The sequence below is a fragment of the Platalea leucorodia genome, assembly GCF_965183815.1.
Source record: "Platalea leucorodia genome assembly, chromosome: 1".
NCBI classification, from domain to species: Eukaryota; Metazoa; Chordata; class Aves; order Pelecaniformes; family Threskiornithidae; genus Platalea; species Platalea leucorodia.
In genome coordinates this window covers 67,033,438-67,153,865 of record NC_138823.1, presented here as the reverse complement: position 1 = coordinate 67,153,865, position 120,428 = coordinate 67,033,438, and the positions used below count along the sequence as shown (strand labels likewise).

The 120,428-nt window shown below is 40.1% G+C and overlaps 2 protein-coding genes across 4 annotated transcripts; one reads left to right on the top strand and one right to left on the bottom strand.

The window, feature by feature from the left end:
* Positions 1 to 2,766: 2,766 nt before the first annotated feature.
* Positions 2,767 to 55,937, top strand: ERP44 (endoplasmic reticulum protein 44). Its single transcript, XM_082311124.1, has 12 exons — positions 2,767 to 2,963; positions 22,535 to 22,607; positions 24,468 to 24,507; positions 27,595 to 27,710; positions 38,524 to 38,708; positions 39,190 to 39,305; positions 43,712 to 43,769; positions 45,155 to 45,271; positions 49,269 to 49,380; positions 49,833 to 49,974; positions 53,089 to 53,191; positions 55,368 to 55,937. The coding sequence occupies exons 1-12, from the start codon at positions 2,907 to 2,909 to the stop codon at positions 55,467 to 55,469; spliced, it is 1,221 nt and encodes a 406-aa protein (XP_082167250.1). The 5' UTR covers positions 2,767 to 2,906; the 3' UTR covers positions 55,470 to 55,937.
* Positions 55,938 to 58,269: 2,332 nt separating this feature from the next.
* On the bottom strand, positions 58,270 to 99,621 carry STX17 (syntaxin 17). Of its 3 annotated transcripts, none has more exons than XM_082312397.1 (9): positions 99,501 to 99,621; positions 93,857 to 93,939; positions 92,400 to 92,581; positions 78,856 to 78,921; positions 69,632 to 69,851; positions 64,162 to 64,280; positions 64,027 to 64,077; positions 61,844 to 61,930; positions 58,270 to 61,104 (listed from the first exon to the last, which is right to left on the bottom strand). In XM_082312397.1, exons 3-9 carry the CDS (start codon positions 92,520 to 92,522, stop codon positions 60,865 to 60,867), a joined length of 906 nt encoding a protein of 301 aa, XP_082168523.1. In that variant the 5' UTR covers positions 92,523 to 92,581; positions 93,857 to 93,939; positions 99,501 to 99,621; the 3' UTR covers positions 58,270 to 60,864. The 3 variants fall into 3 exon arrangements, with proteins under 3 accessions (XP_082168523.1, XP_082168525.1, XP_082168524.1); XM_082312399.1 differs by lacking the exon at positions 99,501 to 99,621 and adding an exon at positions 99,253 to 99,324; XM_082312398.1 differs by lacking the exon at positions 93,857 to 93,939 and having other exon boundaries at positions 99,501 to 99,584.
* Positions 99,622 to 120,428: the final 20,807 nt, after the last annotated feature.

The window sequence follows — 120,428 nt, the reverse complement described above, 5'->3', positions numbered from 1 at the left end:
TACATCTTTCAAAATATTTGCACCATTCTCTGCTTCCCAAGTATCCTCTCCTCCTCCAACAAAACTGCTTTTTTTGACTTTTTAGGACACATAATTGATATGTCTCATTCAAAGCTAAACTCTTCCTCCCAGCCTAGCAGTATGGTTTATGCTTTCTCCTATCTTCTCTACATTATACCGGATAAAAGCAGATGAGGCATTTCTGATTCACGCAAATCTGAAGAAACCAAAAGTGATAGCGTGAAACTGAGTGTCACTTACAAGCAGTCGCAGTGCCTCTCCCTACTTAACCATTACTTCTTTTCTCCTTGGTTATTTCTACAGCTGTATAGATTTGCCTGCTATATGAAGGAAACTACAATTCTCAACTGCAATCTGAACAAGAGGAAAGAAACAGAAGGGAAAAGGCTGCAGAGACGGATCATGTGGTACATAGTTTAACGTGCACTTGGCATACAAGACTACAGCTTGTCTTTAACATGCCTCCACCTTTTCCTCAAAAGCTTCCTCTGGATACAGAGAATACATCAGGACTCTCTACATTATTAAGTGGACCTATATGCACCATTGGAATTTTACACTTGTTGGAATTTTGAGATACTAGTTTTATTCCCCAAAGTTATCACTGACGCCTTTTCCTCCATTTTCTTTACATTTTACCGTTCCACAAACAATAAACTATAATATATAAACATCCAGGGGCAGTAGAGTAAAATTCAGCAGATACTGGAGAATTTATTAAGGCACCAGAAGCAACCTAATTACATCAATAATTATATGAAACTGCATACAGAAGAGAATTAATAATGAAAGATGTTCATAATTTCCAGATGAAAACAAGAGCCACATCTGCATGAAGTGTCAGTAATCATACAGGTGAGAGAAGCAACCAATTATCTCTACAGCAATTCTCAGTACAGTATCATAACTCTATTGAAAGAGCTAATTCTGCATCAGAGAAATTCCAACAAAAGGAAAATACGTAACTTTCCTCAGATATTTCTCTCATGTATAGGTCAGATGAATTGGCATCTGGAGGACTCGTTTGATAAAGATCCTCATTAACAAAAAATGAGGCATTTATTCATAAGAGATGAAAAACAACAAAAAAATATCATGAAATAACTACAAAATCGCCTTGTAAAAAGTTACATAATTGACATTATCTGTAATATGCATTGTGTTACTGGAATCAAGTAAATAATTCACTTTTTCCACTTTAAGCTAACATGTAGAGAAATATTAGCCTTGTCAAGTCACCTGAAATGAAGGGACAGTCATATGGACACCAAGAGCTCTTCTAGGTATGTGAAATTTCATACCAAACTATGATAAGTGTACTTTGCATTACACAGATAATCAGAATTACATCATTTTTCTACTCAGCAAAACACAAGGTTGTTAAAGTTTAAAAAAGATCACACTATCAAATTTTACCGATAAAATTTCCAAGTGAAGAATGAACTACTACGAAAAAATATTGAAGTATTTTTCAAATGTGAATGAATTCAGAAGATAAGGCGTTCATTCTACAGACTGAGGAGCACAGGTTCTTCAGGTAGACACAGCAGAACTGATAAAAGTTAAGTTCCAATTTCAGACTATAAAAAAAGACATGATTTGTGTGTGTGTGTGTATATATATATATAGGTGTTTTCAACTCATGAAACTGACAGGCCAAATGGTTTTTGCACGGTCACACATAAATTCTGAGCCCGTCAGGCTTTCTTTGAAGCCAAATTGGGCCTGACTTACAAAAAACTGATGTAAAAGATTTTCTTTTCAGTGGCGTTATGCCCCATTTCACTCCTTACACTGGTGTGCATACTGGACACGTGGAGAACGCAAAGCGCAGGTTTCCATGACCTTTTTGAGACAGCTCTGCAAGGTCTCAAAGCGTATGTATACTGTAAGGTCCAAAGTTTTACTAGAAGAGGATGAAGCACTGCATTTCAGGAGTTCTTCATTTTCGGTATTTAGAGCTCGGGAAGTGACAAAAAGCACAAATCCGTTGAAGCGTCAGGGAATAGAAATGAATGATGACGCCCCACTTTAACCCTATCACCAAGCCGAAGTTTCCCAGCCCTGCCCCCACCCGCTCTGCCCCCCCACGCCCTCCCCCGCCCGGCAAACAGAAAGTTGCTTCCCCAGCTCCCGGCACACGAAGACCCCGACCCGCCCAAACACCCCTCGGGCTTCCCTACAGCCAAAACCCGGTCCCCAGCCCGGGGGGCTGAAGGGCCGCCGCGGCGGGACCCGGCGACGCCAGACGAAACGTGGACAACTTTCCGCGGGCACCGCCGGGGCTGGCCAACCCGCCGGGGCCCAGCGGAGGCGACCCGTCGCCCGCCTGGGCAACAGAGCTGCCGCCCGCCCCCGCTGAGGGCCGGCAGGCGCCCTTCCCCGCCCGGAGAGAGGAGCCGCGGGCCCCCGGGACCGATAACGAGTCTCAGCGCCCGACCTAAGAGCGGAAGAGGCTGAGGTGTCAGGCGGCGCCACCGAGGAGGGAAGGGTTAACCCCGCCTGGCCCGGGCGGCGGCAACCGCCGCTGCGCCCCGCAACTCACCTCGGCCCCACCCGCCTCCTCATCGTGCCGCCGCCGCCGCGCCCCACCCCTCCGCGGCCGGGCGGGCCGCCCCGCTGCCTTCTGGGATCGCCTCCGGGCCGCCCGCCCCTCCCTCCCTCCCTCCCTCCCTCCGCGGGCGGCGGGAGCTGCCGGAACTACGCTTCCCGGCGTGCTCCGCGCAGCGCGGGAACCCGGAAGTGAGCGGCGAGGGCGGGGAGCGCGGGGCCCCGCGGTGGAACTTGCCCGGGTGTTTCCTGGCGACGGGGGAAGTGAGGAGCCGCCGCCGCCGCCGCGGAGAGTGGGAGCCGCGTTTCTCCCCCTCCCGGGCGCCCGATCTACCATGAGACCCGCCATCTTCCCGCTCCTGCCTGACCCGGGCTGCCTCCTCCTCCTCCTGGTGAGCGACCGGCTCCCCGCAGCCCTTCCCTTCCCTTCCCCGCCCGCCCCGCCGCCGTCCCGCCGGGGGGGGAAGCATCGGCCTGGGCTGGGCGGCGTGGGGGGCGGCCGGCGGGCCTCCGGGCTCTTCCCTCCCGGCCGCCGGCGTCCTCCCGCCCGCCCCGCTTGTGCGCGCCGGCAACGTGCCTCGGGCCGGGCGGCGGCCCCCGGCCCCGCCGCGGTGCCGCCCCTCGCCTCGCCGGGGGCCGGGGCCGCTCCGCCGGCACCTGCTCGGCGGGGGAGGGGAGGGGAGGGAGGCGAGCGGCGGCTGCGGGAGCGGCCCCGGTTGGCGGAGCCCGGTGTTGTGGCCGAGGCTGATAGGCTGCGGACCCGGAACGGGCCGGCGGCGGGGCGGGGTCGGGCCGGGCCTGGGCTCGCCGCTCTGCGGGCCGGGGCTCGGGAGCCGCCGCGGGCCCGGGGTATCGGCCTGGCGGGCGGTGGGGCCTGGCCCCGGCTCCTCCGCGGAGGAGGCCGGCGTCGCGCCTTCCCCTCTTCAGGAAGCGAAGGTGGAAAGCGAGGGGAGGGAGCGGGCCCGGGAGGGCCGCGCAGCCCCTCGGGCGGCAGCCGGCGCCGCGGTGCCGGGAGGGAGCTGCCCTAACGGTGCCTCTCCGGAGCCCGCTCGTCGCCCGTGCTTCAGTGGTGCCGCCCTTAAACCGAGGGCAGCGGGTGCCTGTGCCCGAGCGAGGCCGGGGCTGCTCGGCGGGCCCTTGCCCTCAGCACGCCTGCAGCCCAGTAACCCCGTCCCAGCTCAGGGGCCGAAGCCGGGGAAAGTTCCTGAGCTGGCTTGCACACTCGTCGCATTTATCTTTAGTTGTCAGCCTACAGCGTTTTGGGTTGGTTTCTTTTTTAGGCTGGCATCACGTGCATGACCTAAGCCACCTTCCAGCTTTGCACACACAGAAACTTAATTGCTGATGTGTGTGTTTTGTGGAGATAAGTTGTCTGTGCTATATTTTATCTATTTTTTTTTTTTTTAACAGGCTGATGTAGTGATTCTTGCTTTTCTGGATTTGTGTTGGGCCAGATTGTGGGCCTTTCATAGCATAAGTGACTTGCAGAGCTAAGGGGACTTGTGTGAATAAGTTTATTAGGATTTGTTCTTAAGATATTAATGTGTTTAATCAATCTATTTTAAACATTAGGGAGAATAAAATGAAAAATTTTGTAAAATTCATAAAATGAATTCAGAAAATGAAGGAATTCAGAAAATGAAGGAAAATTTGGAGGTAAAGGTAGATAGAGCTTTGGGGATCCAAAGGGAAGTACATAGTAATCTAGCTACTAATGAATGAATGAATTAGAAATGTAAGGACAAGTACTTAATGAACAGAACAGGTACTTGTTATCCCTTTGAAATGTGAACTTCTACCTGGATAAGCTCTGATTAAATTATTATAAACTTGCTGTAGTTTCAGGGTTAGTAAATATATGTGATTGGTAGTGTTTGAAAAAACACATTTGAAATGTTTATATATAGATGACTATTTAGAGTGTGTTAGCTCACTATATGAGAGACTAAAGTGAAGAACCTAGTATTTTCCAGTCACATCTGTGTGTTAAAACAATGTTGCTTATGCGCTAGGTTGGTTTTCACCATTGTTTTAAGTACAGACTCCAATGGGCAAAAACAAGGAATGTGTACTGTTTTAAAATGCCATTTCAATGGGCAAGTACAAGTTTGAAAAAGTGGACATGAGTTAATGAAAGCATTTTTTCTTTCTTCATGGTACAGTTGATCAATGCAAATTTAATACGCATCAGTTAGATCTATGTGTGACAACTACAAAATAGGAAACTGCTAAGATCTTAAATTTCCCCATGTTTTAGTTGCTGTTTCTTTGTGTATGGGTTACTTAAACCAACTTCTAATGTGTTTAAAAAGAACTGTATACATAAAATCTCAAGAAGACTATGGGTCAGAGTTGTTTTTTTTAAAAAAAAAAAAAGTATAATGTTATCTGTGTAATTCTTCAGCATCATATCAGATGTGGCCCTGTGTTGTAAGATGCCTAGTTACATACTTGGATCAAGCCAATGAATCATTGCTTTTAGTATATCGGTTAAGAGTTTTGGAAAAGTTGTCCTCAGCAGACTGGGAGTGGGAGGGATCCTTTTTCTTTGAAATAGCTGAAAAACTGTTTTACAAAGTATGGTGTCTGTTTTCTCATGGCATTCAGAGAATCTGGTAGGGTGTACCAGGTCGGTTTTAAAGTTCTAGTAACTTTGTTTTTCTTGTTACCGACAGCCATGAATAGTTAAGACTAGCAACATAACTGTGGTCATGGTTGGTAAGCTTTGGGAGAGCACTCTGCTCTTCATCCACAGGATGTGCCATCTCGCAGAGCCTCTTTGAGCATGGCAGTTGGCGTATTTTGTGCATAAGTGAGCTTATTAGTGTTACATCAGTGGTTCCTAAACCAGAATACAGTGATATGTAGCTGTGAAAACAGCTTACTAAGCTGGTCTTGCTTAGTAATAGCAATGAAGTAAAAAAAAAATTATTTAAATTTCCAGACTTTTGGATAAGCATATTTATTTTCTAGGTGGGGAATTAAAATGCTGCAAAAGGAAGAAAAGATACAGTGTCAATATCAAAAGAAGTTCTTTTGTCTGACAAACTTGACAGTAGGAGATCACTAAAATTTCAGAGAGCTTTGGGTCTCACTCTAATATTCTTCTCCCTGGTCTCACTAAAGGTTGGGTTGCTAGGATGGAGACTGCAGCAGAAAGTGTTATAGGGATACCTACCAGTCCCAGCACAACCCTTTTGCCTTCCAACTTTTCAGCCTCATGTGCTACCATTGTACTGGGCTGCTGGGAGATGAAAAGGGGCTGGAGAGAAGATGGGGAAAGTACAGGCTGGCATGACCCCTGCAATACTGGAGCCGAGTGGAAGGGCGAGCAGTGCACAGCACAGGCTGTAGAGGACTGTGTGCAGCTGATCGCAAGACTGGAAGAAGAGGCCCCTTGTGCTCATAGATTAAGATGTTTCTGCCATGGTGGTATATTGCTTAATAGTGGGTAGGACAGATCTTTCAGATGAATCCAAGACAGTGGAATAAATGCTGACGGGACAGTGGCTCATCACATTCTCCTCTAAGGCAAGGTGTTGTTCTTTGGCTTTGCTCTAACCAATCATTATGTATGTTTGCCTCTACTTGCAGATGTGTATACTTGGCCTATAAAGAAAATTCTAGAACAAGACACTCTGTTGCATATGCTGCTTCTGCATATGTGTGAAAGACATTTGTCAGTGTTTCACTGGGAGGCTCATGCACAGTGTCCCTGAGGAACAGATGTGACAAGAGGAAACCACCAACTGATAGTGAGGGAAATGAAAGGGGAAGTTCTCTGTGGTTTTTTCTTTCTTTCCTTTTTTTTTTTTTTTCCCCCTTAAACAACTGTAAAAGGATTTCCCAATTCTTGCACTTTGATCTGTGGAGACTTATTAGGTTTCAAAACACCACTCCTATACCTTTTCTTTGTAGCTTATTTGGAAAGGTGTTGTGGACAAACTGAGAACACCTACTACTCAACGTATTTGGCAACACCTTTGGAAGAGCATATTTGTCCTCTCGCATTCTGAGAATGTGAAATGTTGGAGTGTTTTCTGAGTCTTAAAGCTTACCTAGTTTTCTAACACGTAGTAGCTTCTCTTTACTTGGGCTTATTACGGAAGCCTGGTGTATATGCATTTATGATTCAGTAGCCCCACTATGTATGCTCTACCCTATAAGTTGATGCAGTTTATCATTGGCAAGTAATATTCAGTGTTACAGTTGGTCTTACACTATAATGTTTTGTATTTTTAGTGAAGCTTTCAAAATACTACTTATATAGCAATGCAATTGCAGCTATTAGGAGCAGTAACTTAGAAGAGGCACTGGTCAATGAACTTTTGAATTTCCTATTAAACTTGTCACAGGAAAAATGCTGTAGGGTAATATTTCTCTTTCTTGTCGGACTGCCACTGCCTTTTGTGTCTTGTTAATATGATGCCCAGTACCCAAACAGTGAAAGTAAAATGAAATAAAATTATGTCTTTTAACTTAGTGTTAAATGCTGTAGTAAGTTGCTCAAAGAGAAGTTGAACTCTGTACATTTTACAACGTATGGAGCATATTTCTGTGCATTTGCCCCTCTCTGCATATGTATTAACAAACAAATTTTATAGTCGGGAATCCTGCTCAAAACATAATATTCTGAATATGAGTGTTAGTCAAAGATTGTAGTTACAGGCAAGTTTTAGGCCACTGAGCCTTATACAATGAAAGAGGTTCCCTCCAAGAGTAGCATGGGAGTTCTGAGTTGTCCACCGTCTGTCTCTAGAGACTGAAATAGTAGTTAACTGAGGACCTTTCCCTAGGTTGGGGGGCAGGGAGGAGGAGGGGAAGCTTAGACTCTTGCTATGGAGAAGAATTGCATTCTTCTTGCTATGCCATGTGATGGGCGAGTTCCCTGTTTGGAGTGCTGAGGAGGGAAGACAGGAGAAACTGAATTGATTCTTCAAACAGAAGATTCAGACAATGCTGGAAAATGTGTAAGTTATTGACAATAGGATGTCAGAGATCCTGTTGCTGACAGTTGAAGAACTCTGTGGTGACACATTCCTTCATTTTCCTTTGATATCCTTACTCTTCTTCTCTGTAATCTGCTTTAGGTTTTTTTGGCAGGACAGCTTTCTTAAGCAAGAGACTGGTCCTAATACTGCTTTGCTGGGAAAACAGAATTACCGCTAGTGATTCTTATACACGCTCAGCAGTTATCCCCAGTGCTTTAATCAAACCTATTTCTTTTGAAAGACTTAAGGATTGTATGCTGCTATTCAGGAGGACCAGTTGTTCACCTTGCAGGCTCTTTTGTAAGCCTCATTTGTGTAGTTTCCAGATATTTTGTTTGCTTGAAGGGAAGGAGTTCTCCCATGAAAAGCAAGTATACAAATACACTGTAAATTTTATACCAGAGCTTCTTCAAAAGCTCTTCCAGAGAGTCTAGAGATGTTTTCAAGTAATAAGTGCTTCAATAATGGAGTGGTTTTGGATGCATTAGCAATGCTTCTTTTTTTCTTCTCTCCCCCCCTCCTCCTTATTTGAGAGCGAGTTCTCAGTGATTTAGAGGAGGAACGTTTGGGAATGTAAGCAGAAGTGATATTGGGAGTTGATGTCAGAGCTTAAGCAATGTTTTCTTGCAAAACTAAAGTGGAGAAAGCTCCTCTGAAAAGTAGAGGAGGGCAGGTGCATTGTAGAGAACTAGGAAAGGAAGTGAGATCAAATTTCCTTCTGAGAGTTCTGCCTTTGCACATCTTTCCTCCCCAGTGTGTCTTCGTTCATCAGAAGCATGCTAACCATTGGTAGAAACATAGGTAATTTTCTGTTTCAAAACTGTTAGTTATGTCAACTGCTCATATAATCTAATTTTAAAAAAATGTTCATAACATATTTTAAAAGTTTGATTAACTTTATTTTAATTTACTGGCTCTCAGGTATTTAATTTTACATTATTAAGGGTTATTCTGTAAAGCTGTTGCTGTACTCAACATTAACTCAGAATATTCTTTTCACTGCCAGTTCAGGATGCTGTATTTCTCCAAACCAACTGTAGGACCCTGTCCATATTAAATTATGCTGTGGTCATAGCAAAAAGTGCCTTACAAGAAGTGACGAGAGTTCCATAATTTTTCCTTTTTTCATATATGCTACTACTGAGAAACTGACTACCCTGAGAATACGCCCTTTACAGCTAAGAGCCGTTCATGCCATTAAAACATGTGCAAAGTTCCAGTACTGTGCCCTCCAGATAAGCACCTGTTACTTGCAACCTCTTCCAGGAATGAACCAAACCTGGAAGTGTCTTCACATGCATGCATGTACACCTTTTCTTTAATCTGGTCGTGATCCACAAGATCTGCTCTTTGTGTAACTGATAGAACATAAATGTTATCTTGTTGGCTGCAGTGGCACTAAGCAAAATGCAAAGTGCAGTGGTCTGTATCTTAAACTACGTAGTAATTGAAATAGTGAAAGCAGTGAGGACAGAATATCATACATGGTTATTTAAATGCAGCTGCTCTATGCATACCTTCAGCAAGTAACCGGTTCCCAAGTAATTGTATATGCAGCACCAGGTTTCTGGTAAACACAGTAAATCTCCTGCTCATCTGTTTTTATTGCAGTCAATGTTTTGGGTTTCTTCCCTCCCCTTGTTTCTTGACCTGTGTTAGTTTGGCTGTAGCAAGAAAACTTTGATGAACAGGAGTATTGTGAGTCTCACTGTATTTACCTGATAGCGTCAAGTGGTAGAGTTTTGGTTTTTGATTGGCACTGGAAGTTTGATCATTTAAATTGAAAGGAACGTCTAAAGGTAATCTGGTCTTACTCCCTGCTCAAAGCAAGACTCACTTAGATGAGGTTGCTCAGGGTTTTTCCCAGTTGAGATTTGAATATTTCCAAGGATGGAGGTTCTACAGCTTCTCTGGGCACCTGTTTTAGTGTTTGATCAAAACCTTGTTGAAAGTTTTATCTGAAAAATCTATTTGGAGCTCCAGCTTGTGTCCATTGCCTCTTGTCCTGTCACTGTGAATCTTTGAGAAGAGTCTGGCTCTGCCTTCTCTATAACCTCCAACCAGGTCATTGGTAACAGCAGAAATAGTTTCCTCCTCTTAAGGCTGAACAAATGCAGTTGTTTCAGCCTTTCCTTGTATACCCTGTTCTCCAGGCGCTATTCATCTTGCTAGCCATCTGCTGGACTTCATTCCCGTGTGTTAATGTCTGTTTTGTATAGGCAATCGCAAAGCTGGACAGAATCCTTCAGACGTGGTCCCACAAGTGCCAAAGGAAAGGGAAGAATCACTTCCCTTGGTCTGCTGGCTGCACTTTTGCTAATGCAGCCCAGTATGCAGTTGTCTTTGCTGCAAGGGACATGCTGCTGACTCCTGTTCAACTTGCCCCCCAAGACCTTTTCTGCAAAGCTGTTTTCTATCTGGTTGGCTCCCAGCCTGCATGGGGTTATTCCACCCTGAGATGCAGGACTTTGCCTTTTTTGAACTTCATGAGGTTTCTGTCAGGCCATTTCTCCAGCCAGTTGAGGTCTCTCTGAATAGCAGATCTCCCTTCTAGTATGTGAGTCACTTCCCCCAGTTCAGTATCCTCAGGAAGTTTGCTGAGGGGGCACTCTGTTCCATCATTCTGGTCATTAAGAAAGACAAATCTTACACCCAATACTGATCTGGAGAAACTCCATTGGAGACCAGTTGCACTTGGTATCTTACAAGCCCTTTAAGCCCAGCAATCCAGCTGCTGTGTCGCTCACTTTATGGTTCACTTATTCAATTCATGTATCACCAATTTAGGTGTAAGGATACTTTGAGATGCTGTGTTAGAAGCTTGCTAAAGTCAGGGCAAACAATGTCCAGTACTCTCCCCTCATTTACAGAGCTAATCATCTCATTACAGAAAACAGTCAGATTGATTTACTTCTTCTAAATCCATGCTGGATGGATGTGGCTTCTGGAAAGAAAATTTGTCTCCATAATCCTCTTGGGGACCCAGGAAAATGCATTTTGTTTGGTTCTGTGGCTCTGTGTATGTCCAACTTGCTTAAGAGCTTTTGAACTTGGTCTTCCACTCATGTGGGTAATGCTTCTCTTCCCTGGTGCTCTACTACTAGGCTCAGACCTCATCAGCAGAAAATCAGACAAAGACAACATTGAGTATCTAAGCCTTTTCCATGTCCTTTGTTACTACATACCCTGCTAGTTGAGCAGCAGGCCTACAATTTGCTTAGTCTTCCTTTTGTTGCCGGCATACCTGTAGAAACCACCTGTGTTACCCTTCACATCCCCCTCTAGTTTCAACTCCAGCCGAGTTTGGGCTTTTCTAATTTCATCTGCCTGCTCAAGCAGTGTTTCTATACTCCTACCAAGTATTTATTTTCTTACCTCTACCTTCTGTTCTCCCCCCTCTTTTCTTTTTTTTTTTTTTTTTTTTTTTTAAATCATCCAGAAATTCTCTGTTAACCCATGTAGGTCTTCTGCCATACCTACTTTCTGCACAGTGGAGTGGATTGGTTTTCTGCTTTGAAGAGGTTGTCCTTGAAGATCAACAGGCTCTCATGGGCCCTTTTGGCTTTCAGAGCCATGTTCTAGGAGTGGACTGAATTGTTATTAAGACCTGAGTGTCTTCAGTTCTTGTCGCTTTTTTTCAGGGTTCTACAAGGTATGTTTTTCTATTAAAAAATAAGTGTTGTAGTAGATTATAGGTGGGAATTATTGTGAGACCCAGTCATTGGTGAGCTATATCTGAAAGTTTCATCAGCAGTGACAATGAAATGAAACACTGGAGATCCCAAAGGCTTGTTTCCTGGAAGAAGTAGGTTACCCATTTTATGTGCTGGAGTCTCCCAGCTGCTTCACTTTGGTCCAAAATTAAGGATATGCTAATCCACAGGGACATTTCAGGTATATGGTTTGCTGCATCCAGTTTCAAAGGAAGATACTTCTCTGTGGCATCGATTTCTTTAATCAGTGAAACTTTGTATCCTAAATGATGTTCATCAAACAGGAACCTGAGCAGAAGGTAGAGCCCTAGAAATAGAGCATAGTAAATGACCTGTTTCCTTGGCATACTTTTTGCAGCCAGCATGTCTCCTGTCTTGCCTGGCATCAGTGTTTCTTGACTGATTTCTGTGTGTGTTTCATTGAGGTGCATCCAAAAAAAAAAAATAGTCTGTGAGGATGTCAGGTTTTTTTGTTTTTATTTTTATAGATTTGGGAAGAGAAGAAAAGCAGTCTAACTTCTGTTGTAAGATCGCTGGCAGTAAAGCTTACGTTTCATGTCCAAGTGGATTCGTGTGGCAATTGGGCATAAACATGGAGAGAACTTGTTCATTAAAAACTCTGCAAGGAAGTATTTTGAAAGGCAAGGAATAGGTGCCTGTTCAAATGGTCTCAAAAAAGAAAACAACAGCTGTGATAGTGTTTTGCTGTTTCCCATAGCTGTCGTGATTATGAAGTGATGATATAATTAACTTTCTCAAAAGCTTCACAAAGGGAAAGCTTTTCAATGATGTATCCACATTTGTAATCCCAGGAAGAGCTTTTTGTTCCTTTAGTCACTGTCTATCACTTCTGTCTCTTATCATTTACTGAAATCCCTTTCCCTAAATCTTGCTGGAAACACTTCACCCCTAAATTCTTTGCCAGTCACAAAAAATTACGGTTTTTCATAAATGTGTGTATGAAAATCCTTTTTTTATTTTTTCCCTTCCTCTCCCTGTTGAGTCAATTCACTTGGGATTTTGGACAGAATGACTGAAAGACAAATTGGTGTTTCACAAAGGTAATTAAGACAGTATGTGGTGCAGGGGGTGAACAGTTAGGGGTTCTTTCCTACTAATGATGCGTTAATTAGTGAAGGGAGCTCAGTGAGTGTATGGGCCTCTCAGGAATTACCTTTGAATGACATTTAAAACTGCTTTGGTTAAGAAGGTATCATTGCAGGGGGGAGAGGCCTTTTTCTTTTCTTTTTTCTTTTTTTTTTTTTTTTTAGTATTTTTTCTGTCAACATAGGCCACCAGAATTTGCTAAACCAGTGCAAATCTGTACATATAATTAGTGTTACATAGCTATTAAATGTTATTTTAAAATAAGCCAATATACAGCTGTGATACCTTGCTGAGGATTTTGGTAACGATTTTGGTTGCAGCAGTCCTCTATGTTGAGAACAGTAAGCTCACTACGTGGAGCTGGTTAACTGCAGAGCCAGCATGTCTGATGCTTGCAACCAGTTGAAGCACTGGACCGTGTAAATGTGTTACTATTATTTTTAGGACCAGTCTGGAATACGTGCTTGAACATTTTTGGGGGGTCAGCCTGAAGCTGGCAGGGTTAATATTCCTTGGGGGAGGTAAACCAGCAGTGGGGTATCTCTGTATCATGTTTTTTTGTGCATTTCAAAATATCTATGGCATGTGTCCTGTCCTCTGCATTATTTATTCTTCTGCTGTCCAGAGTTATCCAGGATAAATTGACTGCATGTGTGCAGGCCCTTAGCAGCTGTTTAGGGTAGAAAGAAAATTGCTCTTATGCAGTCTGAAATTAGACACTCATTCTTCAAGCTACATGCAGCTGTGGTCCCAAAGGTGAATTTTTCTCTTCAGGTTCAGGCAGCATTGCTTTAATCAATGTTCTTCTGTAGAAGATAGCCAATGAATTAATTGTAAAATTTATCTTCCCCCCCCCCCCATTTAAATTGTGAGATTTTTCCAATGCCAACATGCCAATTAGAATGCAGCTGTGGAGTAGTATTTCTATTACTGCTTATTCGGAAAGATCTTATCCCTTATCTTCTCATATGTCATTTTAAGGTAGCAAATAATAAATACTAACCTAAAAAATGAGGCAAAGCATTTGTTAGAGACAAGCTAATGTATTGCCAATGAGCTTTAGTATACTATGATTGGTAGTTTGCATGTGGAGAATGGAAATTTGTGGAGTGTGCATCACAAATTTTCCTGGAATGAAGGAAAAAAAATAATCAAAGTAACATAAATTTAGATGGTGTTTCAAATGGACTTATTCTGAAGTTCAGAGTTCTGATGTTAAGGGAATGGGAAGCTGAGGCGACAAAACCCCATAGTATTTTAGAAAGTTTATAACTTTGAAATTATAACGTGTTCTTCCTCATTTTGATTCCCCAGAAAAAGAGGGAGGAGCAGCAGCAACACAGGACTGAATCTCAAAAGGTTTTAATGTATGGACAAATGCTTCGTATGCTATGGATGGCTGTGTCACAAAGTACTGTAGTTGTCTTTTGATAGTTGCACCAAACCTTAACCTCCCGCTGAAATATTAGCAGATAACCTCGGGAGGTTATCTGAGGAAATGCGGCATCTCAATCATGGTGAAGGAAGAAAAAAAACCTGTAGCACAAGGAGGGTCTTAGTGGTATTGGAGGTATTATTGGTAAAAGCTCTAGATCTGAGGTTAATAAATGGGAGTGGTTGCCTGCGTATTCATGTGTGGGTTAGTTCTGGCTGCGATTGCAGGGCGTAGCATGACTGTGTAATGCTGAAACTAGAAGAGGATAAGAATTTAATTTGAACTGCTAATTGTCATCCATATGTTCGCTGCTCTGCATTGGGAGTGTTGCTCCGTTATTTAGTTCTTATTGTCGTTGCCTTTAGCATAAAATAAGGATGAGCCAAATCAAGCTGGCTGTGTTCCTGTGCCAGTTTTGTTATTCGGAAGTACAAATAGGCAGCAGCACTAATATGAACAGTACAGTTGAAACAGTGTTATCAGAGGCTGGTTTGTCTGCTTGTCTTCCCTTATGTTGTCTTTAGAGTAGCAGTTAAACCAGTACGTTTTGCTTCCCTTTGGGTGGACTGGGTGAGGAGAATGACCCTAGCTGTATTTTTCACTGAAGTATTTTGTTTGTCTAATTGTCACTTCTACTGCTTTTTTTAACTCAGTGCCTCAGCTGCATAGTTTATAAGCAGTGTGGATCCTGTACCTCTGGAGCCACAGGACTGTGGTACTTCATCTTTAACTGCTGATAAGAATATGTGAAATGCAGATTTCTCCAACGCTGCACTTTCTATTTTATCTCAATTGCTTCTTAGGTATTTCTGTCATGGAGGGCTAGTTTATAAGTGTTTATCATAGCCCTTATTTTTCCATTTGAGCAGTTGGTTTTGGTAATTCATACCTACTTTTAAAACAAGTTCCAGCCTGAAAGGTAAAACTGAAGAGGCTTGTCTTTGCTTAAAGTTCCTACCTTTCTTGATACCGCAAAGAGATAGATAACTTGATGTTTTGGAGCAGTAGCGCAAAAAGGTATTCAGTATTGCAAACAGATGATATGGTTAATAAAAAGATAAGCAGCTAGAAGTGAGTAGGTGTTGAAATTGAGCATTTCACTTGAAATAAGTTGATTTTTGTCTTGTCGAACAATAATCTCAATATGTATTAAAATCTACCAAAATAGAAATTGTGTTATTTTTAAAGCAGTAGAATGTGTGTTGGCAGCAAGTATGGAAAATTCAGTTATTCACTTACACATTCAATTCTTCAGATTATTACAAGGTTGCGAACGTCCATGTGACATAGGAAATGCTGTTTCTCCTGAAAATGCTACATCTGTTTTCAGTTTCTTCCTCCAAGATTATGCTTTAAAGGAGAGATTCTGAATTCTGTGGCCACTCCTTCCACAGAATACAATAAAAGTTTTGGTTTCATTTTAATATCCATTTTCATCGCTAGTCCAAGAATGAACAAAACATACATATATATATGTGTGTGTGTGTGTGTGTATGTTATTAAAAAAAAAAAATCTCAATTCTTGTTCTGTAGTAGTCCTGTGTGTAAAGACGAGCTTTAAGCTAGGTTCATGTTTCTGTGTGTTAAGTTCAGTGGTAGGAACCATTAGCTGTGAGTTTCTTTCCTGATTTGGAGTGTCAAATCAATATAACTTGTAATTTCATAGATACCATTATAAATTGTGAATGTTTTTTTTTGTTTCCAACATTTTCATCGGTAAAGAGTTCTTCAATATTAATAATACATGTACCTACACCAAGTATTCCTGTCAGACGCTTAAAATGGGAGTAGATGATAAGATATGTGGAGGAAAAAAAGTCATGCTACCTCTTTTTAATATGGTGGTCTCTCTACCTAGTTCTGTGCAGTTATAGCACTGTTTGGCTAAATCATTATAAAATTGAACTGTCTATCAAGGCTAAAGAAATAAGTTTGCTTTTCTAGTATATATATGTTATTCATATTTCAGTTTAGGTAGATTTTGTCTCTCCTCATGGAAGTTAGTAACTGCAATCCTTAAATCTATTTTTGGTAGCTTCCTTTTGAGTGTTTTAAATTTCCTTGATTAAATTTAAGATATGGCTCTTGAGAGAAAAATAATAGGGAAGGGGGATTTTGGTACCAATTTAAAAATCGCTCTGAAGACTTAAATATAGCTCAGAAGTGATCATTAGATAGAGTTTCAAACTAATATAGTTTTGTCTCATAGTCTTATAATGAAAGTAGCTTATATTACTAATAAAAATCCTGCTTAATCAATAGGGATGGCAGCAGTTAGTTTAAGTTACGAAAATGTTCAGGCACAGTCTGGAATCAAGTGGTGACGATTAAGAGTTGAACTGTTCTCCCTGAAAGGGTGAATAATGTTCTTTTTATTATTATTTTTCCCCACCATTCTCTATTTACTGTTATCTCTTTCTGCTCTGAACTTTGTGGTTCGTTATAGGGCTTCTGGGAACGCAGCCAGCGAGATGCTCCTGATTGATGGTTCTGAAGCCAAACTTCAGGGGCTCTTACAGTGTCTGTGAGCTTTGTCGTTGCTGTCTCCCGGGATTGCTTTCAATTTGTATCATCCTACAGCAGGCTGTAAACCCGTCTCCTTCCTGTTGTCCAGGAGTTTAATGCAGACCTCAGAGCAGCAGCAGATTAGCGGCATGCATAAAGAAAAAGGTACTCGGGGACTGAAAGTCAGCCGCAGAGTCCTGTGGGGCTAGGACTTCAGGTAGTAACTTCGACATGTCAATCTGGATTAGATGCGGGCTAGAGCTGGCTGCCAAATGTAAAATGATTTTGTGGTAGAGGAGAAAGATGGTTTAGTCGTGTGCCTTTAGGATTTCCCAGCAGGAGGAAAAAGTAAACAGAAAGTTTAGCCAGTGAAAATGAAGGCTGTTCTTGTTGACTGCCTTGCAGGTGTAGTACTAATTGGAAATCATAATGTTCCACGAGTAGATTTTCTATATTCTTTGGATAGTTTGCTCTGGAAATGAGGACTTCTGTTTCATTATGTGAATTACAAAATAAAGAAGTGAAGAACTAAAATGCAACAGACCTGTGTTTTTCCCTTTTCCTATAGTTTTAAGATTGTGCACAGTTAAACTGTTAAACTCTTCCGCAAGAAAGTGTTGTGTGAAGTACAATAAACTTGGGAAAGAAATGCCACTAAACCTATTGGCCCGTTTCTTCTGTCCAGTTAGCAATTAAAGAACTAATGGCACTAATTGATAAGAGTAAAATGTTGATAAGAGGTTTACCTAAATCTCCTGAATAACCGGTGGGCTTCATTAACATGTGAAGTGGCTATCGAACAGCTACACTGTCAGCAGATGATGAGTTGAAATTGGGTGCACTTTTATTTTCTCTTTGGAAAAGGGATAGGAAGCCTGGCAGAGGTCTGCCGTTGGGGGTGAACAGAATGGGTTTTGTCCAGGCATTTTGTTTTGTGTAAGGCTGCTTGCACAGCCTTGTGCCACGTGGCAGAAGAGGATAATGATGTGTTTTGGGCAGTGCTTTGAGATCTTCCATTAGAAAAAATCAGAATAAACATCAGCTAATTTGCTAACTCCTCAGAAGCAACTAGTACTGGCTCCTGGCAGAAGTGGCTAAGTCATTTGCTAACTTCAAGTGAGGATCAAAACTGGATCAGAAATACTAGGATTTCTGTACGAATTAAACTTCCAAGTAAAAACACAAGCAGTGTTATTTTGAGAAACTTTCAGGAACCTGAGCTGTTATATTCCTGCTTTATTTGACAGTGTTTCTGAGGACCGGAAGAGTAAAAATGTGTGCCATCTCCTCTTCTTCCCTCCTCCCATATGAGCTAAATTTTATCTTTCTGAATGCATTGTTCAATTCCTGACTTTTTTTCCCCCTCAGCAATGTATTCTGTAAGTGTATACAAGCTTTCTGCATTCATTTTAGTCTATAGTTTGTTTTGTCATTTTTCTAAAGTGTTAAACAATTGAGTTGATTATAAACATACCTAACTTGTGCAGTTTCACACTCAAGTATTTAGTATTTTAATATTCTACTATATTTTTTTGAAATCTTCTTTCATAACAACTTAGTTTTACCTTCAGATTTTAGCAGTTTAAGCATTTTAAAAAAATCTGAATCTGATCTGAATTCTCTCAGTGCCAGGAGGCACACAAGGCGCGAACATAGTTCTTCCACTTCGATCGGTCTGCGGCTGCGTGCTCTGGAGTCACCCAAGGGCCACAGCGCAGTCTTCTGTTGGTTTTTTCCTCAAGACATGACCGATCCAGTTCCATCTCCTCCTCACTTCATTACTGATTTTCTCCATCTCTGAGTTGATGCTTATCGTTTCTGCAACTTTTTATTTTTTTTTTTTTTTTTTCCGGGAGGAGGTAGTTGGCCTCCTGCCCAGCCCCCATGACTTGGAGGGCCAGTGGTTTTTCTGTCAGGGTGGCCTTCCCTTAGGCTGCGTTGGTTCGCGGCACCTTCTTCAATTTTATCCGGTGCACCCTCCAGAGAGGGATCCCCTATCCACCACCCAGGGGACGTGCCTTCTAGCCGTGCAGCCCCAGCCGAAGGTTTTAAAAAATACAAATATAAAAATATAGCTAATTTTATGCAATGTAAAGGTGGCCACCTGAGTTGTTTTCAGATGTACTTACATAGCCAATTTTCCTTTTGAATTATTTTTGCAAGATGCTTTCTTCAGTGAATTTGTAGCTATCTTGTGAGGTCAGTTGGAATTTTTTTTTTTTTACCCAGTTACAAAGTGTGAACAATCACCCATGTGCCCTTCTGATGCAGGCCAGTGGAATGCAAAGTTTGCATTTAAAAGTAAAAAATTGTGAAGACTTATGTTTTTAGCCAGTATGCTTTTCAGAACATATGTTCAATATCTATTTTATAAAGTGTGCAGCTGACATTCAAAAATGATTTCCTCAAAAATGTCTTGTTTTCTGCCCATGGGCATCAAGCGCAGGCCTCATCAAAGGTCAGAAAAAAATTCTCAAAACAGTGTAGATTCTTAGCAATTTAAATAAGAATTTCTATTCCTTCATGTTAAATATTAATACTAGTAATATGATAAACCCCTCTTGTGGGACAGCAAGATTACTGGCTCAAAAGGATGTGCTTTCTTCCTTACAGGCATTATACCTTTATGAAAGCTTCAGCTGAAGTGAGTCTTGCGTATTTATTGACATTTCTTAAAGGAATGCTTTTTTTTCCCCTGAGTCTATCTACTTGTTATGAAGGTTTTGGCACCCACAATTATTTAGTCAGTATAAAATGTTTAAGAACATGTTTATGAATATATTTTGACAAAATAGAATTTTTCATACTTCTAGTGGAAAAAGTATTTTGATTATCTTGGGTTTTGTGCAACTTTTGGGGAAAGACGTTCTTAGTCTCAGGTTTTTTCCACTACTGTTTAATATAAATAGGCAATACGATATACAGCTTAATTTCATTTTCACCTTCAATATATGAAGACATTTGGGGTCTTTTGCTTCAGTACATGCAGCTTGCACCACATTTTTCCACAATAAGAGTTAAGAAAGCAATTAAAAATTTTATTCATACAATAAAGAAGTATTAGTTTTAATTTGTTTTTTCTGCACATAGCACAGTCTAGTAGAGAATTTTATTAGTAAGTCAGTCCTGTGCTTTGATTTTGCAGTTAAATATTTGCATTGCAAGTTAAGGTGTATTGTAGCAATCTACAAATGCAACTACAGTTCCTGATCTGTTTAAGTATATCTGCTGAATAACATAGCCTGTTTCCCAATTGCAAATAGTATGCTTATCTGTGTTAAGTTTAATTTATATGTCATTTATCCTATTAGATAAGATTTGTGTTGCTGCTGTAAAATTGTGTTAGGAAAAGTCATGTGGATTTAAGAAACTGATATTTTACCCATGCGTTATGTTGAAACAATACAAACTGCTGAGCTCCTGTGAAAATAGCTTCACCAAGACCTACTGCGGAAATTCTTTCCTAGTATGACTGCTGATGCAGAGCTGTGTGCAGCAGCAAAGAAGTTCCTGCTTTCTAGAGGCTTGTGTGGATTTTCTGTGTAAACAAGCATTGTCCAAGATTATGAGCAGGATAAGTAACTCTGTGGTCTTCAAGGGTGCCATCAGAGGTTCTTGAGACCTTGCAGGGCAGCTGAAGCCTTGGAACTTAGATGAGTTTGCAAAGTCACCTGTGGTAGGGTCGGATGACAGCCAACAAAATGAATGTTGAGTTATACTGTCCTTCATTGCCTAGAGCAATATTCCAACTGTTATTGTTAATCATAGCTACTGCTTCAGTTGTATGCAAGTTATGTCTGACCTAACACTTGCAACGAAACCGCATGTGTGTACAAACAAAAACCGTGCCAGCTCATTCGCATGCTTAACTGACCCATTACTAAAGCCATAACTAGTACTACCAGCACCTCTCCATAGCAACACCATGGAAGTTGTCATCCCGTGCACCACCCGGGGGTGATGGGGCGGTATCTGCCCTGATGGTTGCTGTCAGCTGTCACTCCTCTGGGGGTAAGCTGACCGATGTGGACCAGGGTCCATATAGGTAGCTTCTCTCTGCAAAGACTGAAGGCAGGGTCATCCCTTCTTGCTGCTCAGCAGTCAGCAACACCAGCATCTTCAAAGGAACTTCCCCAATACTGGCCTGCCACAACTTGTGCGTTGCAAAGGTTGCCTAATCAGGTATTTTTTGGCAGACCATGTCGTTATGCTGTTAGTTTGATGATGGACCTTGCAGCTCAACTGTTAGTTTTGTTTCTATACAGTCATCTTAAAGCCACAGTTCAGACGTTTGTGTCAGGCAGTTTAAGTGCCGCAGGAAGGCTGTGCAAACTTCACCACAGATCTTAGACTTGCATATAAGATCTTGTCCAATTACCAAGTGCGAAGCACTGGTACATATTTTGTATTACAACAGCTGGTGTGTTTTCAGCTTGTAGTGTAAGATGGAGTGTATAGGCTACCCAGCAGCCTCTATATGGGAAACATGAGAGGATCAGTATATTCACTGAAAAGTGTTTAGTGATCCATAAATCAGAAGGAATTGAAAATGATTGCTGCAAATCTCACCTACGTGCCGTTTACAGTGATAGTTTGTGAGCTGTGACAATGTCTCGCTGCAGAAGTCTCCCACAATTTTTCAAGCTAATCTTAATGAAAGCAGGTATCCAGTATGGCTAATGTTTTTGAGAGGCCAATATTTGATATACACTTGCAACAAATGTTAGAAAACTTGATGTTTGACATTGAATTAGTCTTTTGATAATTTGTAACCAGTCTCAAAGATGAGTGTGCCCTGGGGGCTTGCTGCTGGTAGTCATGGTTCTAGTATAGGTCCGGGATAGGCCTCAGGCTCCTCCATAAATACGGAGATCCTTGTATCACTGGATCCTTGCATCTCGCTGCTCTCTGTGGCATTATTTGGATGCTCTTTATGCTTCCAGCTAAATTTTTCCTTGGTGTCTTTAGTAAAAGCAGCCATCAGCTCTGCCTCTCTAGCCATAGGCAGATCTTCTTTGCAGTTGCAAGGAGTAAACTAGGGCTCTGGGAACGTCGACAGCGCGTATGTCATGTGCCACCGCATCTCGGTGCAAGGACTAATTCTTCAGGTATCATTGGGAATCTCCAGTCTCTACCTGGCTCCTCGACTTGTGTGTTCCTGTCAGTTCTCTACCAAAAACCTTCCTTTTCCTTTCCTGCTGTCTCTGTCAGCTGAATCATAGAAACCATGAATGGAACCACGGAATCATGGAAAACGAGGCTGGAAGGCATCTCGGTAGAGCATCTGGTCTGAGCCCTGGCCCTGCTTAGAGAAGTGCTGACTTTCTGACCAGGTTGCTCAGGATAGAAACATTCATGTCCCAGACCAGAATCTGTATTGTCCCACTCACAAACTTGCAGGCTTATCTCTCTCAATGCAAAAATAAGTTGCAACTCACTGATATCTCTCACCTGGGACAGACCTGCAACTCTGCCCCCTTTTTCACTGCCACATTTTGAGATAAAAGAACTGGGCCTGTTGCAGTGAGTATGAGAGCACTCTTCCATAAAATGCGTGTTACTGTGGTAGTTGCATTAACAGTAATACATGCGTTGCTTTCTAATTGAATGATCTGACATGGTGTCTCAGTTTTTATAGTCTGATATGCCAGTCGCGTGCTGGGACTGAAGCAGTGTCAAGAAAAAATACAGAAGGAGATAAAAGACTGTAGCTAGTTCAGTTAGATATACTGAAACTGTTTTCTAAAACAGCAATAAAAATGGAGGCAATTGCAAGCTTTACCTAATGAGAAACTTTTTAGGCAGACAAGCCCTGTAAGTGACAGAAGGAATTACTTGTCTCTGGGTAAAGCCACTGTGCCTACACGCTTCTGGGATGTGTGAGATTGTTAGGTGGCTAAAATTTCATTTCTTTCTTCATAGTGAATTTATGAATAGGAGTTAATGTTACAGGTAAATTTTGTACCTTTTCTGCCAACATAATAATCACATGAAGAGAGAGACGATTTTGCTTTAACTGTGAAAGTATATTATATCTCTAAATAGTGTTTATTTGTATATTTGTAGTACTGTTGTCATCTGAAATGCATTGACTGAATTACAATTATTTTACAGTTCTTCAGCTTTTGAACAGCAACATTTAAAATCATAGAAATGTTACTACTTTACTGCTGAAACTTCACCTATCTTACTGGTTTGCTTTCTCTTTTTAGGTGTCTTGGCTTTTTAATCCAACAAGAAGTGAAATAACAAGTCTAGATAGTGGAAATATAGATGACATTTTAAGTGAGTACTTTGAATTTTTTTTTCCTTTGTATGTCTACAGTTACTTACCTGTATGAATCTTGCCATGTTATTAAATGAATATGCATACGTTAGCTTTGAAAATATGAATTGCAATCGGCATAGAAGTGTTAAATGCCTGTGATCAAAATTAGCTGTCTGAACCAATATATCGCCTAACAAATTACTTCATTGTAATCTCGGTGAGGATTTGAAGTGTCTAAGAAAAATAACTGGTATCTTGTTTGCAGATGGGAATGCTTGATTACATAACCAAAACCTGCAAGAGAGCATTTTAAAAGTTCCTCAAAAAATAGCAGCAGCTGGAACACATGGTGATGGACCTTAAGTATCTTGCTTGTTCAGCTATGTTTTTCCTCAGGTTAAGCATTGTCCTGATTCTGGTGGCTCATAGAAAGGAGACTCATAAATTAAACAGATGTGTATTCCTTGTCTGAAACCTTTTTGTCTGAAAAGTATGCAATTTGCCTGTATGTGGTTGCCTTTACAGGAAAGAAGTTATTACATTGTTTCAAATATATTCAGAAAAAAAACACCTTTATATTCTTTTATTTAAGTCTGTACTAGAATCTGCCTACTATTGCAGGATTGCTTTGTGTAGTAAATGTATGATTAGGTGATATAAGATCTGTTTGTAAATACCTTTTATGCAGTGGAAAATATAGAATCCTTTTGTAAAAGGTCATTCATAAAAGGGAATATATGCCAAGTGTAAGTACTTATAAAATTTATCCTATTAGTTTCAATAAATACTTTATGCCTTGGAGGTAACTCTGAATTTCTGCATGCTTGTTAATTTCCTGTTCACCACTTGCGCTCCTTGCTGATAATGAAAATCTTAATGCCATAATATTAATCAAAACTGTAGTTTTTCCCAGTCTTCTCAAGAGTCATCTTTTCCATCATATTGTCTTTTCCAGGCTTCCAACATCTTAATCTTAGCTAGTAACTGCTTTGTAACTTTGTCAATAGTGCAAATTCACCCAGCAACATTTCTGCTTTATAAAGCTGTGGCTGATATTCTGTAGTTTCAGTATGCATTTCAATGTTTTTTTCAATGTTTAGGCCACTACTACTACTAAAAATCAATTTACAGCATGGTTGTTATATTGTGTAAAGATCACAATTTATTTTTGGGCAGGAGATTTGTCCTAGTTTTGATATATTTTCCTTTTTTTGGTATGTGAAAAATAATATGTAGGAGCATTATTTTGCTAACACACATATATCCCTGTAGTATTGCATTTTCTGTGAGTGTCCCTTGCCATTTTTCTTTTTTGGGGACTGAAGGTTTCTCTGCTACCTTTTGCTTTATTATCCAGCTTCTTAGCAAATAAGGCAGGTAAGGACGACCAGAGCAAGTTGCACAGGCGGACTGCATGTTGGTCATTCTTCTAACCCAAGTAGTTGACATTTCAACTTTTAACTGTTTAACACTTATGATAATCTGGGTAATGCTTAAAAGATACACTAGAGTACAACTTCTGGCTTTGAGTGCCTTAATTTTAAATCCAGAATTACTTTTGTCTCATGTGTCACTTATTTACTTATTTTGGGTCTTAATACCTTAAGTAGTGACATTTTTAATGTCTAGTATATCACTAAAGTCAATAAAATACTTGACTGAAGGCCTCTTTCATCACTTTCCCATTTGATATAGATTATATTTCAGATAAGATTTATCCTAGCAGTTTTCTAGCAATGAGATTAAGCTGTATGCTGAATAATCTAGAAATATTTGCTTTTATAGTTTTTGTGTATATTTTTATAATCTCGGATAAAAGCGCAAAGAAGTTTGCCTCACAATGTGACGTTGGGTTTTTTCTCTTTCTTTCCTCTCAGACAATGCAGATGTTGCTTTAGTTAATTTTTATGCTGACTGGTAAGTTATACAAGGTTTTTTTCTATGTTTAAACTTCTGTCTTTTGAAAACTGTCATGTTTGGCTGTAGTTTTCCAGTTGAAAATACAGTGGTATGTTGCTTTCAAACTAGTTCTTTCCTGTTTTTTTTAATGTCCTGGTTACTTCCCCTTCTGCTGTTCTGCCATCTTTTGTTTCATTCAGGGCTCCTGTTGGAGGAAGAAGGCTTCTATAGTAGTATGGAATAACGTGCTATGTAATCGATTCCTCCCCACCTCCCCCCAGCAAGACAGATTTCATTAACTTTTTGCTTCTTAACATAGAATAGTCCAAAATATTCTGTTTTTACATTTTCTTCTGTGTTGGTCCCATGCGTCTGTGCTAGAAAGGAAAAGGCTTGAAATTACACTAAAAATCAAATCCTTCTCTAATCTGGAAGACCTTCCACTTGGAGAACTAGAGAAATTATAATTGAGGGGTGAAATCTGAGCAACTGGAAAAGGAAAGAATTTGGGGCCAGATTGGTTGGCCATTGTGAAAGACATACTTAGAGGGAACTGTTTACTTGGAATTACCTTTTTTTTTAAAAAAAACTTGCATGCAAAATCATCATTAGAATTAATTTAAGCACCACACCCCTTTTTTTTATTATGTAAGAAGTAATTTTAAATGTTCTGTTCTGTTCCACCATTAATGTTTTTAAAAGAATCTTTAGCAAGGAAGAAACCAGAAAAGTATTCAGAGAAAATAAAGTTTAACATGCAAATTAATATAGAAAATAAGGTTAGAAAAATAAATTATTTTCTGTCTTTCTTGATTAAAACAATTATGGATGTAAATAGCTTTATAAAGTAAAGGAATATATAAACCGAAGTGCTACACTTTTAAATATTCCTCTCCCTGCTGTTCTGCTTTGTGAGCATAAAACATTGGCCTTCAGAATCAAAGGTCGTGTAGGTGATTAGACTTCTGATTCCTTTCACTTCTTTCACATCCCATTGTATGTCTAAGTCTGTAGGTCCGTATGGCCTAGAAATAGCAAGTGCACAGAGCTTTACATGAAAAATTTATGCTTTGCCTTTACTGGTAATTCATTCAACTAGTAACAGCCTAATTTTAATTGTTTTTTAAAAGTGATTTTGAAAAAATCATACCCAGTCTTTTCATATAGAATGAAGTTCTCAATAAAGATGCTTTTAATGCCTTCATTCAAACTTTGCATAAAGATAGACATTGTACCAGTCTAAATCAGTTTAATAACCTTTGTGTATATCTCTGTCATTTTACAGACAGTTTTTACATTCAATTAGTTCGCATCTTTTCATTTGCTACCACAGACTAAATTGACACTAGGCACATTTGAACTAATAGAATTTTTTCTTTAGAGAGATTGCATTTGTTTACAAAGTAAGCTATTTGTTTGAAATGTCTTTCTTTATAACAATAGTACAACTAACTAACTAGTTAAGTAAGAAACTAGGTCTAATCTCTTACCTCTTCTGTATAGAATTATGCTATAAAGGCTACCTTTTAAAATAAGTAAATAAATGAGACTTTTAAGATGGCGGATCATGGACTACTACAAAAGGTTTTATTAAAGAAAACCAAGGAAAGCAAACCTATGGAGAGTAAATTTAGTACACTGACATTTGTGGTCTGTGTTGCCATTGAAAAATCATTTTTGGATTTTGCACAAGACAAACTCCAGGAGGCTAAAAATCCATATTCTGATACTTCTGTGACAGAGGGAAGATACCAATATGTTAAAACTTTATATAGCAAGGTAACAAGTGTCCTGTTTTAGGATGCTATTAGCACAGCTCTTTTTGCAAATCTCCAGTGTTACCAAATCCTCTCTAGAATAGGTTTGCTTTGAATTCAAAGATCTGCGCGTGCTTGCAACTTGATTCACATTATAGTAGGCCATAATTTTAAAATGTTACAGTCTTAATTATGATCATTACATGTAGGCATTCAGTAATAACCCCTCAACGTAGCGTACTGCCAGGCTATGATGTAACATGACCTTTGAATGAGAACAGATCAGTTTTGCTGATGTTGATACTCTGCTATAAGGGTGGAGAAGAATGAGGGACAAGGAAGCCATATGTACCATATACATGCTACATAAATGTGTAGCATACACTTGTGCTGCCCAGAGTAAGGTTTCTTTCAGAAAATGGCCTTAAGCCTTGTTTGTATTTTGAGAGTAAAACCTGCGTCTTCGCTTAAGTGTTTGCTGTTGTAGTCATAACAGCATCCCTAGGCTGTCACTGTTAAGTTTAAGCAGGGCTTCAATGCAGGCTGTTTTATTGGAAGTCTCTTCCATGAGGTCTTATTCTGACAGCTTCTACAGTGCTGTTATACATCTTCAATTTAAAATTCTGCCATGTGTTTAGAAGAACAGAATATAAAATAATTTTATTGACATATTAATAATGGGCTTGTGCACTAATGTTACCCTAAACTCCCCAAAGCCACCAAAGCATCTTTACAATCCTACAGACTTTCCCATGGGCAGAAAGAGAGGATTTGCTTCAAAATCTGACATGACTGGAAGAAGGGAACAACTGCTGTAATAGCAGTCTGTTCAAATTCTACTGAACTCAAGCAATAATATAATAAGGAATACTTATAACTTCCATTGTTGACCCTTATAAAATTATCTCTGTGATATTTCTTGAAGGTGATTGTTGGTGAATATTTCAATCTCAACAATCCATGAAACTTCTTCTACTATATTTTTAAAATTACTTCCCCAAGGATAATTCAGGTAGAAAAAATGAAGAACAGACTTTCTGAATAGAATAGATTTCCTAAAGGCTTATAATTGATTAATGGTGTTTCTTAAGCAAATAAAGCAGGGGGGCATGTCTTGAACTATATATCCTTTTAGAATGATTTTTTTTTTCCCCCCACCTGAATTATTCAAGTTTCTTTTGAACCTCCGTTTATCAAGTCAGTTACTAGGATGATTACAAGTAGATGTTCTTTTCTAATAGCTTCTCTTTCTTTTTTTTTTTTCTTCAAAGATTGAAATATTCCCAGTCATCAATTAAAATATTTCAAATTAATATTTTGAAGTTATGATTTTGTGTTCTATCCACAGGTGCCGCTTCAGCCAAATGCTGCATCCTATTTTTGAGGAAGCTTCTAACGTAATTAAGGAAGAATATCCAGATAAGAATCAAGTGGTGTTTGCTAGAGTAGATTGTGATCAGCATTGTAAGTAAATCCTGATTTAAGTTTTTCTGTGCTATCCTGCCATAAGTTACTCATTGTATTGAAGAATATACCAGACAGCAATCTAAAGTGTAGTTGGACCTGCCCCATCATTTAGCCCAGAGTTGTTTGTATATATCAGTGAACCTGTTCTTCCAAATTTGTCAGGGCAATCTCCAGTGTTGCTTTCTCATTGCATCCATAAACATGCACTTATAGCCATTCAGCCTGTCTCACTTAATGCAGAAAAATGAGCAGCAATTATAAATTGAATTGGCTCATTGAGGGGTCAGAGAAGCAGTGGTGCTATAAATAGTGCAGGTCTTCACAACCAAGAAAAGGGAGGGGTAACCCTCCATTGTCAGCATCAAGATGATGTTCTGCTCAGGTCTGCCCTCTAACTAGGAGTCACGGTGGACTGTAAGTTGACTTTTGCACAGCCAGGAGGGGATCAGAGCTTTTCTGCTTTGCTGTTTGTACACATGCCAACAAATAGTTGCCTCTTTGGGTTCTCCCCACACCCAGAAATACATGAAAATGATATGCCAAAACTTACTCATTTTATGCTGGTATTAATTCCCAAAGTTGCTTTTTAATCCCGTAATAAGTAAAATGTGTGAAGAACATCTGCTACACATCGAAAGACAAAAGGATAGTACTGGGATTTTTATTACGGTGCTTTTTATAGTATAAGATCAGCTTTTCTGTTTTACGCTTCTGGAAGAACAGCACTTGCAGACATCGTTTCTTCACAGTGGCTTCTGATTCCCAAAGACTAGTACCAGTTGCAAGTGGCTTCAAATCCCAGCAGAAATGCAGTTTTAACCAATACTGGTTATAATATTTGGGCTTTACAAAACTGTTAATTTGTAAGAAGAGTCACAATTGGAAATTTGAGGTATCACTGTACGGAGTTATTAGTTTGTATCTATAGCATATCCCTGGGACTTACCGTTGACCTAATAGTTTTGTTCTAGTGCTCTGTTAAAAAAAAACCTAAAGAGAGAACCGTATAGGACAGAAAAAAAAGTCAATTGCAGATCTGTGAAAAGTAACTGGTTTCACTTACCTTTTTCTTTCCCGTTTTGACAATCTAACTTTTTTTGGTGTTGGAGAGGATTTTTCCCTGTAACGAGAATTCTTGAAGTGTCTTGGTTCTTACTTGCAGATTTAAAAGTCACTAAGTCCCCTTGAGCATCTTCCACTGGCACCATTTTGTGTTCTATTTTGTATGCATGCATATAGTCGCCCAACAGTTAAGAGCACCTGTCTTGCAATCTCAAGCATAAAAAACCAAACAAACAACAAAAAACCAAAGAAACTTTTAAGGGAGTAAACAGTTATCAACTCAGTTTCTGAAATGTAAGGTAAGTTGATTCTTCAGACTGTCAGGAGTGGCCGAGGAGGTTCCGTTTTGTCCCTTCCCAAAGATCAGTAAGACCAATTCATGACCACAGGAAACTTAAATGCCTCTGGGATTAAGTCTTTGAATCACTGGGATATCGGTCCCCCTTTACAGCCTCAGCTGGAAAAGAGGCATGACAGTATTCACCTAGGGTATGTGAGCAGCTTTGAAGCATTCAGCTGCCTTCCTACGTTGGAGTGCTAGGGATGTGTTGGGGGACTGATAGAAAAGTTAGAACGTACGTGTACTTGAAGAGCAGTTACGTTAGATGCATGGCTGTAGAATCTCCTCCTCTGAACAGATCCCTTCTAGTGCCTTGAATACAGCGGAGAACAGTGCACTGGTGTAACTGCCTGTAGCATTTCCAGAGCAGCAGCATAATGGACAGGGGCGGCTGTACTTAATGTGCTTCACAAGATACACTTTAGTCTCCTTGACTTATAAGTCCAATAGTATTTTTTCTTTCTCATTATAATGTTGTCTCTGTTAAGTGAATGTTTTCCTACCTCCTTCCCGAACAGCCTTTTCTAGAATCATAGATTTTGGGGGGGTTGGTGAGGTTTTTTTGGTGGTTTTTTTTGTTTTGGGTTTTGTTGTTGTTTTGGTTTGGGTTTTGGTTGTGCTTTGGGTTTTTTGTTCCTTCCCAGATCTCAAATACTTAACTACATTTTCAGCTTCTTTCTTTTTCACACTTGGTGTTCTCTTCTGCTTCCAATCATACATCTATATGGTGTGTGCTTGGGAGATCTTAACCAAAAGCATAGCATTAAGTATTCAAATTTGCCATCCCTAAAAGTCTATTTTCAAGTAAGCCAATGAAATCCTTTGGAAGAGTATATTGAAGGCAAAGCCTAATATGCGGTCTTTGCTGAAATTTTCTTATTCAGTTTTTTGCCTTTGTTCAGAGTTCTACTGTAGGATCTACACAAATAAACTGCCCCTGATCTTTGCAATTGTGGAAAATAAATGCAGTGGTAGCAAACATTCTGATTGGTTTTGTATTAGTTTATTAAACCAGTCAGTCTACATACTTGAAATTACTTTTGCATATACTTCTGCATATATTCTATCACTTTCATCAGTGATAGTTTCTCAAATTAACTTGAATCAGTTGGGAGGGGGCAGGAAAATTAAGGACATTCACACTTTCACTTTACTTAATTTTTATGATTGTCCTTAATAAATAAGTCTTGTCTCAGTGATAATGTAACAGTCTGGTTGGCTCATTTTTTTCATTGAGTCAAGATATTGACAATGAAACTTTATAGAAAGTTCTCACAAAAGACTATAGTAAAATCAGCCTGTGTTGTTGCGATTTATTGTTAAGGCTTACATTAACAACTGAAGTCCTCATTTTGTTTGCTGCAGCTTTAGTCGCTTGGGTAACTTGGACAGTCTTTGGGCTGCTGGATGCCCAGTGTTTAACCATGAAATGTTCTTGTCTTAGCAGTTATATGCCTAAGAAACCTTCCCTCCCCCCCCCCCCCCCCAAGTATTTGAAACACTTTAGAGGCTTGTTGCTTAATCTTCTCCTCATTTGCTCATTGAATTGAACTCATCAGAGCTCCGTAACAACGGAGGGCTAAGGCCTGGATGGAGGAGGCGATGCTGCAGCAGAGGTTGTCTTCCTTCCTGTGGGAGTAGGTGTAGTGGACTAAGTAGTATGAGGCAGCCAAGAGTTGTTGTCTTTCTTTTTATTACTGGAATACTATGAGTTCTCTGTATTTACTCTTTGTCCTTAATTTAAGAAGTAGATGAGCATGACTTCTGCTGCAGAAGCTGTAAAATATGAGAATTAAAAGTAAAATCCAGGTCTTTTTCCTCAATTTGCATTGCCTTTTTGAATTAAAATAGCAAAGCTGTATATGTCATTCCTGGTTTCTAGTGTTTATTTTCTGGGTTGTAAGCAATGATACGTTCTATGGCACACATTTATTAGGTAAGTCCTAAAGTTTTAAGTATTTTGATTTTCATGTGTGTAATAGCGGCTTTTTAGTAAGAGGGTGAATGTAACTATATTCTCCAGCTTGGGCCTGCTGTAGGAGTAGTAGTTTACGAACTGTTGGAGACGAGACAGCTATTGTCTTTCTTTCCCTGTTCTACCTTTATATTTTTGTATGTGTTTACATATTTTAGCAGCACTAGAAGGTTTATGCCAGTATTTGGGGGTTTGTTATGCCTGCAGATTTCATACCACTAATAGTTCACTATTAGGATGATGTTCTAGAGGTGGTGGATTATTTGCATTACAAATGATCTGTTTCTTTTTGAAGCCAAGACTCTGTAGGGAATCCAAATAGCTGATTTCAGGCCACTCAAAAACAGCTTTCAGAATGGTCAGCCAGGCATAGATACTTTCCATCTAATGCACTATTATTGAAGCACACTGCAGGGCCCAACAGCTCACACCAGCTTCTGAGGGTAAAGCAAATTAAAGAGAATTATTGATGCACTGCCAAATGTTTGATGCTTAATGACAAAACCATCATTCTGCCTGTTCTTATAGCCAATATAAAGATGTTTTTCTGGAAAGCAATAGGCTCCAATGTGATTAAATACAAAATCTAAATATTAGCGCTATATTAAGCTTCTGTATGTGTTATATTTTACACCAGTTTATAATATAGTGGAAGATAATTATAATGGAAATGTGTAAGTTAAGTCATCAGGCTGTTTTTAAGCTGGTGTGGAACATATACTAAAGGTAAATCTGTTGAAGCAGGTAGTTGAAGCAGGCACTCTTTCACTTTCCCAGACCTCATCCTTTTATAACTTATAAATATCTAAGTTCCACTACATTGTTTGCTGTTAAAATCTTTGGTGGTTTTGGTGTGTTCAAGTTAGTAATTCACTTACCTTAAAAAATATGCATCTTTAAGTGTAACACCTAGTAAAAGTGACCTTCCATATAAAATTATAGAACATCTTTCTGCGTATACATTATTAGGCAGGTTTTGTTTTGGTGATGTTTTTTTTTATGCTTGTGGGTGTGTTTGTGTTGGGTTTTTTTATCCTTTGTGTTAAGCAGCAATGAGTTGGAAACTCACTTGGTACCATGGATTTTCTATGTTTCTGTTCTCTGTGAGTGAATATTGCAGTATAGAAGAACTCATGTTTCTGGAGGAGAGTGTGTATTTTGAAGTTTCTATGAATTCAATATTAGGAGTTGTGGTACAGAATTCTTACAAATTACAAATTGAGGTTTTAATTCTACTGCACCATTTTCTTTGGTTTCTGAGTTAAAAAACAAAAAGTAATAGCTGATATGAATAAGTCTTTGTGCTTCCAAACAGAAAACAACTTCTCTCTGGTGGGGCGTTGAGGGGTGCTTTGCTAGACAGACTGTTTAGGAAACTCTTGTTCTTTCCTTCAAAACGTCCGTGGGTGGTACTCTCGTTCAGTACAGTGAGCTGCTGATCTCTCTGGGTTTGGCCATTCCTGCAATGTGTGCTAGTGTTAGTCTTCAAAGAGTTACTTAGATTGTAGTGCTACTGTGCCTTTGGTAAGCAAAATAACTCCGTATGATAACAATTTTGGAGGTTCATAAATGAACTATAAAAGAAACTGTAAACAAGCAGGAGGATTTCATTGCATTCCTGCCACTTTGCCTGGAAAAAAATATCGGTCTTGAAAGAGTTATCTTTGGCTAAAATAAAAAGTGGAAGTGATTCAGAGAGGTGGTTGATGGCACTCCTCAGGAGAGCCATTTTGTTAGCCTGTCAGAAATGGGTATGGGATGCCTACTGGTGAGGCTCCACGAAGAGCAGACATGGCTGTTGTGAATGCTCCTTTGCAGCAGAAGGTGGTCTAGATTTGCTGTTTCCCAGCTTCTTAGTAGCCAAGTTTGATGTAGGACATTGATTGCTTTTCTTGTATCTGTTTTGGTCCAATTGCAAGTCACCAGTATCACAATCATTGGGGTAGGATGCCTAGTTTAGATGGTCTCTGAAGTTCCTTTCTAATTCTGCTTCCTATGAATATTCCCGGGTCTTATGATTGTATGCAAGTGTCACGAGAGGAGTAGTTTAACTGGGGAAAATTGATGCTATATTACAAAATACTTAACAATAAGGTGAATATAGTGCTGTATATAGGAAAGTAGGAGGCAAAAAGACCTGTTTAAGGGAACTGAAATTGAGAGAAAAAAGCTTGAGGAATAATAAGTAAAAAGGTGCCTATCAAAGACGGATTTCACTTCTCATCTGTGGTGTGCCCTGGCAGGTGGCCTGAGGGACTTCAAAAATGTGATTGATCTCAAGTGAGCAAGCAGAATACTCATTTGGTAGTCCCAGCTTCAAATTTACAGCTGAAGGAATTTGTTACCTTTGAGAGGGAAGGTATTGCACAAGGGTGAGGCAGAGTTAAGATGATTTGTCACAAAAAAAAAGATTAGTGTTAGATCCTAGATCCAGTAAATTCAGTATGTAGCTGTGCAACTCCCATAACCATCATGTAAAAACAACATTAGGAAATGCAGTAGCTTGGGTTTGTGCTAGCTCTTCCTCAGACAACATGAAGACCTTCCTTAGAAAAAGGGACACTACGAGTATTTTCAGAAATTATTTTTATGGGGTTTGAATTTTGGAATTTTGATTTTCTTCCAGATAATTTTTCAGGCTGTTGTAGTCCGCTGTTCAGCATGTGAATTGCTTCAGGTGGTGCCTTATATTATGAGGTGGGCATTTAGGATAATTATCAGTATTGTTCAAATCCTAGTGGACACATTTTTTGAGAGCCAATCCTGTAGACTTAAAATCTAAATATTTGTTTGGTGGTGGTATGAATTATGACCCTGAAAGACGAACACAATGGACTGAGTTAATGGTGGGGTGATACTCTGACCCTTGTAAATATTGCTGGTCCTTCAGTGGGAAGGACTTTCTTAACTCCTTGTAAGTGGGAGCCTACTTCAGTATAGTGTGTCTTGATGCCGTTTTTCAACAAATTCTTCATTGTATATTTAATTTTAATTTAGTGACAATGGACTTGGGATTCTCGGTGCCGTGATCTGATATACTAGCTGAACTCTTTGGACAGTGTGTTGTGGTGTTAACCTAGAGCAATGAAGCCTGAAGCATTCTGGGAATCAAGTCACAGGCTATGTGCTTGCTTCAAGCTGTAGCTTAGGTAATGTGTATATGCACCATCTGAAAAGCCTGACACACCCACAAAAAATGGGTTTACTGTCTTAGAAAACATGGATGTAAATGTCAGGCTTCATGTAAAAGTTTCTTTCAAAACAACAATAAAAGCTACTATCTCATCCCTATTGTAAGAGGCAGCTTTGCTTTCTCTTCAGTAGTTGAGGAGAAGTATCAATACAGTGCATCTATGAAGAGAACTAGGTGACTGTGAAGACATTCCTGTTGGAGTGTGTAGAATAAATAGTAGAAAATAGTCTGGGCAGTTTAGAAATGATTGTATACCAACAGGTATACATGCAAAACAAGGAGGAGAGAATCCTCCGAATTCAACAATTATTGGAGCTCTGCTGGAAATTTCTGATTTGTAGAAGATGAGAAGATGATCAAGTATGTCAGTAGCTTTGTATCATAACTAGTGTGAAACCATTCTGGTGGCATAGACATTAGGCTTGTGATTTAATGATTAATCGGGCAAAATACAAACTCAGGGTTTGTACTTCTTGGGTACCTTAGTATCTGAAGAAAAGGTAAAGTCATAGCTGAGAGACTTTTTTTCTTCTTCTTCTTCTTCCTGGTAGGTTACCCTTATCTGTTTCAAATACTTCTTTTCATCAGAAAATGGACAGTGAGAATGTCTGGAAATATTTTTAAATTTAATTTAGGATTTACTATAACTAATGCAATCTCTGAATGAGTTCAAACAATATTCCATGTATTTGCATTGTGTATTTCCAATTTTAAAAGGAATATAATTTTGTAGTCCCTCTGCTTATGCTAACTCTACCTGTATCAAATGCCAGGGTTTAATGAAGCATTTAAGGTTTACTCTATTTGACTTTTGAATGAATTCAAACAATTTTTCATGTACTTGCATTTTATATTTTGTAAAAAGATGGTTTTCAAATACTTGCTTGTGTAGGACCGTCATCTCTCTGTGTTAGTTCAAATACCAGTATTCATGAAATCTCAATGTAATTTGTAAAGAGCATGCAAGTTCTGACTTATGAAATAATGTTTGAATTCAGTCTTGACAGTGGCCATTTTATTACCATTGATTTTTTTTTTTATGCAACTGCAGCACTTGATGAAGATTCACATCCCTAGGGACTGAAATCTCCATCTTGGAGAACCTTTAAGAGCCCCTGAATGCCCATTCTGCAACCCATGCATCCTCATATAACTGTGGAAATAATCTGAAGGAAAAAGTCTCTGTTGTGAGACAAAAGTGTAGCTTTGGTGTTCCCTTGCTGTGGAGTTCTGTAGCAGTAACAATCTTTAATCTGTGTTTCTGCGAAACCTTGATATGTAGTGCTCCTTGTCTCTTATCAGACCCTGGTCAGGTTTTGATAGACTGCCGTACCGTCAGACCAAAGGTCCTGCTGTCAACAGGAGAGAAGGGCAGCAAATGCCTGATTTGCTGATGCTGAGCAAATATGAAGGGATTCCTCCCCTGCTATGCTCGCCACCTTCTTGCAGGCAGCTCTTAGGTACTTCAACTGAAGAGTCATGGCATTTTAAAGGAAGAAGAAAGTATTGATCTAATACTTGTTAATGTTGAATATATTGGCATCTTCCCTTGAGAAATTTGTATTAATTTCAAATAAAAGTACTCTGAGGACATAAAATGTCTTACCCTTAATTTTAACTGCAATTAGTGCATTAAGAAACTCTTCTGGGATGTTTAGGAAACAGGTCAGATCCTTTCTTCGTCAAAATTGGTAGGCTGAATTCTGTAATATTTTATAGTGATGCAAAGCTTGTTAGGAACTGGGCTTAGCTGGTGAAGCTTTTACGCTTACTGGTGTGAGGGATGTTAAAGAACGTTTTTGTGGAGTAGACGTTCTTATTTCTTTGCTGTGCGCGTTTTGTTTTCAGTACTCGGACTAGTTTAAGTTGTGTAGCTGCTACAAAGATTGTTTTCATTAACTAAAGCTGCAAGAGATTAATGGCTTTATAATAGCAATTAAAACCACTGATTTTTTTTCACTGAGTGTTCTCCATACACCAGGGAATTAATTATTTTTGTTATCTCTTAAAAATCCAAAAGAGGTAGAGCTTTATGTGCTGGAGGACAGTTACAGGCACGGTTCCACAGGGGGACTGACTTATTTCCGGCTACACAGGATTTTCATTTTGGTTTGCAGCTGAAAGATGTATGTTAGCTGCTCAGCTTCAGCAGTTTGGTCATGGCAACTGCCTCTAAATAATGGTTTTCACAGGACTTCTGTCTCCATTCTCTTGAAAAAAGAGTAAGTGTGAGATAAAAAGCAAATCTGTTTCATGGTAAATATGTAATTCAGAAGAAAGGACGTTCTTGTCAGAAAGGATTAGTGTTTACGTCATTCAGTACTGTGCCAGACAGGCCGATGGACCCTCCTTTGGTTGCCTTCCTGCTGTGGGCCAGTCCAGGTCACCTGAAGTGTACCCTTTGGCTTCTAAGGAGTCTGTGAAAAGGAACAGGACAGTCGTTCAGCCCAGGCTTTCAATCCCTTTCTCTTGCTGTTGACTGGATGAAATTTATCTGTCTCCAAAGGAGAAGTCAGTCCCTCGAAGTTCACTGTCTCTCTCTTTGCTTGAGGGAGAAAGGGAGAAGGGAAGCAGGGTGGGTGTGGTGGACTAGAATGAGTCACCTCGAAGGATTAAGCGGCTCTGGAAAGTGGGCAGACTGCTCATATTTTGGAATTTAGTTGAGGTTTAGGTAAACTGCAGACCACCCTGTAATAAAGGACACCCAGTTTTCACAGGGGCTGTGAGAATTTTTTGTTTCTAGATGTATTTCCAGGGGAGGAGTGAACAGGAGGGCATAATGAAACAAAGCAAAAGGAAAGTTCTTGCGGAAATCTACTTGGTATTACATCCTTTGTTTGTTTTTAGTCTCATTTTCCAAAGAATCCAAAGTGTGTCTGGTTACCTTGTTTCTCCAGTCCTTCCTCATAAAAACTCCTTGAAGCTTTTTGCTGAACTTCAACCACATCTGAAAGAGGGGAGGGCATTCAAAGCTATTAAGTACTAACAAACTTTGATTAAAGCGGTTGCTGGATATTGGAGAGGACAAAACCAATTTCTGCACTGTAGCAAAGGTTGCTGGAAAAACTCGAAGGCTGCTGGATCGTGCTCAGCGTGCCATGGAACCACTTACTGGTTATGTGTAAGTTTCCCTGTCAGTCCGTAGCTGGGAACTAGCTACAACACCTATTGCAACTTGCTGTGTCCCAGTGACTAACCAAAGTGAAAGAGGGACAAAAGGACACTTGGAGTACTCTGGTGGGGCGTAGTGAAGAACCGGATTATTGCCTTAGTAGTGGTTGAAGATAAGGGGCACAGGACTCAGATTTGTGGGAAACCGGGCTTTATTGCTTCTGCCTGGCTTTCTTCCTTTGCTGCTCTTCTAATTTTACTGTAAAACCTCCATTTTTTATTCTTCTTTTACATTTGTAAGTCTTGTGAATAAACAACTTGTAGTTAAATAACTGACCTGTTATATAAAGGTGAAAATAGCTAGTGCTCTTATGCTAGGTGAACGCAAATATGTGTTATTTTGTTGTGTGAAGCTCTCTGCAGTCCAAGTCTAGAAAAAAGCTGGGCTGCACGTATAGATGTGAATGACGAACTGTTGAAGGGAATGCTGACACTGGTTGACCACAGAGGTGTTTGCCTTAATTTAGAAACCTGAAATTTTGTGTTCATTTAAAACCTGAACGGCTCAGAACTGTAACAGCAGTCTTCTGGCCTTCATAGTCTTCAAGAAATATTTTGCACAGGGTTCACGTTCTCTAAAGTTTAAGACGTGACAGTTATATTTTCAGCACTGTAATTGGGATAAAAATCATAGTGAGTTTAAAGAAAAATAGGGGATGATTTATTTTATTGAAACTTTCTCATGTGGATTAACTAACTGAAATTTGGCAAGCTTTTAAGATTCTCGTGGTTTTGTTATGCTCTTAAACTGGCTTTCCTAGTTGTTCGTAGGAAGTGTACTAAATGAGTATAGCTGACCAAGTTGAGTCTTTACTTACCCCAGATTTTGGTCATGATTTTTTTTTTTTTGTGAAGATCAGTACGTGTGAGAAATACGGTAGCTGCTATCCATTCTCTCCCCTATGGTCTTTTTTTTTTTTTTTTTTTTTAGTTTGTTCTTGTTTAAAGATGTGGAACTACTGGTTCAGAGATTCCACTTACGTGTGCACATATACATGTGTAATATACCATGTTCACTGTATTTCTGTATTTGTAGGGTTTTGGTTTTATTTTCTTAATTTCTTTTTAGCGGATATAGCTCAAAGATACAGGATAAGCAAATACCCAACTCTGAAACTCTTCCGGAATGGAATGATGATGAAGAGAGAATACAGGGGCCAGAGATCTGTGACAGCAATAGCAGATTATATCAGGCAGCAGAAGAGTAACCCTATTCGGGACGTCCAGGATTTGGAAGAAATTACTTCTCTTGATGTAAGTCTTTCCATTTTATTTCTTCTAAATATATTCTTATTCTTTTTTTTAAATGTTGAACTGGTGAAACATAATGTATTTGAAGTATATATTTACTTTTTTTTTTTTTTTCCATTCAGAAATGTTGTGCATGCTTTTTTTTAAACTGAGTGGAAAACTGTATCATTCCCAGTATTACAAATTATTCCAATATAATCACTTTCAACTGCATACATTTTGTTACAGTAACTCCACTACCAAATTACTTACAACATATGATTAGTTTCAAATGATTAAAGTATTTGACAAGATACTTCTAACATTCCTCACTGGAAAAATATTCACAAGGATGCTTTTGAATATTGAAAAGGCAGAAAAGAAATAACTTCTGCACAGTTATTGACTGTTGAATGAATGGCACCTCTATATTCAATATACTTAGGGAGTAATGATAGTTTTTGATAATTTGAGGTAAGTTACAATTTAACCTTTGTTTTTACAGCGCAGCAGAAGAAATATTGTTGGGTACTTTGAGCAAAAGGACTCTGACAATTACAGAACCTTTGAAAGAGTAGCGAATATTTTGCATGATGACTGTGTATTCCTGTCTGCCTTTGGGTAAGTTTTAAAATTTGTTGATTGCATGACTTCATTACTGAAATTATGTTAATGAGTTGTATATAATTTATTTGAATGGACTGCTTTAATACTTTCAGTGTGGCATAACTGAAGAGACTAGACCTTAACAGACAAATGCACTGAGAGAAGGATAGGAGGAGGGGGGAGAGAACTCCTCCTAGCCTTAATGTTTGCTGTGAAATCCAACTTTGATTTTTGCCTTCTTTTTCTTCTTTTTTCACTCCTTGTCAATATAGTTTAAATGTAATTGGAGAGGTTTTGGGGGAGGATGCTAGACAGTTGTTTTCCATAAACCTGCTTCTTTGGAGGGAGAGGGGAAGAAGTAGGGAAGAGTTTGAAAACTTTTTGGGAAAAAATTTATCACGTTTTCAGACCAAGTAACCCCCTTTTTTAAAATTTTTTTTTTTATTGCAACCTCTTAAATTTTGTTTCTTTAAAATACGACCATTTTCGTAGGGTTTTTTTCCTTTTTATAGTGTTTTGTGTTTTTTTTTCTCCTTCCTTTTCTATAAAGAATAATTCAATAGTTGCTTGCTCATTTCCTCTTGATGTTGGGGGAGAGGACCTTGTTCCAAAATTCCTGGTTTCTGTGCCTGGGCCTGGTTTCTGTGCCTGGGCCTATTTCATGTGAGTTCTATGCAATTCCATTGATGAGCTTCATAGAAGAACAACCTACAGAAATTCAAATTTCTTCTTGTAATACAGATTTACAGCAATATTTAAAAATACTAAAAGATCTTCACTGGAGGAAGAAGAGTAAATTGGGAGTGAGTGATTCCCTTTTTGAGTAGCATAATAAAGTGCAATTATAGATTCTCTCTGCAGTGTTTAATGTGCCAGCACTAACCAATTTAAAGTGATCAGGCATTAATGTGAATGCAGTGGTTTGCAGTCTACCCACAGTTGTAAGATTAGGAAATTGCATGGGTTCTGCTAGCTTTTATACCACATACAGTTGCCCTAAAGGTGGTTTTGAATTGGATGTAGTGAAGGATAGTGGAGAAACTGAGATGATGTATCAAGGTAGAAAATGTTTAATCTGTTTGAACAAAGTTTGTTGTCAGTCACTGATGCCTTTTCCAGCGTGTTTCCAAAAAAAAGTTTTGGGATTGGGAAGAGTATTCGTAATGTGCAGGAGTACACGTGGCTTTCCTTTCCTTCAGTTCCCAGCTAGGTATCCTGTGACTGTGTAAGCAGCCTTGGCTGTGAGAGAATAATCAAATCTTGTAAATCTGTGGTCTGTAGGTCTGTCAGTCTTGTCCCCAAAGAGTGGCCATTATCTCAAATGTTTTCTGATGCGTGTATCCATGCTTGTTCTCAGGGCAGCCAGTCTGAGTTGTTATTAGAACCTAAAATTATTTTTTGCCCCCTCATATGACTTTCCATTTTTTTCAGGAATGCCTTTTTAAAAATCATTAGTAAGATAACAATACTTTTAAGTTTTTCTCTCCTCTTGTTTGAGCCTGTTTGTCAATTTTGTATGATGAGAAGTAGTCTCCCAGCACTCAGTGCTAGCATTTGGTTGTTGGATGCCATTCTTGAAATAGTTACTATGGGGTTTTTATTTTTTCTTTTCTTTAGATATAAGTAATAAGCAAACATAATGGAACAGATCAGTTTGATTATTTGTAACCTGCCCCATGTAACTACAGATTGCACAGCAGGCTTGTTGTTATTCTCTTCTCCAGACTCCCATTCCCGTTCTAGCCTGGAGCTGTTAGTGTTTTAAAGTGCAGCCTTCCAGACGGCAACCTTGGAAACTAAATGTTTTCATCTCTGAGTGGCTTTTGCTCTCAAGCTTCCTAAAAAATTATATGTGAAAAGACTTCCTAGGGAGATACTGGCTATATAACAGCGTTTTCTGTTCAAATTCTATATAGCAAAATGTTTCATGGGGAGCTGGCCCTGGTCAGTGGAACTCTTCTGACTGAGCACCCTAACAGCCCCTGGGAGGGATTTTTGGGTTTGCTATAGACAGAGTTCAACAGGTATATGGTTTGGGAGGTATATGGTTACATGAGCTGTCATGTTGAAACTTCTAGTAAGCTAAAATAAACTCAAAACTATCAATTTGACAGGAAAAAATTAATTACTTTGCTAACTTCTGTCAAGGCAGAACTGGACCCTGCTATGCCAAGATTATTCTTTCTGGCTTTAGGTAGTTGTAATAGCTGATTTTTAAACTGTATTAATGGTACTTAGTTGCAGATCATCTTGACGCTTCGAACTTTTCTTAAATCAGCTGATTCTTACAGTTCTATTAAGATCTGAGGTGATTACAGAGCAAGATTAATGAGAGAAGACTTGTAAGCAGAAGGAGGTAGGAGGGATACTGATGAAGAGATATTAGAGGTAGATTTTAGAAGTAGAACTAGAGAGGGATAAATCTGAAATGTTTGTAGACATGGAAGAGAATGGCCTTGTGCCATTGAGCCATAGCATAGGAAGCCAAATGCAGAAAACCAAAACAAACCAAAAAATACCTTTATCTTAAAAGGCTATGATGAACTGTAGATAATTCAGGGCAGAGAGTGACGAATCTAGGAACTGTTTTAATTTTATGTTAGCAAGCAAATACAGGGAGGGTTGTGTGCTTCCAAGAGGTTCCCCCTCTACGCTACTGCTTCAAGAAGAGACAAAATGCAAATGGAAGTGTTTCCATTTTGGTAGTTGTTTTAAAAAGGTGTATCTTCAGGCATTTGGGATTTTCACATCAGGTCCCCACTTTGAGTTACCTGAAACAAATTGGTCACAACTGCAGCTACTGAAGTGGAAGAACACAGAAGAGGACCTTTTGGGTTCCAGTACTGGCTTACCCTAGAGCATATGTTTCATTATAGATTATTATCAGCTTACCAAGCAGTGATTGGGCAGGTGGCTTCTATGTCTTCAATTTCTTCTTATTCAGTGAAGGATTGTTTGGGAGGCAAGTGGTTTACCTCAGTGGTGATGGTCACAAAGAAATCTAATTTCACATTATGGGAGCAGTCATCATGTCTGAAATACAAAAATGGATTTTAAAATACATGTCTCTAAACTGGTGCAAATACTGCTAGGTGTAACACAGTATGCAAGACATCTTTTGTATGTGATAAGAAAAGGATAACTGGATCAAATGAAATAAAATGTAGGTACTTTGAGCTAAGCCTTATGATGTCTTTTTCTTTTTTTCTTGGCTCTCTAAATTTTCACCTTGCAGTGAGATAAATTGAGATATTTTTACTTCTCTTTTTTTCTTCCCCCTCCCTCTTACATCTCTTAATCAGTCTTCACCAATGCTAATATTAAGTCCACAAAAGAGATACTATAATTGGCGAAGCTGAAACACTTAGCTAACATTTCCCAGAGGCTGACATGCTTTTTTTTTTTAGCCTATACTAAAAGGAAAAGAAATAGGTAGTTCATTTTACTATTTTGTGGCATATACAGCCAGTCAGTTCTGTCTTGCCAGCATGAGTTATGTTGGAACAGAAAGGCAAGGGAGAGAAGAAGAGAGGAGGCCTCTTTTGATGTTTGAAGGTGGTGAAAGGGTTTATTTTTGTTGAGAGCTTTCTTTCCTTATTTTTTTTTTTTTCTATCTATCTCCTGTGTTGGATACATAGCTGTCCCCATTTGTTTGAATAAGACATGATAATTTTGGGGGTATGAGCTAGCAGCTTTTAGGGTGCTCTGTTGTGACTGGGATTAAGGAACCACAAAATATTCCAGAGGCAGGGGAGGATTTTACTAAGGTGACATAGTAAGCTGAATACCAAGGAGGAACCGCATGTGTTCTCCAGGTACACACATACCATATCACCAGTGGTCAGAAACTGCATGCTGTGTCTTGTGCTCTCTAGATCTGGTTTGAGGGTAAAATGGACAGTGTGGGCTTATTTGCTATCCATTTTCTCATTGCCTGTGCCGGTAGAGCACCTCAAAGCCCTTCTTTATCAGGGTAGATAAGATGTAAATTTCTAGTGTAAACAATGGAACAGGAAGAATAAATGCAAACAAAAATCCACCTTTCTCTCCTTTCCTTCCTTAAGAAAAAATATCAACTTGTTTTAAACTTACCAGATTATATTAAATTATTAACATTTTTCTCTGTTGGTCTCTTATCCGAAATTGCACCAACTTTCATCGCTTGCATATCAATGCCTCTAGTCCATGCTTCTGATCTCAGGGATACATCTTGCTGACTCCTTTAATGCCCTCTCATCTAGCCAGGCCGAGTTTCTGTGGAGTCACTTTACAGTTTTCTTCAAAGATCAAGGATTTTAATTCTCAAATTTTAAAGGAAAAAAAGAAGTAAAGAAAGGATAGCAAATTAAAATACGACTTTTGGTATCTCAGTTATTTTATTTGTCTGTACCAAGACATGCTTACTGGTTGGTTTGTTGTAGGGCTATTTCAAAAGCAGAGAGATTTAGCGGAGACAATGTAATCTACAAGCCACCAGGGGTAAGTGTAACTATGTATTTTATTCTGCTTATTGTCATTATATGTGAATATGAACTAATGGAGACTATATTCAGATCATTCAGTATGTTACTACATCTCAAATCTTAATTTTATTTCATCATGAAACAGTGTGAGAAATAGGGACATAGGAACTAGTGTTTCTGAGTCAGTGAAAAAGATCTCAGTCTCATTTGTTGCCAGTTAAGTGCACTAAACCTAAATCTGTCATTTTAAATGTCAATGTCCAGAAATGTGCTTGGGTTTTTGTTGTTTTGTTGTGTTTGTTTTTTTTTCCTTAGAAACACAATCAACTCATCTGTATAGATACTTTGTGTTCTGTAGAAGTCTTAAAAATCTGAAGTTCAACAGCTGGTGCACTTCATGTTTTTCAAAGCAAGTGACAATTACTAAGTATTTTTCTGACTGTTACTTGCCTGTCTCTTGTGTCTTAGCCCACAAGGGCTAAGAGCTGTTCTCTTAATTTAAAAAAAAAAAAAAAAAAAGGGGGAATTAGTAGAATTAACTATATGTTAACAAATTCTCCTAAATATAGTTTTACTTGAGGACAAATCAGTACAGAAGAAAATTTGCAAGAATTGCTTTTTAGAAACATAGTTAATATCTGAAAATCTGCTCCTTTCTCAAACATAATGTATGAAGAGTTGCTTACAAAAGACAAATAAATTAAAAAAGACCTGAGGGGGGAAGGAGTTTCAAACCTTTTTCTACGACAACAGAATTTATTAGGTTACCTAATTTATAAGGTGTTTCTGAATTAAGGTGTGCTTAATCATGGCCACAGCTTGCGAAGTCATGCTTCACTTCATGTTAACCAAAACTGTAATTACATTAAAAGATGGCAGGGCTGAATTCTGAGTTAAAACCACTAGCAAATAAAGGAAAAGTATTATTTATTCATATCCCTTTGGCAAAGCAAATGTAAAATACCAGTTTCAAGTCGTGTAGCACATTGGGAGGGGTTTTTTTGTGAGTCTTTGTAACAATCAGCATGAAGAATCTTAATACCTGTATTTGGTTTATATCTAAATGGTTTTTTTAGGTATGGAAACACTATTTATCAACCTGACAGAAGTCTAAGTAGCCTTTATTTGAAGCATCCCTAATTTGGAAACAAAGTATCTTTTCAATTCTTCTTAAGTGGACCTGACTGCATAAATGACTATCTATAATATTTATTTTCCTGTTGTATTTTTGTAACATAGTTAATAGAAATGTTGCATGCACAAGGGTTTAATATTGGTGTAAGACTGGCTTTCAATATTTATATGGATATTGTTACTTTTATGTTGGGTAGGCAGTCTTCTTTGTACGTAGCAATGTTGTTTTTATTGTTTCTCAAATAGTATATTTTTCTTTTTCAACAGGAAAATGCTCCAGATATGGTGTATTTAGGCTCACTAACCAATTTTGATTTGATTTATGCATGGACACAAGATAAATGCGTACCGCTAGTTCGAGAAATTACGTTTGAAAATGGGGAGGTAAGAATTTTTTCTGCCATTCTACTTTTGGGGTTTCTTTCTCAAAACCAAAATGTCTCTTTCAAGGTCTTTAATCCATGCCAAAGAACTTTCTGTGTGCTCTGATTTTGACAGAAAATAGCTGTCAGGTAATGTTTTTTCATTCTTTTGGAGCTTTTTGGTTAGACTTGAAGTTCACTGGGGGCAGATTTGTAGTCGTTTCATACGCTACCAGAGTAAGAGGTTATAATCATGCATATAGATCACATAAGAAGTGTCTGGTGGTTTGCGGAGTGTGGACACTTGGACGCTAAGAATGTACATGTGTAAGAATGTGTGTGTCTGTAAGTATATATGGGTGTGTAACACCTTGGGTAGGTTGTGTTATTCAACTAAAGTAAGTACATATTATTTATACAGATGTTATGACTAAATGTTGATTTAAGATCCAGACATAAATGTTATTTAATTGCTTTTTGCATGTTATGACCTTGAAAAAATGTTTCTAGTCAGGGTAGAAAATATCCATGTCAGCATGTCCATGACAGTTTGAAAGAGTAAAATAGTTGTGAACTATCCTTTAGTTATAATCAGCTTTTTTCTACTACTAACTTCAATATTAAATTTTAAATGTTACTGCGTTAACCACTTCCGAAGCATTATCTAATAAATAAGCACATTAAATGGTGGCTGACCATCTGTGGAACTGGCAATCTTCTGGGAATTGTAATAAAAACCATGTGATATTTTGTTGTCAATCTGTGTTTAAGCACTGGTACCTTCTTAATCTTTTTAGCTTCACATGCTCTTTCCCTTGTGTTTCTTCTTTTAGCTGTAATTCGTAAGGTGGAATTTGGGGGTTTACTTTTAAACATCTCTTTTCTTCTTATTATCCGTATTTTATTTCAATGGTTTTCTGTTTTCTTTTGTAATTTACTCCTCTTTCATCGATTTCCAACTCCATATTATATATATGTTTTTTTTAAATAACCAACAGGAAAAAAAAAAAAATTTAGAAGATTAGCAAGTTTGTAGTATCTCAGAAGGAATACTGTACATAGCCGCAGCATCTGCCAGAAACTCTGGTGAGGTTTGTAGCAGATTACAGTATGTTGTCCACACTGGATCAGAAGAAACCAAAGAATCAGTCATACGACTCGTTCTCAGTTTGCACACTTAATTTTTTTTATTCTGACTCTGCAGCGTATGTAACACTGCTGTTCTGGGCACGCACAACATGTCAGGTTACACGACAGAAGGAGGGGTAGGGTGGGATGCGCAAAATGGTTGAAGTGCAACCTTCTAGTCAACCCTGCCAACTTTTATTGGAAAGTTCTCTTAGTTAAACAAATTTTAATACTTCATTTGCAACTCAATATGTAAACTATGCCACATATTAACATGTTTAGAAGTGTGTGGTAGATTTTCAGTGTACTTTTCCCATGGTGAAATTGGATTCTGAGCCTTAGAAGCTGAGGCTCATCACTGTCGGCTTGTACCACATTGTGTCATGGTTTTCCTGGTTGTTTTCTCAACCCTTGATTCCTGTTTACTTAGGCAGATAGTTACAATTCCAATGTGACATTTTGCCTAGCAACATTTGTTTAAAAATTTCAGTGCTGCCAGTACCCAAACAAGTTTAAACATGCCAAAACTGACATACTTCTGCCTGCTGAAATTGTACAGTAATTAAATGGGCTCTTAATGCATACCACACAATATTACAGGGTAAAAATATGAAATGCTGTGACTGTTAAGCTGCGTTTGTGGTACAAGAATACCATATAAATAAGATAAAGACAAAAACTTCTACCACAGACTTTAAATTCAATTTTAAAATCAAGATTGGCCTCTGTAAACTGCTGGTAGGTTTTTCCCTCATTTTGTTTCTTAATGTGTTCATTATCTGGTAAGTGTCATGGGCAGGCTAGCCGGGAAGATGCCCAATCTGAACAGAGTTCGTCATCGTGACTTTAGACAAGACATAGTAATTGAGCTCTGAAGTAAGGTCTTCTGCTTGAGAAGACTGTCTGTTCAAGAGACAGTCCCTGTGCTTGATGAGAAATGGCTGTTGGGACTAGTAATATCATTCAGAAGAAATCACCGTTTAACCTGTAATCAGTCTGTTTAGTTTTACGTTGTATGAGTATAATGAACCGTGTGGTCTAACGATGGTGCTGAACTATAAGTTTTTGCAAGGGTAAAAAGTTTCTCGCAGGCATACAGGAGTAATGTGGGCAGCTCAGACCTAATGAAAAGTCTTTTGGTATTCTCAGTGCCAAAGGAGACATTAGCTTTTGAGGGAGCAGTCCAAAGCAAATGAAATCGCTGTTCCACTTGCCACGTCCTGATCGGTCGGATGTGCTATGAAAGCTGGAATAGAAAAGCAAACAAAGGAAGGTACTTCATAGAAACAAGTTAGGGACAAAATTAGCAAGGCTTTCAAGCCAGCTGTCCTAACAACCTGTTGGAGAAGAATTGATTTTGCAAATATAACTTGCCACATATAAGGGTTTTAACTATGCAGATATCAAAACTGAGGTTGTCCTCGCAAGCAGGAGGGGAGCTCAGAGCTTGGTATTGCGGCTCTATTTGGGAGTTCTCCCTCTGGAAATGTATCTGCTGAAACGAGTGAGGAAACAGAGCCATAGTCATAGTGGTACGAAACAGACTTTTTTACATCCTCTAATAGGAGAGGAGGCTGAGGCCCAGCCAAATTCATGTGTGTAAAAATGAGAATGAGCAAGTGTGATTAGTGGTTGGTTTCGGGATGGACTGGGAAGCTTGGATTTTGTCAAGAGCACTGAACTTATTAGGATCTTTGCAATCTGTTGTTAAAAGACCAAGCTTCAACTTACCTGACAGACTTGGTTGAAGGGAGAATGACAGCCATTTCATGTAGACTATGTAACTGGCTGCCTACTGATATGGAAAGCCTTTCTTCCAACTTACTGAAAATTGAAAATATCTGAAGAAACTACTCTATTTGGTGGCAGAACAAGTGAGTGCTATCTTTCTCAAAGAGCATAGATTTTATTCTGATGCAGGCTAGAATCAAAGAAATAGCACTTGTTTGTACACCAGTTGTGCAAATGAAAGGCAAGACCGTAGGCGTTTGGTAGATGATAAATGATTATTTCTTCAGTCAGGCTCTAGTGAGTCGAGCTGATGTTCAAAGGTACCTAAAATTCACTTTTGTAGCAAGCAAATGCATGCTGTTCATGTTTTGTTTGGGTTTGGAGTAAAAGAAAAATCTTGAATAAATTATTGAAGGAGTTCCTACATTTATCTGTCCCTGGACAGAGATCTTTAAAAGGCACTCAGGCTGCAAGAACACATTTCTATGAGGAACTAAAGCTTGCCTGTCCAACAAAGGCTTTCATTTCTTCATCGATTTTAGTAATATACTAGCCTGTGAATTTAATAATGGTGTTATACAGATGACCAGTCAGGACACACTTACTGTCAGAAGAGCAGCATTTGATCGTAACTGATATAGCTAGGTCATTAGCTTCTGTGCTTTTTTGTTTGTTTGTTTGTTTTTGTTTGTTTTTTGTTTTAAAGACAGAGTTCCTTAAAGATACTCATTCATTGTGTTATGCTAAGAAAACATCAATTTATTACAGGAACCAAGCTCGGACTGGGTCTAGAATACACACTCAGCTTTTCATAGCATTCAGTACCATGCTGTTCAGGCCTTATTGCTGTTTCTATGAAGATGTGTTTTCTCAGAGTTGGGCTATTTCTTTTGAACAAGTATTCCAGTGCAAGTGTACCCCTTCCCAAAACGTTGATAATGAAATACCTTCATCCTTTATCTGCTGTGTATGATACAGAGGAAGGAACCATGGTTAACTGTATCACTCGGGTATCTTAGATGAAGGGTCAGCAGTTAACATCTCTAGTCCTGTTCTTTCAGCTGTTTTTAAAGTAGAGATCTCGCTGAATTTGAAAATTGCTGGAATTGCTTACTTAAGTGCCCTTAAGAAATGAGATTTTTCGTTTGTTTTCTGTGCAGGAATTGACGGAAGAAGGCCTTCCTTTTCTCATACTTTTCCACATGAAAGATGACTTGGAGAGTTTAGAGAAATTCCAGCAGGAGGTTGCACGACAGTTAATAAGTGAAAAAGGTTTGTAGTAACTCCTCCTACTACTTAGTTTTACCAGTATAATTTTTTTCAGGCAAACTCAGAGTGGAAGCAAAGGCCAAACAGAATACTAGCTTTAAAGTTCTTGAGTCCGAAGGGCTTTACGTACTTCTGACAGTGAGGACTGACTCCTCTGGAAATGATTAAAATAGGTACACGATTTATTAATAAGTAACTATTTCAGAAATCCTTTTTATCTAAATGACTTCATGAAGTTTGAGAGGGCATTAAACAAAACTTCAGTTTGTATTGTGGCCAAAAACACTTCAAGAAAATCTGTTGTTTTTGTGGTGTTATTTAAATCTATTTTCAAGCTTTGCATGTTGTGTCTATCTGATATCTCCACCTTTGTAATACTTAGGAAAGCAATTAGGGTTTCAAGAGAATAATAAAAAAAATCTTAACGTGGATTTTTGTCTGCTCACAATTTTAAGGTACAATAAACTTCCTCCATGCTGACTGTGATAAGTTCAGGCACCCACTCCTCCATATTCAGAAGACTCCAGCAGACTGCCCTGTTATTGCCATTGATAGCTTTAGGCACATGTATGTCTTTCCAGACTTCAGTGACTTGTCGTAAGTATTTTTCTTTGTGCGTTTTAATTTGAGAAGAATGAAGGAAAAGACACGCTCATATTTTAATCAGTATTATGATAGGAAGATGAATAAATCTGGGATAGGTAAGGCTGCTTATGTATGATTCAATGTCAGAGCCTTAAAGCAATATGAATTGGTGTGAAGTCATTGTTTAAATGGAGTTGCATAGCTTTATGCAAGAAAAGAATCTCACATTAAGTTTTTAGATGCTGTTGTTCTTTTGATTCAAAGTTTTGCTATTCTCCATAGTAGTTAGGCATTTGGAGCCTGGCATGGTATTTTTAGTGGCGATCTAGATATATCAATTAACTTTAAAAAGTTTAAAATACTACATGGAATGTTTAAGTGCTGTGTTATGCAATGATTACTGTAAAATGCACCATGTAACAATTCCAAGCCTGCTGGTTTGGTCTTTCCTGCTGTGCCATTCCAGCCTTCCTGCGCTAGACTAAACCTGGAAAGCTGGCAGAGAAATCCTTGTTGCATGGTTTTCTGAAATTTTGCACGTGCAGCTTGGAAAATGGCTGGTCGTTGGCATGTTATCTGGATAAAATATGTGAGAGAGAAGAATCAGGGTGCTTAGGCGAAATGCCATTTTGAGGATCCTCTTTATATCAGCCTATCTCCATGTTGTACTGCCTTGGAAGCAGATGTTCTGTCTCCAGTAGCTCAGTTGAGGAGTGAAGATGTGTACGTGTTATCTTCAGGGGCTTTCAGCATGACGCAAGCGTTCTGCCTTTGTCTTCAGGTTGTGTGTTAAAATCCACTTTCTGTCTCAAAGGAGGTACCTTAACCTTGTTAAGTCCTCGTTAGATGCCGAGGCTTTGAGACTTGAATTTTACCCATTCAGAATTTTTGCCCATTCATACTTTTAAAAACTCAGGGTATTTCATTTTTGTCAAAGTCAAGGATTCAAAGCTCAGATTTAGCATGCAATGTGAACATAACCCCATGTCTAATTCTGCCATTCCAGCGTGCAGTTTTCTACCTGAAATGTTGACGTTTGGAAGAAGGGTTCAAACCTAGCTTCTTCCCATAATTCTCCACAGGCTTATTCTTAAAATGTAGTCTCTGTTTGATGTATCTCAAATAGTGCTTTTCAAATATCTAAAGCTATGTATGTGGTGACTAATTTTCTTCCTCTATTCCTGTTTCTTTGGAAGATCATGTTCACCGCACTTGCCAGTGCTTTAAAAGAAAATAGTAGGATATTTGCATTTTGAAAGCACTCTTTCTATTGTCACTTTTGAAACAGCCCTAAAATAAATTAATCACTTATAGGGGAATAGAGATGTTTAGTTTAGACTTTCATGTTATGTTTCTTACACATTCTCTTTCTGTGAAACACTATCAGAATAATAAAAGCTACTTGCTTGTTTGTATACCAATTGTTGTATACAAATGAAGATAAGAGAGAGAGAAATTCAGGATTGTAGACAGTCGCTAAATGATAAATAATCATTCAACCTTACTCTAGGAGATTGAGCTGATACTTAGAAATACCTAACAAACAGCTTGGAAACAAGGAGAGCTTGGAGCTCCTGGGGTGATATTCTTTTGTGTGTGTGTGGTTTGGATTTTTGGTTTGGTTTGGGTTTTTTGGTTTGGCTGGTTTTTTGTGGGTTTTTTTGTTTGGTTGGTTTTTGGTTTTTTGTTTTGGTTTTGGTTTTTTAATAAATAGGTAAAATCTTAATTCTGAGACTTTCATCTACCTGCAAGGACTTCTGCCGCTTCAGTACAGTTTCTGAACTCCTTTACAAACTGGCCCCAAACTATCTTCTGTAATCTCAGTGCTGCCACCAACCAATAGGGTTTGGATATGGTACTTCCAGAACTGGCCCACTAAAAGATTTCCTCTCTCTTTAGGGAGTCGTCTTTTTGTAGGATAGCCACTTCATAGGCAAATCAGACCACCACCTGATATTTTGTCCTCATACTTTGGCCACCTGGCCCTATTCATCTTGCTGTTCCAGGTCAGAAATGATAGCAAGGAGTGTTCAACGGATCAGTTGTAGCTTCTCAGCAAGAAGTGGCTGAGCTACAAGAGGCTGTAGGCACCAAATGCCCTTGCTGCCTTAGGAGAGGAGAAGAGGTTGGAGGGGAACATCTCCAGCAGTGTGCCTGACCTAGAACAGGGTGGGAGCCCAAGGTGAAGCAGGGAGCAGTGATTCTGCTGACCCTACAACTGGGCTGGCATGAACCCCATTCTCTCCATCAGTACTAATTCCTGATCATATCTGGGAAGTGAAGAGACCCCTCAAAGTACCACTGTAATACTGATTAGTTACAGACGTTGCTGTAGTGATACCTTCTGACTCTACATTATACTACATTTTATCCATAGAGTTTTCTAAGGATCTGAAATACTGCTGATAGTCCGTCTGACCGCACTTTGTCCCTCTTTCCTAAATGTAATAATTGGTCTGATGAAAGACTCCCTACAAAACCTGTCTCCATTCATACATTACCTTTTGATTGCATGCATAGTGCTCACATTATAGTTTTTTATCTCATCTTTAACACTTCTTAGATCAACTCTTCATTTTAAGCTTCTTAGTCTATTCGACGTTTCACAAATAAAATTGGATGCTGTAGTTTAGCCTGTTTGCTGTGGGTGACAGTAGATGATCTCAGATTAGATTTACCTTAATATCCTCTTAGTGCTTATCTCTAGTGTATATGCAGTTGCTCAGGCACTAGAGAGCCTTTCAAGGATGTTTTGTCAATACTGCTACCCAACTGTCATTTGTATCTGTAAACTGTGCATTTGGAACCTGCTGTTCCCTCTTACATTATGGTTAGTGGGGAGCTGAAGTGAGTATACAATGAAGTTATTGGCTAGTACAACTCTGTGGGAGTTATTGAAAAGATGAAATACTTGCTGTGTTCTCAAGAGACAGTGGAAAGAAAAAGAAGCTGGTAGGATACCTTAACAAACCGTTTGGCTTCCTGTCCTCTATTAATCACCTAAAAGTGGACGTAGTGTGCCAGACAAACAGAAATTGGCCCCTCTGAACAGTGCACTTTAAATCTTCTGTCTTTGGACTTTAACTTGTAATAAACGTGTGGGTGTTTCTGTTGGGTTTGTTCCAGGGTTCCAGGTAAACTGAAGCAATTTGTACTAGACTTGCATTCTGGAAAACTGCATAGAGAGTTTCATCATGGCCCTGATCCAACTGATGTAGCACCTGGCCAGGTAAGGTGACAACAAATACATTTAATTTGGCCATTTAATAAAGACCTTTTTTTACTCCTTGTCAGAGCTGTACTTTCTAACACATGTGTACTTTTAACTTCAGTCTCCTGAAAGAGAAATCTGTTTATAGGAGCATAACGTTGCCAGTTCTGCTTGGCCCTTCTTTTAACTTCCTTTGGGTAAAGGCAAGGAGAGCATTAGGCGGAAGTACGCTACCTGTTTGCCTTGAATAAGGGAAGAGTACAAGCATAAATACTTTTCTCCACTGAAGCAGAAGATCTTGGGCCAGGTGACTGTTCTGAGTTCATAGAGCTGCCTTTTGCGTTCTCATGTGATTTCAGTGCAAAAACTGATGATACATCATAGATGCATTACTTCCCATGCGACACACCATGAGAGGGTGCTTCTAAGGGGAAACATCCATCGATGGAATGTTTTATATATTTACTCGTAGTCACCAATACAAGCAGGGGACAGATTGTTAAAGCGTCAACAAAAGATTGATAAGTGGTAATAGGGCTTATTACTTTTATTAGCGCAATTAATAAGTGGCATTAATAGTGGTCACAGGCTGCATTTGTCAGTTTGGATTTGTCACTGTTCTGATCAAAGGTTGTCATGCTGTATAATTACACGCCTGGAAGTCACTCCTGGGATCTCTTCAGGAACACAACTACCAGATCCTTCTCCAGGCAAAACTCAGGAGCACCTCAGTGTTTAGTTTAATCCAAGAGGCAGAAAAGAAAGGACATTACCAGCCCCGATTTTCTCTGCTCAGCTCAGTCTTCTAACTATGTCTTGATCAGCCTTGTATCTTCTTGATACACCACTCAGCTCATATTGCTTGGTGGTGTCATGCTGAAACACGGAAAGGTAACAGCCTGTCAAGTAACCTTCTCATTTCCTCAGGCCCTCTCTAAACAAATAGCTGTTTCTAAACATTTACTTTTAAGTTACATGTTGCATTGTCTAGGGCTCAAAGAGCCACGTTGGTCCCAGAGGAGACCCTGTGCCTGTGTGTTGGGGTGCCTTGGGCCATCCCAGAACCCATGGGTGAGGGACAGAAACGATTTATGGCTACAGGCTCATTTTCCTGGTCATCTGTGGGGTGTGGGTAAGGGTGGTTCTGCACTAAGCCATGTGATTGCAGCCTCCTGTTGCCGGGCTCAAAGTTAAAAGACTTAAAAGCATGAAAGCCCTGACTGGAGGGCTTGCCTTCGGCCAGGAGAATGACTGCTTTTGAATGTTGTCCTGACTGGCCGTGAAAACACGAGGGCTGAATTGTCTCAGCAGTAATTCCTTTAACTGGCAACTCCCTGTGTTCCTCAGGAATTCACTGAGCAACCAGAATTCAGGTCAACAGGAGGAAACGCAGAACATAGGGCTGGAGGCTGAGGCATAGGCCCGGCAGTCGGTCAGCTCGCAGCTAGACAGGAGCGCGAGGAGGAGGCACTGAGGCAATTGCAGTCTGGAGGAGGCTTGGCCAGGGAGGGAGGAAGCCTGCTGAGACCCTGGATCCTGCTGCCTGTCTGGGCACAGGCTGTCCCCTAGAGCTGCAGGCTTGCCCTTGTCTCCGTTCTGCCTTGAGAAATGCACACAAACCTTGGGATGTTTGCTTTCTCATCTCGGTATGGCATCCTGCCATCTTGTGGAAGATGTGTATGCATGTGCGATGGAAATACTGGCCTTAACTAAACTGGACTTAGGTCATGTGTGGCCCTTGAATTGCTTGTTCGTTTGCTTGTTTTAGTTTCCACAAAAAAACGAATTCTAACATATTTTGGCACCGATGTCACTTTTGCCCTGGTGTGTCTCAAAAACACACACACAAACCAGAATACCTTCAAAGCAAGTGGTAGATAGACTCAAACAAATCTACAATGGGGTGCATTTGAAATACTTTAAGTCACTTGTATAGCAACTTGTGTGATGGCCGCTACCTTTGAGATGTGCCAAGAAAAGGAATATCCTTAGCTGATGATGCTTAATTAATGAATATGTGTGTGTATTCCACCTACTTGAGACTTACAATGTGCCTTCAAAAAAACACGTCAATTTGTGAGAACGCTGGACACTAATGCGCTCCCATAATTAATGTTAGAAGCTCATTTAATGGAGGTGCTTGATTATTAAAATGAGTCTAACAAGCAGTTTTACTGTTTGTTCTGTTTTTCAGCCAATTCAGGATTTAGCAAGCAGCCCACCAGAGAGCTCATTCCAGAAACTGGCACCCAGTGAACATAGGTACACCTTATTGAGGGAAAAAGATGAACTTTAAAAACTTGAAATAATCTTGCAAGCCTTTCAGACAGCAGCATTGACTTCTGTGTGGTGGAAATAGTAAACCTATATTTTCATAATTCTATGTGTATTTTTATTTTGAATAAACTGAAAAATAATTTTTTTCTCCCCAGGCTTGTAAATACATTTGTTTGGTGGGTCATTCTGTACAGCATCTTTCAAACCGTACGTTCCTAATGCTATAGTAAAACAGCAGAGACCCATCCAGACTCTTGATCTAACTCTGTTCTGTAAAACTTTTATAATCCAAATGAAGGTATCCTTGCCAGAGACATGCTGTTAACTTGCACTATCCCATTAAATAGGACTTTTGGGTTGTTTTCGGTGTAACCTTGGTAGTATGTGCTTTTTCTTCTTCTTCTTCATGTGAACAGCTATCCTGGTAATCTATTTCTTTGTCACATTTTTCTCCAACTTAAGAGGGTCTTCTATTCTGGATACTTGGGAGGGGAATAAATTAAAGTTTTACAGAATCTTGTGTGGTGCTTTACTGGGTGTAAATGTCTAAGCGGTTAACCAATTCTGACTATTACAATATCAAACGAGGAAAGGAAAAAAGTTTTAATGATAATGGTTGTACTTTGAATGCAAGGGCTGCATTGACCTGCTCTGATTTCCTGGAATATTAAGATTGTTATATTATCCACATGGTTGTGTTAAAAGCACATGAATGTTGGAAACCCTTCAAAGTAGGAGAGGACTAGGGGATGACTGCCATCTTGGTTTTGTCAGTCTTAAATTAATCTCTGTATGTGTGTGTTACAATTAGTCTTTTTTGTTGTTGTTTTTTTTCCTTTTTTCTTTGAGTCCCTGCCTTCCTGGCAGACATTTACTTAATGAACAACCATTGCAAATTTTCTGTTAATCTTTTTGTCTGGCTTGTGCCTTATTTATTGCATATTTTTGAATTCTGCTCTAAAGAAGGAATTACTACTTTCCTTGAGGGCTTTTCTGTTGTGCATAATACCAGAATACGGGCTTTTCTCGATGAATCTGCAAGCTGCTTGGTGAGGTGAACATATAGAGCTGCTTGGTGAGGTGAACATATAGAGCTGCTTGGTGAGGTGAACATATAGAGCTGCTTGGTGAGGTGAACATATAGAGCTGCTTGGTGAGGTGAACATATAGAGCTGCTTGGTGAGGTGAACATATAGAGCTGCTTGGTGAGGTGAACATAGAGAAACTAAGACAGAAAAATATCTTTTAATTTGGAGTGCATTGCTGGAGGCGAGTTAGTATTGGATTTGTACAGTACACTTACTACAAAAAATCTAGGTCCATGACTTGGGCCCCCGAGGTTTTGTGTCTTTAGAAGCAAGCTTGTTCTTTGGATAGGCGGACCACTGGGTTCATGTTTACTTCAGTGAGTGCCCCAACTTCTGCAGTTCACGGCTCAGGATCCCTTTTGCCTCTCAGCTAGATGCCACCGACTCAGTTATTGCCAGAAAACGGACATGGTCCCGTGCAGCTGTGGCAAAAGTTGATCCCAAGAGAGGCTGCTGAATCAAGCCCCTGCAGCAACAGGCAGGTGAGCTTTCTAGGGGCTGGTTCTGAGAGGGTTGCTAGTACCAGCCAACGCTAAGCTACAGCTCACTCAGCAGATGCAGAATTGGTAGCTATGAGAGTATTGCAAGATTTTGTTCTGGGCATACTTTTTTGTTGGTTTTGTGAATCTGCATTTTGGAGGGCACATTAAGTGCTTGAAAGCCAGGTCTTCTCCTGTCCCATTCTCCGTCTCATGCCAGATCAAGCGTTTTTGGCAGCTGAGTCATACCACCTTCCAGTTGGAATCCAAAGATGTGAGCAGGGTACGGTTTAGAGGCTGCCACTTGTTATCTGCAAGTGGTGCTACGGAACTTCAGGAGTTGTTCAGGCACCTGAAATGGTAGTCAATTCCTGCGTGGTGCCTACAAGTACTCATCTTACTCCTCTGAGGTTCCTGTTTTTCTTTGGGATTCTTATTTATAAATGATGTTTTGTAGAAGATGTCTAAACTTCCCTTTCTGGAGAGAGATGGTACCTCATCATACACCCAGCAGTCCAGTGGCTGGTGCTTGCAGCTGGGAAGTGAAGGAGATGAACCCCCTTCACCATTCCTTCATCCAAGTTTGTTTCTCTGGGTAAGGACTTGTTCCCAGAGCTTTGGGACCCCAGCGCTAGGCAGACAATTGGATGTAACAGTTTTATGAGAGTTACACGCTCAAGTCATTTCATTGTGTATTCACTGGAGGTTGAACAGCTGAAGCCTAGGTATGCCTAACGCGATGTTGAGTATCACTTGAACTTTTGAGGTACCTGATGAAATAGAAAATTCGCCTAGAGAGAGCAAGCGTTGGACAAAATGCAAGATGTGTTGCAGTTTGAGCCCTTCAATTCTGATCATCTACACCAGTGGTTTTAACTGTTCAGTGCTCGGCTAAAGACTCCCTTTAACAGTTCTCGAGGCTTTCGTGGGAAGTCGTCGCACGATGTCAGTGTTATCCCCATACCGAACAAAACTGTCGCAAACTCTCTTTTGAACTTACGGAGTCCATTTCTGAGCTAGCATATGTGTAGGAGTTAGTAGATGCATGCAACATTTTAGGAACTTGTATTAATTTCAGTCAATGTAAATATTTCAATAGGTGAAGCATGTGTTTGGTAACTCAATTCAGGATTCTTAAATCTTGGTAATACAATTATTTTAATAATATAAAATTTGCAAGGGATTAATCTTTTAGATGCTGAAAGGAAATAAACCCCAACGTTCTCAATAAATGCTACAACCAGTCTCATAGGCAAAAACTTTTTATTTGGTCTGAAAGAATTACATATATCTTCTGACTAACATGCCTAGCAATTTAAATGCTAGTTTGGTTACTCAGATGCCCATATTTCTTCACATATGTAAATAACCCATCTATTTTAAAAAATCATAGCTTAAATAATAGTGTAGTGTGTATACAATATTTTGGAATTGCTTCCTTAAAGACGCAAGGAGGAAGAATAGTTTTTGTGCTAGACACTTCATAAAACGAGCACATACCAAGCTGAATTGGTGTAAGCTGTGGTAGGAATTCAGTTTTATGAATTTAGATTGTCCTGGCATTAGTCCAGCCTGGGGGGAGAGGGGGGAGTCCTCGATGGCTCTGATGCGGCTGCTGTCACTTAAATGCACAAGGTTTCGAAGCACAGAGTAGGAAAGCAGACATAGCTTTTTAAAATCATATGAAGAATCAACCACAGTTTCTGATTAAGAACACTTTTTTTCCTTATTTTTTTCCCTTTAAATGTAGAAATTGCATATCAAAGGAATGAACAGCCTTAGTATGAAGTTGTTACAAGCTCATTAAATGTGTTTACATCCAAAGTAGATGCGTTCAAAGAAAAGCACTTTTTGCCTGACAGGAGCAAATGAGCTGAATTACTTGGGTCACGTTTTCCACTCCAGCTGATTTTACAGATGTAGGCACTGTGGCTTTAACACATGCAGTTTTGACAATGTTCATGATTACTTGTGAAAACTATCCTTGCACACGTTGCTTCCCTGAGCCTCAAACCTACTTAAAATAGACACAATGTTCTGACTGATAGCAATTTCAATCATAGCTTAAAAGTAATAAGGAAGAACTGTTCAGAAAAGATATTTGTGCTGTAACTAACAGTTGCTTACAGTGTCTCTAGGCACCAAAACACATCTTCTGTCATTAGTAGACAGTTTTATTTCCAATGATGGTTAAGAAAAGGGAGCTCTTTCTATACTGTGCTTCCTTAGACAGTGTTCCCTGCTAGGGAGCCTTATCGCTGAACACCGACTTCAGTGTTCACCTAATAAAACTGGACTCAAGCAGAGCTCAGGATCAATTGAACAATTTAAAAACTTTAAAAAGCAGCTTCCCAACCTCAATTTCTGTTCTCCCAAACAGTAGCAGCAATAATGTGGGAACTGTCCTGGAAGGATGGAGGTAGGACCACGTGCTGAACAGTAGATTATGCGACAATAAAAACACGTTAACGCGCATTTAACAGTGGAAGTTTCAGAAGCAGGCAGCTTCTTAAGCAGCAAAGTAAGGACGGTAATAACAGGCATCTGCTATAAAAAGCTAGGAAAAGCACTAACAGCATCTCGCCCCATACAGGCTCCACAGCATGTCCCAAAATCTTGAAAAGGCCGGGAAGCTACTCCACAGTGTGGGTGGAAGCAGAAGTTTCAGAACTGAACGGCATGCGGGAGGTGTGCAGCTGCCCCGAACGAGCACGGTTTACTTATTGTAAACAGTACGGGGTTGCCATGTTCAAAACCGTCCCATCATCCGGGGACGTCGGCTGACGCTGGCGCCATTTAAAGGGCCTCGCTGCTTCACCATCCGCTGCCCTGGTGCGTGCCTATCGCCACCCTTGAGGGATAACAAGGAAAGACTACTGAGGGAGCGGGCCTGGCTGCAGCGCCGCCTTCCCGGGGAGCCATTTAGCTCTCCCACCAGAGCGCTGCCGGGGACAGGAGAAGAGAAGCAAGGGCAACACCTAGCAGTAAGCGCTGCTTAAGTAAGCTGAGGCTTGGGGCTCAGAATGCCAGAGCTTGTCACTTCGTCCCGTACAGTGTTCTCAGGATGAGCTGAGGAGGCAAACAGCCATGGAAAACTATATTCTCCAGTAGCAGTTCTGCAGGGTTGCTGCTGAGACTGTTTAATTCTTAACCATGCTTTGAATGAGTTTACAAATTTAAAAAAAAAAAAGTACCTGAAAAAGGGGAAGAGCTGATTATGATGCTGATCTGATTTGGCTGATGGAGGCAGATGTGGGATGTACATAAGTGTTTTTTTCCCACCTTGCTCAGCCACCATTTTAAACCTTTTCCTATGGTAACTAACGCTTCTCTGTGCGTTCGTTATTGAACAGGCACAGTCAGTCATGTCCTGGGAGGGATACACAGGAGTTGTTTGGGAATCCAGCTAAATGAAAGTAAATTTAAAGTACTATGACCATGAAAGATAGATGGAGCTTATTTCCTTTTCTTTGGAGCTCTACAAGAAAAGCTCTGGCTTCTGGGTGGTATTTATGGGAAAGCACTAGGGTTTTCGAAATTTTGTGTGTTGCCTGCAAGACACTTTGTGCAAATTTGGCATGAAGCACCTGCCACCCATCATTACAACTGTGCATATAGCTCATCTAAGAATTTTCTAATTAAAAGTTACCCATATAATTTTCAAAGGACTGATGTCACTTAGCACATCTGAAAAGAGAAATTCTGACATTACCATTTTACGCCTCCCAAGCAACAGTACTGTTGTCAAAATTCACACAACTCAGCCTTGTATTTAAAGCATAAGGCTGCAAGTCCGTCATTAGCACGGCTACTACACTTCTGTTCCTAGTCAAAATGAATCTGTACTTCAGCTGGATTTTTTGGCACTTTGGCGAGAAAGCTCTGGACAGCTGGAAGAGACCTTCTCGATCATTTTTTGTTTTCTTCTTTGTATCAATTTTCCACCTGTGAAACCCAAAATCCCACCACCAACTGCAGCTGCAATTCCTGCCACTTTGAAGCCTGCAAGGAGACCAATAGGACCCCCCACCACTCCACCAATGACTGCACCTGCCACAGGCAGAGCTGCCAGCTTGTATTTTGCAGCCTGTAAAGGGAAAAAAAACAACCAAGAGTTAGAATACGGGCCTGTGGTGATGTGCATTTTCCCCTCACTGCTCTTGGCAATGACTTGAATGCTCAGTGATAAATAAACTTTACAAATTAGTATTTAAAAAAGGATGATCTACTGTCCCACAAGTATGACAGAACGTACCAAAAACAATTCAAAATTGAGCTATATCTCATGTATGCAGTTGTGAACCAGGTTCTTTTACATGCTACTGCCTGATTATGTACACTATTTATTACCTCATCTCCATCATTAAATCAAATGAGAACCTGAGAAAATGTTCAGACTATTCAGTAATGTGCCTGAACCTAGGTTTGTGGCTTACTAGCCACTATCACCGACATCTACACAGAACGAGGTTGAAATTGCACGTTATCATCAACCTGTTGTTTTATGCTCATTTCATTCTTGTGAGCCAATCGTTGAATGCTCTTGTCTTTGCAGGTAAACCAACGTAGCATCGGAATAGCACTAAAAAAGCAACACCACCACCACCCCCACCACCCCCCCCCGTATTTCCTAGTAGCCTGGATGTGATAGAAAATTACAAGAGAGATTGATTTTTTTTTTTCCCCTGCTACCTGTGGGTCATTTCTCCCTTATTTCCTTAATTGCTGGCTCCCTCAGCATTAAAGACGGCAGATCAATTGGGTTAATACAGAGGATTGCTGGGAGGCAGAGTACCATTGATTCACCAGCAGGAGCAGATCCCTACCTTCCCCAAGTTTTTGGTTCCCTCTTCAACATTCACAGCAGCACTGTTGACATGGTCTTCAACCCTGTCAATCTTCTCCTGCTGAGACTAGATGCAAAGGAATTATGAGTGAGGTAACCTGCTGGGAAGCAGCAGTGAGCCAATACACACCATTTTAATGCCTGTAATCAGGGCCCCACAGCCGCTTTCATCTGCCACACACTGCAGCCGTGCAGCCTTAATGGTGGTTCATTAATAGCATCTGATAAACTGTGCTGAAACTACAAACTTACTTTAAAAAAAAAAAACTATTAAGTAATAATATGGTGTGGGTATTATACAATGTGTTGCTGCAGTTAGAGAAAACAACCCAAAACATAGGACTTCTAAATCTTTTCTGTGAAGAGATGAACTCGCATTCCAAAGGGAAAAATAATCCAAACTAGCCTTTTTGTTTCCTGCTGAGCTTCACGTTCAAAAAAAAAAATTCTATAAAGAGCATTTATAAGATCAGTACCAACTCCACCATACAAAGCTGCACCAAGAACTCTGAGCAGAAGTGTTTAATTATGACATTATAAAACACTGACTTAACTTTACAACTAGAGTAGTGACAATACTGAAAATAGACTTGCTGTTGCTCTCTATTCTACTGTTTGATTTTACAAAAATGTTCCATCCTTTCTCCAAATGCAGTCAGATTCCCCTGCAGTCTCTCTCAGAGAATGCTGGAGCAGAAGATAAGGGGTTTGTGGGTTTGTTTGTTCTTATTTTAATCTCGGCAGTACCCAGGCTGTTTTACGTCACAAAATGATGAGATGGGTAATGTTTGGCTTAAAATAAAAGGCATTCGGAATTTTTTTCCTCTTTCTAATTCAGAAACTGCTGAATCCACCAGCTCCGGTATCTTCATCTACGATCCAATCCACACACTTTAGATACTTGCTATTATATCTAGTGATGGTTTTGTGTAAAATCCAGAAAGTCCTGGGAACAGGAACTCCCCTTTTTACCTAAAGCTGCTAACATTTACGCTACTGAATAAAAATTTTTGCAGTCCCTCTCCAGCCTAATGAATCTTAGGGGTTTTTGTATATGTGAAGCAGCACGTATTCAGCAGAAAGGAAAAAAACTATTTTATCTATCCCAACTAACCCAACAGCACGGAGATTAAAGAACTCTCCTAGGAGATGAGAATTGTGGGTTTAAATTCCCTGTGGCACAGGAAGAATAAGCATTGGGAACTGAGTGTGGATGATGAAGATGCACAGCCTTTTGGCAGCTACATTTGTGGGAGCAGAAAAAGGGCAGGATAAAGGTGGGGGAAGCTTCAGATTTTTTTAGTGCTCCTAATATAAGCGAGAAAAAGTACCTGAGAAACAGCCACCTTGTGCAGTGAAGGCTATCGTCACCATTACGATTAGAAACTGTAAAAATGAACGGGGCCTGGGTAGAAGTCTGTGGTCAGCACTGTAGAGCTTCTACTAGGTTCGGCTTGTGGCCAAGGGCACTGGCTACTGGCATCAGTAGTTGCTCTGGTGACAAGAACTTAGGAGCAATTATCAGCACTAGCGCTGAAACAGAAGACTATTGCCTCCTCAAAAAATTACCTTGACGGAGCCTGAATCAACAGGAGAGCCACAAAGATCTTGTAGCAATGAGTCACTGGTGTAGGGAAGGAAGAGCTGTTCGTTTTCTAACCAGAGGGGGCAGCTGAGTAGTTAAACAAATGCTTTTGAACATTCCTCTTTTGTTGGCACTTGAAAATCAAAGGAAAACCTTTCACCTTACTGCTAGACAATTCGATGTAAACATTACATGCATCACCTATGACTTTGGAAAGTGTCTAATGTACAGGCTTTGAAACTCTAGGTGTATTTACATAGGTCCCAAGTAGCAAAGGCAGCACCTTCGTGCAGGCATCTCAGCTCGCTGTGGGGAAACCGCTCTGCCTCTACTGGTATCTTCCTGAAGTTCCTAACAGTGACTAGGATTTTGTAGTCTTGAATACTGGACTGAGTAAATTCAGTTAATGTTATTCTGCTGTTCTGTCACTTTGATCAAGTGATACCAGCTCAGTCTGAGTTCACATGACGGGCAGAATTATTGCTCATCTTTTTCTTCCCCCAGGTAGGAATTGCCTATTATTTGCCCTGTTTTTGTACAAGACTCTATCTAGGATAGAACGCAGAATTAATACTTACGCTGACTAAGAGAGAAAAATCAGTCACCAACTGGCTAAGCTGGATCAAGTCCTACAAATAAAAAAAAAAATGTTATTTTGTAATAGTTGCTAAAAACACGAGCACCAACGTGGCAGTAAGGGAGTTTCAACATACCCCTTCTAAAGTTTCCCAGGACTCGGCTGCATTTTCTTCCTGAGGTATTTCGGGAAGGCGGGAGTAGATCTGGATTAAACTTTGGGAGCCGTCCTTCACTTCTGCGTTATATAAAGTTTCTGAATGAGAAACATGATGTTTATAAATAAATGCACTGGATCAGAATGCAGGTGATGTGCGAAGTTTCTCGCTCTTAATGTTTCTCAAGGACAAATTGATATTTGACCTAACTCAAGCCAAGCAACAGGCCTGAAAATGATCATATAGGGAAAAGTCTTACTCACAGCACTAGACAGTTTCTTAAAAGGAAGTTAGTGCCAAAGAAATGGATTCATTTCTATCAGTGCTCTTTCACAATCATTTCTGAGAATGATATTAAATTACATTCCTGAGTTCAAGGTCAGTTAGCTAATTTTGTATCAACCGAGCTAAGAAAACTGAGCTTGGGACAAAAACTTTTCATTTACATGCGACACACAAAAACACTGCGTTTCCGAAACTGAACAGACAGGTATTCATTTTATGATTGATTATTATGCTACGGGTTTGATTTTCAGCCATTGGGGACTAAAAGAAGCTGGAGGAAAAAGCTTTCAAAGTAAGGGCGGTGAAAACCAAGTCACATGCTGCCCGGCATTCAGCGCGGGATCCAGCGGGGTAACGCTACTGTCAGGATGGCAAACGTCTGCAGCTCAGCGGCGTAAAGGAGATATTCTCAAGTATCTTCCTTGCCACATCCCCTGGGTTGAATGCAGAAAGCGTTAGGACAAAGTACGGTGGAAAAAATGGGGAATGAGAGACAGCTAGGTGGCACGGGGGAGAGGAGATACAACCAACAGACACACGCATACCTCCTCCAGTCAAAGAGCCCAGGCTTGAGCCACACCGGATGTCATGGGCACGTGCGTAATTATGGACAAGTAATTATGTGGTAATAAAGAATAATAAGCAACAAGTTTGGCTTGTCACAGCAAGAGTTAAAGAACAGCTTGAAAGTATGAAAGGCAGGCTGGAGAACGTATGTATGTAAACACAGTGCAAAGATCGTGTTAATTTATACAATTTCAGTTTCTGAAGGAAGATGATAGCTACTTTGGTAGGATGCTGATGTCTCCTTCCTTGTCAGGGTAGTAGCAAGAGAAAGTTTAACATGGGGAAGACTGGTTAGCTATGTCTAATAATATTAAAGTGTAAATATTGCATTAACGTCTTCTTTAGAAGCAATGAATGTACCAAGGTACTACAATAATACTATATAACTGTTACTACAACAGATACTACAATGGAAAACAAATAAAAATAATCATATTCGATAAAAAGTCAGTAATAGTGCATGCTTACTCATGGAATTAATTTAAGATAAAATAAAAATGATACATTTTCATAACATTTGTCCATTTCTCAGCATTTTTATCCCAGTATCTCAAAATACATTAAGGGCCTAATCTTCCTGCTCTCAAATCAATAGAAGTCTAACATCAATGAAGCCAATATTCAGCTGTAATTACTAAGTAAGCAGAGTAGCAGAGAAACAAGGATGGAGTAAGCAATCTGGGGTTTTATTTTGGGCTTGTTTTTCTTTCTAATTATTTCTCCCCTTTTCCCTTTAAGAATCCAGACATGGAAGGCATTTCACCTTCTACAATCATCACCTGTTCTTCCAGAACATATTTTTGAGCTATAGCATCAGATTAATTAACGTTATATACTCAGTTCTGAAATATTCCTTTTCCCTTTTCAGTATAATTAATCATATATCCAAATGTGTCCATTTTTGGATAAACCAATTCTGCTACATATTCTGACATTTAACATTGGGTTTGAGTATTTTATTCCATTTCAGTACTTCACAATCTTATTTCAAAATCAAGTTTCTTCTGCCAAGAAAAGTGTACTCTTCCCTAATCAGCCACATGCATGCTAAGTTGGTTGAAATTAAAATATTCGTAACTCAAAAGCAAAAAAAAAGCTCACTACGCAAAACTGCCTCCTCACAAATTACGTTCCCTATTCTGGTCTGTCCTTAACAATCCATGCTGACCTATTGTACAAAAGCACATCCTTCAACATACATGAATGATACTGAAGTTTTGCGTGACACGCATTCAAGAGAACTTAAAATTGTAAGTAGGTTTACACTGTTTTCATTTTCTAATAACTAAAAATTAGTGGAAAAAAAATCCTCCAAAAAATTCTGTACTCACTTCAAAAAACTAAATAAGAAGAAGGGTAACAGAAGGTGAAGTCGCATTTGGGCTGAAAGTATGAGTAAGAAATTTATATTCAGTAGTTCACGTTTTATCAAGTCTAACCAATTTTAATAGAACTGAGAATGGAAGTGGCTCCACCAGTTCACTTACAGCACCTCCACAGAAATGCAGTAATACAAAACACCTCTGCAGATTTCATAGAGCAGCTTCACACCTCATTACACTCAAGATAAAAATCTAATGCTCCGGAAGATTCAATACGTTGGTTAAAAGATCTTAGTAATTTTAAGAGCGGAGTCTCACCTTTTGTTAATATTTGTTCAAAATGCAATTAAATTCCATTTCTATTGGACCTGAGCCGAGGATGGTGAAGGGGGGGAAGGGACCACATCATTTCACTGACGTGTCTTCTAAATGGGCGATTTGAATTTGTAAACTCCTTCCTTCTCTACCAGATGGGAAGCAACATGCTACAAAGAATGGGCATACTGAAGCTCCTTTGATTAAGATCAGCAGCCAAGATTTGCTTTCAGGACTGCAGCCTCTAAGCACAAAAGAATAGGCGATATATTGCATCTGTGTTAGCAATTCAACAGAGCTGCTTTCACTGTCAAGCAAACCTGAAAAAAAAAATCTGTTTTTAATTGTATTTAGTTGTCTGCCTGCCTGTATGTTTCACTTTAAATGGGGTGAATTATTTCCTGTATTCTTGAGCAGACTTGGAGGAGCCTGTCATTCCAGTAATATTTTTCTGTTCTTCTCATCCCAATCTTTCTGATCAATTTCTTGTCTTTCTGAAGTGCAGTTATGCTCAATGTCCTCCATACTTTAAAGGTACTTCAGATTAAAAAAGCAGTCCTGTTCTTTGAAATTAAACTCTAGTTCCCATTTAACATCTCTGTAACTGTTAGAAAAGCAATAAGCCAAGACAAGGCCTTTCCAATGAAATACCAGAATGTATTGAGGACAACTGCAGAAAGTTCCCAAAAGAAGGGATATTGTAAATTTAATTCTGATCGTAACAGAGAAGAGCTCACAAAGCGCCTGAAAGTAACGGCTAATACGGATGAAGGGGATCGCTGAATACCAGAGTTCACTATTCTAAAACTTAGAGTAAAAGACTAAAGACAAAGAGCTCCCCCCAAAAGAGATATTAACACATTTGGCAAACTGATTAATAGAAACTATGGAGAAGAAGCTCCTAAAGGATAAAGGACTGCAGTAGAGCTGGCAGACACTAATAAAATAGGCTACATTGAAGATGACAGTCCTGATGCTGAGGAAAATATGGATTCAGCAAGAGCTCTGCAACACCCTGGATATCAAGAATTTGACACACAATTAAGATGAGTACAAGGAATAATATAAGCATGGAAAGTTGCTATCATAAAGAGTAGGACACAAATAAATTGCAACTACCAAGGGTCATAAATGGTGGCCAGAAAGTTTCTGTGAATGCTTTTCAAGCTAGAGGAAGAGAAAGGAAGTGCAAGTGCATTGCCAGGTAAAGAAAGAAAATAACAGAGAAAGATTAAATCAGTCTTTATACAAACAGGTAGCTGTAATCAGGTATTTGATGCAATAAATTTAAACAAGAAAGAAAAAAAAGGATAGGCTGAAACATAAAGAGAACAGGTTAAACATATCTAGATGAGCTAGATCTATTCAAGTCCTGAGGATCTGATGAGATTCACTCTTGAGGATTTAAGAAACAGCCTCTGAAAGTTCAAGCATATTTCTGAGCACTTGAGTAAGGGGGTCCCAGAGGACTGCAAGAGAACAGATTCTGTTAATATCTTCTTTTTTTGGAGGGGAAGGAGAATGCAGCAAATAGCCAGACTTTGAAACCCGCAAAGATATCAGGACAAACTACTGAACAACCAACTACAAGATGCTGAAGGTGTTGGAAAAAGTCAAGATTCACATGTCAGAAGGCAATTCCGTCTTCTTTATTGGCCTGGTAAGAAGATAGAAATTTTTTATGATGAGGGTGGTAGGACACTGGAACAGGCTGCCCAGAGAAGTTATGGATGCCCCATCATTGGAAGTGTTCAAGGTCAGGTTGAACGGGGCTTTGAGCAACCTGATCCAGTTGAAGATGTCCCTGCCCATGGCAGAGGGGCTGGACTAGATAAACTTCAAAAGTCCCTTCCAACCCAAACCATTCGATCGTTCTATATTTGATATATCTTGACATTCATAAGGCTTTCTGATACTACTGCACATGATATTCTTGAAAGCAAGCCCAGTCTTCCAAATCTACTCTTCTTTTCTCCCTGTTTGACCATTAGCCTCGCTAGCTTGTTAATCACACTTGGAAGAGTTCTTGTAGTTCTCTATATAGCAACAAGAAGGGTGATGAAATCACATTTGATGACAGGTTCTTCTACAATGCCACTGACTGAGAATACTCTTTCGCTTTTAAAGCCACATGAAATTTCCAACCAATTTTAAACAATAACTGCTACTGCAGCAATCAAACTAATCACTATTACATGGAAGGATTTAATCCTGATGTAACCAGCTTTCTCACAGATGAATAGCAGAGAGCACTAGCCAGGGCATAGTAAGGGCTTCCCCCGAAGACAGAATGGTAGAACAGGGAATGAAAGGCATTTTGCAGAGAAAGGAGGGAAAACCTGCAAACACGTCTGACATGTAGCATGTTATACTGTGTTTTCAAAATCTTTTATTTAAATGGATTTATACAGGTTTCTGCTTTCTTGTCAGTTCCTGAGATAAAATGCTACAGGAAGAGATGTTCTCCTTTATATAGGGACTTGCTCCTCTTTTCCAGATATTTCAGCAATGGCATATTATAGCCTCTGTCATATAAGAATTGTTTCCTTCTTGATGTTGCAAGCACTAATTCAATGAAAACGGCCTAAATTATGACTCACACACAATCAAGTGATTTGCAGGGGCAGGGGAAAGAAGTCAAGCTACTGTGAAACAGGAGTGTAAGTGTTCTTCTTTGTATGAACAGTCTTCTATTTCAAGACCCAAGGCTATGGGATCTTCTTCATGGAAGGCCACAACTATCTCATTTCTTAAGATACTTTAATTAGAGCATTCTCCACTTACCAAAACTCAGTCACAGGTCATGAGAAAAGTGTGGTGTAGGGAAAGAAAATCCACTTCTTGAGTAACAATTATTCTTCAGCTGAAATCTCATTTGTTTACTTGTTACTCTGGTCAGAAAATATGCGAGTGGATACAACAATACAGATATCGGAGATATAGAAATGAAATTCTACTACCTCCTCCTACAGTTGCAGATCTGGTTAAAGAGGCATCCTCCTGTCCTTCGAGCTGCTTTTTAAGTTCTTCTGCAGATTCAGAATGGAGCTGCAGGAAGTCTTTTATGGCAAATGAAGCTTCCTCTTTAACTGGATTTATCATTCTCTGCAGAACTGGGAAGTCTTCCTGTCGGACTCGCAGACAGAGTTTCTCCATCTCTCTCATATTGGCTCGGAGTTGCTGTAACAGTTTTAAGAGTTATTTTGTAGCTTACTACATAAGAGCACCTTTTGCGTTTGGGAAGCAACTATCATCTTGATTATCTTTAAATAATCACAAAAAGTGCCGTTTCTAAGTTTTAACAAACTATGACCAAAAAAACCCTCAAAAGTCCCAGATTTCAAGCAATCACTATGTTCCAGGTCACCTCTCCGCTAACCCCATTTTCGTTTCCAGACTGCATTATGTGACTGCAGCCAGTTCACCTGTGGAAGATGCCCCCAATTGCTGTAAAAGCCTGTGCCTCTGATAAAGCCGTGAATCCTTCCTTTGAGCCCATCCTGGGCCTCCCAGACTCTGTTATTTTGTGACCCAGTGCTATTCCCTGGTCTTTTTGTACTGCTCCTGCAGAAGAGTCACCCCGTTAAAAATACAGTCCTCTGCAGAGAAGCGGTGAAGGTAGCTCAACCTAGAGATGATCCCTTCTGAGTAAATGTCCCATCTCCTGCTCTTGCTAAGTCGGATGACAGTGGTACTGAGCAAGTCAGCCATCTGGTCACGTCAAGCAGAGCTCAAAGCTGTCCCCAGAGGAAGGCATCGGTGCTTCCGAGCGCTTCTTACTCGGAGGTGCCACTACATCATAACCAGCTCGCCAGTATTTTTAATATTTGCTTGGGCTTGTGAGTTCACTCAGTTCTCCATAAAAAAAAAAAATAAATGGAGGCGGCAGCTCCCAACACAGCAGTCCCTGAACAGTGCAGTGAGGCATCACCTGGACATATTGCTGAGTCTTTTTGGACGTGGCCTCCTTTCCATAGGGGAAACTAAGCTATCTGCCCCAGGAGAATAAGAACCAAAGATCCAGTAAGAGATGGTACCTATTATCTTCTCTGGCAAACTAATTTATCTGGAGTATCAGCCAACCGCAAAACAAGGGAGAAATATTTTGGAAGCCATCCCCATCAATATTTTTATTTTCTTGCTGTCAATTTTATACTTTATCCACTTCTCCAAGTAAAGAGGTCAGTTTGTTTTATTTCAGGTTTCAATTAATGTACTTAACTAATTAATTCACTATGTAATTACTGAAGTTATTTCGGTGTCTGTGAGCAATTTACGCCTTTGCCAAAATATTTACACAGGTTGCAACAAGTTAAAATAATATCCAAATAAAATAAGTGACTGCTTCTCAAAATTTGCTTTTTTTATAATAAGCAACTGTGGTGATTCTAGCACTTCAGGATACAATCACTCGCAACCCCCAACCACCCCAAAACTCTCATTTTTGTTTTGTAAAGACAACTTCAGGGACAAAGAAGAAGGATTACTTCTTTTTGCAATATTTATATTATTTTTTCAGAAGAAGGACAAATATATTTGTTTGATTGGAATATCAAATATAATGAAATACAGAAATATTTCTTTAGTTACAAGAGTTTTAAGAAGATATAAACCATTCACAACTAGCAAGGAGAGTCTGTGTGCAGGCATCTCCTGTGAAATAAATTTCTGTCTACAGCAAAAATCGAGGGTTTTTTTATTGACTAGGCTTTTGAAATCTAAAAATGCACGCAACTTTTCTTTTTCTACAAATGAAAAGAAGAAATTTATAGTCTAAATTATACCACTCGTCGTTTTAGGACAGAGTTTTTATCTAATTATAAAAAAATAAGCCTTTAATAAAAATAATATTCATTGCACTGCATTATAAGATGGTATAATAAATTATATTATTTATTGCACTATTTACCAATTGTTTTGAATATTCTTCTCAGAGCAGAACAAGAGAATGGATTAACATCAGTGAGTGGTTAGAAAAAGAAAGATTTTCTTCAGTAATACAAACCAGGTACAGGTAATGCCTTAGAATGGCAATCTTGCTTACCTGGAAAAGCAGGAACTAGATGGAATTTATGTTATTTATATAGACTAGTAGAATTAATTTTTTTTAACATGTACGAAAAAAAATAGTAGAAATATAATTATAGAAGAAGGAAATTAATTCAACAACAAATTAAAGTAACACTGCACAAGCCATATTAGCAACCAAAGAAAGAACTATTGATTTGTAAAAATCATTTGTCAAATTACTTAGAGTATATTCTGTTGTATGCTTAAATTAAGAGTACTACTAGCCAATTTAGGCTGCATTATTTAAGGCTAACCCCAGGTAAAAATACTGATTAACAATTAAAAAAGGGAAGATACAAAAAATAACTTTGTAAGATATTGAGTTGAATTAGAAACATGGTACCCAATAATTTTCCTCATACATTTCTCATCTTAATCTGCCTTGCTCTCCCTGTTATCTTCCTCCCATGGTCTGCCCATAAGTACTGAAAAAGGGAGAATGTCATCGCTATCATAGTCCACCACATGCCAAAATTCTCGGTTTATAAAATCTTGGAATTTCATTTAAAAGACAAAACAGGACTATCTAGACACAACATTTAATTATCGATTTTGTGACCATTATAGCAGGGGACTGAGTGAAGTTGATCCTGCTATTTTGTTTCAGGAAACAAAATTATTATTATTATCCTGTATTTGGCCATAACGGAGACAAAAAACAATAAGTCAAACAAAAACATGTTGTGAAACAGTGACAATAGTAAGTCTGGGATGAGCTAATAACGCTTTCAAAGCAGTTTCTTTAAAAAAAAAGGAAAATTTCCCAGTTGAAATTGAGTTAAAACATAGCTGTGCTAGGGATTTGCACCACTGCAGCTACAGCTAGAGCAAATTACCAGTATAGCCAACGCATGGGTATAATGAAGATGGTTACTGTGCAGTGACCAACACAAGCACCAACTTGCTGCTGGAGTTTTCAAAAATCCTGAAGAGAAGCTTCAAGAGATACAAACTACCAATCCCAAGGAATGGCTAAATCAGATCCTCACTTTCACTGTTTGTTATTACATTGCTGATCAAAGAGAAAGAGTTGTGAGAAAGAAGATGGAGGAATTGGGTGACGATATTTGCCTACTTGGTGAAATTTAATTTTAGTACCTTTTCCTTTGTGGTTTTGGAGAGAGGATTCTTGTTCCATTTATTGTCAATTAAACAGAAGCTAAACGGATTCAGCCTAGCAAGAAAGCTAAGCCCCACTGCGAGGAGACACGTCTTAGGAGCTCACCAGGGTGTAACATGATAAATGTTATGGATATGCAAATGACTGTGACTTCTTTTCATAATCATTTTAATGGGACAGAGTTTAATTTCTGGGTAGAGCATAAAAGTATATCACCCTCTTCCCAACTGTTTCCACTTTTAAAACCATGCTTACTTAGCGAGGAAGGTAATACAAAATCCTGTTTTCATTTATGGGAACTCCTGAGTTTCAAACTCGCCAAACTTAGCCCAAAAGACACAGAATTTTTCTTTATAATATTTGCAATTTTGGTCTGTTAACTTCCAAAATCAAGTAACAGTCTTTGTTTCAAATAGCTTTCTCAAAAAAAACATAGGAAAATAAAGCTGACCTTGGGAAGTCATCCCTCCAAAGCATGAGCCGTTGTCCCTACTTTATTTCTGACAGTTGTTTATCTAATCTGGTCTTACAAGGACTTCTTTATGAAGAGCTACAACCTCCCTGATATTATATTACAAGAATTCATCATCCTAATTGCCATAGCATTTTTCCTCACGCCTAACAGAAATCTCTCTTGCCTCAGTTTAAACCAGGTATTTCTAATCCTCTCTGTTCAAAACACAGAAAGACAAGCCCTGTCCTCTTTGCAACCATCTTTTCCATGTTTGCAAACAGACAACACGCCACTGTCAGGCGTTCTTTGGGCAAAATAACTAATTTGTCAGTCTTTCCAAATAAGTCTCATTTTCTCAATTTCTGACCATTTTCACTGTTCTCCCTGAATACTCCCTCATCAGTCCATAGCTTCCTTAAAAGTGCGGTGCTCAAACTATTCTACCTGGGATCCTACTAATGCTGACCAAAGAGACTGTATGAGAGACCACATGGACTACTCTTCCATTTACCCATTTATATATCCCACTACGTTATCAGGCTTTTTTGTACCACTACCACACCATTGGCTCACTTCTACTCCGTGTCCCTCAAGTCCTGTTCTGCAGAAGTGCTGCCCCAACAGCTTCCCACGCTGGATCTATACAGTCAACGACTGTCCTTGGCCCCATCCAAAAACATACTGATTTTTCAGGTCTTTTCTCAACATCATTATGAATTCTAATCCTGTCCTCTCCACCAGAAAAAGTCTCTCTCAGCTTTATGCTGTTTGCATATTTTTGCTATATAATGAAACTAATGTTACATAGGTCTCAAAGGACTTTATTGGAGTAAGTTTCATTGTCCTTCTTGAATAAATGCAGAACTGAGGTAGGGACACAAAGCCTGAGCCTAAGTTCTCTAAAGTGTCCACAAATTTGGAGGTAGGTCTGGGAGATCCACCAGGATGGTGGATTCACTACATTATGTGAATAACTATAATGCCTTTTTTTCAGAAAAGTAAATGAGAAGTGGCAAGGTTTTCACAAGTACTGTGAAAAATCTGTTGACTTTGTCAACACATCCAAAATGGAAAGCAACAGAGAAGTCATACATAATGAAGTTGCACTGCTTTTCCATTCTTTTCAAAATCTTTACAAACACATTCAATAAAAAATAAAGATTATAAATTTCTATCAGAAAGTAAAATACAAAGAGAGACAAATGAGCCAAAGGAGAGCTTCATGTAAACTTTTTTTTTTTAAATCACTGTTGCTGAAAATGAATGTACATATCTGCCCATTACGCTTACCTTATTACCCAGCACACAGTTTTAAACAAGTAAGAGAAGGAATTATTATAAGAATTCCGTTTTTGGAGTTATCTTTAAAAACACAAAGTATCTTCCCATATTCTGCTTTTCCTAAGTGGTTTATGAGCAGGAGTTCCTCTATAGGTGTCTTGGACACGTGAGAAAAGCAATAGGCTCCCTAAGGGATTCAGAAGTCTTAACAGCAATTTTCAGAAAACTGATAACCCTTATTTATACAAAAGAGTAAAAATCATTCATTTTTTTGAGTATTTGTTTTTCAGAGCAGTAATTTTTCTTCACTAATGGTGACAGCTGAATTTTCAAACCTGATGAAAAATAGATGCTATGTTTCCATAGGCCACCTTAAAATATCATCATCACTTCGCACTCAAATACATAACACCCGTGAACATCACCACCAGTGTTATACCAGCAACACCTGTCTCTTGTGTGCAACCAATTTCATTACAATTGAGAAAAAGTAATGGATGACATCAAAGAAGGCAATAATGGAATTCCTATTCAATAGCTGGCAAATACATGCAGCGACTCACCGTACTGTGCTGTGGCAGAGAGCCTGGGCTACGCTGCCACAGCATGCTGTTTAAGGACACATAACACCACGAGGCAAAGAGGCAGTAACAAAGAGCGTAAGGACACCTCAGTGCTTCAGTGCTGACCCAACATGAGGCCCCTGGGCACCAGGATCAACACCAGGTCTGCGTGGCTCCACCTTGTACAAATGTTAAAGGGCTGAGATGGGACCAAAACCCTTGAAAAGGCAGCAGTGACTTGAGCTGTAGGATTATTTCCATATAACTGTAGCTGTTACTTCACTTACTCTATCCCCATCAGCCTACACTGCTCCTAATGCTACCAGCTAACTGAATCACGGTGGTCATGCCATTATGACACTCAATCTCTGCCACCATCATTCTCTTTTTCTTCTTCTTGGTTGTATTATCATTAGATGTAATGTCATACGTTTTCCAATAGTTTACACTTTAAAGTCTTTATGCTGCCATAGTACATGGATGACACAGGATCTGTCATGTCCAACAAATCAGGCCCTTTTATCTCCTGTCTTCTATGCATTAATCACCGTCAACTCTCCCTCCATTCTGCATGTTGTTGCTTTAAATTAAGAAGTACCTCCAAAGCACCTCCAAACAAACCCACCACCTTAAACCCTCTCAAAAATAAATATGATTTTTAAGAAAGTATTGCAGTAGCTTAGCTGTGCAAATGTAATCTTGCCTTCACTTATCTTCTCTGGACTTTGTTCAAAATAATGGAATAAAGGATGTATGTTACAAATTCCTTGGCAGTGGTCAAAGAAAATCTGAGTTTAAGGATGTATTTTAAGGCTGCAATAATGAGCTGATTTTACATGACCCTGCACTGATACCATAAACAATCTCCTGCAGCGATAAAGACACTCACCTACCCTGCTTTTCATGCTGTCCCAGTATATTGCATAGTATTCCAAAAAGATACTTAATTTGAAGACTGCATAATTTTAGAGATGGTATAGAAGATATGAGCCATACAACTATGCTTTGAAGATTTATGCAAAAGAGGGCTGACTGAAAACCATCTTTTACTTGTAAACCGTTTTCAGTTGAAATGGAAATTGTAAAAGTGAAAAAGAAAAAAAAAATAGATTAACGTTTTTCAAGTAGCTTTCCATGTCAGAGCAACACGCTGGAGAGACTACGTCTGCCTAGGTATGTTTTGCAGAACAGAGTCTCCTTTTGCAGGCTGAATATAGACTAACTCCAGATTATCGATCCACAGTATTTTTCCTGGTTTTGTTCAATGCCTTGTATCCTCTCTAGTAACTGCAGTATTTTTCTACCTCTCACTATGAATATCATCAAAGCAGTCCCTAGGTGTTAAGACAAAATACTGCTATTTCTTTGAAATTAACTTAAATCTTGCAATAATTAACTAATTGTACGGTATAGTCTGCATATATGGGGCAAAGCCTAGCAAAACTGCATATTTATTCAGGCCCTAACATTTTAAGAAGTCCACAGACTGTCCCTAAAAATGAAAAACTACAAGAGCACATTCGTGAAAACTAATACACACCATATAAGTGCTATTTTGTCAGTATTTTTGAAAGGGTGTCATCATGCCCTGTACAAAGATTTCTCCAGTGTCTTCACTTTCCTTTTTAGAAGTTTTTAATGTGGCATCCAGTCACCAGAAAGAAGAGGTATACATTTATGCTCATCTATACTTCTATTATAATTTTGACCATCATCAAAAGTACAACAGAAGTAATTATTCTGGGTAAACTGAAAATTCAGAAAAATGGCTAATTATGTGCACATGGATTAAATGTAGAGTGGCTGTGCATATATTTGTCTAAAACTTGTGGCGGATGCCTTGGGTCAATATTGACTTAGGGATTCCTAATGTATTTTTACAACATCTAATTCTGAGAGCAAAGTGTGTGCTGCAGAGAACATTTGGTATCACAATAATTAATCTGATTTCTTCGCAAACAAACAGATCACAAGTCCATTGGTAAACATTTAAACAGCTTACAGCAAACACATTCTACATGTCATATAATTTATTATCAAGTACTCCAGACTCCTAACTATTTAATTAAAACAAAGAGCTAGTCCACTCTTCTTGCATGGACCCAGATACTTATTCTGCTCTCTGGGTATCAGAATGTGAACCACTTTAATGCATAACTTGCATCCAGATCTAAAAGCAATAAGCATTAAATAAAATATAAGAAAATTTACGTTGGCTGAAAGTGAAAATGGCAGGCTTTAGGTTCAAGACAAATATAAATGTTTCTAGAGACAAATATGAGGTTTTATTACTAAAGCACTTAATGTATTTAAAAACATCATCTTCAACATGATTACTTTTTCTCTAATTATTGATAGATTTTGTCTTGCTAAACAAATGATACTGATAACAAAGAGTTCCTTCCCTCGTATGTGAAAACAGATAGAGCACAGACATAAGCAAACACATGCTTACTACACCACACCTGTTAGAATGCCATCATCTTAACAGGACTTCCACATTTGGAAGACTCTTTCGGTATTAAGAATAAACTTATTTTATATTCATATTTCAAAAATGCTTTGTGAAAAATCAAAATAAACATTCAAACCTCCAAACAACAGAAAAATCAAGTGGATTTCACCTGTAACTTCTTATAATTTACACTAAATAAGCTCATTAACACCTGCCATTCCTCAAAAAAGATACAGAACTCCAGCTCTGCCTACTGTCTAATACTGTTGTTCAATCAGGATTAAGTTCTTCTTTCTGAGGGTTTTTTTTTCATTTTTAGTCTGGTCTAATTTCTCACAGGAGTCAGTAAGGCACTGCAACAAACATGGGAATTTACAGTATTAGAATTATAAAATACAGTGGTTTAGGACTGTGCTACCCCTGCTGGCAAAGTCTGCTTGTCTACAGGCAGCGTAGGTCACAAAAGGTTTGTTCTAGTCACAAAGTCACGTCCCTCCTCTGAATACCACCTACAAAACCAACACAAGATGCCTCTCCTGATGGCAAAAATACATTTGTCCCAAGAATTTTGCCAGTACAGCATGTTATAACCACTACCTGCTGTATCTGTGTCAGCAAACTTGGCAGTGCAGATCTGGTCTTTGTGTTTTTCTGTACTGATAATCTTCTTTGGCTGTGTGCTACTTAGCAGTGTGAAGGCTGGTGTTTGGCATTCACTCTTGCATAATTTTCATCAAGACATGCATTTTTTTAGAAACAGATGTGAGATTCCCTGTGTGCTCAGTTATGGGTGACTATGCATGAAGTCACTGAGATGACGCCATGCTGACAAATGTGTCTGGTGTTTCCTCCTTTGATGATATTATGCATCTAAAAGAAGATCTGCGCCCCAAAGTAGTAATCCAGATGTTTTGTGTTTGGTCTGAAACCGTGCTTTAAAATTAACAGCATCCCTTATTGCAATTCCTGTCTTCTAATTTAGTAATGTAAGAGGTTAGTTTGCAAAAGACCAGAGTCTCCAAACTTTTGTTTGTTCAAGAATCCCAAAACATTTCTGCCTGTATTTGCCTTATAGGACACAATTAGGAAATCCCTACCTTTTAAATAAAGTAAAGCAATGCCGTGTACTTGTCAAATCCATCTGTCAAATATACATCTCTGTGAAGATCCATCCCTGAGATAACCAGTACTAGGTATGTAACTTAATTCCATTAATATCACAGTCATTGTAATATCCTTACCTGAACTGTTCGTCCTGCGTTAATGTGTTCTTCGTGCAATCTGTCCCAGAGCCTGCATCTTTGATACTAAAAAAAAAAAAGGAAAAATACTCCATATAATTGCTATTTTTACCAACTAGCTATGCTGAAAAAAGGAACCTTCAGTAAATAATCACTTTAATTTTCCAAAATTGACAGTAAAGAAGCTGAGTCATAGACATTTCCACCGCAAAATTAGAGAGGTAAATAGCAATGTATTTTGTGAATAATTTTGTACAATGTCTTTTACCAAACTGCCGATAACCAGGGTTTCAGCATCAGCATCATTCATTCATTGTCAGGGCAGAGCGAGGAAAAAGGAATGGAATAGGGGATAAGCACTACATATATAGGACAACAGGTATCTGATATTATTTACAAAGAGAATTGCATTCATTATACAACACTACTGTCTACATTTACACTTACCATTTCCATATAGTTACTAACACAGTTAGTTACAAGAACCATCAGAGCAGATTTGGCACCCGCATGAGGCTCCACTAGCTTCAATGGGAAACTATCCATACAGCTCCTTCCACGGGACAGAGCCCAGAGGAATTATTCCATTAGCAGAGAGCAAGTTTTTCAAAAGAACTACATGTCATCACATATAAACCTTATCATCATTAAAATTAATCAAGCCCTCCTATTGCTAGTTGACATAAATAATACAGAGACATTATCATGAAAAGGAGTAGTAAAATAATAGAAGTAGAAGCTGTGATTCCTGGAATATGTGCTGAAACCATAAAGAATGCATTTACAATACCAGACAATATTAGAACATTCTTTTTAATTGTTTAAATAACAAGACAAAATATTTACCATGATTCGTGAGGTATATTTATGTAAAGTTTAATTCCTCAATTTCTAAACATGCTTTGTTACCAATAAAAGACTTTATCTACAGCCTACATCTTTTCTTAATTCTTTTAATAATTTTAGAGGCCACAGTAACGAAGACCACAAGTTACTCAGCTTCCTAAAATACAAGGAGAAATCTAAAGTTACTTCTTATTTTCAGAGAAAAAAGTTCTTTCATGTTAGGATTTTCTAGTGCTATGGAAGAGAAAAGGCTTAGTGTTCAATTAAGTGAGATTAAAGTGATTTTTCTAGGAAACTAGCAACTTCTGCATAAATTATTATGCCATTAAAATTACTGCCATTGTTCTTTAAAATAAAATGGACAAAAAAATCTGTATCAACAGTTGATCTTCCAATTCACTCATCCCTGAAAGAGTACTGACTGAAACAGGAATTTCTGAGGGTGGAACAGGAGGAGTTTGGAGAAAAATTACTTATTCAATTTCAGCTAACTGTAATATATTGTCCACACACTGAATAATTAAAAAAACTGTTTTCCAGTTAAGAACAAGAAGAAGAATTACTCAGGAAACCTTTATTATTCTTTATAATTTCTACTAGAGAGGCTCAGCACATTTATCTGCTTTATATATTGTTACTTTGCTTTGAAGTTTCTAGTATGCTAGTGATGACCTCAAAGAATCCGATGACTTAATATACCCAGTGCAATGACATTCATGTGGTCAGAGAATTCTTCCTTGTTGACTTCTCTTTGTCACCCACAAAGTAGGCCATAGTCCTGGGCAATGTTCACTTTGGGGGACTCAAGGACAGCAAACCTTGAGGAGAGATGGTATTGCCGTTATTTATCATTAACAAATGCACGTAAAACTAAGGGACGTCCATGAAGTAAAAATACCTATGGAATCCTAACCTATTAGAGTGGGTCCAGAGGAGGGCCACGAAAACGGTCACACAACTGGAACACCCCTCCTATGAAGAAAGGCTGAGAGAGTTGGGGTTGTTCAGCCTGCAAAATAGAAGGCTCTGGGGAGACCTGATTGCAGCCTTTCAACATATAAAGGGGCTTAGAAGAAAGATGGAGAGAGACTTTTTACCAAGGCCTATAGTGACAGAACAACGGCAAAGGTTTTAAACCGAAAGAGGGCAGGTTTAGATTGGACATAAGAGAGAAATTCTCTATGACGAGGGTGGTGAGACAGTGGAACAGGTTGCCCAGAGAAGCTGTGGATGCCCCATCATTGGAAGTGGTCAAGGTCAGGTTGGCTGGGACTTTGAGCAATCTGATCTAGTGGAAGATGTCCCTTCCCATGGCAGGGGGGTTGGACTAGATGGTCTTTAAAGGTCAATTCCAACCCAAACCACTCTATGTTTCCATGACTCTATGATATTTAAATGTAATTGTGCTATAGCCAAATAGTTTGTATTCCACATCAGAAATACAAAACATAACGTTACTCTTAGACAATCTCTTTTCCTCTTTGTCCCCTTCTCTTTTGAGAACTCTCTTTAGAAAGAAACCTTCATGCTTATGCTTTGGATCCCTTCCATCTCTCCTTGAAAGTATCCAGCGGACACGGAGAGAACTCAAAGCTTTTGATAATATCCTCTGCATTAATTTTTGTAGCAGGTAGTGCTCACCAACATTTCTAAAAGCTCTATAATAAATGTCTTATACAAATGGATACATTCTGATGAAGACTACAGTAAGACTCAGATATCTTAATTTCTCACCTTGTGTCACCTTTATGTATCTTCCCACCACAACAATGGTCCCCAGCCCAAGCTAAAAAGTGTTTCGCAAACATCCTTTAACTTTGGCACAGTCATGGGAAAAGAAACTAAAACTGAGAGCAACAGCGAAAAGGATGCCATGTCTTACAGCACTTTTTTTTTTAAGGATTGTTGCATATCACCAACAAAGTTTAGGGCAGCATGCTAAAATCTCCTTCCTGTAGTACCATGACAATTGCTTTCATCTAACAGTGGCTAACACAAAGTTGTAACTGTTTTGGATAAACATGCATTTTATTCCCTCTTTTTGAAGTGAAGAACCATCCAATCCACAGAATGTGCTTTAGAAAACAAGAACTCCTTCGGGAAAAAATGAAAAGAAAAAAAAACCACAAGTATAAAGTACTGATTTCTTAAGGATGTAAGTTTTAAGTCTCCAGAAAGTGTCATATGGAAAGCTGGACTCTCAAATAGTTGAGAAGCAATGCTATGACAATGGATTTATGGTAGCCACTTCCTCTGAAAAGGTGTACTCAAGGTCGAATTTCATTATATATTGATTTTATAGTTTCTTCAAACAGTGATTTAGTAGATTAATTGTTTGGACTATCTCTGGAACCTAAGGTTTAAATCAATATTCACAAAATGAGGTTAGAGATATTGGCTTCATCATAAGTAAATAATGTTGCTGCTCTAAGCAATTTGACGTAATTAGTGATTTTTGCTTAAAAGTAGCCTGTAAAATAAACAGGACCAGATTCTACAAAATTATCCTTTTACCTCTAGGGATGTTTGGTTTACATGGTTGAAAGTTAATTTTACAAAAAGTGTTTTAGAGAAAACCATTGAAGTTGCTGATGCTGACAGTTCACAAAAGTACTGTAACACATTCGTTATGGCTAAAATACATGTAAAAGATATAAAAATGTAACAGATATAAAAATGTAAAAGATAATGAAGTATTTCAACCAAACTATTGCTAATGTTCTGATAATCTAAAACTATCTAGAGTGACAGATTTCAAATTCGAATTTGCGATATTTTTATTCTCACCTTCTCATAATTCTAACAATAGAGTAAACTTCGGAATACTTCTAGTTCTTACAGCCAGAAAAGTATTAAAAAAAAAAAAAAAAATAGAAACTCTCAAATTTTAAGAACATTACACTGAGCGTGGACTTTTTAAAGAATCTGGCATTTAGGGACTATTTTTATACTCAGATGTATTACTTCTCATAAATGTTTGTGTCATATTTTTTGTCAATACACAGAATTTCTGAAGCCTTCAGTATGGCTGAATACCTTCTGGTATAGTTACCAGTTGTTTATTTGAAGGTTTTACCCATAGTTATTTGTTTCTAATAATTCTGTTAATTACTAATTCAAATATCAAATCTGCCAGGTCTTATACTGTCTAGGGATGCAGAAATTTTTAATTAACAGTATTCCGAAATCAGAAAGACAAATCTGTACTAAACGTTGCTACCACTTCTTGCTTTCACAAAAGTGTTGTTCTAGAGCAAACGCAGTTAACACTTTAAAGAACTATGTTTACAATTATTTAAGGATTTTTCTGATATGCAAATTTTATTATGTTGACTAAACAGATCATTCACATTGATACCAACAACCTGAAAATCTCAAGAAATGTCCAAACCAGATACTTTTAGATTGCATCAGATTTTTACATTCAAAATAGAAAATTCAACTCAATAAAGCATCCTGGTATTTCAGTGTATCACTGAGTGCCATCACAGAAATGCTGCGGTTTGTATGGCCTATAATTAAACTCCGGCTATGCATGAGTTTCTCTGACAATGCTTTGAACAAAGTGTTAAATCAGAACTAACCTAAAGACTCATTTTATCCTAAGTGCTAACATTTTCTGCATTTTCTTCTATACACAGAAAACTATCTTTACAACAATCTCCCCTTCTGTCTGCAAAACAGGGATGCTTGACTCAAATGAGTTGCTGGGCCAATAAAGACTCCAGTTGACCAACACATGGCTGAATTGAGTGGAATGTATTTTGCTCCTTCCCTGACACCATGGTAACACTATCTGGCTAGATACAGCATAATTATTCTTTGTCTAAATACGTAAAAGATTTTCAGCAGGATCAACCAGTAACCAGCTACCCCTCCTCACTGACCAGGTTCTGCAAAATGCAGCAATTCCCAAGATCACTTCTCACACTGGTATGCACTACACAGGATAATAACTGATCGTGTCTCTGTTTCTCATTGCAGCACCCAATGCCTTTTGAAGCTTCTTGATAGAGTTTTTATATATCCTAAATGAAGGGGGGTTTACATATATGGACAATACTTAGCAAAGAATCTATTTAGCTGTACAAAGTAATACTCTTCCAAAAAAAATCAAGCCGCTAAACAGTTATGCCCACGCCCTCCACCTTCTCTCCCTAATTACTACCTTATACACATCAAAAGCTTATCTTTACTTTCAAAGTGCAACAAAACCATTTGTGTAACGCTAATGTGCCTGCTAATCACTTCCCATTCTGTACGGGCAGGTCAGCTCCCCCCTCCCATCACCAGACTACATTTTTCCAGTGACCACCCCTTTACTCCTCTCAGGGAAGGTTATAGCTTTTATGCCACCCTTTTGCAGGTATTTATTAACTGCATCCCTTCATTTCTGGATGCCTTCCTCAAGACTCTGAAGAATGGTACACCTCACTGCTCCGCACTCATTGATGCTGTTGGTGTTAACTGAAGTGCTGCCCTGAAAATATCATTTTTAACATAACTTTAACATAAGCCAACCGTGGACCAAAAACTACGTCTCTGAAACCATGAAATCCTTCTTGGTGGATTATGACAAATGCATGTTGTTGCACAGTTGTGCAACTTTTGGTTAGAGAAAGAAGGGAACAACCTAGCTACCAAGACTGTGTATATTTGAATGAAACAGCTTGCATTGAAAAGCTAGTATTATGATGCTCTCCTCTAGGCACCTCTGAATCCTGTCCTATTCCGCATTATTCTTCACCAGCTGCCCTTAGCTACCTCTATGGCCACTGCTAGGTACAGGCCATGCATGCTGAGAGACGTACGCACTGATCCCTGAAAGGCGTACACCTCTCCAGGGCAATTATAACAGTCGAGGCTCCCCCATCATCTCACCAAAGAGCAAGTAATACTGACTCCTCTCTACTCTGGCTACAATGCAAAGTAACTCAATTAACTGTTCTTTATGGGAGAAGCTGGAGGACAGAAAGCTGCTCCTGGCTGCTACAGTACAGGGCTGCTGCAAGCTGGCCGATTCCAAGGCAAAAAAATGCTGAATCAACTGGCATCTAGGTAGTGTAATGAATTATACAAATATGGAACAACAAAGAGTAAACAACATGCTGTGACTGAAAATATAGGTCATCTCATTCAGAAGTTATTGCTTCAGGCAAATATTATACTAATACACTTCTCAGTCTGTGAATATTGCAGTTCATATCCTTATTGTACCCTTATTACACCCTTCCCAGGAAACAGTCAAATGATTATCTCCCATCATCAGCCCAAGCAGCCCCAGGTCTTCATCTAACCCAGTTTTTCTCTCATGCCATGGTCAGCCACCATTTCTGCACCTTCACCTCCCATCTGAGGTACTTCCTCACAAGCTCCCCCCACCCAATTCTTTATCCTTTTACCCCACAAGACAAGGACTGGGGGAGCAAAGTCCCTCCCACCATAAGAGAAGATCAAGTTCATGACCACCTGAGGAACCTGAACATACATAGTCTATGGCACCTGACGAGACGCATCCCGGAGTCCCAAGAAAATTGGCTGATGTAGTTGCCAAGCCACTCTCCATGATATTTGAAAAGTCATGGCAGTCAGGTGAAGTCCCTGGGGACTAGAAAAATGGAAACATTGCACCCGTTTTTATAAAGGGTAGAAAGGAGGACCCTAGGAACTACCGACCTGTCAGCCTCACCTCCGTGCCTGGGAAGATCATGGAACAGCTCCTTCTAGAAGCTATGCGAAGGCACACGGAGGACAGGGAGGTGATTTGAGACAGCCGGCTTCACCAAGGGCAAGTCCTGCCTGACCAACCTAGTGGCCTCCTATGATGGAGTGACTGCATCAGTGGACAAAGGAAGAGCTACGTATGTCATCTATCTGGACTTCTGTAAGGCCTTTGACACAATCCCCCACAACAACCTTCTCTCTAAATTGGAGAGATAAGGATTTGATGGGTGGACTGTTCGGTGGATGAGGAATTGGTTGGATGGTCGCATCCAGAGGGTAGTGGTCAATGGCTCAGTGCCCAGATGGAGATCGGTGACAAGTGGTGTCCCTCAGGGGTCTGTACTGGGACCAGTACTGTTTAATATCTTCATCAAGGACATAGTGGGATCGCGTGCACTCTCAGAAAATTTGCAGATGACACCAGTGGTGTGGTTGACAAGTGGTGTGGTTGACGAGCCTGAGGGACAGGATGCCATCCAGAGGGACCCGGACAAGCTCGAGAAGTGGGCACATGTGAACCTCATGGCCCTTGGGTCAGGGCAACCCCTGGTATCAATACAGGTTGAGGGATGAAGGGATTCAGAGCAGCCCTGCCAACAACGACTTGGGGGTACTGGTGGATGAAAAGCTGGACATGAGCTGGCAATGTGCGCTCACAGCCCAGAAAGCCAACCATATCCTGGGCTGCATCAAAAGAAGCATGGCCAGCAGGTCAAGGGAGGTGATTCTGCCCCTCTGCTCTGCTCTGGTGAGACCCCACCTGGAGCACTGCCTCCAGCTCTGGAGCCCTCAGCACAAGAAGGACATGGACCTGTTGGAGCGGGTCCAGAGGAGGGCCACAAAAATGATGGAACACCTCTCCTGTGAAGAAAGGCTGAAAGAGCTGGGGTTGTTCAGCCTGGAAAAAAGAAGGCTCCAGGGAGACCTTATTGCAGCCTTTCAGTACTTAAAGGGGGCTTAGAAGAAAGATGGGGACAAACTTTTTAGCAGGGCCTGTTGCGATAGGACAAGGGGTAATGGTTTTAAACTAAAAGAGGGTAGATTTAGACTAGATATAAGGAAGAAATTTTTTATGATGCGGTATCGTGGTTTAACCCCAGCCAGCAACTAAGCACCACACAGTCACTTGCCCACTGCCCCCCCTCCGGTGGGATGGGGGAGAGAATCAGAAGAGTAGAAGTGAGAAAACTCAAGGGTTGAGATAAAGACAGTTTCATAGGTAAAGCAAAAGCCACGCACGCAAGCAAAGCAAGGAATTAATTCACTGCTTCCCATGGGCAGGCAGGTGTTCAGCCATCCCCAGGAAAGCAGGGCTCCATCACGCATAACGGTTACTTGGGAAGACAAACGCCATCACTCCAAACGTCCCCCCCTTCCTTCATCTTCCCCCAGCTTATACACTGAGCATGACGTCACATGGTACGGAATAGCCGCTTTGGCCAGTCTGGGTCAGCTGTCCTGGCTATGCTTCCTCCCAGCTTCTTATGCACCTGGCAGAGCAAGAGAAGCTGAAAAGTTCTTGACTAGTGTAAACTCTGTTCAGCAAGAACCAAATCATCAGTGTGCTATCAACATTATTCTCATCCTAAATCCAAAACACAGCACTCTACCAGCTACTAAGAAGAAAACTAACTCTATCCCAGCTGAAACCAGGACATGAGGGTAGTAAAACACTGGAACAGGTTGCCCAGAGAGGTGGTAGATGCCCCGTCCCTGGAAACATTCAAGGTCAGGTTGGACAGGGCAACCTGATCCAGTTGAAGATGCCTGTGCTCACTGCAGGGGGGGTCAGACTAGATGACCTTTAAAGGTCCCTTCCAACCCAAACTAGTCCATGATTCTATGATTTATATGAGCCAGTAAGAGTTTCCTCTTACACAGAAATAAGGGAAAGTAAGAGGATGAGACAGTGGGAACACAGAAAAATCATCTCCCTGTTTTCATTCTCAGATTCAGGATCAATCAATTTAGCAACTCCAGGAATGAGTTCTGCTAATTTCTAAGCACAGGAGCATGCCTTAGTGTTGGGTAAATCTTTAGCAATGCTCAGCTCATGAAGTTCAACCAGTATCTACTAAGTACTTGCAAATCACTTTTTTTTTTTTTTCATAATCATACCTCTTGCCCCAAAAATGGCATATTTTTAGAGCCACAGCAAAATTTAGTCTGGACAAAGTCCGGACAAAGACCACCCCACAAAAATATCTCAAGTGTTCCAACACATGTCACTACTTTGAAAGGAAATTAACACTAAGCTATGAATCACTCACTATCACTTAAACTAAGCATTTCTTATTAAAAGAAATGACTGTCACTTGAACAACACATTATTTCCTGACTATGTTCTCAGAAACAAAGACATGGATTTATTTTCCCTCCTCCCCCATCCCCAAACTACTCAAGGCAGAAACCTGGCATGGAAAATTTCACCCAAAAGGTTACCCACTTGGTAAAGTTACAGTAAAGTTATGGTAAAAGCTGTGAACAAATGACAGCAGCAAAATGCAAAACAGTTTCAACAATACATTATACACACCCTTCAGACCATACATTTCAGGAAATCAAAATCACGTTCACTTATTTTCCTCCAGTTTCTTCATTCCTTCCCAAGGTGTTAAAAAATGTAGATGCTTGTCCTACACCATCCAGATTTACATATACACTCGATTTTATACATTGTGAATAAGCCTAGTCAAATTAATGGGATGAATGCTTTTTCAGAAACATATGCAGAACTGTCACTGATTTTTCTATGGTGGTAAGTATAATCTTTTCTAAACAAATACATCTTGTATGGTCAATTCAAAATTTACATTGCAATGTTGATATTATGACTGTAAATGTGTTTCTGAGTGCTCACTCCCCTCCTTTTTTTATTGGTGTCACCAGTTTTAGTAAATCTCTTACCACCTCTCGTGGTTTAACCCCAGCTGGCAACTAAGCACCACACAGCTGCTCACGCACTCTGCCCCCCCCCCCCCCCGCCCCGTGGGATGCAGAAGAGAATGAGAAGAGTAAAAGTTAGAAACCTCAAGGGTTGAGATAAAGACAGTTTAATAGGCAAAGCAAAAGCTGCGCATGCAAACCAAGCGAAACAAGGAATTAATTCACTGCTTCCCATGGGCAGGCAGGTGTTCAGCCATCTCCAGGAAAGCAGGGCTCCATCACACGTAACAGTCACTTGGGAAGACAAAACGCCATCACTCCGAACATCCACTCTTCCTTCTTCCCCCAGCTTATATACTGAGCATGATGTCACACGGCATGGAACAGCCCTTGGGCCAGTTGGGGTCGGCTGTCCTGGCTGTGCTCCCTCCCAGCTTCTTGTGCACCTGGCAGAGCATGGGAAGCTGAAGTCCTTGACTTAGTGTAAACACTACTCAGCAACAACTACAATATCAGTGTGTTATCAACATTATTCTCACATAATATCCACTAGAGCCTTATACTCCTGTGGGTCTGAAGTGCCAGGCCATCGAATCCACACAGTCCAGTACACCCAGTTGTCCCTTTCCTCCACTTGGCTGGAGGCAGGGCCCCTCCAGCCCTGGTCATAGTATTTGTTACTCACTTCTTGTAAATGTGAACCAAAAGTCCCTTTATTAAGATCAGAAGTAAAATCAGCCCTTCTACTCTGTTTGGGAAATTGCTCACTGGAAACTGGAGCAATAATTTTCCTGGAAGAACACCCTTTTGTGATTGTTTTTTCTTGTAACTCACGTATCCGTGCCTCTAGAGTCGAGGCAGGTTTTCCATCCCACTTTCTCATGTTCTCTCCACGGTCACGCAGGTAAAACCACAGGGTGGGCCGTGGTGTGTACCCACTATATCCTCCCTCTTGAGGAGAGGAATGCTTACACCTAATGGCTGAGATACTGGTCTGTACAGGTGGGGAGTAGGACATATCCTCTTTGAGTTGCTGGAACTCCCAGGGCAGTTTTTCCACAGCTGAAAGGCCGGCCCACAGGGAGGAAGAGAGACTTTCTTCATGTTGCTGGAGTTGGCCAGCCAATTCATCCACCACTGGTTCCTCTCCGTCTTTCCAGGTCATTACTGCCGATGAGTTGGTACATGACAATGGTGCGCTCTGTACAAACCTCCGCGACGTGGGTCGTGTGCACCTGACTTCATCTGGATCTTTGGATAATTGCTCATTGTCCAGGTCATCATAAATCACCTCCAGCACGGCTAATTCCCTCAGGTACTGGGTACCTCTCTCCATGGTGTTCCGCTTGCTTGGGTGACGTATAACATCTTCCTTGAAGGGATACCTTTCCTTCACGCTTGACAGGAGTCACATCCAGAGGCTGAGGGCTTCTGCCCCTTTTCCAATTGCTTTGTCAATGCCCCCTTCCCTAGAAAGGGATCCCAGCTGCTTGGCTTCCCTACCCTCCAATTCCAGGCTACTGCCCCGTTATCCCAGCATCAGAGCAGCCAGGTGACAGTGTGCTCACCTGGGCAACGACTGAAATCTTTTTACACATCTCGCACCTCACTCAGGGATTGGGTGGTTACCATCTCATTTATGGGTTCTGCCTCTTCCTCCTGTTCTCCTGATGGCCCTGGTTCATCTTCATCCCTTACTAAACGAGCCGATTTTCTTGTCTAGTTTTTCTTGTGTATAGGGGCAACTGATACTGGCACAAGTTGGTTCTCTGGTTCAACTGCAGTATGTGTTGCAGGGGTTGGAGCATTCACAGTGCCAGCTGCCGCGGCTGGCGTAGCCGCAGTGCTTGTTGTTTTGTCGTCAGATCCAGAGGCCTGCTCTTCCTCTTGAGGGTTCTGAACAGTGTTCAACAGGGCTCCATAGGCACGGCCCAGGCCCCAGCACATTGCAGTGATTTGTGTCTCTCTGGAGTTGCCAGGGTGACAGCGTACTTTTTCCAAACACTCTACTAATTTTTCAGGATTCTGCACTTGTTCAGGGGCGAAGTTCCAAAACACTGGAGGTGCTCACTGTCCTAGCTACTTGCCTGTACTATCCCACACACCCTGCCACTCATAACTATCCAGCCTTGGGGCAGATCTCTGGATGATATTCTTAAATTTCTTATTAACCTTAGACAAAACCAAAACAATAGTCCCAAGAAATACCAACAGAAGTATCTTAACTACCCAAGGATATTCAAGATACTGAAAAGTTATTGTAATGAAGGAGGAAACATCATAGAAGAAAGTACCAAAGATCTCATTCTGTATTTCCTCTATAAAAAAACCTCTCAGAGGAAGAGGTATAATTGTTAATTGTCTCCATAACGTGGTACCCAAGGTACAGTAATGGCTTAAGTACAAAACCCAAATACCACATTAAGCTCAAGGCCAGTGTTTTAATAAAAAATCTCCCAGGCAAAACATCACTAATCACTGCAGAGCACAGCAAGCTGCAAAAACCAACACCAATCTTTAACACGCCCAGCAAAAAAAAGAGCACGGTGCAGATCAGGTAAACTAATATCGAGAAGAGATGAATCAATATTGTGGCCAGCAACTGTTAACAGATATAAAGTCCTCAATACACTTTGGTTAATCTGTTCTTATCTCAAATCCTTCGTGCCCCATGTTGGGTGCCAAAAAGGACCATCATAGTTTAACACCAGCTGGCAACTAAGCACCACACAGCTGCTCACTCACTCCCCCCACCGGTGGGATTCAGGAGAGAATCAGAAAAGTGAGAAAACTCATGGGTTGGGATAAAGACAGTTTCATAGGTAAAGCAAAAGCCACGCACGCAAGCAAAGCAAAACAAGGAATTCATTCACTGCTTCCCATGGGCAGGCAGGTGTTCAGCCACCTCCAGGAAAGCAGGGCTCCATCACACGTAACAGTTACTTGGGAAGACAAAACGCCGTAACTCCAAACATCCCTCCCTTCCTTCTTCCCCCAGCTTTATATACTGAGCATGACGTCACACGGCATGGAACAGCCCTTGGGCCAGTCTGGGTCAGCTGTCCTGGCTGTGCCCCCTCCCAGCTTCTTGTGCACCGGGCAGAGCATGGGAAGCTGAAAAGTCCTTGACTTAGTGTAAGCACTACTTAGCCACAACTAAAACATCAGTGTGTTATCAACATTATTCTCATCCTAAATCCAAAACACAGCACTCTACCAGCTACTAGGAAGAAAATTAACTCTATCCCAGCTGAAGCCAGGACACCACCTTCCTCAACAAACCAATTTTTCTGTTTCCATAGGCTATATCTACACTAATAAACAGAGATGGAGAATGTTTCAAGTCTGAAATCTGGTCATCTGTGCTGTTAAATTGTTAGAACTGTTCTTGGCCATGCCAAACAGCTCTCTCACGTAAAGAGTTCCTGAGAACGGCTAAGGAGTTATAAACACAGAACATTCCATCAGCAATGTGGATACAGCCACCCTGTTTTGTAGAATATGAGGATTTAGTAATACGGACATAGGCCATTTCATGCCAGACAACTGTCCTGGGCATGTTTATTTTACCAGTACAGGCATTGCCACACAGCGTATGCAAGAATTCCACTTGGAAGCATATTCAGTTTCACTGTCAAGTGTGAGCTAATGTCAACACGAAGCATATGAACATACTACGATTTTGATACAATTCTTTTTCTATTTACTGAAATAATTCAATCTCTCTATTTCTCTCAACACAGTTTAAAAATATATAGAGAAAAAGAGAGGTATAAATGGTAAGTTACTCAGAATAGTTGGCACCAAACCCATGTTACTTAAGAATAAAGTAAGAATATTAGGCTGCTTTCCTTAAAATAACATTTTAACACAAAACAGTAATGTTTCTCGCTCTGTTGACTGACTAGTTACTACAAATGTAAAGGCCTTTGTACACTCTGAATTACCAGAAAATACAGAAGTTTCATTTTTAGCCAAATTTTAAACCATTTCATAATCAACTTTTCATCAAAATCTCTACATAATCTTCCAGCGTGACTGCTTCTATACTGTAAAAAGAACTACATTAGTAAAAAGTGAACACTAACCTTCTCAATATTTATTTGGTGTTTTCTTAACCTTTCCAAATCTGTTGGAATTGCCACTTTAATGAATTTCTGAATGGCAGGTTCAATTCGACGGAGTTTAACTTTTTCGTCATCTTCAGACATCCTGAAAGCACCTTTCAAGTCAACGCTTGTCCAGTATACCTTCACCAAGGTAGAAACCCCTAAAAACCAAAGAATTACAGACTTACAAAAATGCGGTAATTTAGAATCACTTTTTAAAAGAAAGCAAAACAAAGTAAATCAGTCTTTCCAATAATCACATCTATTCCAAAACCACATTTGAGCAGTATTAACTACTTAAAATCTGGATACTCTATTTGCATTTAAATGTATTATTTCCACTTATTTGCAGGCTTTGGGGATCATTTTTCATAGATAAAACTTAACACTAAGAAAAAAAACAGCTAAATAATTAAGGCAGATGCAAACATGCTTTGCAGCATAATGATAGATGCTGTTGAAAAAAACCTTCCGATTAGATGCTTTGCTTGACCAGAGTTCAAGTTTTGCCAATTTATATGCTGAATCATCTTAAAAATTGTAAAATGTGTCCTGAAAAGACACCGAAATAAAATTAATTTTGGAAGCCCATTTCCTAGAAAGATTAAGAGCTCCTGAATCAAGATTTGCACTCCAAATTGCATTTGTCCCCTGCTGAAAACGACTAAGGCATCACCTAACATGGGGTTTTAAACAGGTTGCTGAAATATTTGCAGGACTGGTACATAAGCAGCCTGAATTCTCTTCTGTGCATACCCGTAAAACATAATTTGAAGTTTCACTTCTCTAAAAGCAAAATATGTAGAACTGTATATAATAGCATTTATCTACAGAGCATATGAGTAATATAAAGGAATTCCATTATGCTGAGTGCACACAAGGGGCAAGAAAAAATTATTGTGAGATAATTTGGTAGCTTTAATACTGTACAAACAGAGGTTATTTAAATGAAATTTTCTTTCTGTATGCTCCTTCAACAAAAATAAGAAGTTGAAGTTCAATTGCAGACACGTATGAGAAAGTTTTGTCATAAGTGTCAGTAAAAAGACACGTGCTAACTTGATTATATGAATGTACCTGTACTACAACAGCAACTGCATAACTCTTCCATTAACCAAACTAATTTAAAATAATTAAACTAGCATAATGCTCCTGGTAGAGATTAGGCACACCAGAATATAACAGGTTAAAAACTTTTCCTGTTTTTCACACAGCCAAACAGTGAAATTAGACATTCTTTTTCTCACATTTAACTATGGTGTGAAAACGCGGAGGGAGAGTGTTGAGTTTTTTCTGTGACCTGTGATCCCTGCAGGCAGAGAGAACTTGAAGGCAGACACCAGTTGATGGCACTGGGTCTTTGACTGAACCACTCAAAGTTCAGTCACAGCCCTCACTTGTAGGCTGCAGGGAGGATAGGTACAAGTCTCCCTCACCTTCAAAGGAGCCACGCGGTAAGCATCTTCCATCAGGCCAGTGAGAAAGCTGAAAGCGCTTCTGACAAAGGGAAGCCGGGTTTCTAGAGGAAAATAGTTCCAGATTACTCACCTTTTCCAACAGAGTTACAAATGAAACAATGTTGTGTTTTTCTGAAGAAGAGAATGCTAAGAGAAGACTCTCCTTTACCTATCCCATCCAACAAAGAAACTGAAAACTGTGGAAAACTGAGCATTTACTGAGAGTAGAACAAGTTAGCAGAAGTCAGTCTTTAGGGTTTCACTGCAGAGTTACCCGTGATACACCTTTTCCTTTTGCAGAACCTCAGAAGGAAATTATTTCATCAACTGACTTGCAGGCATTGCTACATTGCAGTCATTGCTAAATCATCCCCACTTCAAATAACAGAGAAATACTATCAAGCAGTCTTACAAATCCCCTTCTAACCCAACGCATTTAATGTTAATAGGTCTTTGTCCAAATCTACAAATAAACATGCAATGGGCAGTCACACATTGTTCGGGATGTAAAAAGGACTTTAATCCTTCTCTGCTGATTTACTCTTTCCACCATTCTATAAACAGTAGCTTAAATGCAACATGATAAAAAATAGATCGGTTCTTTTATTCTACCTTGGTCACGATGGTCCCTAACACTTTTGAAACAGCCACTTGTATCTCGCACTTGAACTCTATTTTGAGCCTAGACCAGATTTTTTTTGCAATGAGCAAAAGATAAAAAGCATCAAACTCGAAACTGCGGTACTTCCGCTTTGAATACACATTTAATTTCCTGACAGTTTATACACTACTCCACGAGTTTATGAGCTAGAATTATATTAAAAATTCATTCCTTAAAGACATTCAGTAGCCATGTCATGCTTTTCTTTAATACTGAATCATCTTGAAGTGATGACACAAATTCTTCAAACTTATCTCACAACGTGAACTCACAGAAACCCACAGCCCATTCTGTCTTAGAACAAATACCGCAGAGAGTAAGCTAAATCCATCATAATTTTGTCCTTAACTTTTAATGACATCTAGAGATTAATAAGACTCAAAATTGACAGTTTAGATGACTTATAAACTGGACCACCGTGAAAGCAGAGTTAGCGTAACCAACAGCCACATGTCTTGAGTAGGTAACCTGAATGGGCAACAGTTTTAAATTCAAAGATTTGGCTGCATGCAGGGCCCTGGACAGTCATTTTCTTCTTAAAAATTCCCAGATGGTAAACTAGCTTTCATGGCAGTGCCTACAAGTCTCTTTAAGGCACTGCTGCCTAAAATTCACTGCACAGTAAGTGTGAGAAACTAAGAAAGAAATACAAAAACTCCTTACATTCTCATCAGGTCTCCTGCTTAATGTTCTCTCAAACAGTATAGTAGCTTTTGTAACAAAGATTCTAAGCCATAAATTACCAATAAGAAAATATGCAAGGTCTTACTTTTTTTTAAGTTCATGTAATACGGTAAATAAAATTAACATTACAAGTTTTTGTGATGACCATATGATGACCAGATGCAATTTCAAGGAAATCTAAGGTTTCTTGCATACTTTATTGCGTTTGTGTTTTCCTAAGCATAACTTTAACAATTAATTTCCAAAGCTACAACGCCTGCTTTTTGAGTAATCCCAGAATAACAGGACAGTTTAGGCTGGGAAGCATTTTCACACACCATCCAGCACAAGCTGAATTAGATGTGATCACAGAGGCTCTTGCCCAGTCAAGTTCTAACACCTCACAGATGGACGCTCCACACACTCACTAGACCCCTTCTTCAGTGTTTGACCATTCTCCAGGTTAAAAACAAACAAAACCAAAAAGAGCTTTGTTGTAGCTAAACCAGCTTGTGTCCATTGCCTCTCATCCTGTTGTCAAGCACCTCCAAGAGCAGTCTGGCTCTGTATCTTCCACATACAGCAGCAAGATCTCCCCTTCCTTCATCTTCTCTTCTCAAGGCCGAACAAACCCACCCCTCAGTTTCTCCTTGACTATCATGTGCTCCAGCCCCCTACCAGCCTTGCTAAGTCTCACATGGGCAAAACAGAGGGGAAGACTCACTCCTTCAACCTGCTGTCCCTCAGCTACAATTACTGATACTGCCCACAATGCGGTTGTCCTTCTTTGCTGCAACAGCACAGACTCAGATTCAACGTGTGGTCCACCAGGACACCCAGGTCCCATTCTGCAATGCTGCTCTCCATCAAGTCTTCCCCCAGCCTGTACTGGTCATTGGGCTATTCCATCACGGATACAGGGCTTTCTTGTTGCCTTTGCTGGCATTTATGAGGTTCCTGTCAGCCCATTTCTCCATCCCGTCAAGATCCCTCTGAGTAGCAGCCCTATCCTCAGGCAAGTGAAAAACACTGCTCTCAACATGAGCTTTTTAAGAAGATAATTTTGTCTCTGTCCTTGGATCTGAATTGCAGTCAGCACGTACGTGAGCCTGTATGAGTTCTGAACTTTTCTCAGAGGGTGCCATTCAGACAACATAAGGTTGTGTGACCCATCATCCTCCTGTACAGGATGATCCTTATAGGTCCCTTCCAACTTGAGATATTCTATGATTTTATGACTGTCACTTGAACAGGGGCTTGGGCAGTCCTTCCTACAGACATTTACCAAGTTCCAAGCACAACAAAATCTCGAGTTCTCTGAGACTGGAATACATGGCTCTGATTCTCTAAAATAAATTCAAGTTTGAGCAAAAAAGCCCAAGAGAATAGCCTATCATTAAATCAGTAATTAAAAAAGTTAGATAAAACCATTTGTAATTAACTGTCCTTTATTATATTCACTGTGCAAGATATTTTGATAAACAAAGAAATTACAGAATCTTGTCTTTTCAAATGCTGATACTACAGGCCTGTTAGGGGTTATCTTCTAAGTAATATACTTTCAATTTAACATTCAAAATTCATGCACCAAAATTCAATTATATTTCTGTGACAGAAATAACACTTATCCAGAAGTGATCAAGACCCAGATGCAGAATAATTTTCAGTCAACCGTGTTAATAAAAACGAAGACATACCCAAAGCATACTGTAGCAGCATTATCAAAGTATTAGATGGTGGCAAAAATTATATATATCTCCCCTCTTAACATTTAAGTTGTCTGGAGACTGGCCCCAAACTGAAACTGTAACAGTGAAGTAAAATTAGCATAAAAGAATACCATTAACTTGATATCTGCATTTAATACAAAAATGATCTATGATTCTTACTACCCAAGACAGGGAAAAATTCCTTATCCAGTTTTTCACCCCATATCCTTGAAATTATTTAAGTGTATCTTCCATAAAGGATTAATCCACATGCTCTTGTTTGTAAGCAGCAGAGCAAAAGAACCTGAGGAGTTCCACTGGTTTGATCTTTGCTTTACCAAATAAATGGGTACGTAAAGCCAACAAAATTTTTCAAAAACAGATCACTTCCTCTTTCAGCTTTTGAAGGTCCAACCAGCATATGCTATCTTATTTCACTGTTTAAATCAAATAAGTGTAAGGGGTGAAAGAATCTTAACACATCCAGTTCCAAATGGTGAAAGTGTGAATGTGATTCTGACACTAACACAAAATCTCCACTTACTTTGTGGTGGTGCATAGAAAGCACATAGTAGCATAGTTGCAGTCTACCAGAAGTAAAATTCTTCCTATGTATGGTAACGTACTTGTAACTTGTATTATAAATTTCAGTAAATGCTGTTAATGCACATCAAATGTAATGCTCATGAACTTCTGTTAAACTGCCTAGTGTTCTCTCTTGAAATACGGTAGGAAAAACGCAGAGTACACCTAAAGAGTTCTGCTTGCCCAGGGAAATGCAATGTAACACTCCTATTTGATTTTAATTCACTTACAACACTCTAGACAACCACTGCCACTAAAAACAGTACTTTCAGCACAGATGCCTTTTTTTCAAGGGCTGTAAGGCCAAAAAGCCTTTTCCTTTTCTCAGTGTAAATAAAATAAATTAGAATACAGGCGCTAGAATACAGAGACTTACAACAGATTACTCACTAAGGTGACCTGACTTGTTCTTAGAGTAGTACTGGCGCCAAAATAGCAGTGACAGAGTATTCCCTATTGCTCATCTGGCTGAGGTCTGTAGTTAGTGAGGAACACACTCCTGTGGCGGGCTACAGCCAAACTGCACTTTGGGTCTGAATTACATCTTTCTCCTTTGGCTGTAAAAGGAACCAAAAGAAAATAGCTTTGTTAGGCTGAAAGAAGGCACTGTCACCAGCCCTACAGTGTTCACAAAGTGACATGAAACTACTTAGTGGGATACAGAGCCGCGCGTGCCGGGTCTCCCGTGGAACAACCAGAACTAGCAGCTGTACCTAACAGGCTGTGGTTCCTAGCAGATCTGTGCGCTTGTGGATCTCCCAGCAAGACAAACTTGATCCAGACAAGGCAAAGGCACCTGACTGCAATTTGAGAAATCAGAGCAGACACCAGGCGTTTTGTGTTGGTTTTACATGTTGAAGCCAGCTGCAGAAGGGCAGAAAATACCTAATGACTGACACATCAACATTTTTTGAACAAAGCTGAACCGGTGGAGTGAGTCTGCAGCGGACCGACACCCGCAATACGTGGCTGCAACGCAGTTCAACCTGCCATCAGAGCCCTAAGACCGATGTTCTGCGCTACTGAACTATGCCTCTGGTCTCACCCCAGCAGCCCAGAGGCTACAGAGGCCTGCGCGTCCTGTACCTCCCCCCTGAAAAGCAAGGGGTGCCTGCAGAGAGTAGAAGCGTAAGGAAAGAGTAAAGAAAGGTTTTATGTCCTATATCAAGGCTTCGAGTGGGCTCCACTCGTTTCTTTTTCCTGACTTATGTTTTCAAAAGCTGGGGGAATGCAGGACTAAACCATTTGTCGCACTGTGATTTTACTCTTTTTTTTTTTTTTTTTGCTTCCTGAATCCAAGCTGGTGGGACAAGCTGTGGCTGCGTTCAGCAAGTCAGCCTGTGCCTCCCCGCCACCGGACCCGCGTCCCCCGGGAAGGACCTCCGGGCCCGGCCGCTCCTGGGGGCACCCCCAGGCTGGGGCACCCCCAGCCCCTCCGCCGCGCTGGCCAGCCGTGGCTACCCGGCCGCTGCTGGCGAGGGAAACCGCCCGCACCCGAGCGGGGAGCGGGGGGAAGCGGGACGAGCCCCCCCGCCGTGCCAGCCAGCCCCCGGGCACCGGGAGGGGGGCGGCCCAGGGGCGCGGGCCTGCCAGCGGCAGCAGGGCCCGGCCTACGGCCGCGGCCCGCAAGGCCGAGGGGAGCGGGCGGCGGCCCCGCTGCCCGCCGCGGCCCTCGCCGAGGGGCAGGACCCGCTGAGGGGTCGAGGGGGGAACCCGGCGCTCCGCTGCCCGCCGCCGGCCGCGCCGCGGGCTCCTACCGGCCGGCCACGTCCGCAGGAACCCAGCCCGGAGCACGCCGGGGGCCCGCCAGGCCCCGTCCCGGCCTTCCTCTCGCCTCCCCGGCGCGGGAAGCGAAAGCGAAAGCCGCGGGGCCGCCGTCGGTGGGGGTCCGGCAGCCGCCCCGGCCCCGCTGCCCGCCCTGCCAGCGCGGCGCCGGGGCAGCCGTTGCCCCCTCCCTCCGCCGCCCCCGGCCGTGCGCAGCCCCCGCCCGCCCGCGGCCCCTCACCATGCGGCGGCTGCGGCCGAGACGAGGACCGGCCCCGGGACGCTGGGCGGGAGCCGGCGCGCAGGGCTCCCCCTCGGCGGGGCAGCGGCCCGGCCCCCGCCCGCCACACGCACACACCCCCTCCGCCGCGCTCGGGGCTATTTTCCTCATGTTTCGTCCCTTCCGTAACTCCGGGTGCGGGGCGGCCGGGCGGGGCGGGCGGGAAGGGGCCGGGGCGGAGGAGGAGGAGGAGGAGAAGCTGCCCTGGCCGGGCCAGGGGCAGGGGGGGGCGGCAGTACCGGGCGTCTGGGATAAGGGCTCATCGGGAGAGAAAAGTTAAGTTTCTTCTTCTAAAACAGAGCCAAAGGTTCCCGCCATCAGTTTAAGAACTTTTGTTAAATTCCCCACTACCAACATTTTTCCTTGCCTTGTCCCATAATTTACACAATACCAAATTGCCAAGTGGGACCCTGGGGACCGTAGTGGATGGACCCTGGTGAAGGGTCTGGAGCACAAGTCTTATGAGGAGCGGCTGAGGGAGCTGGGGTTGTTTAGCCTGGAGAAGAGGAGGCTGAGGGGGAGACCTTATTGCTCTCTACAACTACCTGAAAGGAGGTTGTAGCGAGGTGGGGGTCGGTCTCTTCTCCCAAGTAACAAGGGATAGGATGAGGGGAAACGGCCTCAAGCTGCACCAGGGGAGGTTTAGGTTGGATATTAGGAAAAATTTCTTCACCGAAAGGGTAGTCAGGCATTGGAACAGGCTGCCCAGGGAAGTGGTTGAGTCCCCATCCCTGGAGGTATTTAAAAGATGGGTAGATGTGGTGCTTGAGGACATGGTTTAGTGGTGGACTTGGCAGCGCTAGGTTAACGGTTGGACTTGATGATCTTAAGGGTCTTCTCCAACCTTAACGATTCTATGATTCTATGATACAGACATTGATTTGTAGGGGACAAATGCTGACCAGGCCGTGCCAGTGAGGCTCCTTTCTCCCCTCACTAACCTTCACTGTTTCTAACAGTGTTTAGAAAATAAGTATCTAGGAAATATTTCTGACCTGTATTTTGAAAATGAACATAAACTGCTTGTGTCTGACACTGATCGTTGGATCCTCTCCCAACACAGCAGCCTCTGGCCAGCAGAGCACCCGCTCCCAGCAAGCATGCCGACAGCTGTAGGATAGGCAGAGCAAAACCTCCAAGGGCAGCCTGGTATCTCTTCTGGTTGTTTTACCACCTCTGAACAGAGGTGAAAAACTATCTGGCTACCTGGCAATATCTGGAGAGCAACTATGTTATGCCACTATTAAAACAGAACATATTTTAACTGAACTCAACATCATTAATAGAAGATACTTAAGAAGAAAAGTAACAAACTTACTACAGTAAGTTAACTTTGTTACTTAACAAACTTACTACAGTACCAAAGATGAATTTAAGCTGATTTTGCTGTTCTGGACAAGATTTATGCTATCTGTCTATCTGTCTGTCATTCCATGCTCTTTTGACCAGTTCCGGTCTAATTTGGAGAAAATCATTGCGCTCTTATAAGTTTTGTGGAAATTGATATGTCACTGAGGAAATAAACCTAAATTTGTTTCCTCAGCAAGGGAACAGCAAGCAAGCAAGTCAGCTCTTACTCATTCTTGCTAGCAGCAATCAGCCAGACAATCAGGATGTACATGTTAGCCATCCACTTTGCGTATACATAGTTCCAGACTGCTAGATGGGATTTTCATAGGGCAAATGGAGAATAAATTGTAGTTACTGTAATTAAGGATTTTTAGGGGTTAAAGGATCCAAATCCACAGGATCCAATGTCTTCATTATTTCTGTTGCTCACAATACAGCTGCTGGAATGGCAATGGAGTACTGGGGAATGCCAGAGTGCTAAAAAAAAGCTTACACTGATCATATTTTTAAAAAAAGAGTAAAGAGGATGACACAAGCTAGCCTCGCATAGCCAGTTTGACATGGATGTGGGGCAGAATCATGGAAGGGCTGACCTGGGATACAGTCATTAAATACCAATAATTAAATGCCAGCCAACACACTTTTATGAAAAAGATTTGATTAAACGCATTTGAATTTAAGTTTGGTTGATAAAGCTAATAATGATGATGCAATAGCTTCCATCTGAGGTAGAACAGTCTGCAATTCTCATAAATACAACGTGGAATACAAATGCTGCGTAGTTCATAAGAAGTGATTCAGCTGACAGTTCTCAATAAAAGTAATTATAAGTGAAGATTTGTCATAAGGTTGTCTTTTTGGGTGGTGTTATTCTTGGCCTGGTACTATTAGAAATGACCTAGACAAAAATACCAAATCACTACTTTGCTGTCATAAATAAAGATAAGGGCAGGTCACTTAGATAAACTCATTCATATTGCTTTGTAAGATCTTCTTACTTGTAAAAATACTCCTCTGAAGACAGTCAAATTGGAGGTTATACATTCAAGATAAAGCCTCAAAGCCGCACTTGGAATCTGAGGGAGAGCAAATGGCATGAGACAACGCTAAAGAGGACCTGGACGCTATGGTACAAAAACAGCTGAACGTGAGCTCCCAGAACAAAGCTTTTGCAAACTAAGACTCTGAAGCAAAACCAGAGGAACATCAAATATGACTGGAATGGATATTATCCCTGTTTATTAGCACTGATGAAACCATTATTGAAATACTGCATTTGGTTTGGGCATTTACACTTCAAAGGGATGTTAAATATTGGAAAGAGCCCAGAAGAAAGTTATGAAAGGTGTAGAAAATGTGCATTAATATGAGATACTTTAAAAGTATGTATCCAATGCAGGTGAAGAGGTACCTTTGTCATAAGCATAGAAGTACTTGTCTGGGTTAGAGATGTTTGAGGAGTAGAAGCAGTGTTGGCTTTCAGAAAATGACAAAATTCTGAAAGCAAAACTAAAAAAAAAAGACTAGAAATATGGCTACAGGATTAAATTTTCTGTGAATTTTCTGTGAATCTGTTTTGAAACAATACAAAATTCTCAGTAAAAAATTGAGATTTTTTCAAAGGTATACCGTAGCTCAAGCATACGCAGCTGCAATTTTGAGGCGGAATACATTGGCAGAGGTTCTGTGTGGTCTGATACGGAGACAGTATGACCACAAGATTATTCTCAGTCTTTCCTTTCCTTAAAATTTATGTCTCCAGAAGAAGACCAAGAAGTCTGTTAATGTTGCAGCAAAAGAAGGAACAGGATCCCAAGGATGTTCCCAAAAAGAATTTTTTTTTTTTTTGGTGAGTTCGAAGAGGCAACATCTGAAGAGCTCCTGGCACATTTCATTGTGAACATGACGTTCATGCCTGACTGTCCAGTTCTGCTACCATTGCTAATGTGATCTTCCAGACGGCCCAGCAGTGACTTCCGAGAAGTCCATATTTCCTCAAGGAAAAAATGACAATGCAAAAAGCTATGTCACTCATGTAAAGATCATCAAAGGAACAAGAGTTCCACCTTCAGGTCTGGGAAAATACTACTTCTGATGGCAAAAGATATCTCAGGAAAAAAATGTAATGTGTAGATGGAGTTGGACTTCGTGAATTACAGACAAACTCAGACTTGTATTGCATGTCTGTGATCAATTTTGAGTGGCCTCTTATAGATCTGTCAACTGTGTGTATTCCTATACAGTTATCAGAGAAACTGTTGTCTATCACCAATAAATAATGTAGAAGAAAATCACGGAGAGTCCTAGAAAGGCAGAGAACTGTTGTACATCTGACTAAGGAAGAGCTTGCAGCAGTTTCTTTTTCCACATGAGATCATTCACAGTTTTCAGATACATGGATTCAGGACCAGGATCTGGGTGTGCAGTTCATTTAACGTGGTTCCTTCGCTTCATCTTACTGCTCAGCTCTCTCCTCAGCAATCTTTCTTTCACACACAGACTCTCAGATAACTCGTGCTGGGGACGGTATTTCAGTGAGCATTGCTCAATAAACACAGAACTTCCCAGATGCTTACATTATGTTCCCAAAGACATATCTTTTTCCAGTAGAGCATTTCAAAGTTCTGTTGCCTTTTTCAATGCATTATTATTACAGATACACTGATTTCACTGTCAAAAGACTCGTGCTGGCAAGAACCGATAATAAAGTTTCCATTGTGTCATGGAAAAGAGCTATTACTGTGTTACAGTGAACATTGCGCTCTCAGTCTTTCAGGAGCACAAGGTTCTTCAGAATGAGATCCCCTTCTAACATACATCCCTGAAAAAATCAAACTCTTTCAGTAATTCTTGGAATATGTGGCAGCATTTTCTGAAACTGTCTTCCTGATGCGAGCAAAATACTGCGAGTTGGTTTGGGGGGAAACTGTTTACTACTGTTGGCAAAAATTGTGCTGTAGTTTTTTATGGTTGGTGGCATTCTGATCCAATGCCCTTTTAGTGTAACTTGCTGCAAAACTAGCTCGGATTTGGTTGAGGAGCATTTGTACAGTATTGCAGAAAGTAGGTCTCCCAAGGTAATGAAACAGAAGAGGTTTATACATTAACGTATTCACAGTAGCAGAAACACTGAATAGGGTGTAAAAGTAGGAGAGAAAGCAATTAAGGCAAAGCAGATTTTATTTTGAGAGAAACACTTCCCCACCGGTTGCACTGGTTATTTGGGTCTTTTCCAGTGCATTCACAAGACTCACACTGTGACCTTGATGCAGGAATGGTTTACAAGAGCTGCTGTTGATCTACCCTTGCAAAACAGTGGTGCAGGAAAGCCTATACAGAGAGGATGGTAGGTACAGAAACTATCTCTCTACAACACCAGGTCCACAGTAGGATTTCCCTGCTGACAAGAGCAGGGCGAAACAGGCATCGCTAGCTGGTGAGACCTCGTGCAGCCCTTCGCCTGGGGAGCCTTAGCTGTCCACCGACAGCATAACCAAAGGAGATAAAACGTTAACACAAGTGTTGCTGGGGTTGTGGCCCTGCCTGGGAACTTCCCCATGACTGGAATTTAATCAAGGCCCGTTTTTTTTTCCCAACGTCTTTTCATCCCAACAGGAGCTGAAGAGGATTTCTCACACTCAGAACTACTGATCTGCTTTCTGTATGTGCTGTAGCAACCGTCTATCAGATATTTTCAGTTTCGTTTGTAAGGTCACCTGAGCAGTTCTACTTTACTACAGAAGAAGGTTGAGCTAACTCAGTTAAAAAGCTTTTAGTGGGGCTGTCTTTTGTGCACATTCGTGTTTTGTTATAGGACCAAATTACTTCGGCATCACCTTAAGCTAAATCCCTACAAGTTGTTCTAACTCGGAAAAAGAGTTTCCATACAAGGCAGTTTTACCAACCAAAGGAATTTGGTCCGGGTTTTTTTGGTTTTTATACAAGGCCTTAGAAATTCTGTATCAAATCTTAGTGCCATTCAAGTCAGTGGTAAATTTTCCATTAAATTTAGCAGGGTGAGGATTTCTTTCTTTGTCCAGGTTCCAGTGCTTCCTGACAAGAATATACAAACTGTAGTCAGGGGAAAAAAATAGATGGTGGTGAATCACCTGAACAAACATTCATTTATCCCGTTCATCCACCATACTTACCAGCAAACAATCCCTTTGTAAAACCATTTAGCCTTGAAAGAGGGATTCAGAATGTCTTTTAATTGCAGACCAGAGCTGTAATGTCGTGCACTTGCATTCATAATCAATTTATACTAAAATGTTTTTAAAACCATTTTAAATTTTTCTTGCTTAGTTAGGAAGGTAATTCTGATTCTGCTGCTTCTCTAACGCATGCAGATCATGAGCAACTCCCTCTTCAATAAAGACTTCAGGGAATTTCAGAACCAAATTAAAATTTAGAATGCTCACATTCATTTGGGGTGCTTTTCCACTGACTCAATGTTACTACTCTACTTTTAAGATTTCTAGAGTTGTCTTTGCCTTCTCTTTTCCCCCTTATGGGATAACCAGAAAGACATTGTTCAGCTCTGCCAAAAAAGTTCCTTGTGCTGAGAGGTGGGGTGAGTAGACATGAAGATCTGTAGCCTGGCTAGTTTGGATTATGGAGTATTTCTTGGATATTGTTTTTCTGGAGACAAAAAGTTTGTCAGACTGTTTCTGATTTAAAATCCACGTCAGACTCCAAGGCGTACATCGAGTTCATCAGGAATTTACCTGTCTGTATAATGACTTATTAATCGCGCTACTGGTTCAAAGGCCTTGTATGCCATCTAGCTTTGGATTGTCTCCAACAGTGGCCACAAGTGCATGGTGAGGGAAGAGTAAGAATCGGGCAAGCATACGTGCTAGTTCCTCCTTAATGTTCTCCCAACCTTCAACTTTTTTTTACATCGGGGGTTTCCTGAACCAGATGTGGTTTGTTTCCTCAGGAACCCCACTGGATCTCTCTTTCAAATGTTCACCCAGTCTCTCCTAGAAAGTAAGTAAAGCTCTTTCAGCCACGAAGTCCTTTGGCAAGGATTTTCACAGGTCTGCTGCCGTCTGCGTAAAAAGACTGGGTCTTCTGACAGTTGATTCCTGTCCAGCTTCTCCATGCTACTCGTTACTCTGTAGACCTCATTTCTGCTCTGGATTGCCTTTCTTTTCAGGCTCAACCACTCCTTGTGGACAACTTACTGCATAACTGTGATCATCTTTGCTGTTTTTCTCTGGGCCTTTTCCAGTTCTGATATATCCTTTTTTTTGTAGACGAGGGGATCAGAGCTGCACACCATATCCATTTTGTGGGCAAAATATAGATTTATACGTTACAATCGTATTTTCCATTTTGTTGTCTACTCCTTTGCTAGTAATGCCTAGCATTTGATATGTGCTCCTCTCTTTTTTTTTAACCTTGTCTGAGTTTTCCTGCAAGTCTCCATTATAACCTGAAAGTCTTGCTTTGAGTGGTAATGGCCAGCATAATGGTAGGCTACTTAGCTTAGGAACTGACCATACAGTTGTACTGAAAATGATTGAAAGCAACATAATAAATAATGCGATTGTACAAAGGAATACTTTCACTCACAAGAAAGCAGTTCTTGCTAGGAGAAGTCAGGATGAGTCAGAAGTGAAGAGGAATGGCTGAGGCATAATTCAACATCTATTGCTAGAAAGTATCTGTCATTTCTAATATGTGGCAAGCAGTGTACAATTTTAAATGTAACTGAAACATCATCTTACTAAGTCATAAAATATACATTCTCAAATCAGAACCTTTTTTGGTCCTGTGCTGCTTTGTTCCTTTGTGTCTTACACATTTTCCAGTATCCATCAATTTCTTTGTATCTAGGGAACCCCTCATGACCTGGATCTTTACAGTGATGCTTGCTGGTATTATCTTGAAAAGTTTAAGTTCCTTCTGGCAGAAGTCAGACCCTTTTCTCTGAAAGACACAAAATGAGAAGGTAGTCACTTACAATTAACTCCTTCACTGTCTCCTGCTTCCTTCTAGGTCGTAGATATATCCAAGCCATGAAGGGAAATGCTGGCAGAAGACAAATGGCTTAGGTTTACACTTCAAACTTGTTTCTTTCTTCCCTGCTAGATGGTTTTACTGCAGAGGTGCTCATCGGCACTTCTTGAAAAAGAAAATTGATGGTCTAGCGTCAAAGATGCAAAGCTGAAGGATATCAGCTCTGGTGTAAAGTCGGGTAGACCTTTTCACTACCTCACAGGCAGTGTCATGCATACACGAAAACTGTGAAGTGCTCAAGTTCTGTAACAGTAGAGTAGAGAAGCTGCATAAACAAATGTACATGATCCAAAGAGACTTAATTCCACAGTAAGGATTGTTTTTATAAATAATATTTGAATCTTATTCTATTTACTTTTAGTATGGCAGTAACACTGTGAAGCCCTGAAGTTCAGTCTTGTAGAGATAAACCTCCTTTAAAGTTTTGCCTCAGAGAAAGAAAGCCTCTAAAGCCTATTTTAGTTTAAAATGTAATTGAAAGTTTGATTTTCTTGATGAGTACTTTGGGGTACATGTTCAGCTAGCTGTGTGGAGAATTAGCTGTGCAAGTCCCATTACTGCTAATGCTACTACTAATTCCCTGCACATCATACTGAATATTTACATCTTCGTTTAGTATTTAGATGAGCCATTAAAATATTGGTTTTTCACTGTTACAATCATCTGTCATACAAAAAAATCATAAGCCTGTGGAAAAGACAATTTTTAGTTAAAGATGTTTAATGCTCTTTAAAAAATACCATTATTAGAATTTCAATTAAACCCTAAATTGTGACTAAAATGGCTTCATTTCTCACCTCAGAAATAGTAGATTGGATTAATGTTCTGTAGGGCCCTGTGAATGTAGATTATTTGCTTTGTGTGCAAAAGCTCTGGGTGTCAGAGAAGCTTAAGAGGGGCATTAGCTTAATGCTTGGGTGGTACAGACAGTGAGTTATTTTAGCAGTTTTAAATCTGGGAGCAAATACTGTCCACATGATGGATTTTGATCATTTATGAATGCTTCTCTTCCATATCAGCTACAGACAGGTAAATCACTGGGCAAAACCTTTAATTGGTGAGTGACTGTGTTTGGCAACCTTGCACGTTGATAGCATTGTTTGAAGACCATGACGGGATCTCATTTTCGGTCTGTCTGACTGCTTCAGGCTGAGGGTCATCTCTGAGCTGGACAGCAGTCTCAGAGTGAATAGGATGGAGGTAATGAGTACAAACCATCTCTTATAAGCCTCAGGCCTCGAGAGAAACCCAGACAACATTTCTATGGATCTAAGCACAAAGCCTGCTGTCTACTTGCTTTTACAAGGAGTTGCTTAGGTCTCTTAGTTGTTCCTTGAAGTTGTGATTCTCAGTGTAGCTGTGATTTCCTTAGTAGGAAGTAGGAAGCAAATGGGGAATCTGCCAATACTTTCGCTTCTAGTATCAGAAAATTTACAGGTAAGCGCAGGATAAACTTGATGTGGAGGGTGACTAGATGTGGAGGCTGACAAGAAGCAGGGCAGAAGTGATGCAGTGCCTGAATGAGAGCAAAATACACCTGAACAGTGGGGGAGAAGGGACTACAGTGAAGGCAGGAGTGAGTCCAGATTCAGTTGATTTGTCTGGGAAGTCTAGCAGACATGTGGGGGGAAAATAGTTCAAAAACCAAGACAGAGTGAACATTAAAATTTTACACCGGTGTGTTTTTAATCTAATGCTGTGTGGGTTAAACTTCTGGTTTTGGGGATGTGACACAAGGGTTTGTCAAATTAGAGTTTGGCCCTCCTGAAGACAGCTCTCAGCACCTGAGTAAATCAGATGAAACTTTGCCTGGAATTTAAAAGTGCCATTTGTTTCTCAGGGCTGTTTCAGAGCTGATGACTCAAGAAGTTTCCTGGGACCAGTTGAACCTCAGTCTTACTGTTCAGGCTAATGGACTCACAGCAGAGCTTAATGTTCAAATGTTATAAACAAGATTCCTCTAGACTACTTTAGGCTCCAATTACTCTGGAAGACTTATGCTATGCATACATCTGCCATTTCAGGAACATCTTCAAAATATATTTCAGGAGAACAAGTTAGTCCTTCCTGAACTCCCTCACTGCAGCCCTCTGCTCTCTACGACTTCCCTGCCAAATGATAGGAACGCAAATACTGAGCACAAAGAGATGTCCTCCCAATTGACATTGATCATGCAATACCCATTTCCAACAGCAGAAGCTCTCTACTGATGGTGAGTCCTAGTAATAAGGCGGGATGCAGATACAAGTGGAGGAGCAATAACGTCACTCGTGCTTCCTGTGGAAGTCCGTTGTGTTTACTGGTGGTTCTGCAAAGAAGGAGCATTAAGTGGGATCATAGTTTGGCTCTGCATCCTTTAGATAAGGAAGGAGGCTTTCAGGGAGCAGTAGAATGAGCTTGCTGATGAGGATGCTGGGATCTGCCTTCTTCCAGCCCACACCCTACATGTGTTTCTTGTTATTAATAGTCTTGTTCTTTGCGTTGCCACCTTCAGAGTACTCTGCCACTAGTCTCTTGCCTCTGTCCTTCCCATCCCTTCCCCAGCTCTGTTCCCCTATGTATGACTCATCCCAAAAGCTCTTTATCTTTTCCATGGTCCAAATGTCCTGAGTCTATACTGTACTCCAGCAGACCTAGAAGCCCTGCAGCAGTGCTAAAAGCATTCATAATAATATGTAGCAATGGTATCAGTACTGTACGGAGAGGAAGAGATGTCAAAGATATACTTTCACTGCTGCCCTTTGCTGAAGCAAAAGACCATCAGACAGCACTGGTGATCACCATACTAATGTAACATGTAAGTCATCAAAGCTCTTCACTTTGACAAAAATGTTGACATGTTTTGCATGAAATGCGGAAATGTGTTGCACATCTGAGGCTATCATTCCTTTTTTTTCCAGTCAGTGCCCTGGATTTGTCCATGAATTGCATGGCAATGGCACTTTTTGCTCCCTCGGTGTGATCAGTTCCAGGTGGGAGGTATGTTGTTCCTCTCTCTTCCACGAGGCTGCCCTAGACCTTCTGGACTCATTCAAAAACATGTCTATCCAGGACACCTTAGGTTCTCAGCATCATGCCTTTTACCTCATCAGACTCTTTTTAGAAGATAAGACTGCCTGTAGGTATTTTTTGCTTCACAGGGTGCAATCTTCAGCAGTTTTATTCTACCTACCCCGTTGCTATTGAAGCAACTTCCAAAGACTGAGTAATAGACTCTGTGCTACAACAAATAGGAACATTTCAGAAGAAAATTGTATGTAAAGTTAAAATTTTATTGTCAAATGTTAGATTTTCCTTAGATTTACACAATTACAGAAAAATATTTATATTTTAATTCTTCTATGGTTTTGAATGTTATAAAAAGAAGTTGGAAGCAATAGAATGCCAAGCTGTATAATGTTGTTTGTATTTTTACCAATTTACTGTGTCATTTCATTAGCAAAAGGAATGAGGAATGCAGATGTTATGGTTTAAAACTCATACTTTATTAATGTAAATTTCTCCAATAATGTTCACATTTTATCAAAGTAAGTCGGGATTTGTCATTGATTTCAGTATCACCAGAATTTGACTCATTTAAGATAAAAAAAAAGTCCTATTTCAATGTTGACATACTGGCAGTCAAGCGAAATATCTTAGCATAGTTACAAGGCATAGAGTTGTACTTCAGAGTTTAAGTTCCTTTTTTTGCTATTCACTGGAGATTGGTACTGCAGTTTTTGTAGCGTTTCTTCCCTAGAGTGAGGTTCAGTCTCGCCGCAGCCCTTCAAGAGTCATTTTCTGCTAAGGCAGAGTGTTATTTTTCACTAAGTGCATGTGGATACAAACTGAATCATCAAATCAGGACTCTCAAAAAATAGAGAGGAAAAAAGAAAGGTGATCACTCTGCACAAGGCAATTAACACTGGGACCTTTACGAAATGGGGAAATGGTAATTCTTGGGAGATGGGTTGGATATACATGGACACAAGCAGATTTGCTGCAATGTATTACAGGTAGTGCCAATTGAATGCACCTGAAAGGTTTTGTAGTTTTTCACTGCCTGCTGCTTCAGTGAATCATTTGCAGTGACGAGGAGTGACCATAAAGGCACATACAGCAAAACTGATGTGATAATGTGCATGTTGCACAGCAATTATGAATATACCAGAGGTTATCCATCATCTACTGTTACACCTCTGTCTTATGAGAGAAAATGGAAGCAGAGTCTGAGTAAAGAGAACAGTGGGATTTAATTGATTTCCTGCCAATGTGCAAACATCTGTATTGACACTATTTAGCAAAATTACAATATGCTGTCCAAGATCCATGTTTGGCAGAGATGGCTGATGAACCCTCAGATAATGTGCTGATTTTTATATATTTTTTTTTTTTTTTTTTTTTTTCCTGACATAGGCATTATTGCTGTGATCTGTGACCCAGCTCCATTTCAGCTACACTGAAGGATATCAGAGACTGGGCCGTTGTTGGAAACATTGACTGAAGGGTGACTTGTGCACATAGAAAGAAGGGGAATTTTATCACCTAATACTGAAATTGCCCTGACATGCCTTGTGTGTAGAATTTTTACCACAAACTTCCGGGCTGCAAGCGTAAAGAGCACAGCCTAAAGAGCACAGCCCGAATGTTCGGCTTAGAGGGGGCGAACTGAGTGTGCAAGGTAAGGGAGAACTATAGAGCCAAAACACGATCAGCCAGACAAAAGCAAGAGGCTGGGGGCGATGGGAGTAGCAAGAAGAAGAAGAAAAGAGCAAAAGCAGATTTCACCTATGTAAAAAATGGATGCAAAACACTTTTCAAAAAAAGTAGATGCTCAGAAAGGAGAGGCCAGGTGGGGGCTGCGGCAGGGGGTGCGGGTGGCCCTGGTGCAGCAGGATGGGTGAAGGCAGGTTTGCAGCGGGGTCTCAGGGCTGAGCTGCCTGAGTTCTGGCAGCAGAGCAGGGTTCTCCTTCGGCCTTTACTTCAGTGGAGATGTTGACAGGGCCTTCGCCTTGCCCTGGTTGTCCTGAAATTTGGATAAGATTTTCTTCTTTAAAACCTCTACTCTTCCGTTGAAACCACCCAGTGGGTTCAAAAGTGCTCAGTGGGGTCTGAGGGACAGGAGCATAGCATAACATAAGCTTCATTTGCCTAGAAAACTAGGACAGAGGGGACATTAAATAATGTTATAGGTGTTCATGGCACAGGTGGCTCAGGTAGAACAACTTGAAGAGAAAAAGGTGTTCTTTGGATTAAACAAGATGTATTCCTGAGGTAAAAAAAGCACATTTTCATGTAATTAAGGCCTATATCGTAATACTTACGCAGGAAGGAGGGGAGAAAAAAGTTTCTTCAGGCACAGAAGATTCTTCTTGGCTCTTTTATTCCCTAACTTCTAAATGCTTGACTAGAGCTACATAACTTTTTAAACATTTTTGTGTGTGTGTGTGAAATACATGTATCGAGTACAGCAACTGTTCAAGTGTGAATTTATTTTTAAATAGAATTGACTCCTTGTATTAGTATAGGCGCTTTGGAAGTAGAAACATTTCTATATTATCACCATCTATCTTTTGAGAAAGAGACGGGTATTTTTACCTTGGCAATTCTGGTAGCAAGGTGGAGGCAGTTTTACAATAATCTGAATATATTTAAGGTGTGCAGTTCATTTTTGTACCTAATGAATAACTGTGTGCCCGAGTGGGTGGATGGAAAATAAGAAGCTCTCGGATTAGATAGAGGAGGTGAAACATGTTACATTTATGCATGTAACATACCTGCTAATATTCCAATACATTTGATAAAGTCACTGTTAAAAGCCATTTTTAATGCATGTGATGGCAATCAGTTTTCTTTGAAAACTGTGATTCCAGGGGGGAAAAAAATGCCTGTACATTTTAGAAACCAATACAAGTGTTTCATCGAATTAAACCAGAAATCACATTATTTTCCAGTCACATTTCTCCTGTGGTCCCCGTGGTGCTGTAGGCAGAGAGGAAAGAGAAACTGGCACAGGCTGGAAGGACTTTGGGCAGAGTGGGCGCTCACTAACAGGGTGACACATGATTTCTTCTGCACGGAGTGGGGTCCGACACCTTTGGTCTGTAGCTGCCCCACGTGGCTACTAACGAGAGGCCACCAAATGCTTTGCTCGCACGCAAAACTGGTAACAAGTACTTAATAGTAAAATGAGGGCTAGGAACACGGAGGCAAATTAAGAAGCATGTTATCAAGAGAGTACTGTGGAAATGGTTCAACAGCCCAGCTCAGAGAGTCTGGGGCATAAAACAAGGAGTACCTTCAGTCTCTCATTTGGTGTGGAGAGACCTGCAGAGACGTCTAAAGTTACAGAAGAGTGGGTGAAGCAAGAGTCTTCTGCCCTGTTTCCGTTCAAAAGGATGGCCGGTCCACGAGCATCCAGCAGTCCTGCCGGCCAGCGTGCCTGGTAGGTCTCAGCCGGAGGCAGGCAAGTCCATCAGGATGGGCACTGTCACCACAGGTGGCTGCTGCCTGTGTTGCACAGCTAACCAGCAACTATAACTAAGCTAACCAGCAGGAGTTTGGGGAAGAAGATGCTCCGTAGATACTAAAAAGTCATCTTTTGGGAGGACTGCAAAGCTTTGCTTCTTTCCAGCGGTCACATTTGTGACCTGGCATGATGAAATTCTTTAGTCCTTCCTTGGGTAAAGATGGCAAAAATGGCTCCTTTAGCTGTAAGGAACATTATCTCTTGAGATATGTGTGGCAGAAATACTAAGTATCCCTTGGAAATGCCCTATGATGGCTAGTGTGTCATTATTTTCTTTAGCCCTTCCTCCCTACGGACAACAAAAGGGATCCTTCATTTGTAAGGAACATTTTGTGTTGATACAAGTTATCTGGGAGAAAAAGAAACATCCCTTGGAAATCACATACAACAATCGGTTTGGCATTGATTTAGTTGCTTTACATTTCTTTTTTGCTGGATAATTTTGATATAAAATATCGAGCAAGATACCTGTAAATCACTTCTGAAGGAGCCTTGTGGCCTCAGAGCTGATAGTCTTTCCTGACCATGTGCTACGCCTTTCAGAGCAATTTCATACAGCCTATGTATTGGCTTCCACTGCGTGTCTTGTAAATGGTAAAATCATCTAATTCAGCATTAATCGATTGCTGCATATTGATACAGAAAAGGGTGCATTGCAGCATTCTCATCCTTTGTGCAAAAAAACCCAACATTTTTAATGAGAAAGGAAAAAGAAAGTATGACAATAAATTCAAGAGGCTGCTCATTCAAATAGCTTCTAAATTAAACATTTGCATTTTGTGAATAAATCTACATTCTGATGTCTGATATCTGGAGCAAATCTTGACACACCTTGGGTATCTTCATGCTTGGGAGATAGATCCAGTTATAAGGGTAAATCTGCCACCTTGCACGTGTTTGGCTCTCAGTACTCTCTTCTCAACACACGATTGCATCTTAAATTCTGTGCTCAGTATTTTGTGTTTCTGAAATGAGTGAATCCTGTGAAGGGGACAGAGCAGAGGGAAAACAGATATGCTATTTCTTGGGTTTCAGGTCGCATGTGAGCAATTAATTACAAAGCAGCCTTAATGAGGAATGCCAATATCCACCTATAGTCCCCCTTACCAAAATAAACTTTCTCCAGGATATACATACACTTTTAAAATTCAGAAATAATTTCAACATATTGAAATATTAATTTTAAATGTGTTGCCAGAGGATAGTAGAACAAAGGGTGAGGCATGGGAAAGGGAAGAGAAGAATTATAGTATAACACAAGGCTGATGATACCTGGGAAAAAGGTGTATGACAGAGACCAACAGCTCTACTGAAGACTTTCCCGTTGTCCCGTTGGTTTGGAGGATGCTCTCTCCCATGGCATAGTTGCCTTGGCCACAGCAAGTGGGGGGCTGCTGCCCAAGCTCAGCACTCTCATAATCCATGGAAAAGAGCTAAATCCCGGTCTCAGAGGGGACTAGCAATTGTTAAGCAGAGCTGGATTTAGCATTTTCAAGTCTTCAGATCATTTCCCTTTTATCTCAGACAGTGCTGTGGTCACGCCATTGCGCGGAAGGTATTACTTAAGGTTTAGGGAGGGACTGGTAAACTGATGTTTGTAGATTAGTCTCAACTGTTTTATTTTAAATTTTGAGAGGTGCATGTGAGAAGGAGAAAGAAGGTATTTAGATCATCCTTGCTTCCTCTGACTGATACCCAGCTGCTACCATTTTTGAATCCTGGTGGTTAGTTTATTTATGTTTTCAAGGTTGCCTATGAAAAAAAAATTAAAAATAGAGACAGAAACTTGATTTTAAAATGACACACCTCCAAAACTGATGGTGTTTAGGATGCCTGTCACTGAAAAGGTAGCACTTGAAATAAATTGCAAGTGTGATGCATATCAGGATAAACCTATGAATTTTCCCAGATATCCTGAAAAGTCTGGAAAAAGAGATGGGTGCCTGGGGCCCTGCTTAGGCATCTGTTTGCCATATGTTTTCACTAAGGAAATGAAATAAAATGTTAGAAAATCTGCAAGAGGTAAAATGTAGGAGGTACCAAACTAAAAATAGCAAGGCTTTTATGGAGGCTGGACAGCTGGGTCTTCATGGGCTTAAAGTGGAGTATAGTTAATGCAATTTTTACTAAGTGCTTCTGAAGCATGATGGTACTGGTCCTCACAGAAACCATATCTGGTCCATATATCTCCACCAGTCCCAGAGTACGGAGGAAGACTAGATTGCCCACAGGCAGATAGAGGATAGACTAGAAACATCAACAAGTTAAAAGTTAAACGTGTATGAGGTGCAGGTATCAGCTGTGAAAGGAAACACTGGGCACAGGCTATCATGAGATAACCCTAGGAAACAAAAATGTCAATGTGTATTAGTTGATGCAGACCACTGGCAGTGAAATAAAGATAAAAGCTGCATGCTCGGGTAGATGGGGAACTGCTGGAAAGAGAACATAGCACAAGGCAAAAGTTGCTGAAGAGAGGCTTGCATGGAAATTATGGGAACAAGGGAAAAGAAACTTGGAGCAACAACTGGGAACCACTGCAGAAATCAGAACGTAAATGTGTAGAGTAAGCTGCATAACTGTATATAAAAGCTGTACACAAAGCCTATTAAACCTATTAAAAGCTAATATACGTATGTCCTTCAGAAAACAAACAATCCATAATATTTTATTATTATGGTGTCTATTGGTATTACTGCTCAGCTCTAGATTTTGAGCTGGTGAAACTGAAGTAGCTCTGTCAAAACTAATGGAGACAGCAGTTTGCACCAGAAGGAGGATCAGGGCCTGTCTGTTTGCATGGCACCTTTATCAAGACAGCGTGTGAAGGGATACCTCTGCTGGTGCCTGAAAACAGAGTAACTGGGTGGGTCAGTGATTAGCATGGGTGTTACTAGGATTGGGTGAATCATTCACTGTAAACGGATTATAGGATAATTTTAGCTTTTTTGTTGTTGTTCACAAGTCATTCATGATAGACTGATTTTCAAAGTCCTCACCTGAAGGAAAATATTGTCTGTGCCTGTGAGTTGTTAACTTTGACTATTTGCTGCTTGTGGCGTATAATTGGTCACTTCAATTGCATTGCAGCTTTTCTGCTCCATGGTTGATTATTGGAGTTTTGATATGGAACTAGAACATGATTACTAATGATTAGTGAACAGAACATACTCTTAATTATGCATGAATAGTCATGTTTGTATCTGAGAATTCAGCTGAAGACAGACATTCCCAACGCATTTATGCCAATAAAAATCAGAGATAAGGAATAAAAAGGAGCATGAAGTTGGCAAGAAAAGATACGTTCAGAATTTGAATACAATTTCATAAACTTTATTTTTGCACCATCTATCGTGTTCTAAATTTCAGATGGTTATCAACACATTTAGAGCTCAGGAGTGCCCTTCCTAGATCGGAATTATATTTGCGGGTTGATCTACAAAGTTGTCATAAAAATATAGATCCCTTTCATTCAGAGCTAGAAAAAACCTGTCAGGCAACTCAGGGTGCCCTTGCACATAAAGATCATGAAAGCTTATTCCTAAACTAAGCCCCACAACCTCGGACATGCTGGAGCATTTCTGACTGCCAGGACAAAGTCTTTAAGTTGCACCAAGTCTTGCATCCCCTGCCATCATTGGGAAGTAATTAGCTACACTAGTTTCAGCTTAATTTATGACGATCCATATGTGCTTCTCTGAGTCCCTGCTCTGAAGTGAGCTTTCAGTATCATAAGACTATAGTTCTTATTCCTCAGTTATGTCCTCGCATCTCTGTACAATTTTTTAATACGCTCTTTTAATCAGGCAATTCAGATCACTCTCTACAAATTATCTGTTCTCCTTGTTTACCATCCCACTTGTTTCTGTGTCCTGTGCAAATTTAATCAGTGGAAACTGTGTAGCATTGACAAAATCATTCACTAATGGACTGATAGGAACCAATTCCCAAGTTATATCCTTTTAGTTCCATATAATGTGATGTTCGAAATCCATGGTCAAATGAATTGAAGACACAGGCCTATGAATATACTGTATGAACAGAGTTATCTTTGTGACCAGAGCAAAAGCTGTGAACAAAAAGAAAATTGAAGAAGATAAAATAAAGAAGGTTTGTTTTACAAGACCTGCGTTCTATGAAATCATATTGATTATTATTAATTGCACCTTAATCATTCAATTCTATGTTGGTGGGCTCCTAAAGGAAATTTCTCATGTGTCCAAGTTCAGCGTCTGACTAATAGATCTATGGTTTCCTGGATCATCTCTCTACTCTTTTTTAGTATTTGGAATACATTGGTAATTCGAAGATCTTTGAGATTTTCCTGTTTTCCATGCTGCTTTTTTCCCTCTAGGCTGCTTGATTTGTACGTGTGTAATTGCAGCTGACTCTGCATCATATTTTTCTTCATTCTGGATGCCAGATTTTCTGTTCTATCTACAACATTTTATTGGGCAGATTTATCCTCCTGCTTCCTTCTGAAATCAGAAGAGAAATAGTGATGAACACATCTGTCTTTCCTGAGCCTTTGTTCAAAATTATAATACCTGGTTCTAGCAATGGACCAATATTTGGTGCAGAAATTTTTTACTCTAATGTGTTTCTCCTATGTTCCTTCTAACTATGTTGCCCATTGATCTTTTCTTATATAGCTGTTTTCAGCAGAGTACATTTTTTAAAATTTGCAGTTTACTGTTATTATCCTTTTTTGCATTCTTTATATTTTGATTGCTAATGTTTCACTAGCATTTCTGCATCTTCTATATTTCACAAATTCTTTCTTCCCCAGCATGAATTCTTTTCTACTTGCAAATTTGCGGCAGGGTTGTTTTTTTTTTTATACCCATTAGAATGTTCTTGAACAATTTCCAGTTCCTATTAATATTTCCCACATTAAATTGATGTTCCTAGCTTGTTAAAGCAACAAGTTTTTTTAAGCTTGGACAAATTGTCCCTTTCCATTTCTAACTGGTATTGCATTGAATGCACATGAAGTAAATATGAGAGGGTCGTGATTACTGGTAGCCAAATACCATCTGAACGAGGTCCGGTAACTAATGTGTCTACACTGGCTGCAAGATGCCGTGTGTTTAACAAATATTGTTTATTGTTTCTAGAAATGCTACTAAAATGATGTGACATCCCCTATAACAGTGGTCCCCAAAGTGGGGTGCGTGCACCCCAGGGGGTCTGCAAGATGATATGGAACTTCATTAGTACAGGTATATAGTTTATAAATAAATAAATGTACATATACTGGGGGTACATGCTCAAAAATTTTTTACTGATAAGGGTGCACGATCAAAAAAGTTTGGAGACTACTGCTTGATGAGATGCCTGGTAGGTACATTCTTAGGCTCCAGTGATCCTAAAGGCAAGATCAGTCCACACAGCCTGTTTCTAGTTTGTCCTGGCCACTGTCAGGATGCTGGGCTAAATGGACCCTCGCTTGGAACTAGCGCAGGAGTCCTTACATAGTCTTAATCCATAAAATTAAAAACTTCTATGATTGTGAACTGTCTGCAGATTTCTAACAATGTATCGGTTTTGATTTAAATTTTTTTTTTCCTCCCTCTTCTATCCTTACTGAATTACGGTGTTTTAAATGGTCCGGTCATATGAATTGCTCTTCTAATAATGAGCATTGAAAACAAAATGTCTTATATGCTGTCTTCTTTTTTTTACCACCTACTCTGATGGTAATCACTGTACAGAGAGTTACAGTAACATCCTTTGCTTTGTATGTTGTGCCATGCAGGTTTGCGAGACTGGTTTGGATTCCACTGCCTGGATGGTGACAGCTCTTCACAGCGGGGCCGGGGGGGGAGCTGCAATTTGAGATTCAAAGCAGTAGTCTGCTTCCGAAAGAGTTCCTATGGTCTAGAAATTTCTGGGTTTAAAACCAATATTGGACTAATAATTAGGCTGTTATCATAGGGCAGCCTGTTAGAAATGCTGCCCTTTGCAGCCTCATGTGTCTCTCTTTAAGTGCAGAACAGAGTAATTTTTGGAGGATTTGCTTTTTAAACCACCTTAACATGCATTCTAGCCCTATGAACCTGATGGGTTTTGCAGTCCTGGCTGAGTCTGATTGAAGCTGACACCTGTGGGCTTCTGTGAGGGCTGTGGGAAGAACGTACTAAATATGTCAGGTTAGAGCGTCCCCAAGCAATTTGACAATTGTTAGTCTGAAAGCACTGTTTTGGAAAAGTATGCTGACTCATGGCATAAGAGAGGAAGGATTTCTTTTTTAAAGCGATAGGATAGTATGGTGGGATCTGGATTAACTTCTTAACTTTTCCAACATTCCCATGTGACAAAGCAAATCTCTAAATGCCTCTGTCCATAAAAGTTCTATCCAAACAGCAACTATAACACTTTTTTTCCTCTGTCTTGCTTCGTTCATTTTAAATGTCTTTGGAGCAGGAGGTGCCTGGGAGTGTCTTCAATTATGTGTGTAAACAGGACTTGGCACAACGGGCTCCTTATTTCAACTGGGAATTCTGCAGGCTTCTCCTGTGCAAACAGTATATGGCAGTAAGATTCAGAAGAGTACCCATGGCTCTTCTTGCTTCTATTTGGCATTATGGGTATGCAGCAGATCTAAAAATTAGGCCAAGGTAGCCTGACAGCAAATGGGAAAATAAGTGCTATTAATAGCATTGCAGACCAGTAAGGAAAGGGCAGGAATGACAGAACAACAGAATGGTTTGTGTTGAAAGAGACCTTCAAAGACCATCTACTCCAACCACCCTGCTGTGGGCAGGGACATCTTTCACTGGATCAGGTTGCTCAAAGCCCCATTCAAGCTGACCTTGAACACTTCCAGGCATGGGGCATCCACAAATTCTCTGGGCCACCTGTTCCACTGTCTCACCACCTTCATCGTTAAGAGTTTCTTATGTCCAATCAAAGCCCACCCTCTTTCAGTTTAAAACTGTTGCCCCTTGTCCTGGAGCTACAGGTCTTAGTAAAAAGTCTCTCTATCTTTCTTCTAAGCCCCC

What these genes read in the sequence shown, in the direction of transcription:
- ERP44 (XM_082311124.1), top strand. Translation starts at nt 2,907, where the DNA reads ATGAGACCCGCCATCTTCCCGCTCCTGCCTGACCCGGGCTGCCTCCTC. An exon ending in AGTAGATTGTGATCAGCATT is followed by an intron (nt 27,711 to 38,523) that starts GTAAGTAAATCC and finishes ATTTCTTTTTAG; the next exon opens with CGGATATAGCTCAAAGATAC. An exon ending in CTGATGTAGCACCTGGCCAG is followed by an intron (nt 53,192 to 55,367) that starts GTAAGGTGACAA and finishes TCTGTTTTTCAG; the next exon opens with CCAATTCAGGATTTAGCAAG.
- STX17 (XM_082312397.1), bottom strand. Translation starts at nt 92,522, where the DNA reads ATGTCTGAAGATGACGAAAAAGTTAAACTCCGTCGAATTGAACCTGCC. An exon ending in ACGCAGGACGAACAGTTCAG is followed by an intron (nt 69,852 to 78,855) that starts GTAAGGATATTA and finishes AAACTGTTACAG; the next exon opens with CAACTCCGAGCCAATATGAG. An exon ending in CCTGGGAAACTTTAGAAGGG is followed by an intron (nt 64,078 to 64,161) that starts GTATGTTGAAAC and finishes TTTTATTTGTAG; the next exon opens with GACTTGATCCAGCTTAGCCA.